Source organism: Microcebus murinus, chromosome 2 (genome assembly GCF_040939455.1).
Source record: "Microcebus murinus isolate Inina chromosome 2, M.murinus_Inina_mat1.0, whole genome shotgun sequence".
Classification (NCBI taxonomy): Eukaryota; Metazoa; Chordata; class Mammalia; order Primates; family Cheirogaleidae; genus Microcebus; species Microcebus murinus.
This window is the reverse complement of record NC_134105.1, coordinates 52,605,655-52,710,116: the sequence shown is the minus strand read 5'-3', so window position 1 is coordinate 52,710,116 and position 104,462 is coordinate 52,605,655. Positions and strand designations below refer to the sequence as shown.

Sequence of the window (104,462 nt, the reverse complement as noted above, 5' to 3'; positions counted from 1 at the left end):
CCATGCCCAGCTAATTTTTTTTTTTCTATTTTTACTTGCCTGGCTAATTTTTTTTCTGTTTTTTAGTAGAGATAGGGTCTCACTCTTGCTCAAGCTGATCTTGAACCTCTGAGTTCAAGCAATCCTTCTGCCTCGGCCTCCCAGAGTGCTGGGATTACAGGCATCAGCCACCAAGCTGGCCAAAGTTTTAGACAAATTTGGAAAATTTTTCAGATATTTTTTCAACTGTTTCTTCTGCTCCCACCTCCACTTCTAGGTTCCAATTACATTATTTTAGAGTGCTTGATATTGTCCCACAGATTGTTAAGGCTCTGTTCATTTTTTTTCTTCAGTCTTTTTTCCTCTCTTTGTTTTGGTTTGGAAAATTTCTATTGCTATATCTTTAAGTCCATTGCTGTGTCTTCTACACTGTCACATCTGTTAAATCTATCCAGTTAGGTTTTATATAAGATATTAAAATATTTTCCAGCTCTAGAAGTTCAGTTTAGTTATTTTTTATAGTTTCCGTTTTCCTTATTATTAGTTTTTCCTTTTAAATCCTTGAGCATATTTATAACAGCTATAAAATCTAGTCTGTTATTTCTATCATCTCTTATTCCTGGGTCTGTTTCTATTGCCTGATTTTTCTCCTAGTTATGAGTCATATTATTTGTGCTTCTCTGTCCATCTAGTAATTTTTTCCTGAACTCTAGAAATTATAAGTGTTATGTGACCTGCAAAGCCTAAAATATTTGCTATCCTGCCTTTTACAGAAAAAGGTTGCTGGCGTAGATGTACAGAATCATGTTGAGTATAATTGTCAGTATATAGAGTACACAGCATGCAGTTGTCTTTAAAATCCATACCCCCTTTTATTTTTTGTTTTATCTTATTTTCTCTTTTCCTCACTCATCCTGCATATCCAGTTCCACTCTCCTTCCCATTCTCTTGCCACTCTCATTGACATAACATGTCTTTCCAATTCACATTCCATGTGTCTGTTTGCATACATATGAATCTGTGATATATAACATTGTTATATGTTTTAAAAATTTAAATAAATGGTTTATGTTGTAGATTTAATAGTTTTTAAGTTCTCTCTCAACACTATGTTTTTATGATCAATCCATGTTGCTACAAGTAGCTTCATTGTTTCAGCCTCTTGGCTAGCATTCCATCATAAGCACAGCCCACATTTACATATCCACACTCATAGTCATGGGTTTCTACATTGCCTCCAACTGCCTGCTACCACAAATAAGACCTTGCTGAGTAAACATCCTCGTGTATGTCTCTTGTGCACATATGTGGGTGTTTCTCGGAGGTGTGCCCAGAATAGAAGTGATGCATACACTCAATTGCACTAAGTACTACCATTTTCCCCTCCAGAATTGGCTGTACCAGTTGGAACTCACGGCAGTCGCACACAGAAATATCTGTTTCTCCTCCTTCTTTCCAGAATTTTATATTATCTGATTGTATTAGTTTCCTATTGCTCTACAACAAATCACTACAAACTTAGTGGCTTAAAACAACACAAATGTTTACAGTTCTGGAGGTCAGAAGTTCGAAAGGGGTCTTTTTAAATTTTAATTTCAATATATTAAGGGGGATAAATGTTTTTGGTTACATGGATCATTTTTGTAATGCTGAGTCACAGCTATAAGTGTGCCTGTCACCCAGATAGTGTTCATTGTACCCGTTAGGTAGGTTTTTGCCCATTCCCTCCTCCCCTCCTCACACTTGATTTCCACTGAGTTTTACTTCCGAAAGGGGTCTTACTGAGCTAAAATCAATGTGTTGGTAAGGCTGCATTCTTTTCTAGAGACTCTAGGGAGAGAGTGAATTTTTGCACCTTTCTTGGCTTCTAGAGGTACTTGTGGTCTTTGGCTCATCATGGCTCCCTTCCATCTGCAAAGCCAGAAATGGCTGGTCAAATCTTTCTCACCTCATATCACTCTAACACTCTCTCTTCTGCCTCCCTTTTCCACATTACAAGGACCTTGTGATTACATTGGTCTACTGGATAATCTCTCTGTCTCAAAGTCAACTGACAGGCAACTTAATTTCACCTGCAACCTTAATTTTCTTTTGCCATGTAACATAACATATATATTCACAGGTTCTGGGGATTAGGATGTAGATATATTTGAGGGGCCATTTTCCTGCCTACCACATCAACTTCATAATTTTTATCAGTCTGTAAAGCATCTCAATATAGCTGAAATGTAGAAACTCCTGTAAATTGGCAAGGAAAAGAACATGAATAGAAAATAAGTAATCGGACAGCAACCTCAAACTCCTGGGCTCAGGCAATCCTCCTGCCTCAGCTTCCCAAGTGGCCGGGACTATAGGCATGCGCCACCATGCCCGGCTAATATTTTTTAGTTGGCCAGTTGATTTCTTTCTATTTTTAGTAGAGACAGGGTTTTGCTCTTGCTCAGGCTGGTTTCAAACTCTTGACTTTGAGCAATCTGCCCGCCTGGGTCTCCCAGAGTGCTAGGATTACAGGCGTAAGCCACAGTGCCCGGCCTAGTTTTCTTCTTTTTTGAAATGTAGATAAAGAGGGGAGGGGGGCATGGGCAATATATGTAACCTTAACACTTGTACCCCCATAATACGCTAAAATAATAATAAAAACCCTGAAAATAAATAAATAAAACTAAAAAATAAAAATAAAAAAAATAAAATGTAGATAAAATACAAGTTGGCTTGTCTTCAGTATTATATAATTCATGTCAAAGTGCCAGGCAGAAATCAAATTAGGTGCTCAATAAATGTTAGTTCCCTTCTGCCCTTCTGAGTTGTATATGTATGTATTTTTTTTCATTATCTTGTAAAAAGATTTGAAGAAAATAATTAATGAGATTAAAGATTTTTTTTTCCTCCAACTGTTTCAGTTATCTGTTGCCATGTAACAACCAGCCTAAAACTTACTGGCTTTACACAACAATCATTTTGAAAAAAAAAAAAAAAAAAAAAAAAAGAAAATAAGTAATTGGGGTCGGGGGAGGTGGCTCACACCTGTAATCTCATCACTTTGGGAGGCCAAGGCAGGAGGATCACTTGAGGATAGGAATTTGAGACCAGCCCAGGCAACAGAGCAAGACCCTGTCTCTAAAAAAAGCAATTTTTAAAAAATTAACCGGATATAATTGTGCATGCCTATAGATAGCATAAGAGACTGTCTCATGACTTCAGAGGAAGCAAAGATTTTCTAAACAGGAAACAAAAGCACTGGTTGTAAAGGGAAAGATTGACAAATTGGACTATGTAAAAGAAGGACTTCCATTTATAAGAAAATACCATTAAGGAAATGGACAGAGATATTTGTAACCCACGTAAACAACAACAAAGGGGTTGAATCCAGGCTGTATAAAGAGCTCCTGTTAGTAGATAACTCAAAAGAAAAATGGGCAAGAGACTTGAATAGACGCTTCTACAAAAAGGGGGTTAGGTACTGAATTGTGCCCCACACCCAATTCATGTGTGAATTCTAACCCCCGGTACCTCAGAATATGTCTGTATTTGGAGATAGGGTCTTTAAAGAAGTAATTAAATTAAAATGAGGTCATTAGGGCCCTAATCCAATATGACTGATGTCCTTATAATAGGAGATTAGGGTGTAGACACACACAGTGGAAGACCATGTTGAGAAATAAAAATGAAATTCTATCCCCCCAACTCACTGAACAGAACCCCTCTTGGATAAGAGAAACCTTAAAAACTGAGTTCCTGGCCATGACAGAACAGGCGATTGGACACACCTTGTCATTCCCCCTCTCTTGCTAACTACTATTAGACTTTCTTTCCTAGGGGTTGAACAGAAACCAATCCTTTCTTTCTTTTCTTTTCTTTCTTTCTTTCTTTCTTTCTTTCTTTCTTTCTTTCTTTCTTTCTTTCTTTCTTTCTTTCTTTCTTTCTTTCTTTCTTTTTTTTTTTGGAGACAGTCTTACTCTGTTGCCTGGGCTAGAGTGCTGTGATGTCAGCCTAGCTCCCAGCAACCTCAAACTCCTGGGCTCAAGCCATCCTTCTGCCTCAGCCTCCCGAGTAGCTGGGACTACAAGCATGCGCCACCATACCCGGCGAAATTTTTGTATAGTTTTAGTTGTCCAGTTAGTTTCTTTCTATTTTTTAGTATAGATGGGCTCTTACTCTTGCTCAGGCTGGTTTCAAACTCCTGAGCTCAAGTGATCCTCCTGCCTTGACCTCCCAAAGTGCTAGGATTACAGGTGTGAGCCACCACACCCAGCCAGAAACCAATACTTTCAAACGACTTATTCCACTGCTGATTTCAGCCAACTGCCTGATGCTGCTCCTCCCTTTTTTGAGTTTTGACACAACTGACCAGCATTTCTGTTTGATAAGAGACCACTGACCATGGACTGGCTCTGGCTGGTTTATAGAGTGTGCGCACATGATGCCTTTTTGTCTTCCATTGACATACAGAGCCTAATTTTAATGCATTTAAATGTTAAGTCTGCACCCCAAAGTAAACATGGGATGTATATAGCATGCATGTTTGCTTACTATGCATGTGTGTGTCCCCCTTCATGAATATTAATAGCTCCTCCTATAACCTATTAAGTATGTGTACTTAGCTGGTCAGTTCATAAATTCTTGTTTCACCCTTCCCTCCCTTGAAGCCCTTCCTTTTAGGTTTCAGCTGGGGGGGGGGTGTCCACTACTGCAGGTTGGGATACCTCCTTTTAGGAATAAATCTCTTCTTTCCAAAGTTATGAACCTTGTAATTCTTCAGTTGGTGATGTAAAGACAGGGAGAGCACAGCCTTCTACATGTTGGGAGACGGGCCTCAGAAGAAACTAACGCTGCCAACACTTGATCTCAAGATTTCTGGCCTCCAAAATTGTGAGAAAATAAATTTCTGTTGTTTAAGCCACCCAATCTGTGGTACCTTGTTATGGCAACCCTAGCACCCTAATACAGAGGGTATTCAAAAGGCCACTAAATACATGAAAAGGTGTTATACCTCATTAGTCATCAAGGAAATGCAAATTAAAACCACAATGAATTACCACTACTCACCCACCAAAATGGCTAAAATTGGAATATCTGACAATGCCCAAAGTGTTAACTATTACTATAACTGTCAACTCAGTCAATAGATATTTAGGAAACATTGTTGCTGGCACTGTACTGAAGAAAGAGGCCACAAAGATAAATGCCCCTCCCCTCCTTGAACTTACGGTCCAGGTGAAAAGACAGACAGCCAAACTATTTAACAGAAATAAGTGCTAATAGCTATGATTATAAAAGTGTAAGGGGTTTGGGGGATACATAGCAATAATATCTAGTAGCTTAATACAGGGGTAAACTCAGTGGCAATTAAGGATAAGGGGTAAACATTTCAGAACTCTTCTGATGAGAGCTGGACTGGGCATATGACAATTGGTACCCCCATAGAAAGATGGTTTTCAAATAACTGTTCCACATTGGTTCAAAGATGAGGCTGAATCTGTTTGGAAGAAAAGCAGAGAAGGACCACACGTTCTGACTCAGTCTCTCCCCTGCTATTCACAGCAATCCGGCTTTGGTTCCATCTCAAACTCGTCAAAACAGAAAGCTACAATCGAGGCTGGCTTCATGGGCGTGTGAGCTGCAAAGTTGCACAGGCCCCAAGCTTAGAAGAGCCCTGTGCTTGGTTAAATGCTCCACTATCACTTTCTAAAAATTCTTACTAATTTTTGAGTGAGGGGCTCCACCTTCTCATTTGGCACTGGACCCCTCATATTAGTTCTGCCTGCAACCACCTACACTCTTGATCCTTTGCAGTTTAGCATGCTCCTTGGGAGTCTGACCTGGCAAGGATTCCAAAGCTACTGAATCAGAATCTGCATTTTAAAATGTCCCCTGGCGATTTGAATGCACGTTCAAGTTTGAGAAGTGTTGATCGAGGACACCTCCTCCCGCATAGCTCTGGGGGTGGACGTTATAACCTCACCCTTGACGCCTTTGCTGGGCATGTGACTTGACCTGGCCAATGAGGGCATCGTATCCCCTGGCAGCAATGATTATTTAGCTCAGGCATGAGCACGTGACTCAGGTTGTGCCTAGCAACCTAAATACTGGAGTTCATATAGGGAACTACCCAGCTGAAACCACCTCTTTTACCCTAGGATTGTTACAGTAAAGGTGACCTGAGTCTGCCATTGTTGTGGCCTCTATAAGCCCGAGAATGATACCAGCATTGTAGAAGAACAAGCCAAGACATGGTGAGAAAAGTCTCGATGCTGAAGGCGTTAAGGACGTAACACCCCAAATGCCCTGGCGTATTGATTATTCCAAGCTGAAAGCACTTGAGAAGCAGCAATTGCAGGAAGAACTATCTGAAGGGCCCTGTCTGACCTACTGCAAGCCATAAAAATTCTGTGAGAAAGCTGCCTTCCCCGTGCCAGCCTGAGAAGATGACCCTTATTATCGGTGACTGAGAATTGATACTGCAATTGATCTGTACAAATAAATTTACTAAAATAACCCTTATCTTCCACTAGCTCTATATCTCTTCTTATATATCTTAGTGACTCCCCTGGAACTTACTGCCCTAGCCAAGACCCCTCTGTCTTGCCATTTCTTCACAAACTTCATCATTCTTCATCTAAAAAGTTTAAATGCTCTCTGCTCTGGCATTTCTTCGGGTCTTCACTCTCTTGTGAGGATCCCCATGTACATGTAAAATTAATAAAACTTGTAAGTTTTTCTCTTGTTAATCTGTCCATACCCTCCCCACTACATATCCTCCTTCTCGATCCTCCACTTATGCCCCTCTTTGTCCCCAACTCCCCACCCCTCACCCTCCAGAAGACCTATTAGGTCTCTGAGCCCTTGGCTTAAACCCCCCTCCTCAAAATCCAGCTCCATATCCTCAGCAAAATCCCTTAATTTCTAAAACTCCTCCAACTTCCCCAGAAAATCCCTTAAACACCCAGCTGTCTGCTTTAACTTCCCTTTTCTGCAAGATTTAGAGGATGCTCTGGCCTGATCTTCAGGCCTGGGGCACGCAGGTCGTGTGTCAGTGCTGACAGCTGGAAGTAAACAGCTGTCAAACAGCTGGAAATAAACAGCCATCGCAGCTCCAGGAGCATGTGGCCAGGCTCGCTTGACCCTGCGGTGGGAAGCCTCCATTTTTCGGGGATTTGTAAACAAACTTTGACAGTTCCAGACCTCTCAGTGCAATGCTTCCCGAGAACGCGTCCCAGACCCTCCCCATAGAGGATTCATGCGCCCTGGACAACAGATCTTTTAAATTACAAAGCCCTTTGCCCTCACTTTCAAAAGATCCTACCAAATTTAAAGAAGCGATAACGATTAGTAGCCATTCACACCCCAGTTACAGGAACCTTGCTCTCAGCTGCTAGAGGGTGTATTTCACACCTCGATTTTACTGCAGTTATCGGACAGGCCAGAGGCCTTGGGGGAAGTCCCCCGCCACAGGGAACAGATGGCAGAGCTTCTCCTGGGCCCTCCTGCAAATGATGAGGAAACGGCTCAGCAAGAGCTGATATTCAGGGCCTGATGGGGTGATATTACAGGCGTTCACTCTCCTAACATTGCTATTGTTCATTGTCCAGCCCACACTAAGGAGACGGATACTGTATCTCTAGGAAATGAGAGGGCAGATGCTACTGCTAAGTACACAGCCAAAAACAGACACCCTTATCCTTTCTCCATGTAATTTACAAACCCGACTTTATCCCTGACTGGCATTATTGATCATCAGTTAATGCTCCACAATCTGAAAAAGATAAATGGAGACAAAGCTTGCCAGGCAATTATCAGATAGGTTATATATTGGGCCCTGTGGACTTCTGTTGGCTCCTTTTGTTTTGATCTTTTGGTTTGCGCTTATTTCCCATCCAGTGGGACATATGTGCAGAAGAGGGACAGTTAAGGCACTAAAAGATAATTTGTTCTGCTCTGAAATCTACAAACTTTCTGGCTAAATTATTTTCCAGGGCACTAACTTGTAAATCTCACCAAGTTTCTGGAGGAAACCAACATTTCTCAGGAAGTCCTCCAAGAACTGCACTACCCCTTGGGGCACTCCAAATAGGTTTCATGAATTTAACTCTAGTGTCAGGCTCTGCTGTTTGGTTATTGTCCGTATGTTTAGTGGACACACTATGTTTAGTACTATCTGACCAGACATGCTGATGCCATGATAGTGGTGAAGAAATTACTGAGATTTTGCCTGTTTTGGCATCCCTCTGTGGATTGAGTAAGACTAAGAAACTCACTTTACAGCAGAAATAAACCACTTGCTTGCAAAAATTCTGGGGGACTCACTAAAATTTCACACCCCACATCATCCCCAATTGATAGGGTAAGTAAAATGTAAAAATCTAGACAGAAAAAGGACTTTGGGAAAAGTTTGTCAAGAAACTGGACTTATTTGGCCGGAAGCATTATCTCTGGCCTTTATAAAAATATGGAATACTCCAAATACTCTGCTCCTATGGACTGACCGAGACTCACAGAGGCTAGAGCTGCACAGAGGCCAATATGACAGATGACAAGGCACGACAAACTCCAGTTTGGCAGGTTACACATTCCACTCTGACCTTATTCATGAACAATAGTGTTTTTTTTTGTTTTTTTTTTGAGACAGAGTCTCGCTTTGTTGCCCAGGCTAGAGTGAGTGCCGTGGCGTCAGCCTAGTTCACAGCAACCTCAAACTCCTGGGCTAAAGCAATCCTCCTGCCTCAGCCTCCCGAGTAGCTGGGACTACAGGCATGTGCCACCATGCCCGGCTAATTTGTTCTACATATATTAGTTTTCCAATTAATTTCTTTCTATTTATAGTAGAGACTGGGTCTCGCTCTTGCTCAGGCTGGTTTCGAACTCCTGACCTTGAGCAATCCGCCTGCCTCAGCCTCCCAGAGTGCTAGGATTATAGGTGTGAGCCTCCACGCCCAGCCAACAATAATGTTTTTATCTTGTGTGGTGACAAGGTATATAAGGGATTCCCACCTAGATGGTCAGGTCAATGTGGACTCAGATACCTAACGCCATCTGTCCCCAGGTACTCCATCTTAAATTCCAGTGAAATTATGAACTTGGGCTCCTTTGTTCATAAAGTAGTGCCACACAAACGTACTAGATAAGATGCTATAGAAAATTCAGTTGATTATCACAGCTTTAAGTTCTTTTCAGTAATGAGAACACTTTTTCTAGGCTTTGGAACTGATGAGATAGAAGGGACAACTCAAAATCTTTCTGTAGTAATTGAACAAGAGTTCAATATTACTATGCAAATATTGAGAACACTCCAATCAGAAGTTAGCCGTTTAGCCTCTATTCAAAATCGTGTGTCCTAGATACACTAACAGCCCAACGAGGAAGAGTCATGTGATCACTGATAAGGAATGCTGCTTCTATGTAAATTGCTTGGGACAAACTGAGAATAAACTGCACCTTTTAAAAGACAAGATACACACTCTTCATCAGATACATGAAGCTAAATCAATCTATTGGACTGACCTATTATTCCCAGTAATAGGAGGCTGATTTCCTGGGATGTGGGGAAATGTCCTTAGATTTGTTCTTTTCAGTGTATTCATTCTCATTCTAATCTGTTTTTCCTTCCCTTTGCAGATTCCTTGCAACTCAGCTACTAACTCAACTTTTCTCTCCACAGTCATCAACTCAGCTTTTACTGTTTGGACGTTTCAAACAGGGTAAATGAAGGAGGTAAGGATATAATACTCTAAAATGCCTGGCCTGGTGTATTGATTATTTTGAGCTTTAAGCCCTTGAGAAGCAGCAGGTGCAGAAAGAGCTGTCTGGACTGCCTGCCCTTTCTTACCTATTGCAAGCCATAAAAACTCCTGCGAGAAAGCTGCCTTCCCTGTACCAGCATGAGAAAATAACCCTTATGATCGGTGGCTGAGAATTGATGCTGCAATGGATCTTTACAAATAAATTTACTAAGATAACCCTATCTTCCACTCTATACATCTCTAATGACAGCCCTGGAACTTACTTCCCTAGCCCAGAACCCTCTGTCTTGTCATTTCTTCATAAAATTTATTGTTCTTTGTCTAAAAATATAAAAGCTTTCTGCATTGTTCATTACTTCAGGTCTTTGCTCTCTTGTGATGATCCCCACGTACATGTAAAATTAATAAAACTTGTATGCTTTTCTCCTGTTAATCTGTCTGTGTCAATTTGGTTCCTAGTCCCAGTTAAAGATTCCGCTTAAGAACTAAAATGCTACAAGGGACGGGATCTGTAGGCTCCCCTACCATGCCATTGCCTGCGCTCCTGGATCAAGGCACACTTGAAGTTAAATCTGTCTTGGGACTTTTTAGTTTCATTTAAGTTCATTTGAGTTAGATTTTCTGTTCTTTGGTACTAAAAGAGCCCTGGTGCATAGGCCCCTCTTCTGTTCACATTTACATGAGGTGACTCTCAGAGGTAGAGAGAACTATTTTGTTATATTAGTGTGTGCTCACCAATAGAAGAACTCTTTGCTTGAATTACCCAGTTTGATTAGCAAGTTGCAGAAGTTCACAGAATAATTACCAAACTTCCACTTTATTTTGATTTAAATGATACTAGTCCTTGATTTAAAATATTTTCTATTTGTGTTGTTTTTCTGCTGTTTTAATACATGCAATTCAATTGTAGCTATTAACAGAGGACCAGTCAATTCAGACGTGTAATAACATGCTTTCTTCTGGGGTGTAACTTCCTTCGGCAGTTCACTGAGCCAACAATCCTAAGGATGAATTTTCACATCAGGAACACATGGCTAAAAGTTTATCTTTAACCAAAGCCCATCCCTCCCTCCCATGTTTATTATTTCCTTTAATTGTAGCTTTGTACCATTATCTAAAGGAAATGATTAACCAAGTTTTTTTCTTTAATATTACATCTGAGTCTTTTTTCCTTCAGAGCATTCCAAAACATGTTTTACTTATTTTTGACTACTCTATAGGTAGCTTAATGCCCTGAATAAACAATTTTCTCCACACGTGCTTGTTGAATTCTGTTAAAATTAAATCTATTAATACATATACTCATAAGCAGGCTCTAATTCATTAGAGTTGGAAGAGACCAAGAGATTATTTAGCTGAGACCCTTTTTATTGTAGATCAATGTCTTGCTCTGCCTGTTAAGGAGATTAAACATTATAGGTGCAACTATCCCCACACTACTCCTTTCTTCTTCCTCCCTTCCTGCTCAGAGTTAAGTTCTGTGGTGAAGTTGGCATATATAAATTCTATGTATGTTTTTGTACTTCAATGATGTATTTTGAAAATTTACATAAATGGAGTCATATTAAATGTATGATTCCATTGATTTTTGCATTGTGCTTTTTTCACCCAATGTTATATTTTTTTAGTTTCCCACATTGATACATGTGGCTCTACCCTAGGGCATGCCCGCACTGGAGCACAAGGACCCATGAATACAGCTGTTCACTGCAGCACTGTTCATAACGGGGAAAAAGTAGACGCCACTCAACATAGGGGAATGAATGAGCTGAGGTTTATTTGTATAATGGAATGCTAATCCACAGTAAAACAAATAACTTTTGCATTTTACAGAAGAGGGGCATGGTCCAGAGAGGTTATGTGAACTGACAAATGTCACTCTGACAGATAATGGGAAATCTTAACCTGAAACCAGGACTCCTGGGTCTAAGCCTAGTGCTCTTTTTAAAATTACCCTTATATTTTGAAATAATTCGAACTTCCAGAGAAACTGTGGAAACAATACATGCAAAGAATTCCATATGCCTTTTACCAGATTACCTATTTTTGACATTTTATAATATTTGCTTTACTCTTTTTCTTGTTTGCTCTCTCTCTTTAGATATATAATTTTTTTTCATTAACCATCCAAAAGAAGTTGCTTGAATAATTATAGCCTTTTAGCTGTAATACTTCAGTGTGTTTTCATATTAGTAAAGATATGCTTCTAAACATTCACAGTAAAGGTATCAAATGCAAGAAATTTAACATTGATACAGCATTTCCTTTTATATTTGATAGCCCATATTAAAATTTTGTTGAATGCCTCACTAGGATCTTTTTTTTTTTTTTTTTTTTTTTGAGACAGAGTCTCACTTTTGTTGTCCAGGCTAGAGTGAGTGCCGTGGCGTCAGCCTAGCTCACAGCAACCTCAAACTCCTGGGCTCAAGCGATCCTTCTGCCTCAGCCTCCCGAGTAGCTGGGACTACAGGCATGTGCCACCATGCCCGGCTAATTTTTTTTTTTTTTATATATATATCAGTTGGCCAATTAATTTCTTTCTGTTTATAGTAGAGACGGGGTCTCGCTCTTGCTCAGGCTGGTTTTGAACTCCTGACCTTGAGCAATCCGCCCGCCTCGGCCTCCCAAGAGCTAGGATTACAGGCGTGAGCCACAGCACCCGGCCCCTCACTAGGATCTTGAGAGAAAATGTCCTATCACACTTGCCTTTGGCATAGGATTCAGTCCAGGATCTTGTCTTGCATTCAATGGTGAAGCCTAGTTTTTTTTTTTTTTTTTTTTTTTTTTGAGACAGAGTCTCACTTTGTTGCCCAGGCTAGAGTGAGTGCCGTGGCGTCAGCCTGGCTCACAGCAACCTCAATCTCCGGGGCTCAGCGATCCTACTGCCTCAGCCTCCCGAGTAGCTGGGACTACAGGCATGCGCCACCATGCCCGGCTAATTTTTTTGTATATGTATTTTTAGTTGGTCAATTAATTTCTTTCTATTTTTGTTAGAGACGGGGTCTCGCTCAGGCTGGTTTCGAACTCCTGACCTTGAGCAATCCGCCCGCCTCGGCCTCCCAAAGTGCTAGGATTACAGGCGTGAGCCACCACGCCCGGCCAAGCCTAGTTTTTAAATAATTTACTATTGCTGAATCTGAATATGTTACAGGTGTGTGTTTTGTAATTCCTCTATTATAGACACCTGCTGACTTAATATATTCTGGGTATAACTGCTACATTCTTGGTGCTGTGCACATTATCTCTACCAAGAAGAAGCCTCCAGTCTTGCATGGCAATTTAAAGAAACAATTTAACCATTTGATCCAGCAATCCCAAATACTGGGTATCTATCCAAAGGGAAAGAAGTCATTTTATCAAAAGGACATAGGCACTCATATGTTTATCATAGCACAATTCATAATAGCATAGATGTAGAATCAACCTAAGTGCCCATTGACTGATGAGTGGATAAAGAAAATGTGGTGCATGTGTCCATATACATACACCATGCAATTCTACTCAGCTATAAAAAAGAATGAAATAATGTCTTTTGCAGCAACTTAGATGGAACTGGATGCCATACTCCTAAGTGAAGTATCTTAGAAACAGAAAAACAAATACCACATGCACTTATTTGTAAGTGGGAGCTAAATGATGGTCATACAGAGTGGTACATACATACCTAATGGACTTTGGAGACTCAGAAGAGGGATGAGAAATTAAAAACTACGTATCGGGTACACTGTATTCAGGTGACAGGTATACTAAAAGCCCTGACTTCACCATTGTACAATTTATCTGTGTATCCAAAAACGACTTGTATTTGCTAAATGTATTGAAATAAAAAAATTGTGAAAGAAAGAAAGAAAGAAAGAAAGAAAGAAAGAAAGAAAGAAAGAAAGAAAGAAAGAAAGAAAGAAAGAAAGAAAGAAAGAAAAACAATTTAAACAGTAGTTCCTATTCCTTGAGTCAGACATCCTCAAACTATGACCCGGGGGCCACATGCGGGCCGCCTAGCACATTTATCCCAACTTGTCCCGGGCCCACAGTGCACACTCTCCAATGGTCTGAGGGACAGTGAATTGGCCCCCTGTTTAAAAAGTTTGAGGAGCCTTTTTGCGTCCTCGTTTCTAAGATGACAAAGAAAAGAAGGGACAACGGTCGTGCCAAAAAGGGCCATGGCCATGTGCAGCCTATTCACTGCATGAACTGCACCCGATGCGTGCCTAAGGACAAGGCCATAAAGAAGCTGTCATTCGGAACATAGTGGAGGCCGCAGCTGTCAGGGACATATCTGAAGCGAGCGTCTTCGATGCCTATGTGCTCCCCAAGCTGTACGTGAAGCTATGTTACTGTGTGAGTTGTGCCATTCCCAGCAAGGTAGTCAGTAATCGTTCTCGGGAAGCCCGCAAGGACCGAACACCCCCACCCAGATTTAAACCTGCGGGTGCTGCCCCAAGACCTCCACCAAAGCCTATGTAAGGAGTTGAGTCCTTGAAGACTGAAGAAAAACTATCCGTTGGAAAAAAATAAAATGGAGATTATACTTAATATAGCATGTTGAATATGTTTGTGCCAGATAGAGTGGAAGTTTGTGTTATACCAAGTGTTCAAGTGTGAATTGTCACATAATGTTTTCCTTTGAAAGAAAGCTAATCTGTGTGAATTAAACTTTAACTCTTATAGTCTTAAAAAAAAAAAGTTTGAGAACCCCTGCCTTGAGGAACTGACAGTAGGGCATGGTGCTGAATGAGGCACATGGGTGGGAGTGAGGTGACCTACATTCCAAAGCCAACTCTGCCACTTACTGGCTAAGTGGCACTGGGCAAGATGTAGCCGCTCTCTGACGCAGTTTTCTCAGCTGTAAAATGGTGATGACAATATCTACCTCACAGATTGTTGGGAAGATTAAATTAAATAATGTATGGGACGAGCTCAGTACTATGAAGTCATAGAACTCATTTGTAGCAGATCCGTTCTCTTCTGTCTGTGCACTGAGATTTAGTTTCTGTTGTTTGGTATATTAATGATTGTGACACCCAATACCTCTTAAATCTACTCACAGCAGGAGATGTGGGAGCTGACACTTAGGTCATTTCTTCCCCAGTTTATGACAAGGTTACTCAGTTTCTGTGCAAACACAGATAAAGGTACTTTCTTTTTTACATGTTACACCACATCAAACTCAGTACTGAGCAAAAGATTTTTGCTTATGTAGTCATAGAAAAGGAAATTTGCATCAGCTTGCTTGAACATTTTGGTTAGCGGTACTTTACTCACATTCTGAAACTCAGTCATGTAATTTAGAGGGGTTTTCCTCTTCTTAGATGATACATAGTATCTTTATCCAGGAATAATTGTTGAGATGGAAAGATGACGATTATAAATATTTATGAAAGTAGAAACATTAGAACTTTAGTTCTATTTTAGATTTCCAAATAGGATACACAATGAGTGCAACCCAGTAGTTCCTCACAGGCTTATAAAATGTATGGCATTTTCTTCCAGCTGAACTGCATTTATTGCCAATTCTTTTATCTGCTGTTGCACACAGGTTGACATAGGGAGGAGTTGTCAGGATGACCTGAGCTTGAATTCCAGTAACAATTTACTGAAAACAACATCAAATCTTTCTTTGTGCAGTGATCTCTGTTCAGTTTCAAATAAATTGGCATACAAGATAAAACAAACAAAAACACATTAGCAGTTACTGCTAATCATTGTTAAAAGAAAATCATGCAGGCTCTGGGGGACTAAAAATACAAAGCTTTTATCCTTTTTTGTTAATTCTAGGGAGTTGTGTGTGTTAGGGCTCTCGGTGAAAAAAAACAGAAGCCCAACTCTAAGTAGCTAAAGAAAAAAGAGGACTGTATGATAAAGGTTTCTCTGAACCATAAGTCATGAATGTGATTGAACCTTATTAACAATTAAAGCCAGGGATCAGAAGCATTTAGGACTCTCATTCCATCTCTCCTCTGCCCTTTTCTGTTTGTTTATTCTTCTTGCTCTCTGTCTGCAGACCATCCTCCTTTTATTCTGGCCACGTGAAGAAAAACAAGACTGACAGTAGCTTCTGAACATGGCATCTAACATTCTGTCACTGGAGAGAGTCTTTCTCTTTCTCAGGTCTAATTCCAAAATTCCTCGGGAAAGCTTTTGATAGGTCCAGCTTGGATTAGGGGTATACCTCACACCAATCAACTGCTGCTAGCTAATCAGGTGACACTGAAGGAACATGTGGATGGAAGGAAAGGAGCAGGTCCTAGAAGAGGGGAACACAACTACTGGGGAGACAATAGATGGCCACTGTGAGGGATGGAATTGTGTTCCCCCAAATCCACATGTTGAAGCCCTAACCCCCAGCATGACTATATTTGGAGGTACGGCCTTTAGGAGGATAATTAAGGTTAAATGAGGATATAGAGGTGGGGCCCTGATGGGATTAATTTCCTTACAAGAAGAGAATGAGACACCGAAGATCTGTCTCTCTCAATGAACACAAAGAAAGGCCATATGAGGACACAGCAAGAAGGTCGTCATTTACAAGCCAGGAAGAGAGGCCTCACCAGACCACAACCCTGATGGCACCTTAACAGTAGACTTCCAGCCTCCAGAATTGTGAGGAAATAAGTTTCTGTTGTGTGAGCCCCCTAGTCTGTGGTATTTTGTTATGCAGTCTGAGGAGACTACCATAACCACCATAGGAGTCTACTCCATCCATTCTCTGAAAACATAATTTCTGATTACCAGTACCTATTGTATCCATGAGGATTAATTCAGACACAACCATCAGGACTTCCAATAACAGTAATTTAAAAACATTAGTCTCATGTAAATGAAGTTGAGATAAATGATCCAACACAGCTCTTCACATTCATGAGGGACATGGGCTCCTGTCTTCTGCTAGACCACCCTCAGTGCACAGCTTCTATCTTCCAGGTCTCAGATGGCTCAGATGGCCACTGGAGCTCTAGATAGCATGTCCACTTTCCAGTCAGCAGGAAGGAGGAAGGAGAAGGAAAGGATTTCTCCATTTGTCTGTCCTCCATTTTAAAAAGATTTCCTAGAAATTCTTCTAACAGCTTCTGTGTATACTTCATTAGCCAGAACTCAGTCACATGACCACACCTAGCTGCAAGGGAGGCTGGAAAATTGCTGCTATCAATAATATAGGGGTTCTGTTAGTAAGTAAGAATGTGAGAATGGATGTTGAAGAGGACAATTAAGCATCTCTATGAGCCAGACAGACACTGTGGTAAATGCCAACTACAGCTTCATTCAGAAAATTAAGCTGGATCAAAGCAAAATTAGCTGGTATTTAAAACAGTAATACATAATAAATAAAACTACCTTCTATGAATTATCTCCACTTGACTCTTTCAAGTAAAATCATCTATAAGTAATAATTGAAGAGACACAATTCTTTATACCAAATTTCTTTCCTGTGAGCTACCAGAATGCCTGGCCTTTTAGAATTCAGCAGTTGTTTCTATTAGCAAGATAATTAATGGTCTGTAAAGTGATTACACCTGTTTGTTTGCTCATTTCCTTTAACATGTTGCACCATTTGTCTGCCCCTGATTATCAGCCAGAAAGATGTCTAATTAGTGTGGCAGCTAGATTTCCCAAAGAAATAAAGGATACCGTTTGCTCACTGAGGTGTTATTAACTCTGCCATATGAATCTATTTGAAGAAAGGGTTTCAGTCAAAAGCATAAAAGATTATCCAAGAAAATAAAATAAAGCTACATAGATGAAAAGAAAAATACATAATGTTATATTATATCATTGCTTTCTCATTAATTATATAGTGATGGTTTAGGGGAAAACGATGATGATAAAATAATGGGGTGTTATAGAAGAGCCTCAGGAAACACATCAAGGTCTGAAAGCTCTTTGCCTTCCTGTAATACTGTTTTTCTCTTCATCAGAAGCAGATGAAATGAATGAATAGATTGGGTCATTGTCTAGTATTCATTCATTCTTTCAACAAATATTTATTGAGCACCTATTATGTGTCAGGCACTGTTTTACACATTAAAGATTTGCAGGGAACAAAGCAGACACAATTCCTGCCCTCTTGGATCTTATGTTGTAGTGAGTGATAGACAATGAAGATTAATGAGTAAAACATGCAGTATGTTCAATTTTAGATGGTGGTGAGTGCTGCGAAGAAGATAAAGCAGAGGAGGATAGGATATATGTGGGTGGAGGATGTTTGCCATTTTAGATGGAGTGGCTGGAGAGGCCCGAATGGGTAGCAACAGTAATTCCCAGAGGCAGTGTGCCAGAAAGCAATGCAAATATCTGGGGGAAGAGAAATCCAGAGGGAACAGCAAGAGCAAAGACCCTGAGGTGCTTATGAGGTGACCAGATAAGATGGAGCTGAGTAATTATATGGGAGGATACTGGGAAAGAAAGAGTTAAACCGGATAGAGCCTTATAAAAAAAGAAAAGCAAAATCTCAGGACCACCCCCTACCCACCAACTCCTTATGCAAAAGGAAAGGTCAAACCTGGAGGCTGAGTCATGCAACACTCCCCAGTGAATAGCTGTTACCAACATTTTACATTAGCAAGATCCCCATGGAAAGGTAAAAGTCTTCAGGCATCTATGGTAGACTGCCCCACAGATCATTCACAAGGAAATTCTTTGCAGGGCTCTCATAAAGAAAGACATGCCAATGCAGCTTTAGGTCTATAGTCTAAGTCTAGCTTCTAAAACTAATGCTCAATTCTACCCTGATAATGTCGATTCCAACTTTATCTTCCCAGGTACAGAACAGAAATGAGACAAGATCAATCATTCCTCTACCCACCCAGAGACAACTGCATAATTTGATTATTCCTTTACTCCTTTTTTCTCTTCATTCACCTTATCTTATATAGAATATAGATTTCCATGGCCTCACAAGAATATAACCATTTGCCTCACTACTCATCCCCCTCCACCTTTTTCTTCCTGCATGCCCTCTCCCCTTTAAGTACTGAGTTTCCAAATCCCTGTTTAGAAAAAACAGTCCAGGTGTGTCTGTAGCTTGTGTTTTTTTTCAGGTGCATCCCCAAACCTTAGATTAATAAATCTCCACTGACTGAGATCTTTGCCTCACTCACTTATTTCAGGTTGTCAGCCTCAGAGGTCATTGTAGTGACTCGAATTCCTATTGTGTGTGGGATGGGAAGCCATTGGCAGGTTTGGAACAGACAAGTATTGTTTCAGCAGGATCATCTAGTTACTGTAGTGAAAATAGACCTTGGGAGGCTTTTGCAATAACCGAGGCAAGAGATGATGGTGGTTTGAGATAGGGTGGTTGAGTTGGGGAGATAAGAAGTGATTTAATTTCTGAATATATTTTGAAGACAGGATTGATAGGATTTTCTGATAGAGTAGATGTGAGGAGTGAGAGAACAAGAAAAAGCCAAGGATAGTTACAAGATTTTTGAGCAACTGGAAAAATGGCAATCCTATTTACTGAGATGGGGACATTTGTGAGAAGAGAACGGTGGGATCTTACATGTCTTAATGACGTACACATGGAGATGTCAAGTACATAGCTGAATAAATGAGTCTGGAGGGTAGAGGTTGGGTTAACCTGTTTCCTTAACATGTAAATAGTGTTTAAAGCCACAGGAAGGGACAAGATCACCAAGAGAGAAATTAAGACCTGCACTGCTGTGCCTCCTATGTTTAGGTGACAAGGAGACTAGGAGAAAGAAGAACAGAAGACAGAACGAGTGGTCAGAGAAGGAGATCATGGGCATGTGGTGCCCTTCGAGTGAAGTGAATGAAGTGTTTCAAGGAGAGAGCCATCAAACACAGTCAAGGGTATCCCTGTCCCAGAAAATAGAATAAGGAGACGACTTAAAACTTTGGTGATTACCCAACATCATCACATACGTGGCATGCGGTAAATTTGAAATTCAAAATCCCTGATTATTTGACCTTAATCCAAGCTCTTTTAAGAGCTTTTTCCTTTTAAGGAAAAAAACTAAGTTTAGTACATGTATTTACAATGTTGGTTGTGCTTGTAGTTCTACATGCTTTTCTGGGTTTTTTTTTTTACCCTGAGCATTTCCACTTTTTAGTAAAATAAAAGAAATTAAATGGAAAAGACAACATAGGAATGCTTTTAAAAATTATCATTTCATTAAAGTGATGTGGATAGGTTGACTCTATCATTTATTGTGTTTGCAAACTGTTTCTGGTTTTCATTATTGTATTTATTTTGTGTTAGAATTGCTTTTCTGCACTGCTCTGGGCTTCAGGAAGCGCCCTCCCCTCCCTCACGGGGTCTGCATAGGCTGCCTCTGTTCAGGCAAATAGAATCTCCAAAGCAACAAATTGAATGGGATGTGTGATGAATACTGAAAAAAAAAAAAAAAAAGAACCTTTAAATACTTGGCAGCTGGCAATTTCTTAAAATCCTAATCTCTTCATTTAATGAAATACAAATGATTTTCAATTTCAGCAACTGAGATAAAATACATCTTGTACATTGAATCTCAAAGTAAAATGAGTGTTGAACTTTGTATAAATCTAGATAACAAGAAGTTTGGAATAAATATCACAGCAACCAATATTAAATGAATATCAAATTTTACATATTTACTATGAAATCCTGAACACTAAAATGTAAAATGAAGAGTATGATAGGAATTTAAGGTTGGTGCTATTTAATAGATGGACAAAAGCAGTTCTGTCCTACCTAAAAGCGTATGCTTTTAGGGTTTTCTAGTCTTATTTCCTCAATTCCTCTTCACTCCACTAGTCCGCTGAGAATTTCTGCAGACTCTCAGGTACTTGGCATTTCTCTTCTTGCTGTATCAAAATTCTGCCAGTGTCTACTATATGTGCCAAACTCTCTGCCAGTGCTTTCATGTGTCATTTTATTTAATCCTCTCAACACACAGCCAGAGGAAGGTATTAATGTGACCTTTCCCAAGAGAGAAGAGGGTGCTGGGAGGTTCCCTGGTGGGTACAATGTGTCACTTCAGTGAAGTATGTATGCACTGAAGGCCTCGACTTCACCACAACGCAGTACATTTTCACTTGTACCCCGTGAACATGTACAAATAAGAAGTAAATGGAAAAAATGTTTTTTAAATAAAAGAAGAGGAAATTGAATCCTCAAGAGGTTAAGGGTTTGCTGGAAACCACATAGTCAAGATCTAAGATAGAGGGATTCTTCCTCCTCCTCCTCCTTCTCCCCTTCCCCTCCCCCTCCCCCTCCCTCTCCCTCTCCCTCTCCTTCTTCTCCTTCTCCTTCTCCTTCTCCTTCTCCTTCTCCTTCTCCTTCTCCTTCTCATTCTCATTCTCATTCTCATTCTTGTTCTTGTCTCGCTCTGTTGTCCAGGCTAGAGTGCAGTGGCATCATAGCTCACTGCAACCTCAAACTCCTCAGCCCAAGTAATCCTGCCTCAGCCTCCTGATTTCAGCCAACTGCCTGTGCACACCACAAAGCCTGGCTAATTTTTCTATTTTTAGTAGAGATGGGGTCTTGCCCTTGCTCAGGCTGGTCTCAAACTCCTGAGCTCAAGCAACCTCTCCACCTCAGCCTCCCAGAGTGCTAGGATTCCAGGCATGAGCCACTGCGCCTGGTCAGATCTGTGGTCTTCTAATGCCCACTATTGTCCCATTGCTTGATACCACCACTAAGTATTCTAGCTCAAAAATATATTTTGCTAATGTTGAATAAAAGATATAGGAGGCCATTGGGTTGGGCAGAGCCCCTGCCCTAGGCCCAACAGACCAAACCAATATGGAATCACTCATGCTGAAGTTCCACTGACACCAAGGTGAAACTAAGATCTTTAGCTGACCTTCCAACAAATCAGGAGAAAGAGAGAGAGAGAGAGAGAGAGAGAGAGAGAGAGAGAGAGAAGTGAAATCCTCAAACAGGCCAGGTTTAGCTGGCATGACAAGGAAGTTTAACCCTCCACTTTAGTCTTTACAAGAAAAGTAACTTTGAAATAACCAATCTGCCTTTTGTTTTCTGTTTCTACTTTACTCAGCTCTTTTCTGTCTATAAAACCAAACTCCTCTGCTCAGCTCATTGGAACACTCATTCTATCTTATGGAAAAAGGTGTTGCCTGATTCTAGAATTGCAAATAAAAGCCAATTAAGATCTTTCAATTTGTTGTAATTTTGTCTTTTGGCACTAAACGTAATACCCAGTCCAGAACTCATAAAGAAAAATAGCAACAGATTGACTATACATGACTTGAAAACTTTTGTTTAGCAAAAGAAAACATAAAGATAACAAAAAACAGGCTGGATGCAGTAACTTGAGCTTACAGTTCTAGCAACTTGGGGGCTGAAGCAGAAGGATCTCGTGAGTCCAAGAATTCAAGCTTCCAGTGAGCTATGATTGTGCCACTGCACTCCAGCCTGGGCAACATATGAGACTCTGTCTCTAAAACTAAAAAAACATTTTTTAAAATAAACCCAACAAAAAACAGGCTAGGAAAAGGTATTCAAAACATATATAATAAAACACTCCCACAAATGACTAAGACTATAACCAAAAACTCAGTAGAAAAATAGCCAAAAAAAATATGACAAATGCAAACCAAAAAATAAGAAATACAAAAAGAGCAATAAACATATAAGAAAATGTTCAACCTCATTTTCCAAAGAAATGCAAACAAGACACCCACTAAATTGGCAAACATTTTAAATACCAATAATATTGGCAAAGTTTTTTTAGAGATGCAATTGGTAATATTTACCAAAATATAAATGAATTTATTTCTTTTTTTTTTTTTTTTTTTTTTTTGAGACAGAGTCTCACTTTGTTGCCCAGGCTAGAGTGAGTGCCGTGGCGTCAGCCTAGCTCACAGCAACCTCAAACTCCTGGGCTCGAGTGATCCTTCTGCCTCAGCCTCCCGGGTAGCTGGGACTATAGGCATGCGCCACCATGCCCGGCTAATTTTATATATATATATCAGTTGGCCAATTAATTTCTTTCTATTTATAGTAGAGACGGGGTCTCGCTCTTGCTCAGGCTGGTTTTGAACTCCTGACCTTGAGCAATCCGCCCGCCTCGGCCTCCCAAGAGCTAGGATTACAGGCGTGAGCCACAGCGCCCGGCCTGAATTTATTTCTTGATCCAACAATTCCACATTTAGGTATCTGTCCTCTCCTCACCCCCAAATTCCCATACATGTGTAAAGATATATGTACAAGAGGATTTATTACAGAAATAGGTATAATAATGAAAAATAATCAATAACTGAAATGTCCATTAATAAATCAGGTAAATATATTGTAATACATTTATCCTATAGACGATTATGCAATTGTTTAAAAAACAAGGTAAAGCTACATATAAATGACATGTGAAGATTTCCAAGATATATTTTTAGTTGAAAAATAACAAGTCACAGAACAATATTATCTTTTTAACCATTTAAATAAAAATACTGGAAAGAAAGCACTAACTTGAGAGCCACTACCTTTGGTGAGGGGTGGGCAGTGGGAAGTAGGGATGTGAAGAGGAACTATTACTTTTCACTCCATGTGCATTGGTATTACTTTGAATTTTTAAAGTGTGTTTTCATGAATTACTGTGTAGTTTAAACATAAAATGCTTTCTCTTTATTTTACTATGGCATTCTTTCTCTCTTGTTCCCTTCTAATGCAATCTCAGGCAGGATGTGAACATAAAGAAAACAGTAACGTTTATTGACTTCCGCATCACACACTTGGGTTCTAGTGTTTGACTATTTATGATTTCCTTCCTGTGCTCTAATTTTAGGTATACGTTTATGGTTAGAAACAGCATTTTATTTTGCTTGAATTTTTGAACCAATAGTCTCGGGCAAGAACTATGCTTCTGCAACACTGATGCTTAGTTTAGTACTTTCTTTTTTTTTCTTCTCATAAAACTAGCTCAGAATGCTTACTACCCCACAGAAAAATGGACCATTTAAGAATGAATAAGTTCTTAATTTGTTGCTAAATGCTAATTAGAAGAATTGGATAATAATGTGTATTCCTGAACGTAAGTGTAATGGGAATGCATCTTCAGAAAATTAATAGAAATTCGGGATTTAAAAGATGCAGAGTGGTTATCCTAAATTAAGTTTAAAAATGAAATTATCAAAACAGCTAAGAGAGCCCTAATATGAAACATAAATTGGAATTTAATGGTATAATCTTAGCAGTGGGAAAGAGACGTAATAACATTCTGTCAAACCTTTGTTAGAATTCCTTGTAATTTTCTCTTAACTGTAGCATCCAAGAAAATTGTGCACAATTCATTCTATGAATCAGAATTCAATTATCTTATATTGGTTTCATTCTTTTACCCTAGAGAGATCCATAAATTGTTTGTAATCACCTCCTTTTATTTTAAACCAATAGTGTCTGCCAAGTGGGTAACATTTCCCATTAAAACATCACCTCCTTTAATTGGTATAATTACTTCATAAAGAGATAAACCACAGCACAATTCAACAATCTCTGGGTTTTAAAAATCTAATTATGTTCACAAAACAATATTTTATTCTTAGTGATCTTAAAAAGAGCATCAACTTGAACAAATCCCAGACATTTATGATAAAGTAATTGGACAGAAGCAAGTTAATTGGTGCATATAGCACTACCTCTGTTAACAGCCTCAGAGAGAAAGCTCCTTTAGACAAAGTCACCAAGCTGCGGGAGTTCTGGTCCCTAGCCTGAGTTGGCAGCCTTGTGGCTTAGGTGGAGAGTGAGGTTCAATTTTGAGCTCTAGGCGTCTCAAGCCTGGTCCAGGACCCAAGCGACCTAGGTAGAGAAGAGAGGATGCCCCTGCCTCAGATTTTCATGTTGCTGCAGAGGTAGGTGCAGAGAAGAGAGGCAGAGGCAGAGGCACGGGAAGAGGGCACAGATATAACCTCCAATATCTGTTTCAACAGGAGATTTTCTTTCATCCATTTTACAGTCTGGGATTCTGCAATGGATTGCATTTGGAAAACGGGGGAATCAACTGCTAAAATTTATTTTTGAAAGCCTTTGCCCTATGCCACAGTGATGTGCTGTCTCTATATCAAAGGCAGGATGACTAAGACTATAAGAGAAGCAGAAGCTGGAAACACACCAGGAGGGCCAGACAGCAACCCACATTACCTGAGAACCACATCCTCTCATGAACCTATCTTCAATATTATTTCCAAATGTGGTTAAAAAAAGAAATACTAATTTTAAAAAAGATAAAACACACACACGCAGGAACATACACCAAGAAAACACTCTCAGATCTTACTTTGCTTGTGCTTCTTTCTATTGCTGCTATGTAAGAAATGGAGGTAGGTAGAGTGCTGGAAAGATACTAGAACAGGAGGAAACTGGGTATTCCTTAATTTGCTTTAGTATGGTCCAGAGCTATGGCACTCCATTTTGTGATAGCATTGCTAAGTATTAATCTGCCTTTCGTCCTTTGTATTTCTCTCCCCTGCCTCTCTTTGAATGGTACCTTGGGAGGACTTTTCTCTTTCTCTTCCTCCTTCCTCCTTCCCCATGCCAATAAGTGGGATGTGCACATTTAGGAATCAGTAACTTACAAAGAGACTCAGAGAAAGAAAGTTAATAATAGGCCTAAGAACTAGATGAAAAGATGACTTGTCCCCAGAATCTACAGAAAATGCTGACACAAGAAAGTGAAGGTGGGAGATGGGGTGGGGTGGGGTTGGTGGGTGGCTAAGGGTGGCTTGCACAGGAGGGAAAGAAGTAAAGACACTAGCCACTGAAGAACGTTTCTATAGAAGAGACTTGTCAGTGGCCAGCTGATTTTCACATGTTGGCTCCTACCTGAGATTCAGATGGCAATGTCCCTGTCACTTCCTTGGAAGGGATCTTTCCTGACCACCCTCTGTAAAAGGGCCACCACGCGGCTCTCCATCTCAGTATCCCTTTTTACTTCTCTACACAGCACTTATTATTATCTGGCATTTTCCTTCTTTATTTTTTTCTGCCTGTCTCCATCCCCTACTTCTACTCCCTTCCCCACTACAATATAAGCTCCTTGAGGGCAATGACCTGTCCTCACCTCATTTATTGTCTGTCTCTTGCCCCTAGAATATAAGCCCCGGGGTTGCAGGGATTGGCTGGTTTTGTTAACATCCATATCCCCCAAAGTGTTTTGCAGATAGTGGAGGCACTCAGTAGTCCAGTGAATCCTTGTTGAATAAAAGAATAATAGAAAGAAAACCCTTGCCTCTTTATCACGGTTGCATTGCAATAAATCAGCTGAAATTTTTCCTATGAGTTGTAGCAATGACAGGTACATTGCTCCCTTTGCAGGTATAGCCTCAATTTCTAGTCCATTGGGACCAACAAGCCATTGTCTAATGGCAAAGATGGAAGCAGAGGTGTTCCCTCCGTGCTCAATGGGGAAGTGGTGTGGGGAAGACACCATAGAATGAGAAAGCAGCTCCCTTCCCACTCTGGGGAGCAAGATGGAGGAGTTCTAAAGGAGGCACTCCCTGTAGTGGAAGCATTCGCAGAAGATCAAATAATGCTATTATATAATCCTTTAAGCTTGACAAAAGCTTCTTTGATGTGCGATAGATTACAATTATGGTGAAAACCACTATGAAAATATTCTTCACACGTTACCAGATGTCTTTGTCAGGTTTGTAAATGCCAAAGATTTATCTTAGTCTTTTGCTATTTCTATCTCAAATACTACCTGCCTCCTTACATTATTACGATTCTCTCTTTGGAGAAGAATAAAGCAAAGACATGATAATTTATAAGTCAAGATATTTAAGATTGGCATTTCATTAGTGATTTAAAATATACCCCTTTCAGAATATGTGAACCATAACATATATACATATTTTAGGATAAACAGAATAGGATTTCACAGCAGGGGTAGGTTTTTTACACTGTGAATCGTAATGTTCCATTTTGGAGTAAAATGGCCTTAATAAATGACATACAGTAAAAGGGGACTGTCAGTGCAACAAAGATAAATACTGACGAATTTATGCTGGACATTAAATAGTCTTCACAGATAGAGTGACCCTACAATTTATCATCCAAATGGGATGCTTTGGGGGGCAGAGGGCATTCCCTGGTAATAATTAGCACTGGGACAGTGGACAAAAACCAGAGCAAACTAGCATGTACAGTCCTCCTCATTTGGGGGACACTTAATGACAATAAAACTGCTTTAAAATTTTTTTTTAATAAAAAATGGTTAAAACAAAATAGTTTGCTCATGTGTTAAATACATAGTAGACAATTGCTCCTGTTTTGATTAATTGCTTAATTTGTTATAATAAAATTAAATCTAAGCATAAATTCTTATTGTTGACAATTGTTAGAGGAGGAAGAGGAATTCAATGGATAAGCTATCCTATTTTAAACCATTCCGATCATTAGAAGAATTTTTCCTGGACCATAAATATTAATCGGAATTGAGAAGTCTGCTGGGTACCATTTCTCAGCTTAAGACATGCAGTTTGTATTTTTAAGATCAGCCACTTTGCAACAGTGACCTTACTGGCAGATGGAGTTCAGCTCCTGTGCCAGTCCTTATGGATTGTGGCCATCAAGAGCACTGGTTGAGAGAACCCTGGGGCCACCATGGAGTCAGCAGAACAGCACGTGGGGAGCAGCTACTGAGACGTGGGGTTTGGGACAGTGGCAGGTGCAGCAAGTATTGGCCATCCCAGATTTGCACAAATACATGTTTTAACGATTTTCTGACATATGTCTAATACATAGTTGATAACAACAACAACAAAAAGTTTACATCTTGCTGATCCTGCATCTGCTGCCTCTCATGGATCCTACTGTGGTGTAAATTACATGCCAACCACGCCACGGGGGAACAAGGCCATCACTCGTAACTTCAGTGAAGACGGCAGCCTCGTGACTTCCCCACACCATTGTTTCGCAGCTCTCCTATCCCAGAATCACACTAAGGAAAGATCAAATCCCCTAACCTGAATGGAAAGTAGTGGAAATTACTTAATTAATTACTTAATTACCCTCTGATTCTGTCTTTTACTTACTTGTTTTTTGGGGGGTCCTATTTTTATCTACTTAAGAGAATTTTAAGTGATAAAATGAAGAATTAAATTTGCTTTTCCCTTTGCAAATATTAATGTTTCGATTTTAAAGAATTGTTTTCAGCACTTATTTTACTACTGCAAATTTTGTATGACTTATTCTTTTTTTATACAGCAGAGAGAATTGTTCTGTCTTTCAATGAGGGAAAGTTAAGAGGAAATAGTTGATACTTTGTAAAAAATACAGGTGATATCCCTAATAATGCTCTGTGTGTGCGTGTGTGTGTGTGTGTGTCACTACAAAGCATGTTCCATCTTTGCATCTTAATTCTCTAATTTTAAAATATGAGGCAGAATTTAATTTTTACTGAGGGGAAAATCCAACTTCCAATTGAAAGGTAACTTTCCCATACTGATCTTGACCACACAGCTCTACTTTTTCAAGATCGAAATCCTACTGAAGTGGCTTTCCAAAATATTTTGTGGAAAATAAGAATTAATAGATGGCAACTCCTCATTCATGAGCCCCAAACAGGAGACGAATTCATCAGGCAGCAGGGTCTGTTCTGTTACAGTTTCATCCGGTGAATTGTTTTCCAAAAGCATGGTGGTTTCTCCTTCTAATGAGTTTTGTATGTCAGGAGGACTGCATTCTCCTGGATTTAAAATGAGGCTTAATTCTTCAAGAAAGAGTGTGTTGCTTCGTGAATTCATACTTGAGACAGAAAAAGCAAAATTAGGACATATTTTTAACCTTGGATTCCTCCCCAGGTCTAAGGAATCAATTGGTGATTTAAGAGCTGAGGAATCCATTTCATCATTACTGCAGAGATTGTTTTCCCCAGGGAGAAAATTTGAAATCTGGGGTTTATATCCAGTGTTGAGATCAGGAAGATACGTAACTGTAGTACTGGCCAATAGTGATTGTTGCAGGTAGTCTCTTGTGTCCAGGGATTCCGTATTCTTTTCCTTCTTGTACTCCGTGGGCTTGTGTTCTGGGAGAAAGATTTCTATCTCTGTAATCACAGGATCAACATATGGGACCTGATCACTGGAATTATTATTCATAAATTCACTCTTTTCCTAAGGAAAAAAAAAAGACGTTGTTTTATTGTTAAAAAGACATTGAAAGGGGCCAAACTGGATAACTGAATAAGGACTAGAATTTTGCTTTCTCTCAGCTTCCCTTTCCCTCTTCCTTTCCTCATATTGTTTATCTTCCCCTGTGATTTCCTTATTTTGTCTTTAATTATCCTTCCTGCTTCCAAATCTTTATTAAATTGTCCCATGAGAAACTGAAGGAAACGAATAACAAAAATAATCCATTTCTTAAGCACGCTTCTTGGCTTAAAAGATTTAAAGAGAAAGAAAAGTCTCGCCTATTAACTTGTATATTATTTTAGGGCATTTTAAAAATTGGATTTTAGAATATGTTGGACTATTTCTTAATATCATGGAACCTAATTGCAAGAAAATATTTTGCTGTGTAAATAAAGGAAATGAGGGGAGAACCCTATTTTGCTTATGTATTGAGAATGAGATTGTGATAAATGCTTGGTGCTCAGGTTCTAAAGGTGTACAGCTACACACAATTCAGACGTGTCTGTGATGATTGGGAGGGTGTGTCAGAGTTTTAGCCTGATGGCTTTTCTGGAAGACAAATGGACTCAAGGCCTTCTAGCTGATTGCTCACCTCTCAGGGCAAATAACTTCCACCCAACACAATAATAAAATTATAGCCCCTACTTTGTATGCATCCCCCCTTCTCATACGTTGAAGCCAAGGCAGTGTTATTTGGAGGTGGGGCCTTTGGGAGTAATTAGGTGACAATGGTGGAGCCTTCATGAATGGGATTAGTGAAGAAGAGAAAGGAGGGAGATGGGCTTTCTCCCTGCAGTGTGAATAGGCAGTCCTCCCGAAGAGAACCCTCTCTAGGAACCGAATTGTCTGGCTCCTTGATCTTAAACTTCCCAGCCTCCCGAACTGTGAGAAATATATGTTTGCTGTTTAAACTACCCAGCCTATGATACTCTGTCAGAGCAACCCAAGCAGACTACGATCCCACTCCATAGTCTCTTGGGCAGAAAACAAAACCTTATCTGAAGGAAACCCTAAGGTTCACCTCTAATTCCAGGAGCCCAGAATAGGAAGGGAGTTTGGCCAAGAGGAAGGTCTTAAATAAGGAACATGAAGGGTCATTTGAATTTTCTGCAGATCCAGCTTCCCCAGGGAACTTGCAAGGTTTTAGCAAGAGCAGCATGCTGGGAATTACTTTATTGAAAAGCCAGACACGAGGAGTGGCTGGAATAGTGCTGGAATGGTGAGTGGGATCAGATCACAGTAGGTCTTGTGTTACGAGACTCAGACTTCAAGCAATAGTTTTCAAACCCTTCGAAACATTTTTTACTTTTAGCCTAGGAACCCTTTGTTCAAATGATACGAGGTTGGGGAAAGAGTCGATTCATGGGATCACCAGAGCTTCAAACAGAGCCACTTTTATTTGTTTTTCAAATACTTTGTCTTCCTTCCCAACATGCTGTTCTCACTCCTGAACCTTTGCTCACGTTGCTCCCTCGACTTGGAATGTTCTCTTTATCCTGAACAACCTTGTCTCATCTTTCAGTGTGTTTTCTCTCCACTCCCATCGCGAGTCTGGGCTCATTTCTGTCACTGCACTTACGTCACTGCATTGCAATGCTTGGATGATGTGTTTGTCCCACTGACTGGGTTTTGAGCCCCCTGACAGCCAAGCCCCGGGGCTAGAAAGAGTAGCAGGACCGCCCACAGCAGACCCTTCCCCTCCTTCACAACCTGCAAAGTCCCCTATACCCTCAGGGTCTTCATGGTGCGCGCCCTTCTCCTCTTTGATAAAAAGGAAACTTGGCCCACCCCTGGTGGCACCATCTTTCCACAGCCCTCTCGCATGAATTTTCTTGCATCCCACTGGCTCTAGAAAGCGAAGTGATGTCCTCCTTGAGCTCCCCCTGCTTCTCCACCTCATGTGAAATTGAAGCACCTTTGAGTCTTTGAGGCTCATTCCCTTGAGCTTTGTTTTCTTCCTCCTTTTGTCCCTGAAGACAGCCACCAATTGCTTGGCCACCAAGTGACTCTTGCAGCTGGCCCACAATCTTCCACTTTACTTTTCTCTTTTGAATAGCCCTATTTCTTTCTTTCTTCCCTCTTTTCTTCCCCTAACTCCATTCTCTCCTCTTAAGTGGGGTTTGAAATGCACAATGTTGTTTCTACATACATATATATATAATTATGTTAATATGTATACACATGTATTTATTTAAATGGAAACTCTAATTGTTAGACTGCACTCTTGGTCTCCACTGCCACTCAGTTTTTGTGTGATGGTGTTTGGTTACCTGTAGCATTTTCGCAACATTACTGTTTTCCATATTAGGAACATCTTCGTGAAGCCACTTTGGTATTAGCAGTAAGATTCTTCTTTTAATTCTAAAAAATAAAAATGATACATTAGAAGAAGCATATTACTTTGGGATTGGTGCAGGCGATCATAAAGGAATTAGGAAGTGAACTGGAATGGGATGCACAATAAAAATCAAACTTCCTGATGCAGGACCTAGGGTTCCCATCTCTTACTTAAAGTTAAATGGGGTACAGCACCAAGAGGGCTATAATCTTAGCACTCTGGGAGGCCAAGGCAGGCAGATTGCTCGAGGTCAGGAGTTCGAAACCACCCTGAGCAAAAGTGAGACCCCCCCCCCGTCTCTACTATAAAATAGAAAGAAATTAATTGGGCAAGTAATATATATATAAAAAATTAGCTGGGCGTGGTGGTGTGCACCTGTAGTCCCAGCTACTCAGGAGGCTAAGGCAGAAAGATTGCTTGAGCCCAGGAGTTTGAGGTTGCTGTGAGCTAGGCTGACGCCACGGCACTCACTCTAGCCTGGGCAACAAAGTGAGACTCTGTCTCAATAAATAAATAAAGTTAAATGGGAAATGGATAACAACATCTTTTCAGATTTTTCTCCTGTTTCTATTGCTCTGCTTCTTTCTAATGAGCAGGAACAATTCAAAACACTCACACTAGATTCAAGATGATTGGGAGAACCACCCCAGCAACAAAACCGCATACATGTTAAGTAGATCAAGCCATTATAAAAGCAGAAGATGTCAGTGTGGGCAAGTTTGAAAAACTTAAGAGACATTTATTAGAACTTTCCAAGGTAACCAAAACTACAGAATATTAAAGAACAAGATATTATATAATAAAACCTTATAATTCGAGCTCCTCTGATTCTGAATTTTTAATTATTCCAAATAGGCTAGTGATGATAGTGATGGCTTCAAACTTTTTTTTTTTTATGGATGAAGTAGGAGGCTGGAGAACCTGTCTTGCCCTTGTGTGGCACAGTGAGAACTGGTTTTTACTTAGACTGTGTGCTTATCAAGGGTCACTGGAGTGGGGTGATGGAAAGAACAGGGAGAAGCCATGAGCATCCAACTTCCTGTCCCAAGCTACCCCTTAGTGCTGCCGTATTGTTTAAAAACACTTTCTGCATTGACAGTACAAATTGATTTGAGCAAACAGGTTGTATCAAGAATTTAGAAGAGACTAAACACAGTTTTACATGTAAACAATGGACCTGTTAACAACAAATCTAACTTGTTTACGTGTTTAAACAGGTTCTCCAAGGTCTTTTACTAAGTAACAACTGAAACAACTGAATTTTGCGAATTCAATTTGACCTTGGACTTGAAGGTAAAAATAATTTCTATACATATATTTATACAATATTTTATGATTCAGGTTTTTTTCTAATTCACGCTTTTTCTGTATTTAAAATTAGACCAAATTAGTAAATTCATGCTATTATAGTAAAGTTTTTATGTAGCATGCTGATACAGTGAGAACATATTTATAGGTATTTACCTGGGCTTGGATTCATTATATTGAAAACGAAATGCCCTCTCTTGTCCAATTCTGTTTCTGAAGTAGGGCTTTTACAACCAGTGTATGGTTATATTAAATAATAGTATCTGTTCATATGTATGGTTATATTAAATAATAGTATCTGTTCATATGTAAAATAAATATATAGAAATTACCTCGTTTCATCTTTTTAAAAAGAGTAATTATTTAAATAATTAAATTAGCTAAGAATTATCCTATTTCCTTATTTGTCATTACCAACTGAAAGTTAGTTTTTAGGTTATTCTTAATTACAACCTTAATGTTATTTAAAATTTCACACTGACTAGGACATCTTTGGATAATAACACAAATATTAATATTCTTTACAGGGTATTAGCTTGAACCTTAAGATATTTCAAGGGACTTTGTAATCAAGTATATTTAAAAGCAACTTAAAATAAAATTCCATATTAGTTTGTCCACATCACAAAGATATTAGGAAGATGTTTATTAAGGTGTAATTTAAATTTTGAAATATTAAGTTCTGAGGAAAAAGCCTACATAGATAAGAAATCATTAGCATACTTTATTTGGAATAGCTCATTTAAAATCCTTCTACTGCATTTTGATTATAAATTTAAAAGAAAGATTATCTCATGAAGCAAGTGATGGCAAGAAAGAGAAACTCAGTGCCAATTTGGCAAAAAAGCATTTGAAAGTGTCCAAATTGTGAATAATTAGATATACTGGGAGACTGCTACATCAAACAACTCTAGTCTATTAACAGATTAGAAATATTCAATGCATCTAGTAAAATTTACAATCAAAGGCTCTGCTTTCCTCAAAATCTCATTTTCAAAAACTAGGCATAAATCTTTGCTAATATCATGTTGGTGGGGAAAAAAAAGAACTGATCGAAGGAGGCCAGGCAGAAGGGGCTTCAGGGCTGGATGCTAAAACAGCAACACAATTGGTAACAAAGTGACAAATCCAAACATTGCCACACTTCTCTTTCCATTGATTCAGCTGGTTTGTTTGAGTAGAATTCAAAGCAGATTATGATTTAACCACTCTAAAGAACCAGGCACTGAAGATAAATTGAGGCACAAAGGAAAAGGCTGTGTAGTAAAGGAGAGAAGGTGGGCTTTGACACCAGCTGTGTCGGGACTCCTGGCTTAGTGCTCAGTGACCGTGGGCTGGAGGACTTAGACGCTTTAAGCCTCATTTAAGCCATGTGTAAAATAGGCCATGGAGTTTTCTGGCAAGTTTATTTTGAGGATTAAATGAATGACATTCATAAAGAGCTTGGCATGGGTAGGTACTCGTTAAATATTTGTTCTTTTTATTTTCCTTTTCCAAATAAAAAGGTTGGCAGATTTTTCTAGTAAAGAACTGAAATGACTATGTTTTGATGGTACACACACACACACACACACACACACACACACACACACACACATACATATATATGGTCTTAATCAGAAAACAGAAATTTTACAAAAACCTACCCAGTTCGGAGTGATCTATTAAATATCCCAACCAAAGAAAGAATTGACAACATAACAGCAAAGATGACCATTCCTGACAAAAGTCCAATGTCTTGCCTGTTGTCTAATAAAAGGAAAAAAAATAATTTTAAGCATTAGTGTTCATGTGATGCCACAATGATCATTTTCTCTATTCTGCTCAAAGCAAAGGGCTCAAAGAAAATGGAAAAGGGGGAGCAAAATTAACCTTTACCTTGGGCTATAAAGTGATTGCTCTTCCAAACTGCCTGACTACCCCAGGAAACAACTTTTTGTTTGAGAAAATTGGGCTACGTGCTAGAAGTGCATCTCTGGCAAATGTGGTCAGCTTGTGCGTGCATATTTTTTAACCTTTTGTGTGAAACAAAATTTATGTGCAACTTGTCATAGTTCTTCAAAATTCATTAATCATGAATATTTTTTCCTGCCAAAAAAGGACAGTCACTCTGTTTAGAATAATATATGTTATAAGAAAGAAATCAAAATTGCCATATATTTTGCACTCATACATATTATAAAACCTATGCTTTTCTTGCATTTTGAAGTTAATCTCCTGAAATCTTCAAATAATTAATATAATTTCTTGAATTGTGTTACCCACCAGGTTTATCACATTTTTCTCCCTGGTACTTGAGAAACCCTATTTTTCAAATATAGAAAATAGTTGAGACATGACTTACCATATTGGATTTGTTCTAGAGCCATGCTAGGTATGTGTTTCCTTCCATCCTCCTTCCTCAGTCCCTCCCTCCCTTTGGTGAACCTTTATCGGATACTTACCATTTGGCAGACACTGCCTTAGCCCCGCCCTAATTATTTCCCAGATATGCCTAACCTACACTTGGGGTGTCCAGGCTAAATGGCAGACAGGGCCCTGTGTAGCTCTAGCTCACTCCAAAGTCCCAATGGGCTATAGAATTAGTGTTTTCCTAGGGCTACAGAACTATTGCTGAAAACTTCAAGCAACCATAGGGGGCACTGGCAGCCACCCAGCCTTGGGCATTAGTGCCTAGCAGAGGATTACGAGCCTCCGAGCTATCATGGTGCCATGTGAAGGGTTCTAAGGAGCAGAGTGGGAGACCAAGAGCACAGCTTGAGATACTTGGGTTTGAATCGTACTCTGCCACATACCAGCTCTGTGACCTGCAGGCATAATTATTGCTGAGGCTCAGGTTTTCTCTTCTGTAAAATAGAGATACTACTACTTATCTAAGAGAGCTGTGGAGAGTTCCAGCCTGTGCATTCTTCACAGCAACATCAACGTGCAGGCCTGTGCAGGCATCTGTAATTAGGGATTTGTACTGAACCTAAGCACTTGGCTCATAATTGATTTACAGCTACAGCTTCAGAGTGCCCTTACCTTGCTTCATGTTTTTTATAACACTTAACCACTGCCTGACTTTCCTTGCTGTTTTATTTATTGCTTTTCTCCTCTGTCTATCTTAAATGGAAGCTCCATGGAGACAGGGTCTTTGCTCGTTGCTTTCACTGCCGATGGCCCAGCACATAGAACAGTGCCTAACACGACAGGAGTTGCTTAACGAATATTTGTGGAATAAATAAACAGAAGTGCAAAAAATTATCAATAAAACCTGAAAAAGTTCTTATACTATTTTTGCCAGATTTCTATGCAAGGAGATAAATGGTTTACCAATTGTCTAAAGTTTCTCAATTTGAAATTTCTAGTTAGAGTTATACTTGCCCATTGCACAACCTGATCTAATATCTTTAGAAGGTCAGGCATGGTGGCTCATGCTGGTGATCCCAGCACTTTGAGAGGCCAAGGCAGGAGGATCACTTGAGGCCAGGAGTTTGAGATTAGCCTGGGCAATACAGCAAGGCCCCATGTCTAAAAACAATTACAAAATGAGTCAGGTGTGTTGGTGAATGACTGTAGTCTTAGCTACTCAGGAGGCTGAGGCAGGAGGATTATTTGAGCCCAAGAGTTCAAGGTTACAGTGAGCTATGATGGTGTTACTGTATTCTAGTCTAGATGACAGAGTAAGACTCTATCTCAAAAATTTTTTTTAATTAATATTTTTAAGCTTAGAACATTTAGAGATGCTCATCAATAGAGTAATATTCAGTCATACTAACAAATAAAATAGGTTTGTATCAGAGAAAGAGCACAACCTTCAGGATTTTCAAATAAGAGGATTTGAATTTTAGGCTTTCACTTAGCAGCTGTGTGACCTCGAACAAGTTCCTCAACCTCTCTGAGCTTCAGTTTTCTCAGCTATAAAATAGATACATAGCACTTATCTCACCAGGTTGTTTTGAAGCTTGAGGAAGATGATGTACATAAAACTCCTAGCACGTGGTATTAGGTAATAGATAATATTTTTTTAGAAAGAAGGTTTTGGGTCTTGAGCCCCCAAAACTATTAAAATGAACATGTATACAACACATTGCAAAAGCTGGCAAAGCCTACGTAACCACTTCAATTTTAAGCATATCTTTGTACTGTGTCAATTATTTTCCTATGGAAAGCATATGGCATTTTTTTTTTTTTTTTTTTTTTTTTGAGAGACAAAGTCTTGCTCTGTAGCCCTGGGTAGAGTGCAGTGGCGCCATCATAGCTGACTGCAACCTCAGACTCCTGGGCTCAAGCGATCCTGCTACCTCAGCCTCCCGAGTAGTTGGGACTACAGACATATGCCTCCATGCCCGGGGAATTTTTCTGTTTTTAGTAGAGATGGGGGTCTCGCTTTTGCTCAGGCTGGTCTCAAATGCCTGAGCTCAAGCGATCTTCCCATCTTGGCCTCCTGGAGAGGTAGGATTAAAGGTGTGAGCCACCTCACCTGCCTGGCACATCTTATTAGCCAGAAACTTTTGCCTGATGTAATCTTTCAGTCTGGAGCGTTAAAGTGGGCAATCACTAAAGACTACCCCCAAAGCCTGAGTGGTATTTTCTTACCAGGAGTAAGGCGTTCTTTAAAGACGGAAGCAATTAGAAGCTCAGAATTCTGACTCTGACTATCATGTTGGAACGATTTTGGTTCCACCTGGGAAACTTAAAAAGAAAAGAGTGTCAGTTTCTCACATTTTGAACTTAGGTTGCTCAATTTTCTAAAAGAGTTTCTTCCCTTGTTTAGAGATGATTAAAGTAAACCAGTAACTTTAACAGGCTTGAAAGATAGAATAAAAGCAATGGTCTTCGATTGTGTGTCTCCTTTTTATTCAATTGGGTAAATCTCAAAGGAGGAAACACTGCAAGGACAATTAAAAACTACCTAGGGTTTGCAAAACTTCAAGGTGTGTTCACTAATTTCGTGAGGCTTCTAGGCAACAAATATCAAGGAGCTTTGTTTCACTGGGCCAGAAAAATGCACAGTAACTGGTCTCTACTTGATTCCTTCCAATAGATGATGCAATAATGTTTAGGTTTAAGAGTCTCCAAGATGTGTCACTGTTGCCTTTGCACAATGTTTGGGATTTTGATTAGCAGACACGTTGAGGCTGTAACACAGGGGTGAATGTCGTGAATGACTTCTCTCTGCTCCTTTCACGTTCTCAAGGATCCTGACCAGCCCTATCTAGTCATAAAGGCTGTCAGGACACTGCCAATGGAAGCCTCTGCCCAGGGTGGAGTGAGCAGCCTTGGCACCTAACTTCTTTCAGTCTGAATTCAAAAGAGTCCTGGTGCAGTCTTGCCTATCTCCTCCCTCCTGATAATTAAAAGGTGCCAGAGGTGACATTGAAAGCACAATTCTTCCAGCTGACAGAAGACATTTCTGAAGATGGTTCTAGGCTCTGGATCCTGAGAGTGCCTCAAGCTCTATTAATTCAGTCATACTGATTTCAGTGATCAAATTCTTTTTTTTTTTTAATTACTTTTGGGGCCAGAAAGAAATCACAACTTGAAGCATCCTTAACTGCCACCAAGATATCACAGGCTTGTATAATGAGCAATGTGGTCCATGTAACTCTCTTTGAGAAACATATCATATATTTCCAGTGAAAAGGTTCCTAGGGGTCTTTGGAATTTTTTTAAAAAAGGCTGATAGGGTGCAGGCACAGGTTTGATTGAAGAGTAGTTTTCTAAGAACAATAGGCAGGGGATTTTAGAAGATGAAAACATCAGAAAAGCCAAAAGTTCTTTCCTGTGTTTTTATTCTGGCTTCTCTACAGCAGAGGAAAATATTTCACTGGGAATTGTGACAAATCAGAAATTCTTTTTGGCTTCTCAGTGCTTCACTGAGTTTCTTTTGTGAAAGGTGGTCTTACTAAAAACCTATCTAAGAGAGATAAATAACCTATCTAACAGAAAGTAAGAGAAATAAACTCACAGCACATAATTGCCCCTTTGAAAAGGAAACTCACGACACAAATACCCCCTTTGTTCCGTTTTAATTAAAACGTCTTGTGGCCTGACTTGTTATCGCTAAGAGCTCTTCCTCAGCCTTGAAGAGCCCTAAGCAGACAGTAGGGATACAAACTCCCCACTCCAGCTCTGGTCAGCACCAGATTCCAAGGACTCAGATAAAGACGGCCCCATAGAGGAAAAAAATAAATAAGTAAAGAGCTCCTGCAACTTCTTTGCTGCCGCTTCTGTTATCAGTCTGCTGAAGCAGAGGGGAAAAAAGCACCAAGCAACTGTTCTCAGCTGCCCGGCAGTACCCTCTGCCTTTTCTTCAGTGCCATGGCCACACACACTTTCTCTCTCTCTTTTTCTTTCTTTCTCAAGAAAGTAAAATAAACTTTCTTTCCAAAAATTATTCTACTCCTGGTGTGAGAATTCTTTCTCCAACCCACTGTGAGCACCTAGCATTTTGCTCCCTGGGTATGTGGTGCCACCAAACTCTGAGACAGCAAGGTTATGCGTCCTAATGGCCAACAGTCAGGCTTATTCATCTAAATTAGTATTTTACAGGCCAGTGTTCATTCTCAGGGAGGTGAAGTAAGAGATTGCATCTACATACTTTGAAAATTTTAAGAATGAAAATATTACATTAAAATATAACTCAACTTTCAATTCGGCAAAATCAAGGGTTTATATAATAGCATATGTTGCTATATTATTTTTGTTTGACTTTTATTGTTTTGGTTTTGCTTTTATTATTTTTATTTTAAAATTAGCATTTTTAATTTAAAAGTAATATATGGTGCTGTTGGCTTTTAGTACAGGTTAATCTAATTCTGTTGTATAAATGATGGGTGATTATTTAGCAATGAAACTTTGTTCAGTTATTAATTTACATCATATAAAAATAATTTCATATCTGACTATTAGCCCTAATAGGGAATAAATACAATCTCCCTTTAGAGTCTATTTGTTATCATAGTTTCAAATCAACCAGGTGCATTACATTAAATTAAAGTTATTTAAAAGAGGTGCTTAATTATCACAGGGTAATTTTACAAAGGATCAGATATCTGAAGACAATTTATAAACAAAATTGTCAGAGAAGACAGCAAACCAATGACAAAATTTTTAAGCAAAAGACTGAATGAAGCCATAGAGATTATATCCTTCATGGCATACTGCCACCAAGAGGCTAGGTCATACTTAACATTTGTTGTTGTAAAAGCAGTAATTATAATACAGAAAAAATGTTAAGAGGAAAAAGAAAAAAAAAAAACTCATCTCTAATCCTATCCCCTTAATCCACCTGCTATTAGTATTTTATAGCGTTTTCAAGTACTTTAACACAAAAGTATTCATAAACACAGAATGACGCACACACCGAGAGCCTTTATGACTGAAAAATATTGTTTATATCAGCTCTAATCACCAATGTATTGCCTAATATGCTAGAAAAACTGTGTAATATTTTCATTATTTATTTAATATCTGTGGTGTTATGTCCATAATGGGACAATTCTGTACCTGGAACAGTATGTTAAATTATGCCTATTACTCTCTCAGGACATAGTTGAATATGTTAAAAAAACTCAAATCATCTCTAATTTGGGAAGCATTTTTATATAACTTATACCCATTGACATTGTGCTTTAGAATTAGCCTTACAGAAGACAATGTATTTGCAGGGAATTTAGAATGGTTTCAAACAAGAAATGTGGTTTTGTATACTCTAACAAAACTTAAAGCATAACATAACCACATTCTTTGGTCCTCAGAATACCAAGCTGATTTAACCAAATCTGCTCCAAAAGGCATGGTTTTCGTTATAACGTATTCCATCTGTCTCCTACGCATAATGTGAAATCATCTCAGCTCTGTTCTATACATCTACTATGGGACAAAGTGCATTTTGTCATCTTTTTAAAGGGATAACTTAATGAGCATTAATTATGTTGCAGGCAACATACTAGACTTTACATGTTTTCTCTCATTTAATCTTCACAATGAACCAAACATGTAGATAATACTATTGTCCTCATTATATGGATGTGGAAACAAAGGCGTAGAAAGGATAAAAAACTTGCTCAAAGTTGCCTACGTAGAGGCTGAAGAGTGGAAATTCCCATCCAGTTCTGACATGTACTTTGTGCTGGTCACTGGTCTCATTAATTAATAACCTCACTTCTGCAGCAGGATGGCTCAGGGAGAGAGGTAGCACCATCAGCCCTGCAAGCAGCCTCTCCTACGATGAGAGTTACCATTGCTCCTCCCCCGGCTGGTCACGGTGTTAGAGCTGCCTGGCCTTGCAGGGCTCCAGACTCCACCACGATGGGCTATGATTGGGCTAACCCATTTAGCACTGATTCTTTGAATTTTCCAGCCTAGAGTTATTTTTTTCTTAAAACCAACTATTTTTCTTGATTATACAAGCAATATATACTAATTACAGGATGCTTAGAAAGTATAGAAGAGTATGGAGAAGAAAATGGAATTTTATATTTGTTCTCAAACTAGAAACAATAATTTTTTACATATGTTAATAGTCCTTTTGTTGTTGTTGTTGAGACAAGGTCTTGCTTTGTCACACAGGCTGGAGTGCAGTGGCACCATCATAGCTCAATGCAGCCTCAAACTCCTGGGCTCAAGGGATCCTCCTCCTTCAGCTTCCCCTCCCAAGTGGTTGGCACTACAGGTGCATGCCACCACACCCACCTAATTTTTCTTATTTTTTGTAGAGACGGGTCTCACTTTGTTGTCCAGGCTGATCTTGAACTCCTGGGCTCAGGCAATCCTCCTGCCTAAGCCTCCCAAAATGTTGGGATGACAGGTGCAAGCCACCTTGCCTGGCCTAACAGTCTTCTGTGTATATCTGTACCCTAGCGGAGATCATACTCTTTAATCAATATTGTGTCCTGTCTTTTTTATTCAATATTATATAATGAACATTTCCTTATTTCATGAAAAATTGTTCAAAATATCATACTATAGCTATTGAATATTTCATCATGTTTTACTGTATTTACTCAATCATTGGATAAACTATGTATCTTGGTTGTTTGAAACACCAACTGTGTACTCAAACAAAATTCAGGCTAAGCCCTGGCTCCAAAGATGTACTTGCATGGCCCTAGGCAAGTTGCTTAGATAAATTAGATAATAGCAGTGCTTTGCTCATGGGGTTTGATGAGATAGTTCATATCAAGCACTTAGTGCCATGTTTTACACAAATAAAACCTTGATAAGCATTAGTTATTGCTATTGTTGGACTTTTAGATTGATTCCAAATTGTTACTATTATAATTAGTTACCTTTTGGATAAATATCATTGTACACAAATTTCCTTTCCATATCTCTGATTATTTTGTAAGGCTGGATTTCTACAAATGAATTACTGGGCAAAGGATATTACATCTCTAAGATGTCTTTGTTTAGTTTTGCCCTTGCCAATCTTGGTGCCAAAGCCATCCTAACCAAGGCCTACATCATAAAGTCTTTGATCAGAGGTGACACTTGGACTTTTCTGGACCTTTCTCTCAGAAGGTTCTAGATATTCAAGAAAGAGGAGTCATATTAAAGGAAACAAAGGGGGAGGAGATGTTTTTTAAATTATTGCAATTCCTCCCCCACCCCTGTTCTATTTTCTTAACACATAAATATCCCCTTTTGTTTTCTCTCTTTCTAATCTCCTTCTTTTAATAATTCAGCTATTTGACCACATTTAAGTGCTGTCTCCCCAGGCCAGGTCAATTTAGCTCTGTGGTTGGAATTCAACATCATCAGGTCAAGGGCAAAGATCTGACCTTAACTGGTGTCAATTAGCAAAGCAAAGACAGCCCAGGGCAGGAATGATGAAGTGTCAAAACAAACTCATTACCACACCTTGAAAAACAAGTCCAACAATGAACCAGTTAGTGGATTATAGTGTCATTGGTGTATATCAAGGACAGGAGGTTGTGCATAGACATATTCAAGGGATTATCTTGTAAACTAAAATAGAATCCTAAGTCCCTCTGCCCCCTAGATAAACTGATGTCCCCCCTCTCCAGCAAAGAGGACCCCAGAGAAATCTTAAAAACTGAGTTCTCAGCCGTGAGGGGATGGGAGGTCAGACAAGCCTCATTATACCCCCTTCATGGCTAATGGCCGTCAGGCTTTTTTCTCTAAGGGCTAGAAAGAGGCCAGTTTCCATGACCCAGACTAGCTTTTTTTTCCTGATAAGAGACCACCAACCCTGAAGTGATTTTAACCAGTGTATGAGCACCTGCACAGAAGATTTTTATATCCTCTGCTTTACCTTTTGACAACAGAGGACTGTCATTTTGTGAACAAGGACCCCATAAAGGAGCATAAAGCTTGATTGAGCATGTGCATATTTCTCCTTTCATAAATGCTCGTGACTCCTCCTATAGCTTGTTAAATACATATATTTGGCCACCCTGCTCAGCATAAATTCCTGTTCCCATTGTCCCTCCCTTGAAGGACGTGTTTCTGGCTTCTAGCTGGGGGTTCTGCTTCCTGGCCTGTTGGAAAGGCCACCTGCAGGCTGCAACTCTTTATGAAAAATCAAGCTCTCCTTACCAAATTTATAAATCTGTTGTTTTCTTCAGTTAACAATCTTCATTCTTATATTCCTAGGCTGTAGGTTCTTGGTATTCAGGGAGAAGAAGGTAAGAAATGTACAAATGGCAATTATATGGTTAAAAAAAAGGCCGGGTGTGGTGGCTTATGCCTGTAATCCTAGCACTCTGGGAGGCGGAGGCAGGCAGATCGCTCAAGGTCAGGAGTTTGAAACCAGCCTGAGCAAGAGCGAGACCCCCATCTCTACTAAAAATAGACATAAATTAATTGGCCAACTAAAAATATATAGAAAAATTAGCCGGGCATGGTGGCACATGCCTGTAGTCCCAGCTACTGGGGAGGCTGAGGCAGGAGGATCACTTGAGCCCAGGAGATTGAGGTTGCTGTGAGCTAGGCTGCTGCCATGGCACTTTAGCCCAGGCAACAAGAGTGAGACTCTGTTTCAAAAAAAAAAAAGAATAAGAGGAGGAAAAGGCAAAGAGCAGCAGCCACCTAGGAAATTTTCTTAAGTGACACAGACCACATAGAGATGAAGGTCTGATGTCAAAATGTAGCAAAACTCCAAATGCAAGAATGGGCAGCAGCTTCCAAATTTACCCAGTGGTCAAAGATTCTTCAAAGGTACAGCCCTGCTTTCAAGCATAGCATGTCCCTGTTCCTGAGTCTGAATAGTCTAGAGGACATTTATCATTTTTTAGTAGTCCAGCACTAGGACATACTTCTTTGTGGGCATCCTAATGTATACTAAAATAAAATCCTAAGCCTCTCCCTACCCCTGCCAACTGAATGGATCCCCCCTTGGCTAAGGGGACCCCAGAAAAACCTTAAAACAAGCACCTATTATGAGTAAAAGAGAGGTTGGACATACCTCATTATACTCCCTCCATTTTGGAGTTCAGACTAACTGCAAACAAGACCTACGGCCATTCAGTGAAAAGGCTAAATTGTGCCCGCAGGCCATCAATTTGCTTAAGAGATCACTTTGAGTATATTGTGGCCTAGTCTCTGATTAACAGACCCCCTTGTCTTAACTCAAGCATTCCTTTCTACTGACTCCAAGTCTTTAGACAAAGCTTTATTTCTTTAACCAATTACAAATCAAAGAATCTCTGAATCCACATATAACCTGTGAGCCCCACCCCTTCAAGATGTTCCGCTTTTTCAGGCCAAAACAAAATATAACTTCCATGTATTGATTTATGATTTTCCCTATTTCCCTAAAATGTATAAAACCAAACTGTAACCTGACCGCCTTGGGACCACTTACTCAGGGCTTCTGGGATCTGTGGATCCCCTGGCCAGTGGTCACACATATTTGGCTCAGAATAAACCTCTTTAAATTATTTTATAGAGTTTGGGTTTTTTCTGTTAACACTAAAAAAATAAGAGGCAAGTCAGGCTACAAGCAAATGGCCTAAGCCTAGCCAAGCAGAAGCCATCCCCCCTCCCCAACTCCTAGACTTCGAATGTGGATGGGGTGACACACAGCTCTAGGACACCATTTAGAATCCAATGTGGCCGTGGTGGCTGTATCCAGGATCTAGTGACAGCAGCACCAGTGGGCTGTCTGGGCACAGGCAGGCAGCAGCAGTGCCAGCTGCACCAGATTCTCCCTGGCTATGATTTTGGCTGTGGCTCTGGTTCCTGCTCACTGCTCATGTCCATCATGCCCATTTCATCAGCCTTTCTACTGATCTCCAGCTACCTTTCCAGTAATTCCCTTTCTGCTTGAGGTCACCAGATTTGATGTCTTTTGTTTACACCTAATCACCCTGACTAGTAAAAATTGCAATTGGTGGTTGTGGTTGAGGAGGTGGGGAGATGTGGTAGGACAAATATAATGGCCTCCAGAAGACATCCTAATCCCTGTGAATAGATTACTGTGATATTGTGAAATATATATTTGGTTTTCAACCTCTTTCCTGGCAAATAACTCCTAAAATCCTTGGAATCTCCAAAGTGACAAGTGTCTTTTGGTATGCTAATGAGTTGGCTGGTGGCTGGCAACCCCTAGATGGCTTTAGGATGGGCGAGTTCCCAGGAAAGACCAAGGCAGGATTAGAGGGTTAGGACTTACAGCCTGCCCACCCCCTAACCTTCAGAAAAGGGGCTGAGGTTAAGTTAACCGCCAATGGCCAGCGATGTGATCTATCATGCCTACGTAATGAAGCCTCCACAAAACCCCCAAATGACTGGGTTCGGAGAGTTTCCAGATAGCTGAACATGTGGAGGCTCTTGGAGGGTGGCATGCTTGGTCACGGCATGGACCTTCCCTGCCCTTGCCCACATGTCCCACCCTGTGCATCTCTCCATCTGTGTCCTTTGCAATATCCTGTATGATAAACAGGTAAAGTTTTATGAGCTATCCTAGCAAATTAGTTTAATCCAAGGAAAAGCCAATTTATGAGCTATCCTAGCAAATTAGTTTAATCCAAGGAAAAGGCAAGGCTATAAATTGGGAGCCCCAATTTATAGCCAATTGGTCAGCGTGTAGATGACAACCTGTTACTTGAGATTGGCTTCTGAAGTAGGGAGCTGTCTTATGAGGCTGAGCCCTCAACCTGTGGGATCTGACACTATTTCCAGGTAGATAGTGTCAGAATTGAATTGAATTAAAGGACACCCAGCTGGCATCCACTGACGAATCCACCAGAGAATTTGTTGCCGGTGGAGAGAAATCCTCACACACATTTTGGTGACCTGAGGCCACAGAAGAGATGGAGGTCACAGAAGGGATCTGTGTTGTAAAAATACTGTACGGTAGGAGAAACTGCGTTTATTTTTTCTACTCAGTTACCTTACATGGCAAAAGGGACTTAAGATAGATGGATTATCCTAGATTTTATGGGTGGATCCAATAAAGTCACATGGGTCTTTGTAAGAAAGAGGCAGGAGGGTGAGAATCAGAGAGATTAGAAGTTGCTACGCTTCTGATTGATGATGGAGGATGGGACGCTGAGCCAAGACGTGCAGACAGCCTTGAGAACCTGCAAAGAGCAACAAAACTGATTCTGTCTCGAAGCCTCCAGAAGGAACACAGCCCTGCTGACACCCTAATTTCACCTCAGTGATACTGATTTTTCATTTCTGTTGTTTTAAGCTACCAAGTTTGTGATATTAAATAATTACAAATAACGGAATTTTTGGAAAATACATTCTGTGTGCCACCATCTAATTTGCATTATATTTAATATCACTTATTTAGTTCCATCAACATAATATTTGCTTTTCCTCCTTTTAGTCATTAAAAAGTCCTGAAAAATTAATGAGAGTCTTCAAAGAATCATTGGTAATGCAATAATCGTACTGTTTTCTGAGAACAAAGTAAGATGTTGTTTAATATCTTGCTCATACTTGCCTTGCTCTGGAAAATTGTCAAAAAAAGAGTAATATGATTTCTCTGAGAAACTTTTCTAGGGCAAGTAGTAATTCAAGCAAGTTAATTAGTCATCAGAAATGTTACTGCCTTTCCCTCAGGGCTGTAACTTGGCATTAAAGTTATCACAGAACCTGTGGTGGCTTTTCTTCACTGCAAGGGGACCTGGATTATAGTGCAGAATTGGAAAACACACCTGCCTAGTTGTTGGTTTTTTATCTCAGTAGTAGCAAATTTAGAGAATTGACTTGTACAGTTTCACTGTTGGCTTTCTATGCTGGCAAATTATCTTTTCCCCTTTGGGGCTTTTCCTGCACTGCTGGGAGACCCCAGGATTGCAGTGGCTATCAAGGTTGGTGGGTTAGAAGCTCCAACTTCAGCAGCTCTCAGTGGTTCTCAGAATCTCAGCTGAAACCTCCCATCCTGAGGCAGGGCAGGGTCCAGGCAGAGGAGGGTCATGTGTGGTGTTGATAGTTAACTGGGGTAACAGCCCCCCATCCTGTGCTTCTGAGGATCCTGTGCTGCCCAGATGGGCTGGCGTGGTCAGTGACTCAGGAGGAAGAGGAAATGGAAGCACAGAGATGACCAGACTGTACTAGAGATAATGGCTTATGATTCTCACATGTTCCCTTTTTTCTTCCCCCCAAACCACTGCTACTAAGGCTGTGGCTTGGGCAAACAGATACACCCTTTCTGTTCACATTTCCTGCCCACACCCTTTGTTATCCTTGATGACTTCTTAAAGGGTGTGTCTGATCACTAGAGCAGTGGTTCTTATATTTCACTGAAGAATGATCACTTGACAAGAGGCCCAGCAATCTGCACTGTGAGTGCCCAGGACCAAGACCAGATGGGAAAACACATTATGAATTGCCTGTGGTGGTCCTGCTTTGGGCGAGGCCACCTTTCCACCTATATCCTCATCTCAGATTGCACCTTCCTTACGTATCCTATCCCAAGACTCCTGGAGTCCCATGGTTTCATTCCCATTGCCTTAATCCAAACTTGCTTCCACATGCCAAAGTAGAACTAGTTGATAGCATCTTAAGGTTCTTTTCTCATGTGTTTGCATTTTCATAACAAACACTACATTAACAATGGAGCTCTGTAGGCATAACTTTATTATCAGCTAATGTGTAGAGGAGGATTTGTTTAGGGTGGGGGTTGACACGGGACCCTCCCAAGTCTCTTAGGAAGGAGACTAGCAGAGCTATAAATAACATGGGTGCTGGACTCCGACAACCTGAGTTAGGCCCTGGTGCAACCATTCACTAGCCTGCCATGCTTGGCAAGACTTCTTGGGCCTCAGTGCCTTCATCCGTACAATTAGAACAATAATTACACTACTTTTAGAGAACTGCAGTGATAAATTAAGGACAATTTGTAAGTAAAATGCTTATCATAGTGCCGAACACCTAGTAGGCATCCAATAAATGTTAGCTATTATTATTTATTATCTCAAAGTCACACTGGGATTCAGTCACTTAATTGGTTTCTAGCTGTCATAACAGGACAGAATAATATGGGTCTATAACGTGGAGAAGCTTGCCCTGTGTGTTTGCTAATACATGATGTTCTGGGGAATTGATTCTCTTTTTCTTTTTTTTTTTTAGTGTAAGGCTTTATGTGGAGATGAAAACAACTCCATCTTGCATGCCAATCTTCCAATGAACCCCTGCTTCCAGAATGCCTCTAGATTTCTACTTTACCTACTATTACAGTAAATCCTGCCCATACATTGAACCAACCTTGACCATAAATCCTGCCCTTCCCTTGGCATTCTTGCCCTTCTCAGAGGGGTCCACTTCAACTGTGCTACACATTTCTTCCCTATGGCATTTAAGCCGTGGGCTTGAGGGGTAATGGCGTCACCCACCAGCCTGCCTCACAGCAGCTCAGGACACAGCTTCTGTGTGCGAGTCCCTATTAAATGTTTCTTCTGAGAAACTGGATATGTCAGCCACTTTCCTCGGACTTTAGGGGTAGATCTGTGTAGACTTGCTCACCGTGGAGCACTTTGTTTTTTCTATTAAAGTCTAAATAAGGAAGGAAAAGAGAAGCAGTCTAAGTCATGGAAACCTTACTATAGATGAGTTGGTTTGGTTCCTTTTTGAGATGAGGATTTTAAAGGCCAAGGACAGGCACGCTCCGGAGCTGGAAAGCATTAGGGAAGAACACTGAGTCTGCAAGGACAAGCCATAACTACTGCAGGATTTGTCCTGCCGTCTTCCTCTCCGGGGAGAATTTTGAAAACACATTGCATTGAGATGAATCAATTCAGAAATATACACACAAGAATTTTAGAGAATAACACAGGAAAGTCCTGCATGGAGGGTGCATTGTTGCCTGGCCTATGTTTCTTCATAAATAAACCTTTAATTATTGGGAAAGTTTGGCCAACAAACCCCATTATCAAACAAGTCGATTCACGAAAAGGGTTACAAAAACTATTACCATTTTATTGTTTCAATTGTGAGGCAATTCAAACCTCAGCCTTGACGTTTGGTTCTTACTGCTTTTACTTATATCTATATGTAATTATTATGGTTGATTTTTATTGTCTCTCTGGTCTAGCATGAAAGTTGTCAAAGGCAGACCTTTGTCTCCTTTGCTCACTGAAATCTGTAAGCATCTAGCAAGTGCCAGGCACGTGGTAGACGCTAAATGAGTATTTTATGAATGACTATTCATGGTTACCTTTTTAAAAGGTATATGCCCAGCATATTTGTAAGAAATCCCCACTACTCATGGAATCAGACCCTCCGGGAGCAGGGATGGTGAACATGCATCTTAAACAAGCACCCCAGGTAGTTTTTATGCTCAGGAATATTTGAGAAAAATTATATAAATTGTAGTCAGCCTTAACAAAATCAAAGCACAATGACAATTTAAATGTTACTATCTGCCCCATAGGGTAGTTTTGCCAATTTTGGTAAAAGTCAAGGGGAAAAAAAAATATATATATATACATACATATATATTTATATGTATATGTATATATATATACATACACACACACTCAGTAAAGAGACAGAGGTAAAAAAAAAAAGCATAAGAGAATAAAATATATAAATACACTAACCTGTTTCAGGTGTTTTATGAAAAAAGGGTGAACTCCAGGTTTGCCAGTACCTTTTACCTGTTTCTTGACATCTCACTTGAAATATATACTTAATGTTTGGCTCCAAGTAGAATTCTGACTGTTGCTCATATGTAAAATTGGTGTCAAATTTTTTAACCTAAAATAGACAAATAACAACAATAAAACAACATGCTTTAAAACAATTATTCCATTTAGCAGAAATATGCAGAACACCTATTATGCTCCAGGTATTCTTCTAGACCCTGGGAAAACAAAGAGGACAAGAGTACTTTATATAAAATGTGGCCATATGTAACCAAAACATGTTTCTAACATTAGCAGTGAAATTCACATTGCTTTATGTAGACTTTCTCAAATTTCAAAAAAAAAGTCCAAAATGTAATATATTCTTAATTTTAGATTAGATGAATTTAATGGGATGGGAAAATGGGGTACCTGATAGCAATTGTTTGAATCACCCCTTTCTCTGCAGCTGGATATATAGATCAATAATTCTTCCTGAATGATGAAATAATTTCACTTGCTAATGATGACTTTCAGAAAAAATTACTCAGAAGCCACGCTGTCCATATTGCAGATTTATGCAGATTCTACAAGGCCAAATACTATATACATAAATATATGCAAGAGAAAAAGCATTTAAGAATGCTGAATTGGGAAATCCAATGGAAGATAAGAAAGAATATAGCTGAGGAATAAAACTTACAAATCTTTTTCTGGGGCACTACAACCTGCTATAAAACATAATGAAAAATGACCCTTACATAAGATGATTCAGTTGGCAGAAAGAAACCAAGGTATTTGCACAGCATCTTCAGTATGTTCTAGTAAGTAATTTACTGAAAAAATTGAAGTATGATTGAAAGGCAGATGTAAAATATGTCTAGAAATGCATTTATGCAACAACTGGGAAAAAAAGGTTACCAGATACTCATGAAAGAGAAAGTTAAAACCATCGAGCTAAAAAAAAAAAAAAAAAGAACAAGGTATCACCCTCATTCATATATTCCTTTTGACCCCAATCTTAACATCAATCTTGAAAACTTACAATGCATTGAAAATGTAAAATTCATGAAAATATCTGTTTGGGAGAAGTCATACTACCTGAAAGATAGCTTTCAGGGTTTCCATAAACCATGTCTCCACTTAGGGCCCTTGGAATTTTCTGCCATGTAAATTTGACTTGCAGGCAATTAGGGCCCCCTGGGATCCAGGAGAGATTTTACTTACTGTGCCAAAGATTAGACTTTCAAATGCACTATGCTTTATATTAGCTTCTCTTGTAAGAAAGTCGTTATTCTCCCATATGTCTCTTACCATTAAGTTTATAGATAAGTCCTCTTGAAGGAAAGAAATACCCTAAAGTACCACCAGAATTCCAAAATGGAAAGGAGAATTTTACAAAACTGTTAAAAGTTATTTCTACCATGAGGCAAACCAGGTGACTGCTTAGAACCTTGCAGGTACAAGATGATAGCTCATGGTGGTATCTTCAGAGGCTAAAATGAGTATTGAGAGCACTAGAACTAATTGAGTGACTATGTAAAGGACATAATTTTAAGAATACAAGAAATATAACTTTATTTTTTATAACAATTAATTTCTGTTGAGAGCCTCAATTCTGAAGATTGGAGGGCATTGAAACTTAATTTCCACCAGTTTGAGGTACGTCTTTTCTTAGGGTTATAGCTGAATTCCTGGGAGCATCCTTGGGTAAAAGGAAGAATCTCCAACCTCTCCAGAGAGTTCTATAAACCCTACCTCCCCTGACTACCAATTTGGGACATGGCCCATGGTGAGAGGGTCTTCCTCAGTAACCCAGCAGTGTCCAAACTCTTTAGGTTTCTCCCTTTACCCCTCCCCTCAACTTCCCCCTCTCTCTGCCCAGGTAATTTTTACCTAGTGTTTTGATGGAGATGGGAAGTGGGATCATGACTGGGAAACTTAGTTGTGACTAATCACACGTTCCTCCAAGTTTTCTGTCTTGCACCAGCATTTAGACTTTTGAAATGCAAAAACCAAGGATTTGATTCTTGTTATCGTGTACTGTTCTATCAGCCCTTCCAGAAAAAGAATGAATACCTGGGTTTTGCCACCTAAGCTAAGAATGGTCTTTACATTTTTAATGCCTGAAAGAAAATCAAAAGAAGACTATTTCACAATACAATGGAAATTATGTAACATTCAAATTTCAGTGTCCAAAAATATAATCTTACTGGAGCACAGCTTTGACCATTCATTTACATATTGTCTATGATTGCTTTCACACTACAAACAGAGTTGAGTAGCTGAGACAGAAACCTTATGTCCTGTAAAAGTTAAATGTTTACCATTTAACCTATGAATTAAACATTTGCCTAGACCCTGGTCTAGCTTAATTAGAGAAATGAGTCACCATTAATCCATTTACTTGAACTTACAGCTAAGATTTTCCTGCTTTACAGTCAATGACATTGAGCACCAGTAAAGACAAATAATCATCACCATCATCATCATAATAATGATAATAGCTAAGGTTTCAAAATATCTACATGAACTACACATTATAAAAATCAATGGAGATACAAAACATGATTTTCACACAGACCTGCCTTCCAGGAGCTGGTGTTTAAAGGATGGAGACACAGCAGTGTAAACAGGTAAGTGTGTACAATGTGGCAAATGCCCCTGAAATAGGGTACACAGAAGTGGGCATGGATTGCTGCTGCTGACTGTGAGCTCAATTTTTGACATGAACGTGAGGTGCCAGAGGTATCATCCATGAAGATACCGAGGAGCTGGCAATGCGGGCTTGGCTTCCACAGGAGCAAGGAGGGCTCCGAGTTCTAGCCGACAGGTGCAGCGGAGGTGGGAGAGCAGGTGGGAAGAGCAACAGAGTGAGGAGTGAGAGACTGTAGTATGAAGGGAATGCTCACGTTTAGGAAGCTGGCAGAAAAGAAGATTTACAAAAGAAAGGGGAGCCAGAGATACTGTTGGGGAACTAAGACATTCCTGAAATGTGGAAACCAAGAGGAGAGATATTTTCGAGGAGGAGGTGGTCAACAGTGCCAAATGCTAGAGTAGAATGAGGACTGCCAAGGTTCTTGGCCTTTGCTGTTCAGAGAGATGGTGGCGTCCTTGCAGGAACTGGTTCTAGCAGAGTGGAGCAAGCCTCGATTTCATTTTGCAGTAGATTGCAATAGTGGCCCAGGTCACTTACCTGCCCTATTCCTGCTCTTTACCCTATAGCTCTGAGTGTCTTCCTTCTGTAACTCTGGGTTGGGCCCTGTGGCCTGCTCTGGGCCAATGGACTATTGGTGAGAATGATGCAAGCAAAGGATTGAAAGGCACGGGAGACATTGGGCATAGGTGTTCTTGCCCTCTGTCATTGCCACAAGAAGGACACGCCCAGGCTAGCCCAAGGACAAGACAGACATGTAGAAGAAAGCCCGTCCTCAAGTATGGGAGTGAGCCGCACGCCCAATCCCAGCTAAGCTCTACGTAGACCACCTAGACTCCACTGACAGTGGGAAATCAGTGTTTACTGTTGTATGTCACTCCAGTTTTTGTGACAGTTTGTTACACATTATTGTAGCAATAGATAGCTGATATACCCTTCAAGGGTATACTGAAAACCCAGCAGGGGATTTTAAATACTAAAACTTCTGCATTTAATTGGTAGAAAGCAGATATTTTAAAATTTTGCTGCTTAGATTAAATATTGGATTTGGAGGTGGCTTTGTTTAGCTATATTATTTATAATATAAATATTTTGGGGATGCAATAAGATGGCCTCACGGCTACTGCACATGCATTTCCTTACTCTGTTGTTTCCTGATATGATCGTCCTTTGAGGCCCCAAAGTAAAGCCCACTACTAGTGTGCATGTGTGTGCAATTGTATAATTTCCCTTTGTGAAAGTTGTCAAGATGGAGTCACTTGTGTTAAAAACCAACCAACCAAACAAAAACCCTGACAAGTAGAGCCAGGGAAGGGTATGAAGAGAGGGTTCTCACACTTGTGTGCTTGATAACAAAACTATCACAAAAGACTGCAAAAACCACAACCTTGCACAAAGGCCATCACAACCTTACACAAGAAATAACTTCTGCAAAGACATGTGCCCAGCAACTGCTTGTGCAACCTCAGGCTGGTATCACCATTATTATTGATCTTTGTAGCCAACGATAATTATTTCAAAACAATTATATAATCGTCCTCATTTTTCCTTTAAAAGCTTTGCCAGACTTTACTTTCCTGAATATGCAAATAGTTTATTTTGACATGCAAATTCCTATTGCAATGCCCTATTCCTGAAAAAAACATCATTTTCTTTTAAAGAGTCTCTCTTTGTTTTGTTATTTAGGTTGACATTTCAAAGAGGATGGACACTCCTGGTATCAATCATCTATGTGGGATAATTATGTTATTAGACATAATTAGAATTTAGAAGACAAGATTTAAATATATATATATTTTTTAATTTAGAGACAGGCTCTCACTGTTGTTGCCCAGGCTGGAGTACAGTGGCACGATTATAGGTCATTGTAACTTCAAACTCCTAGGCGCAAGGGATCCTCCCACCTCAGCCTCCAGAGTAGCTGGGACTACAGGAGCATGCCATGGCACCTGACAGAAGACAGGATTTCAATAAAGAGGAGCCCTATCTATCTGTGGAAACTGCTTTCTTAATCCTAGAGTCTAGGAGGGAAGACATTATATATAGAGAGAGGGATTTCCTTGTTGTGACTGCTAAGATGATGTCTACCGCATGGAAGAAAGCTTAAACCAGATTGGACAGAGCCTATCAACTTTGGGAAGCTAGCTATATTTTGTTTTGTTTTGTTTTTGTTTTTTGGTTTTTTTTGAGACAGAGTCTTACTTTGTTGCTCAGGCTAGAGTGAGTGCCGTGGCATCAGCCTAGCTCATAGCAACCTCAAACTCCTGGGCTCAAGCAATCCTTCTGCCTCGGCCTCCCGAGTAGCTGGGACTACAGGCATGTGCCACCATGCCCGGCTAATTTTTTCTATATATATTAGTTTTCCAATTAATTTCTTTCTATTTATAGTAGAGACGGGGTCTTGCTCTTGCTCAGGCTGGTTTCGAACTCCTGACCTGGAGCAATCTGCCCGCCTCAGCCTCCCAGAGTGCTAGGATTACAGGCGTGAGCCACTGCACCCGGCCGGGAAGCTAGCTATGTTTTGTAATCCAGATTATGTAGTAGCTGCTTTTCCTCTGAGATGTCTATTTTCTTCTTGCTATCTCTGAGCCTTTACTATTAATAAAATCTTTACCTGCTCCAACCTGGTCTCAGCTGCACTCCTGGGGAATTGAAGGAGGGGCTGAGGCAAATGAGATGGGGACCAGAGGTTTGTAAATGTTCTTCCAAATGCAGTTCCATCTCCAGGGGCAAAATGTAAAGCTTTGACTTGGAACCATTTCTCAACAGATGAATACAGTCATGTGTTGCTTAACGATAGGGATACTCTGAGAAATGCGGTGTTAGGCGATTTCATTGTTGCGCAAACCATAGAGTGCACTCACTGAAACCTAGGTGGTACAGCCTACTGCACACCTAGGCTACATGGCATAGCTTACTGCTTCTAGGCTACAGACCTGTTCAGCATGCTACTCTACTGAATACTGTAGAAAATTTTAACACAAATCACTAGGTGATAGGAATTTTTTCAGTTCCATTATAATCTTATGGGACCATTATCCTATATGTGGTCCATCATTTCCTGAAACACCGTTATGCAGCACACGGCTGTATTCTGCCTGCAATGTCAGCCTTGTGGAATCATCAGAAGGACTGGCTGCTTCCATTAGTTACTTCAAAGTCTGTATGCACCTTAGCAACAGGGGCTGAAAAGCACCCTCAGTACCCTGATTTTCAGGCAGATTCCTTTGCATTACCACTCCTGCTGCGTGGCTCCCCCGGAGGTCAGAGAGTGACAATACTAGCTCGCATTTACTGAACATTAACCTTATTCCAGGCTCTGGGCTAACTCCTTACATTATTTGATTATTTTCCCCCCAAATCCCCTCCCCCCAGTTATATGAGGTAGGTGCATATCTTGTCCTTATGTTACCTGTGGGAATAATGAGACAGAGAAGATAAGAAACTTGCTCAAGATTCTACAACTAGAAAGTAGCAGAACACATCTGATAAGGGGCTGATAACTAGAATCTATTTAGAACTCACAAAAATCAGCAAGAGAAAATCAAACAACCCTATCAAAAAGTGGGCAAAGGACATGAACAGAAACTTTTCAAAAGAAGACAGAATAATGGCCAAAACATATGAAAAAATGCTCAACATCTCTAACCGTCAGGGAAATGCAAATCAAAACCGCAATGAGACATCACTTATCTCCAGTAAGAATGGCCTTTATCAAAAAGTCCCCAAACGATAAATGTTGGCGTGGATGTGGAGAGATAGGAACACTCCTACACTGCTGGTGGGATTGCAAACTAGTGCAACCTCTGCGGAAGGCAATATGGAGAAACCTTAAAGCGACACAGTAGATCTACCATTTGATCCAGCAATCCCATCACTGGGCATCTACCCAAAAGAACAAATGACACTCTACAAAAAAGACACCAGCACTCGTATGTTTATAGCAGCACAATTCATAATTGCAAAGTAGTGGAAACAACTTAAGTGCCCATCAATACATGAATGGATTAATAAAATGTGGTATATGTATACCATGGAGTACTATTCAGCTCTAAGAAACAATGGTGATATAGCACATCTTGTATTTTCCTGGATAGAGCTGGAACCCATACTACTAAGTGAAGTATCCCAAGAATGGAAAAACAACCACCACATGTACCACCAGCAAATTGGTATTAACTGATCAGCATCTAAGTGGACATATAGTAATAACATTTATCGAGTGTAAGGCAGGTTGGAGGGGGAAGGAGGGGATGGGTATATACAAACATAATGAGATGTGCACCGTCTCAGGATGGTCACTTGAAGTTCTGACTCAAGGGGGGAGAGGGGGAAGGGCATTATAAGTAACCTTAACATTTGTACCCCCATAATATGCTTATATAAAAGAAAAAAAAAAGAAAGTAGCAGAGCTGGGCTTTGAACTCTAGAGCCTGTGCTCTTAGCCACAAGGCTGTCCTGCCACTTTGAAGTAAAGACCTGCCCTGCAGCAATATCCGATAGAGGCAATGTCACCACAGAGCAGAGGTAGAAGAAGGGATCTGTAGTCCTTAGTATCCTCCCATTGCTCTTGACTCTGACTCTCCCATTTCTCTACAAGGCGGCAAAGACAACACTTCATGCATGACCCAGATGAAATTAATAGCAGTAAGTGTAAAACAGGCCAGGTGCTCATGCCTATAATCCCAGCATTTTGGGAGGCTGAGGCAAGAGGATTGCCTGAGCTCAGGAGTTCGAGACCAGCCTGGGCAACAAACATAGTAAGCCTTCCCGTCTCTACAAAAAATTAAAAAAAAAATTAGCCTGGTGTAGTGGTGTGAGCCTGTAGTGTCAGCTACTTGGGAGGCTGAGGCGGGAGGATTGCTTGAGCCCAGGAGTTCCAGGCTGCAGTGAGCTATGATTGCATCACGGCACTTCAGCTTGGGCAATAGGATGAGATCCTGTCTGTAAAAAAATAAAATAAAATAATACAAATAAAACAAAGCTTCCTTGTGGCTATTACTGACTTGTTTTCGGTAATCTGGATAGAAACGTTATGTTAGTGCTTGTATTTAGAAGAAGTGTACTAGAGGGGATGGAATATGAGTTTTGGATTGAAACATATTTTTTCATTTTTTAAATATTTATTGGGTGTCTAAAGTGATGTAGGGTCTAAGAGAGGCACATAGTTACTGACTGTAAATTCAGAAAATCCTGGCTTGACCTATTTTGAGCTCTATTTCCTCATTTATGTAGTGGAGCTAATAATACCTACCACAAAGAATTGTTATGAAGGTTATACAACAAACAATCTTTCAGCTCCTTCATTTGCCACTCCTGATAAAGAGAAAGTTTTGGAAAGTGAGTTCAAATTTACCTCTAAGTTACCAAGTCTCACAATGGCATATGTAGCACCACCAGGGGGAGCAGAGAACAGGAGTTTCAACCAGAACACAGCTGCTTTCTGATAACCTATTCAGAGACAATTCCAGGATAGTATAATTCCTTTCTGTTTTCTAAACATTCTTATATACTATTGCATCCTCTCATTTACACCAAACAAAGGAGTTTAGTATTCTTAGCATAATTCTATGACTGTGCCACTGCACAAGAGCCCGAGGCACCCTATTAGAGTAAAACTCTGTTAACTCAGAATCTCAGACTTGGGAATTTCATTTGAGTTATTTTGAAATTTACCTAAATTCCACATATGCAAAAGGAATTCAGTGGGATCTTCACTTGGTTATTGATCAAATGATGCAGAACATGGGTTCCCATCAAACTATGATCCAAACAACCATAAAGTTCACATTTATGATTTGATGAGCAATCTTTAGGGTGTGTCATGAAATCCATAGAGTTTTAGCCCTATCTTCTTGACACTTTTAAAACATATTCTCATACATATTAATATTCTTAGTACATGTCTTACATATTCAGGCTGATAAGGCTGAAGCAGTGGAAGGCTTTGGGGTCATGCTAATCACCAAGGAAATACTAAATTATGTTTAATGTATGTCCTAGTGTTAAATACATACGATTTTATTTCATTCACTGAAAACTGGTAATCCATACTTGATATATAAATCTTAAGTAAGGAAGGCTAGAAACTCTATTCCTTAATTATTTGACTAAATGACAGTTTATTATATTTGACAATAATAAAATGGCATTTCTTTTCAAATACCCCCAAATTGGAACTTTTTCCTAAGTCAGACTAATGTTCTTCCATAGTTGAAATTAGAGAGTTTTTATTACATTATTCACCAGTGCTGTTATGTGATGTGATTTTATTAATGAACTTTGTACCTATGCCTCTCCTAAGACATTTGATAATTTACCCTTGGTATTTAAGGATGGTTAGTTTGTTGTCTAGACATTCACTTTTTACTTGAAATTCACTTAAGACTCAGGCTTATGCTAGTAGTAAATCTTACGCTTCAAATTGCACAATTTTCACTTAAAAAGGGACATCTATAAATCTAAGTTCTCATTTTTGAACAATTTTTATTTCCCTGGATGCCTGTCAAATTTCAGCATAGAATACTTAAATTTTATATCCATGATCACTGATATAAATTTCACCCTAGGTGACAGCAAATTACAAACAGCTAAATAGATAAATCCCTCTTAATTGGAGATTTGTCTATTTAGCAATTTACAAAAGGCAAAAGGATGTTTTTAGAAAAGAACTCTCTGGAAGCATATGGTAATCCTTATTAAAACTAGCATAGGTTGACTATCACACAAATAATCACATAAAAATATGTAACGGATCATTATAAGTCCACTGTGGTCACTGATGGTTGGCTTTTCTTTTAAATCATTCACTCACATACTAAGGAATAATGAAAGCGTAGCTTACATTCCAAGTTTGGTTGGTTGTAGCCTTGTATCTCATTTCACAGGAAACTTTTTCAATTGCTGTTTGACTGTTCCAATGAATTACAGTCTTGGGCACTGTAGTATTTATATTCTCAACCCTGGAAATGATGGATGCAGAAGGTACCACTAGAAAAACAAAAACAAAAACCTAGCAATTAGAAAGTTGCCTAGGGAGAAATTGGTATCTTTTCATTAATATATAGATACATTAAAACCCAAGTGCAAAAAAACCCCTCAGGTACATAAAAAAAAACAACAACTTCATGATCTAATTAAAAATTGTTACTTATTTGTTAATCTATATACAGGAGAGAACTGCTATTATTAAGGAAAATTCTATTCAGCCCAATCTCCATTTCTTTTGAACTGAACCCTTATGGTCCTGTCTTTCCTCCACCTCCTACTTCCTTATAATCCTAACTATTGAAATTTAGAGTACAAAAACGAGTATAAAAACAGAGATAAAGGAAATATCTCTTCCTTGCATCTGTTTGGATGTTTTGCATCCAAATTTAGTTCAGCAAATCTGATTTGATAAGATGTTAAATTGAGATCTTTCACAATAATATTCTTCTCTTGTATAATAGGGAAACTTGTATGAATATTTATAACTCTTGCTAACTTGTTTTGTTCCCCATTAAAATCAATCTGTCCTTAAAATCAGGATTTGAACAAAGAGGGTCTCATAAGACTCTAAGATTTTATAAATTGTTGTCACATTCTATGATAACTTACTTTAAAAAAAAAAAAAGGGCGATAACCTACCTTTAAAAGGAAACTAAAATTCTGGTTGGTTACCTTACTAGTTGTTTTGTTGTACTAGAATGGTGTAACTAGAATCTCTATACTTCTGAACTGTATAAATACTTATAAGTTTGTTTTGTCTGAACAGAATATAATCACTGACACTTTCTATATCTCCCATATGCAAGATGGAAGAATGAAAACCTGTGACATAGTGAGATTTCATCTCTATGAAAAAATTTTAAAAATTAGCCTGGCATAGTGGTGTGAGCATGCAGTCCCAGCTACTCAGGGGGCTGAGACAGGAGGATCACTTGAGTCTAGGAATTTGAGGTTGCAGTGAGCTATGATAACACCATGCACCCTAGCCTAGGCAATGGAGTGAGACCCTGTCTCAAAAAAAAAAAAAAAAAAGAAAAAGAAAACCTTGACTTTGCTAGATGTGTTATTTAACAAAGAGCTCAAGGGCCTGTATGCATACTTTTAGAGACCATTGTTCCAGCTTAATATTCTCTATGAATTAGTTTATTTTTATTTATTCTAAGTTTATAAAGCATTCTTTGAGAAAATTACTGTTTTGTTATCAATGACTATTGTCCAAAAATTATGTGCATAGATAGGTAATTTATAGAAAAATATAAAAATTAAGGATTTGCTCTCTAATAGCACAATCCTATAATAAAATTCTTGGGCTAAACCTATGATAGAATAGAAGTAGTAGCTGCAGAGTTAATCAAAGATCTTACTGTGCTGTACTTTTATCATCTGAATACCATAGCTGATTCCCTCTTGCTAGCGTAAGCTTCTTGTAATAAGAATCAGTATTCAGAAATTCTACAGTAAAGAAAGGGGATCCGTAGGGCTCTGAGGCAACTTATGCACTCTCCATTCAGGCACTCTCAAAAGCTTAAATTACCCACCTCCTCCTGTCTCCAACTCTGAATTTGGCTTGGCCACTGGGATAGCAGCACAAGCATCCTGAGACCCTTTTGAAGAAATAAATATTCTAAGGAGGAAGCAAAGTCTGTTTAGTTCTATGAGAAATGCAGACAGACAGCATAGTTAAGTCTTAGCATAGCGCAGGGCCATGCAAGAGAGATCTAAGCCTCTAGGTTTGAATAAGTTCATATTTTTGTAAATAAACACATACAGTACATTAATACCTGAATATGTGGTTTGTTAGACAAGACCCAAATGTTGAAATTCTGCTCTCATTGCTTAGGTTTTAAACATTTCTCTTATATCTTTAATTTAAAAAGACTGTCAAATTCATTACAGATGTCATATTTTAAAATTCTACTTGTATTGAAATAAACAAAACAGATTGTAATTGTTTGGTATCTTCCCAACAACACATATTTATCCATAGTTATACAATGGGGAGAATTAATGTTCCAAATGGTAGGCAGAAGTCACTGCACTTTCTGTACTGAAATTTATTTCTTTACAAGAGAAGTTCAAAAGCCTTCCTGTCACATGCCATTCTGGCAGTGTTACTGTGCTACTAACTCTGCCCTGCCTTTCAGCATAGCCCTCTTACTGTAATTAACGTCCAACCTTGTAGCTGTTATGTGGAAATTGCTCCCAGGAGAGTCCTCTGTTCTCAGTTGCATAGAACAGTTCATTTATCTAACTTGCAACGTCTCATTCTTAAAGTGTCATCCATGAAAACAGCTCATCTGTTAATAATCTGGTGGCGTCATTTACTGGGACCTCCTACACAGTTAATTTATATTTTTCAACCCAAGTTTCTTTTCTTTTTTCTTTTCTTTTTCTTTTTCTTTTTTTTTTGAGACAGAATCTTTCTCTGTCATCCTGCCTAGAGTGCAGTGGCATCATCGTAGCTCACTGCAACCTCAAACTCCTGAGTCCAGGTGATCCTCCTGCCTCAGCCTCCCACGTAGCTGGGACTAGAGGTGAGCACCACACCAGCTAAGTTTTCTATTTTTTTAGTAGAGACAGTATCTAACTCTTGCTCAGGCTGGTCTTGAACTCCTGAGCTCGAGCAATCCTCCTGCCTTGGCCTCCCAGAGTGCTAAGATTACAGGCATGAGCCACTGCACCCTAGCCTCAACCTGGGTTTCTGAGTACATTTTGGAATAAGATGAGGAGAAGGTGAGGAGAAGACGTGAGGAAGAAAGAGGAGGAGGAGGAGAAGAGGAGAAGGAGAAAGAGAAACAACTGCAAACTCCCAGTTCAGTAGGAGAAGTCAGATTTGGAGGTGGAGGCCAGATGAGATTTTCCCTTTGTGGGTGATGGGTTGATAGCAAACTATGGCAAGTCAGCAAGTCTGGGATAAAATCTGACTTTCCTCCTTATTAGCTAAGTAAGCTTGAGAAAATTATTTTATCACTTTCCTCATCTGTAAAATGGGGACAGTACTACCACACTTGGTTGTTTCCAGAGTTAAATATAATGTGCGTGTTAAGTGTCTGGAACACAGGGGTGATCAATAAATGGAATCAATGATATTAAGATTGTAATGACAATAATAATAGCAATACTACTACTAATTATAATTTAATTCCTAAAAATGGCACTGCCAAAATGATACTGGACATGAGTATTAATCATTAATTATCATTAATCATTAATTAGGACATGAGAAATCTCAGCTGTATTAAGTTAGTATTCTAATTTCATGTTGACATACTCCTAGCACTCTGGGAGGCCAAAGTGGGAGGATAGCTTGAGGTCAAGAGTTTGAGACCAGCCTGAGCAAGAGCGAGGCCCTGTCTCTACTAAAAAAAAAAAGTGGAGTATCCATAAAGGCAAAAAATGCTTAGGGCATCCAAAGTCATACTGTGGCCCTTGCACATTAAACATCATTAAAGCATCATTAATCCTCATTAATCCTTAAACATTATTAATCCTTCAAAGGGAACCTGTTTTTAAAAAAGTGTATAATACTGCATTCTACCTCAAAATGTAAATTTAGAAAAATGTATAGAACATGGTCAAGAAAACTATAACTCCAAGAATATGCAATAAAGTGGAGTTACTGTTCATCACCAATGTGTGTTCCCAAACCCAATATTCAGAGCATAAGGACAGACTTTTGGACCCATCCCATTAGTTGTGATAGTTAATTGAGGTAAGTTGAGAAGTTGAGATATTAGTTGTGATACAAGACCTCAGTGATTCCAAAAGTTTCCCCATATTGTATCCCTAGATGATAAGCCTTCACATCCCCTAGATCATTAATCGGCAGAGAAGTTGTCAGACACCTTGCAGCGTGCTTTTATCTTTCTCATAAAGTGAGTATAGGAGTCAAGGATTTTGGAATTAGGTGCTCCCTACCTCTGCAATCTCAAATTTTGTAATGCCATTGTGCCTTGCTTTTGCTATATATAAATTGTAATCTCTTTTACAAAATAGAATTGTTGGGGTAAATAAAATAGTGTATGTGTGCTTGCTTTGATAGCACATACACCAAAATTGGAACGATACAGAGAAGATTAGCATGGCCCCTGAGAAAGGATGACATGTAATTTTTAAAAATTATATTTAAAAAATAAATAAAATAAATAACGTATGTAACAGCAGTTAGCACATGAGAAAGTGCTGAACACATGTTAGCTTATGGAACTCATCCTTAATGGTAATAACAGGAGTCACTGGTACCCGGATCTCCAGAGACAGGATGATTCACACTTGGTGCTCTTTGCCTAAAGTCTTATTTTATGATTTGGATGTAGTTGTAAAAGGATCAAGGTCCTTACATTTTGGAATTTATCTTAAAGAAATAACCAAGAACTAAGAAAAAAATTTAGCTACAAGGTTGTTCATGGGAATGTAGTTTATAACAGCAAAAAACTGAATACTGTAAATTTCCAACACTTTAGATTAAACTACTACACATTCAGACAAAATTTAAAATAGAATTATAGATTAAATAAGTAGAAATTGTTCATTATATTGTAAGTTTCAAAAGGAAGGGTCTAAAAACACTGAAGCATATCTGGAGGCTTTGTTGGAAAACTAAGTTAAAATAAGAATAAGAAAAACAAGTTAAAAAAATAAAGTAAAAAAACACTGAAGCCAAAACTGTTAACATTTGTTAAACCTGGCTGGTTAATACAGATATGTCTACATAATTCTCCGCAATTTTCTATGTATTTTATAAAACTTTTCAACATAAAAACAAAAATAAAGCCCACATAAGTCCCCAAATAGTGCATAGAGTATAATTCTTTAGTATGCTGTGCTTCTCACAAAGCAAGAGTTATCACACTTTATCATAATCCTTGTTTCTTTCTGCCTTCACTGGTAGATTGCAAATTTTATTTTAAGACAGATACCCTGTCTAACTTATTCTGCTTGGCCCTTAGAACAATGCTTGAAACATAAGAAGTTCCCAATAAATATTTGTAAAAACACATGCATCTATGTAGAAATGAGACTGGAAGGATATATGGCAAAATGGCGGCAGTACTACTCATCTCTCAGTTGCCTCAGGCAGGTAAAATTATGAATAACTTCTATTTTCTTTATCAAGATCTGCAGGAACTTTAGGGGAACTTCTTTCACATCTAGAATTCATTTGACTAGGTCAGTACAAATTAGTTGTTTATTATTACAGACATTGTAGAACTTCCTTTTCTTTACCTATATCATCCAGGTGAATCTGCAGTTGTTTTGATTCCTCCATACCTAGTGCATTTACAGCTTGGACCCAAACCAAATACTTCTTGCCACCTTGTAATGAATCAGTGGAGATGTTAATATACCTTGAGGTGAGATATTGTTTCTCTTCTTCTGTTTCTAAACTTAAAAAAAAAAAAAGATAATCGCAAGTTATATTTAGTTTGAATTAATTATTCCAGAATCTTTTGATGCTACCTCTTTTAGCCTGCTTTCTGTCATGGAACCTCTTACTAAAAAATGAATCAAATTTGATTTTATTTTCAGAATTTTTAAACACAAATTCAAATCTTGTAAGGGCCACAGTATGACTTTGTTTTTTTTGTTTTTGTTTTTTTTTTTAGTTCACTGGGCTCATGTCTTATACAGTATGATTTGGGAGGGCCCTGAGCACTTTTGCCTTTATGGATTCTCCACGGTTTTTTTTTTGTTTTGTTTTTTTTTTTTTTTTTTTAGTAGAGGCAGGGTCTCGCTCTTGCTCAGGCTGGTCTCAAACTCTTGATCTCAAGCAATCCTCCTACCTTGGCCCCCCAGAGTGCTAGGAGTACGTCAACATGAAATTAGAATACTAACTTAATACAGCTGAGATTTCTCATGTCCTAAGCTTTTTTTTTTTTTTTTTAAATATAGAGACAGGGTCTTACTCTGTCACCCAGGCTGGAGTGCAATGGTTCAATCATAGCTCATTATAACCTTGAATTCCTGGGTTCAAACCAATTCTCCTGCCTCAGCCTGCTGAGTAGCTAGGACAAGCACACCTCACTAGTTTTTTTTATTTTCTGTGGAGACAGAGTGTATGGCTATGTTGCCCAGGTTGGTCTCTAACTCCTGGCCTCAAATGATTCTCTCACCTAGGCCTCTCAAGAGTGCTGAGATTACAGGCATGAGCCACCGTGCTTAGCCAACCCCTGTCACTTTAAACTGTCTCATAATATTCCTTCTTATATGTATCAAAACTCATACTGAACAATGAGTTCTGGGTTGCAAAAGAGGATTTATTTTTTGCACCTGTCTGTAAGTCCATGGATTCTCCATTAAAAAAAAAAAAAAAATGTGGGCCAGGTGTGGTGGCTCACTCCTGTAATCCTAGCACTCTGGAAGGCCGAGGCGGGTAGATCATTTGATCTCAGGAGTTTGAGACCATCCTGAGCAACAGCAAGACCCTGTCTCTACTAAAAATAGAAAGAAATAAGCTGGACAACTAAAAATATATAGAAAAATTTAGCCAGGCATGGTGGTGCATGCCTGTAGTCCTAGCTATTTGGGAGGCTGAGGCAAGAGGACTGCTTGAGCCCAGGAGTTTGAAGTTGCTGTGAGCTAGGCTGACACCATGGCACTCTAGCCCCAGCAACAAAGAGAAATTCTGTCTCAAAAAAAAAAGTGTGTGTGTATATTTATAATATAATATATATTTATATTTATATGTATTATATGTAAAATATACAAAATATGCATATATGCACACATATATGTATACATTTATACGCATGCATGTTTATATATATATTGTTTTACAACTATGTTGATACAAACACAAAATATTAATATTTTATATTAAAACATTTTCCTTAACCTAACAATTTATTTTTCTCTTCTGATTTTAAATGAAATTAAGCATTTTCATGGACTCCTATAAGAATTGTGGGCCTTAGCCCCTGTGCCTATTGTGTATATTGGTTAAGTCAGCCCTGGACAAAGCTTGAAATCAATGAGCTGCCTCTGGGAAAGAGCAGGGCATGTGGGTTCAGTGCAAGGGCTGGGAAACCAGACATTTCTATCAGGCTGTGGGGTGAGGGTGAGGATCTGGGAGGAGTCAAGAGGGCATGACAGATCTGCGTGGGGTAGGGGAAGGCCAACCTTCTGAGCAGAAACAGCTAGCACGTTCTGAAACAAATGAAATGACATGACATTTCTGAGAAAGTTCAAGAAAGGGTGATACTCCGGAGCATGAAAATTCGAGAAGTAACTTGCAAGGCAGCAGGCCAGGTCACAAGGCCTTATATGAGCTACCGAAGGCCTGGGATTTTATCATGTGAATGACAGAAAGAGAATGTATATAATTAGGTTCACACTGTTTTAAGGGTCTCTGGGGCTGTCTGGCACCTTTACGGAGGGTAGATTGATGGGAAATGAAAGTAGTGGTAGGAGAAAAATGAAAGGCTCTGAAATAATCCAGAATTGGATTATTAGTCTGAAGCAAGTGGAGGTCGATGAGGATGGATATGAAGGATTATTTATTTATTTATATTTATTTATTTATTTTTTGAGACAGAGTCTCGCTTTGTTGTCCAAGCTAGAGTGAGTGCCGTGGTGTCAGCCTAGCTCACAGCAACCTCAATCTCCTGGGCTCAAGCAATCCTCCTGCCTCAGCCTCCCGAGTAGCTGGGATTACAGGCATGTGCCACCATGCCCGGCTAATTTTTTCTATATATATTAGTTGGCCAATTAATTTCTTTCTATTTATAGTAGAGGCAGGGGTCTTGCTCTTGCTCAGGCTGGTTTCGAACTCCTGACCTCAAGCAATCCGCCCACCTCGGCCTCCCAGAGAGCTAGGAATACAGGCGTGAGCCACCGCGCCCAGCCTGAAGGATTTTGAAAGTAGAACTGACTGGACCTGATAACTGATTTCATGAGGGGAAGGGGCCTCACTTACTGCTGAGAAGGATGGAGGAGAGAGGGGAGAACGATGTAGTTTGGGATGGGGGGAATGGAGAGAGCTTTTAAATACTATTTCAAACTATTTCTCTAAGTTTTTTACAATAGAATAAGGACCTCTTACCAGTCCGTTCAACTTCATAAAATTCCAAATGTTATCTATTAATGTGAGGGGTCGAGTCATTGCACACCTGCAAGGCCCCGCACCCCCAGTAAAGCCGGAAGCAACATCCGGCTTCTGGAAACTGTTGCTTGCTTGCCTGTGCCATGGAAACTGTTGCTTGCTTGCTTGCTTGTGCCAACTTTGCATTGTTTGAACCCCTGTATAGTGGGGCTACCAGCCAACCAATCATGTTAAAGGTCAATGCATGATCCACGCGTGATCAGCCAATGCATAGCGTATGCGCCATAGGGATCAAAGGCACGCTGCAACCCCGGTCGGGGTCCTTGCCTACCAGAGTGGCCACTGCGTTGGTGCTCAAGGCTTGGACCCTGGCTAGCCAGAAAATAAACTCCTCTTGTGTGTTTGCATCCTCTGTGTCTCTGTCTTTCTGTTGGGTAGGGTGGTGACAGGTAGTCGACTCCCAACATTAATGCCAAAATTTCAAATTTTATCAATTGACATTGGTTTTGGACAGAAAGTTTGAGCCTTCTTTATTACACCTCTAGCCCCAAACAACCAATATTTTTAGAGAGGTAAGAGTTGGGGGTAGTGGTGAGGGGAGCGCTGGAGACTGCTTCTTCTCTCCTCTGGTCTCTGTGAAGAAGGATTGTCCTTAAACCTCCCAGCGTATGGTCCTGCCACGCGCTCTTGCTCACTCTTCCCTCTTAAGGCTGGCAGTAATTTTACTCAGCTAGGGCTGAAGAACTGGGCATGCGCAGCTCTGTCTCCTCTTCCCTCCCTTCTCCTGGGAGCCGGAAGCCCAGGGGCATGACCATGCTGGGCTGCTCCTCCAATACGCTGTAAGTGTCAGAGGAGTAAGCCCCGCCCCCCACATAGGGGCCCACAGCTGTCTGTGCTGGCTGGGTTGGGGGGCACTTCCATCCATTCTGGGAGGATGGGTGTTACCAAGTTCACAGTTGCCACCCATCGAAGCCGTGCTCGCCACTATCAGCTTCATCATGTAAAATATTTTCAAGATTTAAAATTATTTGAGTATTTAAAATTAATGTTTAAATATTACATTGAAGGTTTAAATACTTAAAATATTATAAATATTTTGGTATTTTGAATTTCACCTGCTGACTCTTTGGTTTCTCTCAGTGGGTTTAGAACTCATGAGAGAAACCTCCAGAGATGAATATAGGGCCCAACCTCAGACTCCAAAAAACACTGTACCTATTATCTGTAATCCATCCATCTGTAGCGTGGGATGGTTTCCACTCGACTTCCCTGAGTTTACTTTTCTTGAACGCTTTGAACTATCAACTCTGTGTTTTCTATTCTGAACCTTTCAAACAGATCCTCTACCTCCTTGGTAACTACATCCAGGTTACCATTTCTAGTTGGTCTTCAGTCCTTTTACTGTGATTTTTGCCTTTGCTCTTCCCATGAAGCTGCTCTTCTAAAATGATGTCCTTTGCAGGGCGAAGTCCTCTGAACCCTCACTTAAGCATTTGTCCTTCTTGATTACTCAAAGTTCTCACTTCCCTTGGCTACCTGGACGCTGTCTTCTGGGCAAGGTCCTGTCTCTCTTTCTTACTCCCACTAGTGACATCTGTCCCCCTCCAAGCCCCGGCCTGGGTTTCTCTCCGGGCCCTCTGACTCCACACACATCGAGGGTCAGTCCTGGCACCTGCCTTTTCCTTAAGCTCTTCTCCTGGGCTCACTCACCTTCCTTCAACCACTATCCCACGTGTATATCTCCTGCATATCTACACTCTTCCTGGGAGCTTCATTTGGATGTCTGGTGGGGACCAGAACTATAGCAAGTAAACAACTAAATTGCGTTTCACACAAATCAGCACTTCTTGTCAGTTTCTCCATTGTGGTCCAAGGCCTGCTCTCCTCCTTTCTAAATTTGCCATTTTTAACAACTTTCTCTTTCTTACCCTTAAGAGCCAACCAATTACCAAAGAAAGTTAATCATGTTTTAAAATATCATTTTCTTATTTTATCTTTTCTCCTTGTTTTGATAGCTGTAGCAATGGTATAGGCCTTATATTGTCTGTTGGATGTATTATTTATAGACTCCTAAGTTAATTGCATTGCATTGTGAAACCTACCTTGATATAGATGTATTAGTTTAAAAGGAAATAACCTTGAAATCTGAACAATGGTGGAAAGCCAAGTAGCCTACACTTTTATTTTTAATGAATGGAAATAGTTCACAAATTTGCATGTTTTCCTTGATCAGGGGTCATGTCCATCTTCATCGTACTGTTCCAATTATAGTATTTGTGCTGCTAAGGCAAACTCCAGCCTGATTTCTTTATCTAATTTTGTTAACTGTTCTCTGTCCAGGGGACTGCCTTGATAGGATTTATGGGGAAGATAGAGCTTATGGGGCTCCACCAGGTCCGGTTACTGCCATATGTCTTCCAGCAACTTCCAAATTTCTCCAGCCCCACAATATCCCACCTGGATTATAACTCACCAGCCAATTACATCTTTTGGAATTCAAGTAGCATGCTGGATGCAACACATTTATGAATCAAAATACTACAGAAACTATATATATATGTATGTATATATATATATAATTTATTGCTACTACCAGAGCAAGGCAACTTCAGTAAGTGATCAAGGAATCTCTCTAAGCCTGACAGTCCCTGGGGGTCTGTGGGGCAGGGGACTATAAAGCATGTAGGTTTAGCAACTATTCTCATTCAGTTCAGGTTTTTAAGTTCCAATGCACGTGCCTGTGTTGCCTCTACCCTCACACTGGCAGTGAGATCACTATGAACACCATGAGAGGATAGAAGGATATGTCATGGTAACTAAAAGCACAGGGTGTGGGGTTTAGAGACAGACCCAGGTTTAAATCCCAGCTTTGCCCTTTCATAAATTGTAGGACTTGGAACAAGTTACTTAACCTCTATCTACTTCAACTTACTACTCTGTAAAATAGGAATAACATTGTTTTGTTATGATGTGTAAATGATATCAGAAAGCAAGGAGCAGATAGCTTCACACATAATAAGGCACTCATTAAACAAACAATATTCATAAATTAAAAGGCATTTATGATATGTACCTTTGACACATTCTAAAGAGTACAAATGAAACTTAAAATTGTTATATTTCAACCAGTGAAATTTCTTTTATATTGCTTATATCTAAAGTCGAATTATGCCATTAAATTTAGATGCTTTTGTAGTTGCCTTATATTCTTTCTGAAATAAGATGGAACATAAATACATTAATAGAAAACTTGTTATAAGGTATGTTAACCTCATGCTAAATAAGAATTCAAATGTAAGGGCCGGGCGAGGTGGCTCACTCCTGTAATCCTAGCACTCTGGGAGGTCGAGGAGGGAGGATTGCTTGAGTTCGAGACCACCCTGAGCAAGAGCCAGACCCTGTCTCTACTATAGATAGAAAGAAATTAACCAAACAACTAAAAATAGAAAAAAATTAGCCAGGCACGGTGGTGCATGCCTGTGGTCCCAGCTACCCAGAAGGCTGAGGCAGGAGGATCGCTTGAGCCCAGGAGTTTGAGGTTGCTGTGAGCTAGGCTGATGCCATGGCACTCTAGCCAGGGCAACAGAGTGAGACTCTGTCTCAAAAAAAAAAAAAAGAAAGAAAGAAAAATTCAAATGTAAAAACGAGAAAATGGCAACTATGTGTAAATGGTAAGTAGGACATCTTTGAATATTTTCCAGTTAGAGAAAACCACATTACATGTTCTTAATTGGTTTGTGGCTAATTCTTTTATCATACCTATTGAGACCACAAGTCAAAAATGAAAATGTCTTCTCAAATTGACATTAACCAGGTAATTTAATTCTTCTTTTAAACTCTACCCCATAAATAGCACCTAGATCACAAAGCGCTATTTTAGTTGAAGAATCCAATAATAATGACTGACTACAACTTAGGACTATTTTTACATAAAGCTTATGACATTGTGATATAATAAGAAATGCGTATTTGGTATCTGCCTTGTTCCTGGCACACAGCTCCTAATACCTTTGGAATCTCCAAAGTGCTCATGAGATGACTGATGGCTGGGCCTCCTGTGTAGCCTCAGGATGGGGGCTGGTTGCCAGGGGAACCAAGCATGTGAAGAGAGGGGTTGGAACTTTCAGATACCACAACTCCCCTGGACTCCCACCTACCCTACCATCTCCAAGGAAGAAAGAGGAGATGAAGGTTGAGTAGATCACCAATGGCCAATGATCAACCATGCTTATAAATGAAGCCTTCATAAGAACCCAAAAGAACTGGGTACAAGGAGCTCCCGGATAGCTGAAGACATGGAAATGCCTGTGGGGTGGCATGCCACAGGCCTTGACCCATGCATCTCTCCTCAATCTGGCTGTTCATCTGTGTCCTTTGTAATAAATTGTAATATCCTTTATAATAACTGGGTAAACACAATGAAAGTGTTCCCTTGAGTTCTGTGAGCCCCTCTAGCAAATTAATTGAGACTCAGGAGCCCATTGTAGGAACTCTGATTTTTAACCAATGCATTAGGAGTGCAGGGCATGACCTGGGGCTTGCAACGGGCATATGAAGTAAGGGGCAATCTTGTGGGAATGAGCCCTCAGCCCATGGGATCTGATGCTAACTCCAGGGACATAGTGTCAGAGATGAATTAAATTAGAGGATGCCCAGCTGGTATCTGCTAGAGAATTGGTTGATGTGTTGGGGAGAAACTCTCCACATCCAACATCAGGAGTGTTGTATTTAGAATAGAGAGTAGAATTTTTCCTATGTTTCTTATAGAACTGTATGATGCAAAGTTTTGAATTTCTTATTTCTATTTCTTTTTTTCATGGGCTAATACATAACAGATTATTTGTTGAAGGGAGTCAGCATAATTTATATTTTTCTGGTGTTCCCTGAGCACCTAGCCCTAGTTGTAACTAATAGATTTTCAATAAACACTGCTGATTTATGATAATAATGGTAAATAGTGTCTTTCATTTGTTTAATCATTCATTCGACACATATTTATTTAACATTAACTATGTTCCAAGCACATCTGTAGACATTGGGGCTACAATGAACAAAACAGATAAAGTCCCAACTCTTGTGGAGCCATATTCTGGTAGAAACAAATTTTATATATATGTCCACATCAATACCACAGGTGATATATATTTATATATATATATATATCTGTGGTAATAAACGTTCAGAAGAAAAATAAAGCATAGTAAACAGGTTAGGAAGCTCTGAGAATAGGAATAGGGGATTTTATTCTTTAGAGAAATGGAGGAAGGCCTCTCTGTGAAGGTGATATTAGAGCAGTAAAGGAACAAGCCCTGTGGATCTCTGGAGAAAGTACATTCTAGGTAATATACAAAGGCCCTGAGCCAGGACCTTGCTTGGCCTGATGAAAGAACAGCAAGGAGATCAGAGGGTTTTCAGTAGGAGGGAGATAGAAGGAGATTCGAGATGAAATCAGAGAGTGTTGGAGGAGGAGATTTAGAAGACATGTTGGGTCATGTGTAGTCACTGAAGGACTCTGGTTTTATCTCTGAGTGAAGTGGGAGGTTCTGACAGAGGGGTGATATGATCTGCGGTGCATGTGAATAGGGCCTCTAGGGGGACAAAGCTGGAGGCTAGGGGACCAGTTAGGAAGTTCTTGTACCAACCCAGGTGAGAGATGATGTGGTTTAGACCAGAATTGTGGTGTAGGTGAGGTCCAGTTTTTAAAGATGGATCCAAAAGGTTTTGCTGATCAATTGGATGAAAGGCATGATAGGAATCCAGACCTGAATAATGTGAAGGATGGAACTGCCATTTACTGAAATGGCAATTGTAAGTCTGGGAGAAGAAACTGAGTGTTTGATTTTGAAAATGTTAACTTTGAGATAGCTTTAAGAAATATAGAATGAGATATTAGACATATGGCAGCTGCAGCTCAGGGGAGATGTTTGGACTGTGGATTCATATAAATTGGGAAGTTTTACACCATCAATTTGGATGAGATCCTTTAGGTAATGAGTCTAGATAGAGATAATAAGCTATCCTAGGTATGAAAGTTGCAGATAACAAGATGAAATCACTTTGTTGGACCCAGAAAAAATAGGGGAGAGAAGGCCCAAAGAAGAGAAGGCTCATGTTTACATGTCTGAGATAAGACCTGTTCCTGAGGCCTTTCTAAAAACCTTTCACACATCTCCTGCTTTGATAAGGCTTCTCACTAAGTCAAATTAACCTTGTCCACAGACACGATCTTATACCTAGAAAAACCTAAAGACTCACCAAATCCTGTTAGAACTGATAAATGTATTCAGTAAAGTTGCAGGATACAAAATCAACATAGAAAAATCAGTAGTGTTTATATATGCCAACAGAGAACAATCTGAAAAAGAAATCAAGAAAGCAATCCCATTTACACTAGCTATAGAAAGTATAAAATACCTAGGAATTAATCTAACCAAAGAAGGGAAAGATCTATACAAGGAAAGCTATAAAACTCCGAAGAAAGAAAGCAAAGAGGACATAAAAAAATAGGAAGATATTCCATTGGGAGAATTAATATTGTTAAAATGACTATCCAAGCAAGAGCAAGATCTTGTCTCCACTAAAAATAGAAAGAAATTAATTGGCCAACTAAAAATATATAGAAAAAATTAGCCGAGCATGGTGGCGCATGCCTGTAGTCCCAACTACTCGGGAAGCTGAGGCAGAAGGATTGCTTGAGCCCAGGAGTTTGAGGTTGCTGTGAGCTAGGCTGACGCCAGGGCACAGGCAACAGAGTGAGACTCTGTCTCAAAAAAAAAAAAAGACTATCCAAAGTAATTTACAGATTCAATGCAATCCCTGTCAAAATACAAATGGCATTCATCATAGAAATAGAAAAAAAATCCTCAAATTTATATGGAACTGCAAAAGAACCCAAATAGTCAAAGCAATCCTGAACAAAAAGAACAAAGCTGGAAGCATCACACTACCTGACTTTAAAATTTACTACAAAGCTATAATAACCAAAACAGCATGGTACTGCATAAAAATAGACACATAGACCAATGGAACAGAATAGAGCAGCCAGATATAAATTTCCACATTTACAACAAACTCATCTTCAACAAAGGCACCAAATACATACAATAAGGAAAGGACAGTCTTTTCAATAAATAGAAAGAAAACTGAATAACTATATGCAAAAGAATGATCCCTACCTCTCAACATAAACAAAAATCAAATCAAAACGCATTGAAGACCTGAAACTACTAGGAAAATAACATTGGGGAAATCCTCCAGGACATAGATCTGGACAACGACTTTTTGGGTAAGATCTCAAAAGCATAGGTAACCAAAACAAAAATAGGTGATTGGGATTACAGTCAGCTAAAAAGCTTCTGCACAGCAAAGGAAACAATGAAAAAAGTGAAGAGATAACCCACTACACATTCTTTAGGAGTAGTAATGCAGATAAGACACTCTCAGATGAACAGTTGCCCAGTAAAGGCATCTTCACTAATGAACTGACAACGCTGGCTTTGAGCCTCTGGAACCAATGAACCCTGTTTCCAAGCAGCTTATCACGTAAATCTCTTTTTGCTAGTGGAGACTGAGAAAAAGCATTCAGGAAGGTGGGAGGAAAAGCAAAAAGGAGTGTGTCCTGGAAGCCAAAAGAAGGAAGTAAGGAGCTAAGTGGTCCTGATAAGATAAGGACTGAGAATAGACCATTTAATTTGGCAATGGGGAAATCACTAGTGACTTTGATACAAGCTGTTTCAGTAGAGAGGTGGGGGTAAAAACCTGACCGAACTAGATTAAAGACAGGAGAAAAAGGAAAGTAGAGACAAACAGTATACATGACTCTTTTGAGGAGTTTTATTCATGAATAGGAGCAGAGGAAAAGGGTGGTACAGGACAAGCAGCAAGGAAGGGTTGCATTTTTCAAAAGGGCAGGTGCCAGGGCTTATTGGAAAGCTGATGGAGATGATCCAGGAAAGACATAGAGGGCCCTGGGTGTGGTGGCTCACACCTGTAATCTTAGCACTTTGGGAGGCCAAAGTGGCAGGACCGCTTGAGGCCAGGAGTTTGAGACCAGTCTGGGTAATACCGTGAGACCCTGTCTCTAAAAAATATAGAAAAAATTAGCCAGGCATGGTGTGAGGTGGGGCATGCATATAGTCCCAGCTACTCAGGAGGCTGAGGTAGGAGGATGGCTTGAGCCCAGGAGTTCATGGTTGTAGTGAGTTTATGATCATGCCACTGCACTCTAGCCTGGCAAGCCTGGGCGACAGAGCAAGACCCTCCCTCTAAAAATAAATAAATAAGAAAGAAGGAGATAAGGTGATGATGCAGAAGAAAGAGAGGAAAAATTGTTGGAGCAATGTTCTCCAGCAGTCAGGAGGATAAGATCTACTACCCACATGGAGAGTTGACCTTAGAGCAATGGTAGTTCATCTGTAGCAATCAATAGAAGGAAAGATCAAGTATGTGGGTCCAGATGTCAGTGAGTTAGTAGCTGGGGGAGGTTGTGGTCTTTCTCATCGCTTCTGTTTTCTCAGTAAAGTAGGAAGTAGCTCATCAATGGAGAGTGGGGAGGGGAAGATACTGGAGACCAGAGATGAAAGAAAAAGTAATGAAGTAATTTCCCAGCTTAGTGGGAAAGTGACTTGGCTAGTGAAATGTGTAAGACTACTGGGTGGCTCTCTGCACCCAGTTGAGGTTAGTGGTCATGAATCTAAAGTAATAACAGTCAGCAATGTAGTGTTTGTTCCCAGACACAGTGAGCTCTCTGAGCTCATGATTGGTAAGGAAATGGATTTTAAAATATAAACTGTTTCTTGAGTCCTAAAGGAATTATGGAAGCCTAACATCAGAGCCTTAAAAATAGCATTTGGAATCATATCTAAGAACTCTTTCTGGTTATTAGAAATATGCATGTGACGAAGAAGATGTGGCAAAAACAAGCAGTCCTTATAAACTGGCAGAGTAGACCACTGACTTTAAGTGGTCTAAAATGGTATCTAATCTAGAAACATTTGCCCTATTGGTCTTCCATGCTGCCCAAACATTCCAACATTGGAGTTATTCTAAAAAGTCTATGAGCTTGTCGAGCACAGAGATGATGTCTATATTTTTTAAATCTCTAGAATTTAACATGGTGCCAGGAAGACAGGAAATGCTAAATAAATATTTGCTAAGTTGACTTGAATGGAACAGAATGCAGGGCCATCATGCAATCATTTTTATTCAACAAGTATTTATGGACTAGAAGGCACTGTGCCAGAAATGATCAGTACCAGAGTTTTCAAGATAAAGAAAAAATGATATTTACATGAAGCTGCTAATCATAATAAGACAACAATAGGTAGATACTTATCAGCGGAGATTAATTTTTTTTTCTATCACCACCTATTGATGATGATAGAAAAAAAATGTTTAATCTCCGCAGGAGTTCGTAGAGAGTTTGTGAATAATGCAGTTCTGTCTAGTGGGGTCACCACAAAGGAGCTAGGGAGAAAGAAAGCTCTTGAAGCAACATAGATATATAATTCCTCTACTTTACAACATCAGCCCACCACCAGGAGGCCCCTGGTGGCCCTACTTTACGATTGGAGGAAACAGCGGGGGAATGAATGGGTAGACTGAGTAAAAGGCTTCTCTGTGTATGTGATTTTACTGGAAAACAGAGTTGGAAGTGAAACTTCGCAAATGCTGATCTCAACCTATCTGCCAAAGTGAAAAATGCCTAACAATCCAAGACTTAGAGGAGCTTTAAAGTTGGTGCTACCTCAACCACAACATTCATTATGAGCCAACTTCCTCCTTAAGGGAAAGATCTTTTCGTCAGTTAGAGAAATTGACTTTTTCTTCTCTATTTTTTTCAAGTTATTAGTCTGTTTTTAATTAATTATAAGATGAATAGATATTTGTTTCCTTTTCCAATTTGTCTGTGCTTATAGGAGATAGTGCTTTGAATTTGCTGAAGGAGAACATTCATTTTTATGCTAATCTTTTGTATCCTTTATGTCCTCTTTAAAATATGATGAAATCTCATTAATCTGGCCTCCTTCAATTTGGAACTTGGTTAGGTTTGTCACAGTTTGGCTATAGTTTACTGTTCGATTTTAGGAAAGACAAGGGGGAAATAATTTTTAAAATATATATGACCTTGTATTGTTATTTAACTAGATTGTGAAAGGGGAGCATAGGAAATGTCTATTTCTAGTTATCAACTAAAATAATCACTCAATAATATTTATCGATCACTTACTATGTGTCAGGCTCCATTCTAGGCACAATTGATTCAGCAATGAACAAAACAAAAATTCTTGCCCACACTGAGCTTACATTCTAGTTTAAATGAATGAGTGAATTTATTGTTGGCATATACATAACAGCTGGAAAATTAACCTTTCTTATTAGATCACAATCAACATCGCTTTCTAGATTTGTCCAAAATTACCATATTACTTAAAATAATGTAAATAAAATTATTTATAATATACTATAAATGGTCATTTTTATGGCTTTACATTAATCTTTCCCTCTCCTCAGTCAGGTTTGATGTAAGAACAAATCAAACTAGCCTACAGAGTTCACCTTGAGCCATGATATGCTAATACTCATTGCTATAGTCTGATTGCTGATGTCCCCCACAAAACTCACATGTTGAAACTTAAACCCCAATGCAATACTATTAAGAGGTGGAGCCTTTAGAAGGTGATTCAGTCATGAAGGCTCCACCCTCACAAATGAGTTTAATGCCTGTATAAAAGAGTTGAAGGCTGCGGTCTTGCCCTTCTGCCACATGAGGATACATAGAAGTCACCATGTATGGGGAATGGGACCTCACCAGACACCCAAAGTGCTGGCACCTTGATCATGGACTTGCCAGTCTCCAGAACTGTGAGCAATCCAGAACTGTGAGCAATAATTTCTGGGATTTTCTGTTTGTTTTGTTTTGAGACAGTCTCACTCTGTCGCCAGGGCTGGAGTGCAGTGGCATCAGCATAGCTCACCGTGACCTCAAACTCCTGGGCTCAGATATGCAACACCAAGGCCGGCTAATTTTTTTCTATTTTTGGTAGAGACAGGGTCTTGCTGTTGCTCAGGCTGATCTTTTTTGTTTGTTTGTTTGTTTGTTTGTTTGAGACAGAGTCTCGCTTTGTTGCCCAGGCTAGAGTGAGTGCTGTGGCATCAGCCTAGCTCACAGCAACCTCAAACTCCTGGGCTCAAGCAATACTACTGCCTCAGCCTCCTGAGTAGCTGGGACTACAGGCATGTGCCACCATGCCCAGCTAATTTTTTCTATATATATTAGTTGGCCAATTAATTTCTTTCTATTTATAGTAGAGACAGGATCTTGCTCTTGCTCGGGTTGGTTTTGAACTCCTGACCTTGAGCAATCCACCTGCCTCGGCCTACCAGAGAGCTAGGATTATAGGCGAGAGCCACCGCACCTGGTCAGGCTGATCTTGAACTCCTGACCTCAAGCTATCCTCCCACCTTGGCCTCCCAGAGTGCTGGGATTACAGGTGTGAGTCACTACGCCCAGCCTAAATTCCATTTTTTATAAATTACCCAGTCTAAGGTATTTTGTTATACCAACTCAAATTAACTAAGACATACCTTTTTGTTGTTGTTTTTTGTTGGGCACTGAGAGATAATTAAAAAAAATTTTTTTTGTAGTGGTAGGGTCTCACTATGTTGCCCAGTCTGGTCTCAAACTCCTTGGCTCAAGCAATCCTCCCCGCTCGGCCTCCCAAAGCGCTGGGATTATAGGTGTGAGCCACCGTGCCCAGCCTGTTTGTATTTCTAAGCATTTTCTACATGCAAGTCATTTCCTATAATTTGCTTTTTTTTTTTTAATCAGTTTTATGGTGTTAATCATCCTCATTTCACAGGAGGCTGCGGCTCAGCAAGGCTAAATAACTTTTACAGGATCACACATCTAGCAGCTATGGCAGATGTTGGACGCTAGTACTAAACTCTGTTTGCAATGCCCTTCTAGGTTCCCATCCAGATAGAGTAGACCTGTGACAATGTTCTGGCCAATGCAATATAGATGGAAGTCCAGGGGAGGATGTCCCTTGTGCTTTACCACTTTTCCAGCCTGGAATTTTGGATGACAAGCCTGCGGATACAGCATCTGAATATTAAGGCCGACACTAAAGAATGCAGAGCAGAAAAATGGAAAGAACCTAGGTCCATGCAGTACTACTGAATTATCATGCCAGCCATGTACTACATACCACTGGGATCTGATATAAATAAGGTCATGTCCATTAAGTCATTGAACTTGGGTGTTCTGATATTTGCATCATAAAAGATACCTGACTGATAAATTTCAGAACTGGAAATCAAATGTAAACCTCTAAAGCCTATGCTGTTTCCAGTGGATATTTCTGAAAGCATTCTCTTCAGTAAATCTATTCCTAATATGTTAGGAGTGACTTTTTTTTTTTTTTTTTGAGACAGAGTCTCGCTTTGTTGCACAGGCTAGAGTGAGTGCCGTGGCGTCAGCCTAGCTCACAGCAACCTCAAACTCCTGGGCTCGAGCAATCCTTCTGCCTCAGCCTCCCGAGTAGCTGGGACTACAGGCATGAGCCACCATGCCCGGTTAATTTTTTTATATATATATATCAGTTGGCCAATTAATTTCTTTCTATTTATAGTAGAGACGGGGTCTCGCTCTTGCTCAGGCTGGTTTTGAACTCCTGACCTTGAGCAATCCGCCCGCCTCGGCCTCCCAAGAGCTAGGATTACAGGCGTGAGCCACCGCGCCCGGCCTAGGAGTGACTTTTTGTGTAGTAAAAACAATCTCAGTACTCAAAACTATTATAAGTATTCCTTTTGATAAAGAGATATGTCCCTCAAAAGCTATATATAAAGAATTTAAACATGCATAATTTTGAATGCATTAAAGGATTTTAAAAGAAATATGTAATAGTTAAAAAATATTTGAAAAATGTTTTTATGATACTTAAATAGGAAATTAGGTGGTGGTTGGCAAGTTTAAAATTTTGTTTAGGAAATATATTTTCTGGGCTGGGCAGGGCGGCTCACACCTGTAATCCCAGCACTTTGGGAGGCTGAGGCAGGAGGATTGCTTGAGGCCAGGAGTTCAAGACCAGCCTGGGCAACACAGTGAGACACTGGAACTACAAAATATAAGAAAATTAGCTGGGTGTGATGACACATGCCTATGGTCCTAGCTGCTTGGGAGGCTGAGCCAGGAGGATTGCTTGAGCCAAGGAGTTTGGAGTTGCAGTGAGCTATGATGATGCTACTTAATGTTCAAGTCCGATTTCTTGAATCTGTGCTGGAGGAAGTATTCTGACGGAACTGGAGTGGAATTACTTATGTGAAACCAATAAGGAAGGAACCTACCTCTTCACATGCACCACATACTTAGTGTCTATGTAGGTGAGCTTCCCAGCGTTCCAGGTGCAAGTCATATTGCCTGAATATTCATAGATGACACAGGTTACTTCATCAGGAACATCTGGTGGGTCTGCAATAAAACATATCACTTAGGAGCTGCCATGAGAAACATGATGTTCTTCATAAAGTAGTCAGTTGATAAGCTGTCAATTTTATTTGGGAAATCAGGCTAATTGGCATTCAGCACCTCATTCTCTCTCTGCCACTTCACCTTGCAACCCACTTTGCCATCAGCCACTGCTCTGCTCCTTCATATACTTGACTATATTCTCCACTTCTTTGGGTATATTGACATGGTCAAGTTCCACCCATCCAAACAAAAGAAAAAAAAAAACAAAAACAACATCGCAAATTCTGCCTCTTCTCGGCTACCGCTATATCTTTCCTTTTTTATTAATAGCTAAACATTTTAAAAGAGGCTATAATTCCATTATTCTTCATCTCCTATTTCCTCTTGAACCCCAATCAGGATTTGGCCTCCACAATTCCACCAAAACCACTGTTGCTAATGTCATTAGCGACTTTCCATTCAACAAACCCATGATCACTTGTCAGTTGTCATCAAGCTTGACTATTGCAGCATTTTGATATTGTGCTCACTCCCTCCTCGAAACGTCTCTGTTTTAGGCTCTTGTGAAAGGGTTCTTCACAGTTTTCTTCTACTCCTCTGGCATACTATCTTCTCCTCTGGCATGGATCCCCCTGGTCATTTTAAAAGCTAGCTGTTTGTACATCAGCGGAATATCATTCAGCCTTAAAAAGGAAGGAAATTTTGACATACACTACAACATGCAAACTTGAAGACATCATACAAGTGAAGTAAGCCATGCACAAAAGGACAAATACTAGTACGATTCCACCGGAACAAGGTATCTAGAATAGACGAACTCGTAGAAACAGAAAGTAGAATGGGAGTTTCCAGGGGCTGCGAGGAGGGTGGATGGGGAGTTACTGTTTAATGGGTACAGAGTTTCAGTTGGCAATAGGAGGATTCTGGAGCTGTGTGGTGTGATGTGAAAGTACTTAATGCCACTGAACTGTACACTTAAGCATGGTAAAAATGGTACATTTTATGCTATGTATATTTTACCAAAACAACAAGATTTTTTTAAAGTTTGGTATTCACAGAATTCTATTTCAAGGCTCTCTCCCACTACCACACTCCCCCCCCCCACTCAGCTCTTTCTCTGGTGTCCATATTACAGAGAACTTTCTTACTTTTCTTCTGCCAGCATCTTTCCACTTTGAGAACTGACATCTCCCCAGTCCCTCACCCCAGCCTGATCCGCACCTGACCCGTGCCACAATGGCTGTCAACCACTAGGCTCTCCACAGAAGTGTGCCCTTGACCTAGGCTGACTAATCAGAGAATTTCCCTTTGACAATGAGCACATGACTCAAGATGAACCAATCAGAATTCTCCAAGGGACCCTTTCTGGAGCCATTGCAAAGGAGGTGCATTCTTCCCCCTGAAACTGCTGTCTCTGAGTAGCATGTGAACTGTGAATTGTTGGTGACCATCTTGCTGTCATAATGAAACTATTTTTTAACAGTCTTTAGGTTATTTAAGAATGAAGCCAGTACAGGGGAAAACAAAACCCAAGAGACGGGAAAAGATGAAAGAGTTCTGATACACTGAGGCTTTGGGGCCTCCGAAGCCTATGAAACCCCACCAACCAGAGCATGGCATTTGAAATTTTCATTTATATCATCCAGTAATGAATAACCAAGATCGAGATTTTTAAAAAAGAAGTATGGAAATATTGAGTGTTTATCATATATTCACTTTTCAAATGTTGTTCTCTCAGCTTATACTTATATGTGAAATACTACCTGAGATTTTTTTTTTAATTTCTATTTTTTGCACGTCAGGCAGGTAATGTGCTGAAGTCACAAAAAGGTTTGAGGGAGGAACATATCACAAGTGTGTGTGAACACACAGTCATCACTCTTGTGAACTACAAAAGGATCTGTCTGGGAAACTCGACTACTCAGAGAATGACAAGGCATGGAAAAATATGGGCTGATGGAGAATAAAACTGCAGACACTTATTGTGCACTTGAAGTTACACAGAAAGATTTACCTTAAATACAAATATGCTCTTTCACTTGACCTGCAAATCATCTACCAAGAATATTGCTTGTAAAATAATAAACAAATATATTAAACAAATACAAATTTAAAAATATTAAAATTTTTTTATCATTTTATCATTGCAAATCAAAATGATAATAGATATTTAAGCCTATCAAATTAGCAAGGATTTGGGAAAATGGTACTATGCAATGTGGGAATGGACTCCTGGAAATCCTCTAACATACTTCTGGTGGAAGTACAAATTGGTACAACTTTTATAGAGAGCACTTTACATACCACAGTCTTTAAAAGAAGTAATATCTTGCAACCTAGCAATTTTACATCTATGGATGTACCCTTAATGAAATGTTCATAGATAAATATAAAAATATTTGGCTAAAAGGATGTGCCCTTAAAATGTCCCTAATAATAAATAAAATTGTAAGCAACCTCAATACCCCAAAACAAGGTTAAATAAACTATACATATGTATATATGTATACATATATATATGTATATAGAATACACTTCTAAAATACACCCCAAAAGCAATGTTACAGAAGATAATTGAAGCACCTGACTTTTGGGAGGCATTAAAGGTATATTTAATTAATTTAATTAAGAAGGTAATGATCATATAATAAGGTGAAAAAGGCAAAATAGTTTGGTGTAGTGGTTTTATGAGAGAGAGATTGACAAAGAGAGAATGAAACTTGAAAGACATATTCCAAATTATTAAAGAGGGATTATGTTAGTGATAAAATTGTGTGATTATGGGGACAATGGGTATTTCTTTTTTAGCTGGTCTAAATTTTGATAATTTTCTATATTGAATGCAATTTGATTTAATAATTAAAAAATTATTTTCAAACAGTGAAAATACACTAAAGTACTTTAAAACATTTTGGTAACTTGCAACATTGAGTTACTATGGGGAGAAACTTGGCTCCAAATAGTGTAAAAGAAATCTTTGTTTTAATTGAGCCTTAAAGAAGGTAGGTGTGGAAACATTAATTTAAATCCCTTCAGAGATTGAGTTGTGGTTTCTCATTGATTACAATGAGATAGATCTCAATGAGTTAGAGTTCACTGCCAGGTTGGTTATTCAATACCTAGGAGTAAAGCCCTGCAATATAACTAGATACTAGAGAATATCCTAAAATATACAAGGAGGAGGCTTACATTTTTGTTCTTTCCCTCAACTCTCCACACCCGTTATTGGGACCCTCACTAATCACAGGCCTGGTTTCTTGTTAAGCCAAGGGTCATTTTCTACTGAGAGCTTCTTGAGGGAGTCTGTGATTCCCTTTTCTTTGCATTTCTAGCATTTAACACATTTTTGGTGCATAGTAGTAACTACCCAACGAAGTTTATTCCATTGGCTTGGAATTGGTTGGCTTGATTGACAAGATGATTATGAGAAGGAACAAAATGAAGAGAGGCACAAAGCTTCTGGTAAAGATCTCTGCAATTTCTTACCCAGGCAGGGCACAGGCCAGCCTAATTGTGTGGTAATGACACTTAATAGCAATGTTAAGGACAATATTGAGGGTCTTTTATTGAATAACAAATCTGCTCTCACCACTATAAGTAGAAGTCAAAGAAGGTTAAAATTCAAGTCCAAGATGCTTAAAATTCTAAACAAATGATTAAATTAAAACATGACTGTGTGCAGTTTATTTTAATATCTTAATAAAGATATCTTGTAATGTTTTATCCTATGATTGCTGTGGCCCTGTTAACAAATTTTTCATAATATGTGTGCATTTAATCACAGATTAGAATCTAAGAAGTGTCTAGGATTGTGGCTAAAATGGAAATTGTGATAATACAGTTTATATTTCAGAAATGATACATTAAAGCAAAGAACGTTTTAAGTATATTTGGATATCTTTTCAGGGAAAGCAATGATTCATTTATCTTCTGTCTTTTATGATTTGTCTCCAGTCTAAAAAATACATATAATCATTTTGTTCAAAACAGTGATGATAAGTTGACATAGTAAAGCTCACCGTACACATATCCTGTGATCAAAGTGGTCCAGTGAAAGCAATGTGATTTCTAGAATGCCACAATAACCTCAAAAACCTTTTTTTGACCTACTTAAGTAGGAAGTTTTGTTTGCTAAGAATGCGAAGCCAAGAAGACATTCAGCTTGAATTCAGGGGTTTGAGTAAACTCTTACCTGGCAGTTACATGTTCATACTCATAACCAGAGGGCTATGTAAGGAGTTACAACTCACAAATTAAATAAATGGAAAGACTGATGTTCTTTCTAAACAGCCATTAACAGAGAATGTAAGTGTTTCTATTAGGTTGTCCGAGAAGGGGAGCCAAGTCCATTCTCTTACTTTAAACTTTGCCTGGTGTTGGGTTTGTGGGCAGAGGCCTCTCAGCCAACGCAGGGAGGACGCTTGGGGGTGATCAGTTACACATACTGCAGCACGGGGAAGGAGGTACTGAATTAAATTCATAGGAGCCCATTGTTTTGGACTAAGCTCCTATAGAAGGCCCCAACAGACCAAGCCAAAATGAACTCACTCTTGCTAAGTGATACAATTGAGCTGAAATCTTAAGGAAGCAGGTAAACCCCCAAACAGACAAGTGTTTTCTGAAAAGAGAAGTGAAAGGGGCAGCCTTGCAAAAATAACAGGAAAATACCCAATCCTACAGTTTCCCCGGTAACAGTTAAAGATCAATCCTATGAGTTCTCTAACAGTTGCCCTGCAGGAGTTGCATTTTGCACAACTTCTGAAAAGAGCTGAATGAATGGAAAAGAGATGTGAAGCTCTCTCTTTTTCAAAGTTGTTTTTGAGAATCTGATTTTTACAGTCTAAAGAGTCTGGAGCAAACAGCAGGGTGTGAGCTCCAAGCCTCAGCATGTCTGGAGGACACAGTCACATCTCCCGTGATAATCCCCTCTACAAGGAAAGGCAGGAAACCAAGTCTTGGACTTCGACATCCTGTTGCCGCTTTTGTCATCAACTGACAACAATCACTATTTTCTTCTTTCTCTTCATTTCCCTTAAAATCAGCAAGTGGCTCAGCCTCAATACTGGCACCCCCCCTTCTCTTTCTTTGAGATGCCATGCCATCTCCCTGCTCTTCCCACCCCAGCTTCACTCTTTCCTTCTAAGAAGATAAAATCAGCTTTTTAAAAAATGTTTGCTATATCTTAATTTCTGCATGAGAACTCTTTTCCATCTCCACTGTAGCACCTACTAGGCTTTCCACCCTGATGAGAAGATTCACAGCCACTAATCAGGAAGGGCCCAGGTAACCTGAGCTGGCATGATTAGGAAATCCCCCCTGCTTTAATTCCTACAAGAAAAATAATATGGAGTAACCTGTTGTTAACCCATCTTATTATTATTATTACTACTATTATTATTATTCTGTTTCTTTGTTCCCACCTTACAAAAACCAACTGTTCTGTCATGTCCAGTGGAGCACCTATCTATTTTACAGAAAGAGATGCTATCCAATTCATGAATCACAAATAAAAGGCAATTAGATCTAAAAACTAACTTTGTTGAAATTTTATCATACAACAGAGGGAATATTTATTTTACTTCCTTTTTCCCTCTGGCTTACATTAACAAGTAACCATTTCCCATAACTGTGGAAGTTGCTTATTTGCCCTGTGAAGAAACTGTATAGTATCTTACCCCTACTCCCAGCCCAAAGGATAAATAGTAAAGTATTTAACATCGAATGTTGGTTATGTTTCCTGAGGATGTGGACAAGCTAAGGAGATTAAGTACATCAGATAAGATATCTGCCTGGGGTTTAGCTTTCACAATTTAGGGCAAGTTTAGCATGTTTAAGGTATTAGTTTAAGGCAACTTTATACTTTGACACCGAAACTTACCGACTTTCCTTGCTCAACTCACCTCAACCATTTCCTATAGTTCTTCTGTCTTTTACAAAATATTCAAGATCAGCTGCCCAGAGTTAAGTAGGGCAATGACCTCATTACAGAGCAAGGAAACCTCTTGCTTTTGGCAGCCGCTAGAGGGTCAGGCAGTAGTGGTGACATTGGCCTGGCTCCAGCTAAAAAAGTCTGGAGGTGAGGAAGAGGCTAGAACTCAGATTTGATTCTCAAATGTATGGAGGAAGGGAGCATGGCAAAGAGCCAAATCCCTTTAATTTTCACTGAAAATGGGCCTAGGTGCCATAGAGAATGAGTCCCTAGGTTAAAACAATGCTGAACTTATGAGTCGCCCCTTCATAACAGTAGAACCAAGAATTAAGTATATCATTATATAAGTCAGCCCGTATTACTGTAGTAAACACCTTCAGAATACTAGGAATAGAAATTGAATTTAGTATATATTTTTAAGGTTAACTTAACCATTTTCATTATTAATTATAGTAACAAACATAGTGACTCACAACTGGAATCGTGGGAGTAGGAACAGGGGAATGTATCAGAATCTCCTCATGTTTTATCAAAAGGATGCATTTTTAAGGATTTAGGCATTGATGTTGTGCTTTAAACTTTATCATATGCTTTCAATTAAGTTATTGAAATTCAGGGTTTAATGCAGCCTGTATAGTTAGCCTCATCTTATAGGCAAGATGTTGAGGCTTAGATTGGTCAGGCAACCTGTGCAAAGTTCAGAAAGCTAGAAGCACAGCGGCAACATGAAGCCAGTTTTGCAACTCTCCCTAAATCTTGCCTCAAAATTTCTCATGGGATCATCTTCAAGGTTGATGCTATTAGTTTGGAAAGCAAATAAAAGACATAAGTGAAAAAATGATGAAAAGAGCAACATTTAAAATCTGAAGATGTTGGCCCTCACATACTCAGTTTGTAGCCAAGTCAGTAGTGAAAATCTGTTTTTTGAATGCATTGGCAACATTTTAAAATTTGGAGAGTTCACATTAATTCTGTCTTCCTTTGAAGAGGCAAAAGATTTAGGAATACTGGGCCCCCAAGAATGCTGGATTTGGGACTAGTAGATCATCTCTGAGCTTTCTTCTCTGCACTGGCCCCACCAACCTCCTTAATTCATAACCTTCACCAACCTGGCCCTGGAGACGTTTGAGTTTGCATTTCCCTTATTAAACCAATCTAAGAAGTGAACTACATCGATTTACCTCTATTTTTAGAGAAGACTGGTAATTACCAGTTAATTGTTAGACTAGCTTTTGTTTGCATTTGGAATGTGCCCCGACACTTACATCCGGAAGAAACGTCTGTTCCACATATCAGTGTCTCTTGAAAACGTCCTGGACAGTCCGCGGTACAGTACACAGAGGCCTGCGGTTCCACAAAGTTTTTATACCAGAGTTGAGCTGTTGTTTTGTTAATCCTGGTGATTGGAAATCTTTCTTTGATGCCATTTTTATAAAAATAAATTTTCCTTGGTTGGCAGTTCTTAATTGTTGCTTGGCAATATATGGAGATATTCATACCCATCTTAAAGATTGTTGCTGGTTCTACCCAGATGTGGCCAGAGCAGTTTATATTTGTAATTCCTAGAATTAAGTAGATAAAAATAATAAATTTTACGTAAAAGATTAAAACAAGAGATACAGAAAAATATTCTATTGCATTTTAAATGTATTGTTTTCTATTTTTTTTCTTTTAAAAATATTGAATGCTTCACAAATTTGTGTATCATCCTTGCATAGGGGCCAGGCTAATTGTCTCCATGTCATTCCTTTTTTTTTTTTTGGAGACAGAGTCTCACTTTGTTGCCCAGGCTAGAGTGAGTGTGGTGGCATCAGCCTAGCTCACAGCAACCTCAAACTCCTAGGCTCAAGTGATCCTTCTGCCTTGGCCTCCTGAGTAGCTGGGACTACAGGCATGCACCACCATGCTGGGCTAATTTTTTCTATATATATTAGTTGGCCAATTAATTTCTTTCTATTTGTAGTAGAGACAGGGTCTCGCTCTTGCTCAGGCTGGTTTCGAACTCCTGACCTTGAGCAATCCTCCTGCCTCAACCTCCCAGAGTGCTAGGATTACAGGCATGAGCCACCACGCCAGGCCAATTGTCTCCATATCATTCTAATTTTAGTGTATGTGCTGCTGAAGCTAACACTATTCTTTTCTATTAATTAAATGATTTTGATTGGAAAAAAGTTTTAGGACTAAGTGTATGTTTGTTATTGTTCAGTTTATTATAGTGTTTATATCATGTATCTATTGATGTTCAACATCATGACACAAGACTAGAGTCAGCCTTGAAGCTTTTCTAATTGTCTAAAGAGCAAATATAATTAGCTCTCCTACTCTAAAGTGGAGAACTGAGGAATTATGAAGCTACATCACTTTTCAGAGGTAAGATTAAAAATAACACTGGACACTGCAAAATCTGAACCCCCTTCTCTGACTACTCAACCAGTTTTTTGTGTTTTTTAGATAAAGGCTACTTTTATCAGCAAATTATGAATATAATGAATAAAACCTTACTATTGTCAATGACAAAAATCTAGTGCTTGATAACCACATAAAATTCATCTTTAATATAATAGTATGGGAAATGTTTAGAAGATATTGTTTAAAAAAGGCAAGTTGAAAACATATTTAATGCAGGCTCAGTGTTAGAAAAGTAAACAGATGAATTAATAAAAAGAAAGATATTAATTAAGATATTAATTTTTCATTTTTAAATTGTATATTTCTGTGTTTTAAAAATTATGTAATGAATGTATTACTTTTATAATCAAAAAACAATAATTTAAAATCATTTTTAAAACTCAAATGATAATGCCATGTAATACTAATGAAATGAAATTCACATCAAGAAAAACATTTTAATGGTTCTGTCAAATTTATATAGGCTTTTTCTGAGAATACCTTGTATTAAAATATCTTTAAAGCTTATCAAAATAGTGATAATTAAAGACCAGTATTTGATTTTTAAAAGCCCTTATCTTTGGAACATAAAGCTTAAAGAACTAATTTGCTGTATAATGTAAATGTAATCAAAGATTGCCATTCATGTAATGAACACTTACATATAAATTATAAATATTAAATGTTGAAGTAACAATAAAAATAATTCTATCATCATCTATAGGAGATTGAGGCCAAAGATAGGGAAAGGAAGTTTTAAGAAAGTATCTGGCTACTTTAAATAAACTCAACAATTCAAGTTTAGACAGACTGCATCTGCAGCACCTTCAAGAAATATGTGAATACTGCAGTATAATGAAATCATTGTGATTAGTCTTTGAGAATACGCAGAAAATGTCAGCTGGGTGAGGTGGCTCACCCTTGTAATCCTAGCACTCTGGGAGGTCAAGGCAAGAGAATTCTTTGCGGTCAGGAGCTGGAGACCAGCCTGAGCAAGAGCAAGACCCTATCTCTACTAAAAACAGAAAAAAAATTAGCCCAGCGTGGTAGCTGCACCTGTAGTCCCAGCTACTTGGGAGGCTGGGGCAGGAGGATCTCTTAAGCTCAGGAGTTTGAGGTTGCAGTGAGCTATAATGACGCCACTGCACTCTAGCCCAGGCAACAGAGCAAGACTGTGTCTCCAAACAAACAAACAAATATGTCAACAATGTCAGAAGACTTCAGGTTTGGACAAATGTTCTCTTGGTTTTCAAAAATGGAAGGAAGAACCCCAGAAATTCTGGACCACTGAGCTTCACAACATTCAGAAGTGAATTGGTAGGTCAATGGTTTTTTAGTACACAGAACAAAAAAAATCAGTGATCAATAGGAGTAAATGTGGATTATACAATAATATATAAAATAATTTCTAATGGATAGCTGGAAGGTGTCTAATACCGGGTCACAAGGGCTCATCTTATTTCCATATGCTTATTGCCTAAAGGTATAAACAGAAGTCCTGCTTATCATTTTGCATAGTTCAAGAATCTGAGAAAGACAGGTGGTATCTTATTTCCCCTCACCCTTCTTGGACAGCTGTTGACCTGAGTTAGGAGGTGTCTAATATCATCTAGCTGAAGGAGTCCTGGTTCTAATGATGGGACTACATCTATAGCTGCAATATAATTGTGTCCCAACCTATAGATGATGATTTTGCTTTTGGCAGAATTCTGAGTAACCTGGTGTGCAAAACTCCATTCCAGAACCCTGCCTTGGTGTTGTTTGCTTCCCAATAACTGAAGCCCTGTACCCTGCCCAGGACACTATTGTCCTCACCAGAAACTCCCAAATTCCAACTGCTACCCTGCCTGAACTTCTGATGATCCCCTTCTTGGATTCCTCAAAGCTGCCTATGCCTGTCTCCCAGGACTCTGTTCTCCTGCATAGGGTCAGATGTTTCTGTGAATTATAGATAGGAATAATAATGACACATGATTATTTTTTTCTTTTCTTTTTTTTTTTTTTTTTTAGGTTACTGATCACCTAAGTGGCACATGATAGTACTGCGCAAAGTTTTTGTGAGGAATAAAAGGCTAGCCCAGAGCCTGTCACATAGTAACCATCAATAAACGGTTTGTGAAATTAAATTAAATTCAAATGTTAGATAGATTATCATATAACAGTCATAATCATTTAAAGATAGAACATGGCAACTGAAAGTAATAAGCTCCTTTGTGGAAACAGTTATATATTAGTTAAAGGGCTGTCCATCAGGGATATTTGAGAAAGGAATCCTGTATTTGGAGAGAGGTTGGATCATTTTTATTTAATTCCACATAATTTTTATGCATATATAATTTTCCCCAATATAATAATTTTTGTATTCTTCAAAGGTCCTAGCATAATGCCTTGAAAATAATAATCACTCAGTATTCCATTAGTTGAATAAAAGAGACAGATATGCAAAATACTATACCTCCATGACACCAATTGAAGAGTATGTAAAGAGCTATTACTGCATCCCATTGAATAATGACCTGATTCATGTCTGGATTTGGAAAAATGCCCTTTGCTTCCCTCTGGAAAAAAAATATGAAGAATATTTAAATTGTAATATTTTGATAAAATAATAAAAAGCATTACATTTTTTTTCCTTAACAGTTATTGTCTTTGATGGGAACCTTTGATTAGGAAGGAAGAAAACAGGGCAAAGAAATATTACATGTTGTATCGAGAAGGTACAATAAGAGGTGGAGGAATACAGCAAATGAATGGAATGTTATATCCTTCAAAAATCACTACGAATTATTAGGACATTTGACCCTATTAAAATATAATTCCTCCTAGTCTCTCTCATCAGAAACCTCCTTTCTCTGAGCTAACTTTTGATGATGAATTCTTCTCCTGACCAGAGTTGTATACCTATCACACTCTAGGAATACCAGTCTTTGATGAGCAAGACTTGGGAAAACCCCAAAATTTCAGAACTCCCAGAGAAAACAGATTCAAAATGAAAGAAATTGAAGTGAGACCTGCGCATATGTGCTATTACCAGTTAAAGTAATAGAAAGCTCTTTTATCTGTAGAGAACGCAAAAGAAACACGTTATAGAAATTACAAACAATACTGTCATTAGTTTACAACTAGAGTTACATCATTCAATGAATCAATTAATTATATTAAATCAGTTAATTACATTATCAAGTAATTCAGTTACTTAATAATCAACATGAATCAGTTATTTATTTATTTTTGAGACAGAGTCTTACTCTGTTGCTGGGGCTAAAGTGCCATGGCATCAGCCTAGCTCACAGCAACCTCAAACTCCTGAGCTCAAGCGATCCTCCTGCCTCAGTCTCCCAGGTAGCTGGGACTACAAGTACCACCATGCCCGGCTAATTTTTTCTATATATTTTTAGTTGTCCAGCTAATTTGTTGCTATATTTGGTAGAGATGGGGTCTTGCTCTTGCTCAGGCCCATCTCGAAGAACTCCTGATCTTGAGCGATCTGCCCGCCTCGGCCTCCCAGAGTGCTAGGATTACAGGCGTGAGCAGTTATTTTTATCTGTTTAATGAAACCTAAACTTTCCACATAAAACAACAACAAAGCACAACTCATGGCTTATCAAGTAGCATAAAATAGCTGATAACTTTTTAAAAAACTGGAGTCCCCATGGCTCAGGAATATAGGGATCCCTTTCATAATTTGTTAGCAATAGTAGGTCTTCTCTTTATCACAGGCAACACAAGCCCTAAAATTGTTCCTAGTTTGAAGTTAATTACTGGCCTAATAGAATATATGCAATAATTATTATTTAAAGTAATGTGATGCCAAACAGTAATATAGATGCAAATTTCATCAGTAATCACTGTAGGAAATATCATGAGAACTTGCAAGAGAAAACAACGTGGCCCATGTATTTCCAAAAGCAAATATACATCTTTACGTACATGGATGATCTTTGTCTCTTTTTACCTTTCACGCTTGTGGAAGCACATAATTCCACCTCAGAGCCGGGCTGGCGCACTGGCGGGCCGTGTCATGTCTTCTTTCTCCACTGCCTGCATGTCAGGGATCACTTCAGATTTTCAGCTCTGAGGCAGATGGAAACGTCAGCAGAGCCCTGACCTACATTTCAGATTCTTGAAGAGAAACTCAGACTGTCCAATTTGAAATGACTGGTTCTTAAGTCACTATTTGGGAAAACCCAGATTACTGAAAGTGAACTGCTTTGTCAGTACTTTTTTTCTCAGCTTTATTTAAAATTATTTGTCTCATCCAAGAAGTAGAACACCTTATGAACATCAGAGTAAAAAAAAAAAAAAAGTAGAACACCTATACATTTTTTCATCAAAATTTTTGACACCAAAAATGTACTGCTTAGTTTAATTTGCAACCAACATTGATATTAATTATATATCTTTAAATTTTTTTTCAAGCTTCTAATTGACGAATAAGATTATATGATATGATGGTGTTCAATGTGATGAGATTTGATATTCATATATTTTGTGAAATGATTACCACGATCAAGTTAGTTAACACATCTCTCACCTCACTTAATTTCTCTTTGTTTTGTTTTGTGGTAAGAACATTTGAGCAAATTTCAAGTATACTGTGCAATTCAATATTGTTAACTATGGTCACTATGCTGTATATTAGATCTCCCAAACTTATTCATATTATAACTGCAAGTTTGTACCCTTTGACCAACATCTCCCTTTTTTTCCTCTCCCTCCTATCCCTGGTAACCACTGTTCTAATTTCTGTTTCTATGAGTACAACTATTTTGGATTTCACATATAAGTAAGATTATGCAGTATTTGGCTTTCTCCTTCTGATTTATTTCACTTAGCAAAATGCCCCCAAGTTTTATTCGTGTTGTTACAAATGGCAGAATTTCCTTCTTTTTTACAGCTGAAGAATAAATGTCTGCCTATTGACAGATAACTTTGTTTCCATGTTTTGGATATTGTGACTAATGCTATGCTTTAATGAACATGGGGGTACAGATATATCTGCATGCTGAAGATTTCATTTTGGAAGAGTATGTATTCAGATGAGGAATGCTGGGTCATGTGGTCGTTCTATTTTAAATATTTTAAGGAACCTCAATACTGTTTTCCATAATAACTGTATTAATTTATATTCGTACCCATAATGTACAAAGGTTCCCTTTCTCTGCACCCTTGCCAACAATTACATCTCGTCTTTTTGATAACAGTCATTCTAAAAGGTGGAAGGTGATATCCCATTATAGTTTTGATTTGTATTTCTCTGATGATTAGTGATGTTGAACAACTTTTCATATACTTGTTGACCATTTGCATGGCTTCTCTGAAAAAATATCTATTTGGGTCCTTTGTCCAGTTTTTAATCAGGTTATTTAGGGTTTTTTTTGTTTGTTTGGTTTTGCTATTGAGTTTTTTGAGTTCCTTATATACTTTGGATATTAACCCCTTATCAGCTAAATGGTCTGCAAATATTTTCTCCCACTCCATAGATTGCTTTTTCATTTTGTTGACTGTTTCTTTTGCTTAGATTTTTATTTTTATTTTTATTTTTATTTTTATTTTTTTTTGAGACAGAGTCTCACTTTGTTGCCCAGGCTAGAGTGAGTGCCGTGGCGTCAGCCTGGCTCACAGCAACCTCAATCTCCGGGGCTCAGCGATCCTACTGCCTCAGCCTCCCGAGTAGCTGGGACTACAGGCATGCGCCACCATGCCCGGCTAATTTTTTGTATATATATTTTTAGTTGGTCAATTAATTTATTTCTATTTTTGGTAGAGACGGGGTCTCGCTCAGGCTGGTTTCGAACTCCTGACCTTGAGCAATCCGCCCGCCTCGGCCTCCCAAAGTGCTAGGATTACAGGCGTGAGCCACCGCGCCCGGCCTATTTTTATTTTTTATGTTCCATATGTTTGTGGCATGCTGACCTTTTTATTTTGCTGTAGTCCCTCTTATTTATTTTTTTGCTTTTTTTACTTGTGCCCTTGGTGTCATATCCAAAAAATCTTTGCTCAGACCAATGTCAAGAAGTTTTTCTCTACATTTTCTAAGAGTTTTATGACTCCTAGTCTTACATTTGAGTCTGATCCATTTTGAGTTAATTTTTGTTTTTTTTTCTCTTTTGTTTTTTTTTTTCTTTTGAGTTTATTTTTGTGAGTGGAGTATAAATCTGTTTCTTAAGAAAAAAGGTTTAAATGCTACAGTTGACCATCAATTTTTTTTCAACAAGCATTTTTGCATATCTTATATGCGTCAGGTATTGTTCTGGCATTAAAGACACAATGGTGATTAATTAATTACAAAGAAGCTCCATTATTGTATTGTTTATAGTGATTAAATTATAGATCAGCTCTTTTGAACTGCTGTTCATGACTTAGCAGGATACCACTAGCAAATTAAAGAATTACCAAATATTGGGTTGGTAAGTGATATGGTTTGGATGTTTGGCTCCTCTGAATCTCATATTGAAATTTGATCACCAGTGTTGGATGTGGGGCCGAGTGGGAGGTGTTTGGGTCATGGGGGCAGATCCCTCATGAATGGCAGAGTGCCCTCCCCAAAATAACAAGAGTTCTCATTTTATCAGATCATGAGAGAGTTGGTTGTTTAAAAGAGCCTGGCAACAACCTCCTCCCTCTTTTCTTCCTTTTCTCATCATGTGACAAGCCTGCTCCCCCTTTACCTTCCACCTTGATTGGAAGCTCCCTAAAGCCCTCATCGGAAACAGAAGCTGGTGTGATGCTTCTTATACAGTCTGCAGAACTGTGAGCCAAATAAACCTCTTTTCTTCATAAATTACCCAGCCTCGGCACAAAACAGACTAATACAATAGGCATTCCCAAGGATCTTCCTGGCATACCTTTTCTTCCTGCCTCCTCTATTTGTTCTACATGCACATCTTTTCACTCTGTGTACTCTTTTCTGTTGTAAATAACAATTCATTTACTTGTTTTCTTTACAACAAACTTCTTGAAGTCAGAGACTATACATACTGTCTTTTCAACTTTTGTATCTTCAGTACCAGCATATTAGAATGTTCTAGGGGAACATTTAAAACAGTCTTATGCTCAGACTCATTTTAAAAACAATGAAATCAGAATTTCTGTAGGTGGGGGCTGGGCATTGATATTTTTTAAAAGTGCCCCAGGTGATTACAATGGTCAGCTATGGTTTGAGAATGATTAGAGTATACGAATAAAGGTCTTTGAAGAGCACATAGAAGAAATGACTGTCAATTGGGTATTAATGATTAACAATAAATTTTCAAGCTGTAGAGGAGAGGGTGGGGGAAAACAAACATTTCATATACCAAGAAATGAATGTGCAAGTAATGTAGATATTTGGGGTGGGCAAGTTGTTTCTCCAGGTTGAGGGGAATAGAATTTGAGTTCGAGCATTAGCATTGTATTCCTGCTAAGTAGTTTTAACTTTTCTCATGAAGGCAATGAGGACATAGCAAAGATTGTTAGGCAGAGAAATAATGATCAGATTAGTTTTTGAAAGACAGTTCTAATTACAGTCACGCACTGCATAACGATATTTCAATCAACATTGGATTGCATGTACAACGGTTGTCCCATAAGATTATAATAGAGCTACCCTATACAGATGTACCATTTTTTACTTTTTGTGCTATATTTTTACTGTACCTTTTCTATGTTTAAATATGTTTAGATACACAAATGCTTACCATTGTGTTACACTTGCCTACGATATTCAGTATAGTAACGTGCTATACAGGGTTGTAGTCTGGGAGCAATAGGCCATACCATATAGCCTGGGTGTGTAGTAGTCTGTACCATCTAGATTTGTGTAAGTGCACTCTATGAAGTTCACATGGCAATGAAATCTAACAATGCATTTCTCAAAATATATTTCAGTCACTAAGCAAGGCATGACTAAGAGCTCAGTTAGGAGGCTATTGAAAATCAAGAGCCAATTGGAGCCCAAAGCAAAAAGCAAATACAGGTAAGAACTGAGAAGAGGAAACAGAATGGAGAATTGTGTGGAAGCAGATGGGACAGATCATTGCATCAATAATGGAAAGGTGACCCCAGGATTCAAGCTGTGAATCTAGGAGCACAGAGAATGACTCTGGTGACCATTACTGCTAATTGGGTAGGGTAGATAATGACATTAGCCCAGCACACAAAAGGAGGAGGACGAATTTCTCTTTAGGCATGTTGTTCTGCAGGGACTTCCAGCCTGTTCCATTCAGGAGGGCCCAGCCCTCATGACCTAGTCTCTTCTTCAAGGTACCACCTGTTAACACCAACACATTAGGGATTAGATTCCAACATGAATTTTGGAAGGACACAAACATTCAGAACATCACAGGACTCCTTGAAGTGGATTGGTTAGGATCTCTCAGTTTAAGAACAACTGGAGTCCAAGACCCAGGATGTCAAACTGTTTTCTAGCAACGCTAGTCTACCGCTAGGGAGCAGGCCTGGAACCATCTGTCTTGCCTCAGAATCCCGATACCATAAGTGGGGAAGGAATGGAAAATGAGCAAAACAGAGAGTAGACTGTTGAATTCCTGAAAGAAGAGCTTAGTGAATCCCTACCTCTGAATAGAGGTGGGAAACCCACCACCTATATATGGGAAGTGATATGGCAACTCCAGCGTTTTTTAATAGGCCTGCTTTAGGGCTGGTAATATGGTTAGAGAAGGGGACTAGGGAACTTGTCTTGAATTTGTGCTTGCATAGCAGGAACATTATTATTACTTAGCTTACTGTGCTTCTTTGAAGTGACATTAGTAGAGATGAGGGTATGGATATTATAGTGTCTAAAGCTCCTAAGCCATCCCCTTAAAGGCTCTGCTGAATATTCAAATCCCATTAGGAAGCCCTGACTTTGGAGACTTAAAATTGTGTGCCTTAGGGATCTAGCAATTCTGTATGGAATGGGAAAATCAATATGGCAAAAGGGTGGAGAGGATGGTGGGTGGTTGGATGAGTTGGCTTTTGAAGCAGGGAAGATAGCAACAGCTACCTATGGGAACAAAGGGAAGTCTCCTAATACATGGATATGCTCAGAAAGACACTTTCTATATATCTGCACAATTTTAACCAGTAGGATGCCATGAGACAGCCCAGGCTCTCTCTACAGCTGAGTAGAAAACAGGTGCCCCATTTGAGAGGGTTTACTGTACTATAATGGGTAAAGTCTGGGCTAGAATCCCTGCCTAGCACAAACCACACATGGACCTTTCTTCTTGGGAAGTCACAAATTAAATCAAGATGTCACTAGAATGACAATTCTAAGAGAAGACAGGAAGGAGGGATTTGTTTGCTTTTTTGTTCTTCCTAAATCAAATAGCAAGAGCTATGATTTGAAACAATTCCCGATTCTTGGCGGAATAAAAGTCTGATTGTTTAAAAGATGTTTGATGAGGAAATTGACTCTTCCCAATTTCTTCTTTAAAGAACTGAAAGAGACAACGACATGGGTGGGCCCACACAAGCTGAGGATGGGAGAAGAAAAGTGCTCTGTGACTGTGGGTGGATGTGGCAGTGAGCCACTCTTCTCGGCCTTTCCAAGGTAGTTTCTATACACACCGCACTAAGGGCTTGATCCTGAAGTCTGTCATTTTTTTGTTCTCTCTGATAGACTGTAGTCTGTTTGTGCAATAGAAACAAAGACTTATTTTAATAATTGGCTGGACCGTCCTGCCATTTCTCTGTTACAGCCTGATAAAGGGGTGGCGCATTCACCGAGGGCCTTCTACGTGCCGGCACACACTGTGCTCTGCACTGTGACAGAGGGTTGACAGCTCCCAACGATCCTAAATTGGCAAAGATTCTGTTTAGAAATTACAATGTAAAAGAATAAAATGCTCATGGAAAGATATGAAAAATTAAGGGAGCAGAAAGGAATATACAGCAGCTTCAAGTCCACCCTTTTGCAATCTTCATCCCTGAATGGCACCTCCTATAAGGGAGAGCTCATCTGATCTGGGGCAATGACGAAGGCACAGTTTCATGCCCGTTCCTGACGCTTATGACTCTGAACTATACTTCACGGTACCGGCCTCCCTCTGTCATCTGCCTCTCCTGCCATTTCATCACCCTCTACCAGGTGCAGGTACCCCCCCCATGTCCACTTTTTGTCACCAATGGTGCCCAGCTCACTGTCTGGGGCTGCCTTACCCTTCAACACTCACAGCTCTGAGTAATTAAGAAAAGTGTAATACAATGTAAGTTCCATGGTCTTTATTTAAGCAGTTAACAGAAAGTATTACTCATTTTAGAAAACTTTTTATCAACAATATTGAACTTATTTTTCTAACTTCATGGCCTTGAAGTTATTCAGTTTTAATTATCTTGAAGATACTTTTTCTCTTTCTTCATACATGACAAATAAATGAAGTGTCACTTTATTTTATTAGTTATCTCAGCTACTGAATTGATAATCTTATTATTTATGAAGAGTTATATAGACTCTTTGAAGAGAAGTCAAATACCACAAATCTTTCGCTCCATCCAGAGGATGGCACCTACGTGGAGCTGCTCAGTTCTTCTCAGCCTGAAGCACCTTACGGCATTCGGCTCTGCTGGAGGAAAGTGTGCTGCAGACTGAGTCATCACCACTTCCTGTGAGGTGTGCACTAAAGGTCAACTTTGCTTGATTTCTAAGAGCCTCTTACAGACTTGAGAACGCTAAGAAGTGGATGTCAACTCAAAGCCTTCAATGTACACCTTTAGCTCTTAGAGACTGTGTGCATACCTTTAAAGAGGTCAATTTCCAGATTCTCAACTTCCATATGTGCCCTTTTTCTAAATTTTCTAGATTTGATTTCCCTGAGAATGAACCTGGGTTCACAGTCGCCATTCTCTAGATTTGTAAAGAGTAGTAAGTATCTTTCCATCTCAAATCTCATGTAGCACATTATCCTGGGTATAAATAGCTCAAAGTACTAAATAAATGGGTAAATGGAAATACTGGTTTCAGGGAGACGTCCTTGGATAATTAATCAAAGCACTTTAAACACACAAGGCTTCAAGTCTTTCCCTTTTGTCTCTCTCTCTCTCTGTGTGTGTGTGTGTGTGTGTGTGTGTATGTGTGTGTATATGTACCTATATATATATATAGAATAAATACATTTAGAAAAACGAAGCTTACTAAAATAATTATATTTCAGCCCATATTGGGATACTCTGAATTTTAGTTAATTCAGGGATATTTTGGCCCATTTTGGAATAGTCTGAACCTAGGACATCAGAGGCAATACGGAGACTCATAGTTCTTTAAATGTAAGTGGGATTTTTGATGGGCTATCACATCTAGACACACTAGATAAAATTCACATGTAAAATTTTACATGATTTCTTTCAGATTTGCTTTATTAAATAAGGTGTAAAAGGCTATTTTATCAAATCTTATTATGGCATATCTGTTCTTCTTACAGCCAAATCTCATTTATTTTTCATCTTTGAAATGTTCAATCATTTCTATTGTATTCAAAAGAAAGTAAATTTATTTAGAGTCATGTTTAATATTTTAGATGTTAAGCTCAAAATATGCAAGGGAGTAAGTAGTTTTAAAAGCTTCTTTTAAGAAAACTCAAGAAAGACATTTGGAAAACCACTGCACCAAAGCTCAACTATACAAACCAAACAAAAACTATGTAGAAAAAAATACACCAAAATATCAACAGTGAGATTTTTTTTTTATTAAGGAATTATTATTTTTTCTTCCTTTTGCTTCTGTAAAAATTCCTATTTTTTAAGGATGAGTATATTATACGTGATAATTTAAAAATATTTTTAAAGTACTGAATACATTAAAGAAAATGAAAACTTGAAGGAAAGGGAATAAATGAGAGGCTCCTTCCTAGTCAATTCTAGAATATGAGACAGCTGAAGGAAATTATGGATAGGCACACTGATGTACACATTTTATTTATGCAAATTCAACTCTAAGTGGAAGAGGAGAGAAAGTGTTTATCACATTAATCTCTCCTACCCTCTTCCTCTATTCCCTTCAAAATAGACCTAGAGCCTTCAGTTACTCAAAGAAGGGCATATAAGAAATGAAAGAATTATAATTATTATTAATAATAACATTTATTATCATTTATATTATTATTATTGGCTTTGATGAAAAGTTTGTAGCAATTGTTATAAACAATAGAAGGTAATGGAAGAAATAGGTTTTATTTATTCACCTGCTGTTGCCAATCAGTGGGGGAAAATACTTATGGAGTCTTTCATAATGTTCAAAATATTTTTAGAGAACTTTTCAGATAAAGAATAGAACTGAGCATGATCAAAGCACACATCCGTCACTCTGTTTTGCACAACCCTCATTTACTTGACACCCACATGTAATGTAAGCCTGCATTGTAAGAGTGATTTTAGGTTGTTCAAGTTAACAAAGATATCAATAAAATAGTCTGATTTGCAAATCCATTCATGCAAACAATTTGGAAGATTGAAAATTTCCTCCAGAAAGATTTACAGTTTCATCTACTCAAATAAAAGAGAGAGGACCCACCTCCCTGGAAGCCAATGATGTGGCCTTCGCCACCTCTGCTCATCTCACAAAACTAAGTAAAAATCTGAGTGAGAATTTAAAGGATTTCAGATGATGCAATTGACAATTTAAAAAGTGTCCTTTAAATACTTCTCTTCAATCTTCAAGTATATGCTCAGGTTTTTGTTTTTGGGGGTTTTTGTGTTTGTTTTTTGGCTGGTGCATGCAACAGTGACTAGATTATACTTTCAGGGCAATCATTTTAATACTTCAGTACTTAACAATCATCAGCTTCTCAAAGTCACATTTCAATTTAATGTTGAAAAGAATGCAGAAATAAGCTTGCAAATTCCATGTGTAAGAACATACTAGTGAATAGCATCATCCAAGTTATACACTGTTGTGAACAGTTACGGGAGAAGGAAGATTCGGTCCCTGGAGGTTGACAGCAATTACGGGCAGTGCTGAGTCCTGCTCCTGGGTTCCATGTGGTGGACAGATTCTTGCAGCTCTCAATCTGCTTTGTAGGGGAAAAAAAAAAGAAAGAAAGAAAGAAAGAAAGAAAAGATTCTTGCAGCTCTGCCTGCTGTAGCCTCAGCCTAAAAAGTCACATGCAGAAAATCACAGTTGTGATATACAAGTTTTATTTTTCCTAATAAACATTAAAATAAGCACATGGTTATTAAATGAAAATATTTATCTACATTTACTAAAATTACTCGTTTACCATCAGAAGTACACACACTGCACTAAGGAAACTACTTAGAGTATCCCTTGTAGCAAACTAAGTTTTTAGTTCTAATTTCTAAATCACAGGAGCAGGACTCAGGCCTATGCATGACTGTCATAAACTTCCAGGGACTGAGTCTTCTCTTGTAACTATTTCTAAGAATGTATAACTTGAATGATGCTGTTCATCAGTGGGCACCAAAAAAAATATATATGTTTTTGCTTTACTTTGGCATATTTTCTCTGCCATTTTATCCATATATATATTTAATAGCAAAATAAGAGTGTTTTTAATTATGTAAAATATATATTTTACCTTTTTATAAACATGTACTTAGAGGTATAATTCATGTAAAAGGAGAATTATTATTTTTTATTTTATTGTTTATTTATTTTTAGAGACAGGGTCTTGCTATGTTGCCCAGGCTGGAGTGCAGTGGGCATGATCAGAGGTGGTGCATCACAGCCCCAACATCCTGGCTTTAAGAGATCCTCCTGCCTCAGTCTCCGGAGTAGCTGGGACTACAGGTGCGTGCCACCATACACAGCAAGAGAATTATTCTTCATCATTTTGGTATGTCCATATTCTGACCTTATATACTTACCTACTTTTAGAACATTCATTCAATCAAGAAATATTTATTGAGCGTGTACTATGTTCCCGTAATTATTCTAGCCCTGAGGATAAAAAGGGGCAAACAAAATAGACAAAAGTTTAGTCCTCATAGAGCTTTCCCTCTAGTTTGAGGAGATACACAGTAAGAAAAACACATAAGTAAAATATAATATCAGATGATGATAAGTGTTTGGAGAAAACTTAAGTGGGAATGGCAGACATTGAACTTGGTATGCTCAGAGAAGGGCACTCTGGAATATGATATTTCAGCAGAGACCTAATAGAAGTGAGGAAGCAGGCAATGGAGTTATTCTGACAAGAGTCTTTCAGGCAGATGGACAGTAGGGGGTGGCAAAGGAGAAGAAAAAGAGGCTTTGGGGTGCGTTTGATCACCAGTAAAGAGGCCGGCATGGCAGGAGCAACTTCAGCAAGAGATCAATAGGAGATGAGATGAGAAGGCAATTGGTGGGGTGGGGGTGGGGGGGGAATAGTGCAAGTGCAAGGTTCCATATGCCTTTGGCTCTTTTGATAAATATGAGAGGAAGCCATTGGAGAGTTTTAAGCTGAGCAGTAACAATGATTTTATTCTATTTTATTTTATTTTTACTTTATTTTTTGAGACAGATTCTCACTCTGTTGCCCAGGTGAGTGCCATGGCGTCAGCCTAGCTCACAGCAACCTCAAACTCCTGGGCTCAAGTGATCTTCCTGCCTCAGTCTCCTGAGTAGCTGAGACTATAGGTATGTACCACAATGCCCGGCTAATTTTTCTTTTTCTTTTTGTAGAGATGAGGCCTCATTCTTGTTCAGGCTAGTGTCAAACTCCTGATCTCAAGTGATCCTCCCACCTTGGCCTCCCAGGGTACTATGATTTCATTCTACAGATTCTAGCCAAAGTAACTCAAAAGAATGGGTAAGGTGGCCATTAATTGAGGTGAATAAAACTTTAAGAGGAACATATTTTGTAGAGGAATGGGGAAAGGCATAAAGAATTCTTTTGGGGCCATGTTAAATTTGAAATTCCTGTCATCTTGATAGAGATGTTGACAGGCAGTTGCTCATGTGAATCTGGAATTCAGAGAAGAGACACAAGCTGGATATAAAAATTGAAGTGTCATTTGCATATAGATGGAATTTAAAAGCCACAAACATGGATAAGATCACCAATAAAGTAGATATAGACTACATATAGAAAAGGATAGAAATTCTAGGACAGAGCCCAGAAGATTCCTATGCAAAGGTATCAGGAAAAATAAACCAAGGCAATTTTTCTACTGACTATCCTTAAGAAGGGTACCTGGAAATTCATTTATGTATGATTAAGAAAGTAGTTAAATGTATATATCACAAAACTATAGAATCTTGAGTGTAAAATAAACCTTAACCTAAAGGATGACCAAATTCAACCTGTGAGCTCTTTAGCAATAAATACTTTGACCTTTTGAAAAAAGCTGGCTTATTGAGTCATTCATCCAATTTCAATTTGTGGATTTAATTTCAGTCAAATGATGGGCAATGATTGAAAAATGAACCTCCAGTATAAAGTAGGTAGCTTAGAGTAAATATGAGCTTGCTCAGACAAAAGAGGAGGACCTAGTTCTAACTCAGGGGTTTGGGCAGGGGACCACTTCAATTCCACAAGTATTTATTGAATGCCTATTACTTAAGATACTTGATAGGGCACTTTGATAAATACAAA

At 39.0% G+C, this 104,462-nt stretch overlaps 1 protein-coding gene, 4 non-coding genes and 2 pseudogenes across 5 annotated transcripts; 2 read left to right on the top strand and 5 right to left on the bottom strand.

Moving 5' to 3' along the window:
- The first annotated feature begins 13,833 nt into the window (after positions 1–13,833).
- On the top strand, positions 13,834–14,180 carry LOC105872872 (small ribosomal subunit protein eS26 pseudogene; annotated as a pseudogene).
- Positions 14,181–28,130: 13,950 nt separating this feature from the next.
- IL23R (interleukin 23 receptor) lies at positions 28,131–91,501 on the bottom strand. Its single transcript, XM_012767231.3, has 10 exons — positions 91,406–91,501; positions 87,828–88,124; positions 80,510–80,633; positions 64,348–64,508; positions 58,976–59,121; positions 49,452–49,608; positions 37,027–37,122; positions 34,092–34,194; positions 31,070–31,160; positions 28,131–28,781 (listed from the first exon to the last, which is right to left on the bottom strand). The coding sequence occupies exons 1-10, from the start codon at positions 91,473–91,475 to the stop codon at positions 28,131–28,133; spliced, it is 1,896 nt and encodes a 631-aa protein (XP_012622685.1). The 5' UTR covers positions 91,476–91,501.
- On the top strand, positions 63,148–63,248 carry LOC142869731 (uncharacterized; annotated as a pseudogene).
- On the bottom strand, positions 65,314–65,439 carry LOC142869872 (small nucleolar RNA SNORA40). The gene has a single exon (XR_012918421.1). It is a non-coding gene; the product is annotated as a small nucleolar RNA SNORA40 (small nucleolar RNA).
- On the bottom strand, positions 69,351–69,457 carry LOC142869787 (U6 spliceosomal RNA). The gene has a single exon (XR_012918345.1). It is a non-coding gene; the product is annotated as a U6 spliceosomal RNA (small nuclear RNA).
- Positions 82,430–82,533, bottom strand: LOC142869900 (small nucleolar RNA U13). Its single transcript, XR_012918447.1, has one exon. It is a non-coding gene; the product is annotated as a small nucleolar RNA U13 (small nucleolar RNA).
- On the bottom strand, positions 88,236–88,338 carry LOC142869767 (U6 spliceosomal RNA). The gene has a single exon (XR_012918335.1). It is a non-coding gene; the product is annotated as a U6 spliceosomal RNA (small nuclear RNA).
- Positions 91,502–104,462: the final 12,961 nt, after the last annotated feature.

Coding starts and splice junctions, on each gene's coding strand:
- IL23R (XM_012767231.3), bottom strand. CDS start 91,475: ATGAATCAGGTCATTATTCAATGGGATGCAGTAATAGCTCTTTACATA. Junction 64,509..80,509: donor TATGTGGTGCATGTGAAGAG/GTAGGTTCCTTC, acceptor TTTTTTTTTAAG/TTTAGAAACAGAAGAAGAGA. Junction 28,782..31,069: donor ATGTTGCGAAAATGCTACAG/GTAACCAAACAC, acceptor TTTTTTCCTTAG/GAAAAGAGTGAATTTATGAA.